The sequence below is a fragment of the Ictalurus furcatus genome, chromosome 20 (genome assembly GCF_023375685.1).
Source record: "Ictalurus furcatus strain D&B chromosome 20, Billie_1.0, whole genome shotgun sequence".
Taxonomy (NCBI): Eukaryota; Metazoa; Chordata; class Actinopteri; order Siluriformes; family Ictaluridae; genus Ictalurus; species Ictalurus furcatus.
The window spans coordinates 6847171-6991349 of NC_071274.1; the positions used below are offsets into that span (position 1 = coordinate 6847171).

The 144179-nt window shown below is 38.1% G+C and overlaps 9 protein-coding genes and 1 pseudogene across 18 annotated transcripts; 6 read left to right on the forward strand and 4 right to left on the reverse strand.

The window, feature by feature from the left end:
• The window catches only part of LOC128624177 (succinate receptor 1-like), a 6696-nt pseudogene extending 1889 nt beyond the window's left edge, over positions 1–4807 (reverse strand).
• A 2714-nt stretch (positions 4808–7521) lies between these two features.
• Positions 7522–19946, forward strand: nipsnap2 (nipsnap homolog 2). Its single transcript, XM_053651194.1, has 11 exons — positions 7522–7542; positions 10227–10336; positions 11103–11242; positions 13079–13124; positions 13564–13658; positions 14688–14758; positions 15105–15245; positions 16878–16909; positions 18485–18579; positions 18664–18747; positions 18852–19946. Exons 2-11 carry the CDS (start codon positions 10248–10250, stop codon positions 18914–18916), a joined length of 858 nt encoding a protein of 285 aa, XP_053507169.1. The 5' UTR covers positions 7522–7542; positions 10227–10247; the 3' UTR covers positions 18917–19946.
• A 492-nt stretch (positions 19947–20438) lies between these two features.
• Positions 20439–28336, reverse strand: psph (phosphoserine phosphatase). The gene is made up of 6 exons (XM_053651199.1): positions 28100–28336; positions 27504–27666; positions 24608–24742; positions 24309–24454; positions 22494–22642; positions 20439–22039 (listed from the first exon to the last, which is right to left on the reverse strand). The coding sequence occupies exons 2-6, from the start codon at positions 27641–27643 to the stop codon at positions 21929–21931; spliced, it is 681 nt and encodes a 226-aa protein (XP_053507174.1). The 5' UTR covers positions 27644–27666; positions 28100–28336; the 3' UTR covers positions 20439–21928.
• An 89-nt stretch (positions 28337–28425) lies between these two features.
• Positions 28426–42898, reverse strand: phkg1a (phosphorylase kinase, gamma 1a (muscle)). Of its 2 annotated transcripts, none has more exons than XM_053651192.1 (10): positions 42169–42898; positions 41101–41225; positions 39960–40138; positions 37505–37559; positions 37304–37369; positions 33284–33447; positions 31676–31766; positions 31277–31430; positions 30358–30483; positions 28426–29604 (listed from the first exon to the last, which is right to left on the reverse strand). In XM_053651192.1, the coding sequence occupies exons 2-10, from the start codon at positions 41181–41183 to the stop codon at positions 29338–29340; spliced, it is 1185 nt and encodes a 394-aa protein (XP_053507167.1). In that variant the 5' UTR covers positions 41184–41225; positions 42169–42898; the 3' UTR covers positions 28426–29337. The 2 variants fall into 2 exon arrangements, with proteins under 2 accessions (XP_053507167.1, XP_053507168.1); XM_053651193.1 differs by lacking the exon at positions 28426–29604 and adding an exon at positions 29618–29787.
• A 112-nt stretch (positions 42899–43010) lies between these two features.
• On the reverse strand, positions 43011–49891 carry chchd2 (coiled-coil-helix-coiled-coil-helix domain containing 2). The gene is made up of 4 exons (XM_053651200.1): positions 49706–49891; positions 47119–47377; positions 46790–46967; positions 43011–43288 (listed from the first exon to the last, which is right to left on the reverse strand). The coding sequence occupies exons 1-4, from the start codon at positions 49750–49752 to the stop codon at positions 43278–43280; spliced, it is 495 nt and encodes a 164-aa protein (XP_053507175.1). The 5' UTR covers positions 49753–49891; the 3' UTR covers positions 43011–43277.
• Positions 49892–50671: 780 nt separating this feature from the next.
• On the forward strand, positions 50672–58427 carry LOC128623966 (serine/arginine-rich splicing factor 7). Of its 4 annotated transcripts, XR_008388693.1 has the most exons (9): positions 50672–50864; positions 52528–52768; positions 53127–53303; positions 53454–53528; positions 54371–54409; positions 54551–54595; positions 54688–54774; positions 55558–55956; positions 58037–58427. XR_008388693.1 is itself a non-coding variant. In XM_053651196.1 (8 exons), exons 2-8 carry the CDS (start codon positions 52539–52541, stop codon positions 55622–55624), a joined length of 720 nt encoding a protein of 239 aa, XP_053507171.1. In that variant the 5' UTR covers positions 50672–50864; positions 52528–52538; the 3' UTR covers positions 55625–58427. The 4 variants fall into 4 exon arrangements, 3 of the variants coding, with proteins under 3 accessions (XP_053507171.1, XP_053507172.1, XP_053507170.1); XM_053651196.1 differs by having other exon boundaries at positions 55558–58427; XM_053651197.1 differs by having other exon boundaries at positions 50673–50864; positions 55431–58427.
• Positions 58428–64577: 6150 nt separating this feature from the next.
• hnrnpl2 (heterogeneous nuclear ribonucleoprotein L2) lies at positions 64578–82240 on the forward strand. Of its 2 annotated transcripts, XM_053651167.1 has the most exons (14): positions 64578–64727; positions 67762–67880; positions 71451–71688; positions 71833–71918; positions 72423–72519; positions 74314–74386; positions 76775–76807; positions 77241–77309; positions 77485–77738; positions 77829–77950; positions 78393–78594; positions 78734–78791; positions 80680–80787; positions 80911–82240. In XM_053651167.1, the coding sequence occupies exons 1-14, from the start codon at positions 64641–64643 to the stop codon at positions 80967–80969; spliced, it is 1605 nt and encodes a 534-aa protein (XP_053507142.1). In that variant the 5' UTR covers positions 64578–64640; the 3' UTR covers positions 80970–82240. The 2 variants fall into 2 exon arrangements, with proteins under 2 accessions (XP_053507142.1, XP_053507143.1); XM_053651168.1 differs by lacking the exons at positions 76775–76807; positions 77241–77309.
• A 2052-nt stretch (positions 82241–84292) lies between these two features.
• On the forward strand, positions 84293–96790 carry ech1 (enoyl CoA hydratase 1, peroxisomal). 5 transcript variants are annotated; one of them, XM_053651170.1, is made up of 14 exons: positions 85518–86179; positions 86269–86424; positions 86633–86745; positions 87015–87088; positions 87281–87383; positions 89244–89412; positions 89913–90001; positions 91601–91725; positions 92877–92925; positions 93128–93192; positions 94380–94450; positions 94532–94603; positions 95949–96099; positions 96223–96790. In XM_053651170.1, the coding sequence occupies exons 3-14, from the start codon at positions 86724–86726 to the stop codon at positions 96325–96327; spliced, it is 1095 nt and encodes a 364-aa protein (XP_053507145.1). In that variant the 5' UTR covers positions 85518–86179; positions 86269–86424; positions 86633–86723; the 3' UTR covers positions 96328–96790. The 5 variants fall into 5 exon arrangements, with proteins under 5 accessions (XP_053507148.1, XP_053507145.1, XP_053507146.1 ...); XM_053651171.1 differs by lacking the exon at positions 87015–87088 and having other exon boundaries at positions 85519–86179; positions 87281–87372; XM_053651172.1 differs by lacking the exons at positions 85518–86179; positions 86269–86424 and having other exon boundaries at positions 86682–86745; positions 87281–87372.
• Positions 96791–98955: 2165 nt separating this feature from the next.
• Positions 98956–112905, forward strand: LOC128624568 (thymus-specific serine protease). The gene is made up of 11 exons (XM_053652315.1): positions 98956–99381; positions 102607–102764; positions 102929–103028; positions 103395–103524; positions 103621–103744; positions 105965–106042; positions 106164–106211; positions 106429–106698; positions 108110–108245; positions 110912–111091; positions 112673–112905. Exons 1-11 carry the CDS (start codon positions 99321–99323, stop codon positions 112903–112905), a joined length of 1518 nt encoding a protein of 505 aa, XP_053508290.1. The 5' UTR covers positions 98956–99320.
• A 16856-nt stretch (positions 112906–129761) lies between these two features.
• On the forward strand, positions 129762–140455 carry meis3 (myeloid ecotropic viral integration site 3). Its single transcript, XM_053652030.1, has 13 exons — positions 129762–129839; positions 130269–130362; positions 134098–134237; positions 134349–134523; positions 134606–134656; positions 135361–135411; positions 135504–135653; positions 135781–135889; positions 136652–136797; positions 137473–137549; positions 138132–138190; positions 138305–138391; positions 139273–140455. Exons 2-13 carry the CDS (start codon positions 130351–130353, stop codon positions 139461–139463), a joined length of 1248 nt encoding a protein of 415 aa, XP_053508005.1. The 5' UTR covers positions 129762–129839; positions 130269–130350; the 3' UTR covers positions 139464–140455.
• Positions 140456–144179: the final 3724 nt, after the last annotated feature.

A 144179-nucleotide genomic window follows, 5' to 3' on the forward strand; every position in this document is an offset into this window, starting at 1 on the left:
CAGGCGGAGGATTACCAAGCTGCGCTATGAAAGCAGCAGGTCGCCAGGAATTATCTGGGCTTCAACTTACCTCCTATGTTCATGGAGGACTACACCATGTCACGCCAACAGGAGAAGGAATCCGGGTACAAGGGGGAGTCTGTGGTCGGGGCTAGTACCATCTCCCACCCTCCCTCCCCTATTATGGATCTCGCTCAGCCATCATGCCCCTATTATGGATCTCGCTCAGCCATCATGCCCCTATTATGGATCTCGCTCAGCCATCATGCCCCTATTATGGATCTCGCTCAGCCATCATGCCCCGCCGAGGACGTCGCTCCGCCTCCCTGCTCGGCTGAGGACGCCGCTCGGCCTCCCTGCTCGGCTGAGGACGCCGCTCGGCCTCCCTGCTCGGCTGAGGACGCCGCTCGGCCTCCCTGCTCGGCTGAGGTCGTCGCTCGGCCTCCCTGCTCGGCTGAGGATGTCGCTCTGCCTCCATGTTCCGCTAAAGACGTCGCTCCTTTTCTTTGCTTCTCTCAGTATGTCACTCCCCCTTCCTGCTCCACGGAGGACATCGTTCCCCCCTCATGCTCCGCGGAGAGCATCGTTCCTCCCTTGGGCCTCGCGGAGAACCTCGCTCCTCTTCCTGGCCTCGCGGAGAACCTTGCTCCCCCCTTGAGTCTCATGGAGAACATCGCTCCCCTCTCCTGTCCCGTGGAGGACGTCGCCCCGCGTTCATGCTGTGCCGAGGACGCCGCCCCGTTTTCATGCTCTGCTGAGGACGCCGCCCCGTTTTCATGCTCTGCCTAGGACGCCGCCCCGCTTTCATGTTCAGCTGAGGAAGTATCTCAGCCTCCCTGTGCCGTTGTGGAAGCCGCCTGGCCTCCTGGTTTTGCTGGGGACATGTTTTCCAGGGGGCCAGGACCACCCGATGGAGGACGTATAATTTTGGGCGCTCCGGGAGTAGCGCCCTTGGGGGAGGGTTCTGTCACGTATCAAGAAACTCCGGACTCCACTTCCCATCAGCCACTGCACTGCTCTAGTTGTCACATGACCACCTGCACCTGATTCACGTTTTGGTTAATGAGCACTCGTGTGTGTGTGTGTGTGTGTGTGTGTGTGTATATAGTCCTGGTCTGCACTATGTGTTTGTCTTTCGTTGTCTTAGACCGCTGTGTTCCATGTTTCTTGATCTTGTTAGTTTATGTTTAGTTTTGCCACAGTATTATGCCAAGTTGTCTTAGACTCATGTTGTTTATGTCTCAGTGTTTTGTTTCATGCCACAGTGTTGTTTCAAGTTGTCTTAGTGTCTTTGTTTCTTAGTACGTTTGCTTCAATAAAAGTCATTATCTGCACCTGCTTCTGGCTCGACCACGACTCATGACAGACATGCATTACCCCAAGATCCAACTTAGTGCAGACTCAGGGATAATGCTGGCTCAAATTTAGCCTATTACCCAAAAACACTTAAAATTTAACATAGAAGCCAATACTCACATCTACCTCTGAGCCCAGTTGGAGATAGAAAAAAAGACACCAGCCGTGAGTGAGAAGAAGCAAGGGTCCAGCTTTATTGGTTCCGTTCCACCACACGAGATCCACACCGATGAGAATTCTCAGAAGTGATCTGATACCCTGAGCTTAAGCTCCAGTATTTATACTGTATTTACACAGTAAATCACCCATATGTTTCAAGAAGACTATGATATCAATACCAATAGGGTTAAAAAAGAGCTCATTGACCTTACTATTATGTTCAAAAAAAGGGCTATTCCACTTACCAATAGCTCACAAAACAGGGCTTTTCAACTTACACATAGAATCAAAACCAGGGCTTTTCAACTTACACATAGAATCAAAACCAGGGGTTTTCAAATTACACATAGAATCAAAACCAGGGGTTTTCAAATTACACATAGAATCAAAACCAGGGGTTTTCAAATTACACATAGAATCAAAACCAAGGGATTTCAAATTACACATAGAATCAAAACCAAGGGATTTGAATTACCCAGAGAATCAAAACCAAGGGATTTGTATTACCCGTAGAATCAAAAGTAGAGAGACAAAACAATCTAGACTGACCTTGGTCTTACTATTATCTCACGGGGGGGGGGGGGGCGGCAGCTTGACTCAGCTGCCCTTATAAATGGCTCCTCATGGTTTTCTCTTAAAATTAAGGCCTTCCTTGCGAGACAAGAATCTTCACCATCTGAATTATGAGTAAGTTATATTTTTCTGTATTTCTAGTTTATAATTTATTTTCATATTTGCTCTATATCTCTATTTTATATATAGTTATACTGCTTGAAAAACGGTTTACTGTATTTCCTACTTCATAATATCATTATATTACCCTTCTACTGTTCTGCATATCCTGCTATTCTGTATTTTATAAAGAGTTTTTCTATTATTATAAGATATTGTAATGTCTTGTACTATCTTAATACTTCTTTTCATTATTCTTATAAAGTTATTTATGTGTGTGTGCTTTATGTCTACATGCCCGTCCTTGACTGTGCGAGAGTGAGTGTGAGTGTGTGTGTGTGTGTCAGTACTCCTCAGCTCTTATACTTCTTTTTGACTCTTCGACTAGTAAACCATAGTGTAGTACTCTTAAAGTTTAAAGTGTAAATCCAGTTTGTCAATATCCGCCTAAAACCGCTTCTGTGTGTCTAGGTGCCCATCGTCAGTCCTTCCTCTCCCCTTTACTGGATCTGGATCTGGACACTCATTATCAGCTTGTGCATCTCACTGCTGATATCATGGTGCTACTTAACTATCTTCGCAGCACCTCCTCTAGAAATGGAAATGCAGGGCCCCCCCCCCGATACAGAATCTGCCCCGTGAACGTGTGTGTTGACGCCTCTACACAGCCAGAACCCCCCTCCAGCTTTCAGTCTGAGGGAGATGTCCTCTTCTCTGATCCGGGCCCCGACCATTCGTCCCTCTTCTCACCTACCAGTCCGCCCCACTCTCAGTGGTCCTCTCACTTCACCTTTGCTGACTTTCCCATGTCCCCAGGACGCACCCCATTTTCTTCCCCCCTCCCGCTCTCCTCCAGACTACGCACCCACCAGTCCTGTGAATTACCAATAAAATTACATTTTACTCATACTAAGTCTCCCTCATGTTTATTTCATGTCATTTTTATCCACAACAATAAGATGGTATTTTTCAGTGTTCATCATTTATATAAATGCCTTTCAACATAAATTAAAGGCTATTTAATCCAAATACGAAGTAAATATAACACACTTAATTATTATAACTGAAAAAAAAAAAGAAGAAGAAGAAGAAGAAGAAGAAGAAGAACAAATAGCTTAGTTGTGGCTACTAAATTGCGATTCATATAGAAGGTTTTTATGATGATGGATACTAGTTTTTATTTTAACCAACATTTAAAATCCACATCAGCTGAGATGTGCAAACCCATCCATCCTACGGTGTTTTCACGCACACAAACAGTAAGTGCAGCATAAACTTTACCGTCAGTCATGCCACATCTCATGACCTCAGGCATGATGATGCTTTATGTTTTAATTTAGTCTGAACTATATATATATATATATATATATATATATATATATATATATATATATATATATATATATATATATAGGTGGGGCTCACCGCTAAAATAGTAGTGTCATAGCCAGGGCTATATTTTTATTTAAGTTATTGTATACACTTGACATGTATTTGGAATACTATTGATGCTATTATTAAATAGAATTGGAGGGGTGATGAAGAAATGGCACAATGTTCCTGGTATGCGCCTCTTTGCTGACCGTTGACCTCAACGCATACCATTTATTTCTTCCCCATTTTAAATTAGAGGGTCTAAATATCCTGAATACTTAAATGTGATATTTTAGTTTTATTATTTAGAATTAATGTGCCAAAGATCTTTGTGTTGTTTATTTAAGTTTCCTTTTTTTCAGATTCATGTGTTGTTAAAAAAACAAACAAACAAACAAAAAAACACTATAATCCATCTTATGCCTAATTACTTGAAAGACTGAATAAACAGATTTTGTGTGGTAGATAAGACCCCTTAATTTTCCAGTGACAGCTTAAAGAACCCCTGAAGGACCCTGAAAAGCGTAAGTATGAACAGTTCATTTATAACCATTAGGTGGATAAATGTAATATTATTATTAAATATTATTATTAATAATAATAATAATAATAACAATAAAGCATTAGGTGTATAAATGTAACATTGGTTTATAATACATTTCTTGCTTAAGTTTTTAAGAATAAACTAAACTTTAATGTATTTCGGTAAGTAGTAAGGTGCTTGTGCTTAACATAGTCAGCACGTTTCTTCCTAAATATTAGATTATATATAATATATAATACCCATGATATTCAATGGTACTCATTAATACATATTTGTACACATTATCTAGTACATATAATCTTTCTCAAATTATGTATATTTGAAGCATTCTTACCATTGTGCTGTTTGGTCTAATGGCTCTCGGAGTGAGTCAGATTTTTATGGTTCCTTACTCCAGAATTCACTGAACCACCCATTTGTAGCACATCATCATTAATTGTACCCTGTGCTTATTTGGTATTTTACTAACCACAGATCTGATGTAATATCACACTCATGCAAACTAATTCAGTGATCACATACTTGCCTCTTCTTTCTTCCTCTGTCTCTATCCGCCTTTGTTTCCTGTTTATTTACTTACCGTATTGTCATTTCTGTGACCTTTGTAGAGGTGCAGATGGAGGGGTGATAAGTTTTGTTGACTCAACATTGTTGACTCAGTTTTATGGAGCTTTTGTGAGTGTCTTGTACATCAAGGTTTGATTCCAGATATACCATTGTAGCTAACATTGTTTGTTTTGTGGTTTTTTTCCTTCATTTTACTAAAAGTTGAACAATACTAAAACCAGCATTTTAAAAATATAAAATTATGTTTTGAGTGCTTCCTCGGTTGATTAAAGGAAAAATCGAATCACAGAGGCAGCATTTCCAGATAGATAATTTATATGATAATTTATATGTCATTTTTCATCTCTAGAGGGTGCCTACCATCCTCATATGCAACCTTTTTGGCATAAAATATGTTTAAGAGTACTAGTAATGTAGTAGTACCTGTAATGTACCTGTAATGTGTGGGGCAGATGTGATGACTTTTTGTTGACTACTTGAAAGCCTTTGAATATTGTGATTTATTTGTTGCACATTGCTGTCACATTATTGTAAATTGAGTCAATCGCCCACAAGATCAATGGTGTATACTGTACAGTCTCAAAGATAATTGTGTTTGAGCATTAAAACTCTCCTTCTTATAATCTGAAGAACAGATAATGCCTCCACTTTCTCCTCAGCTGAAGAGCATAGAACTGTGGAAAAGGGGTGTCTTGGGGTGTGTTGCATATTGTTAACTGTTTTGACAAGTAAACTGTAAGAAATATCTGTATATTAACAGTTGTAAGATTGTATATTTTATCAGAATTTGTCCATAGCACATGATTCACAAGTGTTTTTCTGGTTATTTACATTTTCGCATTGAATTATGAGACATTGAGCTCTGCTCCGACAACTTTTGGTGGCAGCACAAAATTTAATCCTACTGTTTCAGCAGTAAGTAATTTTATGGAAAATTTAACACTGCAATTTAACAACTGAAATTGTTATAACTGAAATTTAATTTAACTGTTTTATTGCCATTATTAGCAGTTTGATATGACATATTGTCTGGGCTGGTCATGTAAAATACGATTGTGACTTTTCGTTGGATATCGCTGCTGTAGTGAGCTGGTGTTCACAATGCAATTATCCTTAAGTTATTAACCAGCACTTGGTTTGGGAGATTAAAGGACTTAGGGTGTTTTCATAAGTTTACAAACTGAGCAGCTTTCTATGAGAGAATTTTTGTAACATTTTGTAATGTTACTTGGGTGAGTATCTGTAATTTATTGCAACCACAGCACTGGTTCACACCAGTAGATCAGCACAATAATTCACACCAGTAGACCTGCATTTTTATAAATGATACAACTTTGTTTATTACAATTATTTCAGTTGTGTGTTATAAATTACTGTTACAAATTCTGTCAAGGTTGAAATAGTATGCTACAGTAGTAGCAAGTAACCATGGCTCCTAGATTACCGGAGTAAATGTAAGTAGTTTCCGGGGAAAGACATCCATATGACAGTGATATACTGCAAAATACTTTTTTGTACATCACATTCACCTATGTTGAGTGGTCTCAGCATGCATGCACACGCACACAGGAAGGTATCTCAGTGACTTTCACCACCTCTGGCAGTTATCAGTTATTTTAAAGAACCACAGTTGAGCACATAAATAACTAATGCTCTCATGTCAGAGCCAGTGTGTGACACTCAGCATGTCAGAGTAACCACCTGACTGTGGCCAGGGCAGCATGGGAACTGATGGGAGAATGGCTACTTCCTGTTTTTCACAGCATCAGTTAACCGACATTGCGCCATGCACAGAGCCATGCAAGAATGTGTAATACTCAACACTCAACAAGCACACTGTCATATTTTTACATTTGGCTATATATGGCATATAATAGTCTTTTTACACAAAACAGTGTGATAGCAAAAGAAACTTCTAGAACATTTATTTCTTAACCTGATATAAGAATAGTATGCATAAGTTAAAAAAATAAACATACACTCGAAATATAATTAGCAAGATTTATCCTTCAGCAGTTTTTTTACTCATTAACAAACAAAGTGAATGCGGAACAATAACCTTAGCTACATATAATATATAAAATGTATCTGGGCGCACGGTGGCTTAGTGGTTAGCACGTTCGCCTCACACCTTGGGGGTTCAATTCTTGCCCTGGCCCTGTGTGTGCAGAGCTTGCATGTTCTCTCCGTGCTGTGGGGGTTTCCTCCGAGTACGTCGGTTGGACTCCCAGTCCAAAGGCTTGCATGGTGGGCATGTCTAAAGTGTCCGTAGCATATGAATGGGTGTGTGAATGTGTATGTGATTGGCACCCTGTCCAGGGTGTACCCCACCTTGTGCCCCATGCTCCTGGGATAGGCTCCAGGTTTTCCGCGACCCTGTAGGATAAGCGGTATAGAAAATGGCCGGATATAAATGTAACTATATTTATTGTGGATTAGATTGGTACAATGCTGGCATATTCAGTATTCACCATGTGTTGTTCTGATAGAAAACTGCAGAAGATCCTTTCCTGTACCAATACAACTAAAGCTATAAAGGTAGAAACAAATCTGCTATAACTGTTATTGTAGAAGCCATGCTGAACTGAATGGAGATCAAATTAAGAATACATTAAGACTCTGATAGAACGATGAAATTTGATAGTTCCTTTTCAATCATTTATCTTCTGGCTCAAAGATTTACAGATGCCACATGATAATAAAAATGCAGCTGAGTTCAGGCCTGCAGAGCACTAACCTGATCCTTTTGCTTTCTCTTACAGTCTGGACGTCTTTCTGTAATCACATTCTCTCCACATATTCCTCCTAAAGAGAAAAGACCTCAGAAATCACACCTCGAGACACTTACGGAATTGCTACTGGTTCTACAGGTTTTCAGTTAATCAATCTATACATTTGTTTTGCGAGAGTGTGTGTGTGTCCGTGTGTGTGTGTGGGTGGGTGGGTGCATGCGTGATGTACCTTTATGTCTCCAACAAATAAATGCCACTACATTGGGTATCACCAGCAGTAAAACCGCCAGGATGCCGAAACCTGTGTAATAAAACACACCAAAATGTTAATAAATGTAATAATACAGATGTTTGGGGGGTGGGGGGTGGGGGGTGGAGAGTTTGTTGTTTTACTCTGAGGCTGTTCTGATGGAGGTTTTGCGTCTGGTTTCCTCGAGTGTGTTGAAGATTCTTTACTTTCTACTGAAAAGAATGACAAAATATATTATAACTGTTTTTTTCACTGTTAGTAATATGGCACATGACACTGGACTAAAGCATGCTCACAGTCATTAATGAAAACATGTACCTTTAACAGAGACATTTTCTCTTCTTTAAAAATAAAGGTAATACATTATTAAGACACATGTTGATAAGGCTAAATGACACCTACATAAAACCTTTATGACAAGTGACATGAACTAGTTATAATAAATAGTTATAAAGACTTATTCCAATATGCGTCAGCTGATGTAAAGACTGCATTTCTCAATGTAAATGTCAAGTTGAGAGAAGACCTTGTCTAGTGATATAGATTTCAGTTGAGGTAAGGTTGTGTAATGACTTACTTAAGATCATTAGAACTTACTTAAGATCATTGTAGCTCAGTCTCCTTCTGACCTGTCTGTGTCACATAATGGTAATGAGGTCGCTAATTGTTTGACAAGTGAGGGTAAACTTGTGAAGAAATGGACAGAGGTAAGATTTCTGTAATGTGTCTCAAATGTGGCAGTTTGAAAACCCCAGTGGATTCACGCCAGTAGACAGAAACGGTGTCTGACCAGAACCAGCTCACTCGAGAAAGGAGAAAATTCACAATCAAGCAGCTCTCAAGGGGCTCATCTCACCTTAACACATACACATATAAATTTTTTATATTAGCCTTGAGAAAACAAGCAACGACTCATGCCCTGTCTGGATGGAGCATGTGAGTGTTGGGAGCTGTCCTAGGCTCATGGATACCTGGGCGTTCCTCGCAGCTTATGGAAAGAGAGTGTGCAGGTCCCATTGAGACCTAAGAGGGCATTGATAAGTTTACTGTGAACACTCCCCACTCTCTCTGTTCACTTGGTAACACTTTCTTTGTTCCTGTGTACTGGCACAGAAACGTTGTGGACAACAACGGCAGTACAAGACTGACTTTTGATGACAGCTTGAACTTTACAGACCACATTTCAACAACTGTAAGGTCCTGTAGGTTAATTCTGTACAACATCAAGAAAATCAGACCCTATGTCACCGAACAGGCTACACAACTACTAGTCCAGGCTCTTGTCATGTCAAAACTGGACTACTGCAACACACTACTCTCGGGCCTCCCAGCCAGCTCCATCAAACTCCTTCAAATGATTCAGAATGCAGCAGCATGCCTCGTCTTCAACCAGTCATACCCATCTTCATCTCCCTCCACTGGCTTCCTGTAGTCGCCCGTATCAAATTCAAGGCCTTGATGCTCACATACAAAACCTTGTCTGGAACATCACCCCCCTACCTCAACACTCTCCTGAAGGCTTATGTTCCCTCAAGCAATCTGAGATCGATTAACTACCAGAACCTTCACACTACCTGTCCCTCAGTGGTGGAAGAAACTATATATATATTGCAATTTAAAGTGGTACCCAGTCTTCATCTAAGGCCAGGTTGGCAAAGACATAGTCCTCTATTGACTCCACTTGTTCAAGATGCAAGCAATCCCCTTTTACACTTGCCCGATATGTTTTGGTTTTGTCCCAGACTCTTTGTTTTCTGATCACTGATTTTTGAGTCCTATTCTAAGATATTTAATAAAAATGTAAATCCAAACCCTCTAACAGCCATCTTTGGTATTGTCGGTGATAAGACCATTCTATCAAAACATGATGTCAACTGCATCACTTTTACTTCTCTGCTGGCGAGGCGATTGATCCTGCTCAATTGGAAACAGGCTTCCCCCTTCTTTTAAAAAGTGGGCTTCAGATATGCTTCAATTCTTAAGTCTGAAAAAAATAAGACTGAATTTGCAGGGTTCTGGTTCTGAGTTTGCTGTTATGTGGGGGATTTATCTAAGTTATCTTCAAAATCAGTTATAGCTTAATGGTTGGATTCAGTGCTGATTTTGAGCTGATACCTGATTTTATTCAAGACTGTTATTTTTATATGTACACAATGTTTTATGTTTGTTGCTTCTGTTGTTTTTTGTTTTTTTTGTCCTTTGTGTGTACATGTGTAGTATCTTGTCTTTTGTATTAGTATATGATTATGTTGTTGATGGTTGCATAAAATAGTTTTAATGGTTAACCACTGATGGTTTGTAATAGTATTTGTAGTGGAAACTATTACAATTTCTGTGATGGTTTCCATTGTTGTTGTTTTTTCAGCAGGGCTCACTGATGTTATAAACAAATCAGTGTATTAATAAATTTCTATATAAAATGATTCTCTTTTCATTCAAACAATCTGAATGTTTATATTTTGCATTTTTTCTAAAATCGGGTACTTAACCACTACTAGAAGTAGGACTTTCGCTGCCCTCTGGTGGCCTAAATGCGCATTACACTAACAACCCTTTTCTTTCCTACATACAGAACGGGGTCCTGTCATTGAAGATGGCGACCGGACTCCTTCAGCGCTCTTATAGCGGCCTTCGTTTGGCGAAATACAAGGCCAGGACCAAGGGACAGGTCACTCTTTTCAGGTCTGAACATTTTATCTCCATTACTGTTTTGTAGGCGTCATCACGACGCTGTCTTATCGGAGAAAGATGCATGAGTGAATCAGATAACGGGCCGTCTCTCAGTGCACATGCTGTTCCATACAAGTTCAGCTAAATTAAAGCATATTTACACATCGTCTAATTCAATAATCAAACACGTTTGAATGCATTTTATTTATTTATTTTTTATAATAAATTATGCTCAGTGTAAACTGCTGGGCTAAGCATATATCAGTGCAATTGTACATTGTTAAAGGATAAATCAGACTCTTGATTGCTGAAGGACACACAGACTTCAATATACTGTTACATTACAGTCACTATGTAGTGATATTGACATACTAGGATCAGGTGTTTTTTTAATGTTTTGGCAGTTTGGGCATGATTGAGGACTGTTGATTGCTGTTATTTTGAGCCACACTACTACAGCTGTTGACATATGACTTGTTTGCTATTAAATTAAACAGTGTTAAATTGGTTTTTCGATGTTGTTGTTGTTGTTACTTTAATAGAGCTCCCATTGTGAATTGTATCAAGGGACCTGCACTGCACAGAAAACTTTTTTTTCCAGGCTAAAACAGTAGCAGCAGTTTACTGTTTCCTATGATTTTGTCATCATTAATGAGTTCATTTATCCATTCATTTGATTGGTTGGTTGGTTGAATGTCTGGCTACCATTTACACGGGCCATGCTGGTCAAACTGGTGGACCGTCTTTGCCAGCTGGTAATTGTAACGTCTTATCCTAGAGGATTGTCGGCATCCAGTCACCGAAATAGAGAGGAGAGCTGGTTCAAATCTCTATTTGTGCGTAAAGTGGACCCAAGAAAAGACGCCCACTCTCACCTGCTGGCTAAGAAAGAAGAAAGTAACCTTTATAAAATTCAATGTAAGTAATAGTGTGTGTCAGTAATGTTTGACTTTGTTAGACATACATGCTTGTCATTGTTATATTGACTTTTATACGCTGGTATCTTAACCAGATGCAACCGAATGCAATCTAAGCATATACATTCTTAGAAATAAAGGTACCAGACCATATGTTTTCATATTGCTGGGGTGGTACTATTGAGGATCTTTTGTACCTGTAGTATGTTTGTTTGTTTGGTTTTTTTTGCTTGTTTGTTTGTTTTTTTGCTTCAGAAAGTGCATGTGGTATGCCTTTAATTAGTTTTTAGAGTAAATCTTTAAAGGTATCAGTAGTCCTTAAGATCCAATTATGTACCTTAAGTTATTTTTGAAGGTACTTACTTTTCTGGGTAAAGGACAGATACTAAAATATTTACTTTGTTACCATGCTAGTGACAAGGGAAACCTTTATTTCTGAGTATAGCTAACAGTGTCTACGTTTACATGGACAGCAGTAATCTAATTATTGACCTTATTTTTAATAAGACAATATTCTGATTAAGGTGTTTACGTGAGTTGCTTTTAGGATACTCCTCTCATGTTCCCGTTTTACATGTTATGGAACATAGAGTGATTAACAGCACACGTCATTACGTCCCCACATCACGCCGTCCGACATTCTATCCAGAATTTCACGTATCAACATACAGTTTGTCTTCGTTATGGTACCGTATACAGTTTTGGGTGTTTTTATTTTAAATTTTTATGAATGCTTCAAGTTCAGTTAATTATTTGTCATGCTGTACGTGCAAGTAGACGACTGCTTGAAGCCGTGGACTGAGTCCCAAACCGTGTACTTAACTGCTGTATAGTAGCTGAGATACATGTATTTCGCCTGCTATATAGTAGGTAAGTACATGGTTTCGGACGCAGCCATGCTCTTGTTTGCCGTAAAACGGTTGAGCACTGCCGTGTGCGAACGTGTCCTGTTACGGTGAGAACTCCCTGTCATGAAATCAGTAAGGGAACTCTGAACTATAGTTCCTAACAGCCACTGCTTCATTGTCACATGACCACCTGCACCTGATTCACGTTACTGGTAATTAGCACTCTTGTATATAGTCACAGTTTGCAATGCACGCTTTGTCTCATGTTATCGTCTCACTATACCTTTGTCTATGCTGCCGTATTTTGTCTTTGTCACAGTTTTTGTTTCCTTGTTGTAGAGTGTTTCGTATGTTTGTTTGTTATTAAATGTTTAAGAATCTGCGCTTGCTTCCGTCTCCAACTTTGAATCGTGACACTCCCACACGACGTTAATAATGGGATTAAGCTGTTTACATGTCTGTAATACACATTGATAATGCGACTAAAACAGGAGTACTCCACCTGTTTTAATTCGATTTGTGTTTACTTCGAGTATGACTTTAATCCAATTAAGGTAATCTGTTTACATGGTAGTTTCTTAATCAGAGTATTGTTTTAATTGGGTTAATATTGGATTATTGTTGTCCATGTAAACGTACTGAATGATGCAAATGATGCAACACTTTTTTTGTGACCAGAAACAAGTACAATATAGCAAAGCAACCAATAGCAACATGAAAAATATTTGCTTTTTGGTAAACATAACCACAACATAATGGCTAGCAAAATACAGCACAAACTTTATTAAAGTAAAACATAATTACATGTAGAATAATATAAATATACATGCCAGAAGTAATTGTTAATTTACTGTAAGAGTTATTACAGTAAGCTTACTTTAATGGACTAACTATAGTAAAGTACTGTAAATTACAGTAAATTACTGTGAAAAAGAAAACAGTGAAACATTTAACAATGCAGTTAATAACTAATGGTTTCTACATTGTAGTTCACAATGTGAAGCCTGAATGTCTGGATGCTTATAACAAACTCTGGTAAGCACTGACCTTTTCCCATTTCTAAAGTGTTCCTGGTGATTAGTTAGAAACCAGTCATCTATTTTCGGTTTCTTAATCAAGAATTGCCTGTTGGAAACTGTTGAGACTGAATTGATATGCCGCCTGTAGTGTAACTCCATCCAAAACGTATTCAGTTCTATTCCTGTGAGATGATTGGCAGGAGCACTCCATTCTTAAATTGCATTTCAGGGACAATGACTTTGAGAAAACTAATTTTAAAATGGTATTGTTTCTTAAAATGAATGAAATAAAACAGGCCTTGGAAGTGGATTTTGAATTTTGAATGCTCTTATTTATCACTATTATGTGTTGCTGTCACCCTTATGATCCCTGTTGTGTCCTGTCCAATACTCTATATTCAGGCTTTAATACAACAAATAAGTGATGATCTCCATGCTTACATTGTGGCCCACAGTGAGGATGTGTTGCCTTCGATCCATGTGGATAAATACTACCCCTGTGAGCTGGTGGGAACATGGAACACCTGGTATGGAGAGCAAGACCAGGCTGGTAGGATCTTGCAGATAAGCACCTTGTTCATTCAAGCCACAGAAATGGGAGGAACATGTTATTTTATTAGAGTTTTCTGTTCATCTAGGCTGGGTTTTTATCCACCCTGGTCATTTTAAATGCATAGTCCTGATAAATAGCCTGTTCAGTGAAAATCTCTGAAGGTTTTTAAACATTTTAGTCATTGTCAATGTGTCATACTATGAAGTCTAGGAATTCGGTACCTTGAAGATGATTTGCTGCATATTTTAGATTTACTAATCCAAATTGATGGGGTGGACATATTGGTGACTGAGAATTTGTTTGTAAAGGTTTATTTTATCATCATTGATTTGCCTAGTCTTCACTCTAAAGATGCTGCCATTGTTTGACACTTGTAGCAGTCATGTTCACTAGTTGGCTGCCACTACAGTTTGGTTTTCTGGCAACCATATTATTATTCACATTACAGACAAACTCTTCACCATTAGCTTGCCATTAGTATTATTGTTGTTATCATTATTTACATTGCCACTAGTGGTAATAGTTAACCATTTGTGGTCAGATTAATGGTAGCAGAAGCTTCTTTTCTTTTCTGGTAAGTGTATCACTTACAGCAGTTTATCAATGGTTTTCCTTTTAAGAATAGTAATTGTAGTAAACAAAGCATCTGGAAAAAATCTAAGTGCTTTCCATAAAGCTAGCCAGAAAAAAGCCAGTTGGCCACAAAACTAATTTGCCTATGAAAATATAACTTACTAGCAGCAAGGTAAACTTTAAGTTTTTGACAGAGGGACAATATTTTGTGAGGGATTTTATTAGAAAAGTAAATTCCCTATATAGATTTTGTGGGACAGTCTGATCATGCCCACTAGAGTAGGTGTTTTTAAGAGCACTCACAGCAGTTATACTGTATTTCAAGCACAGTGACTTTTGTGTTAATATTACTGAAATGTGATCTTGTAAACATATTGTAGAACATTTCTGTGCACATTATTAAGAGTTACTCTGGAGGGTGCAAACTGATCTGTATATTTTTTTTGTGCACAGTCCATCTGTGGAGGTACAGAGGAGGCTACCCCGCCCTGACCGAAGTCATGAATAAACTGAAAAATAATAAGGTAGATGACACTTGAAGTAAAGTCTTGGTGTGTTTCAGATGCATAAAAGACACTCCATCTTTTGAGAGGAAAGCATTCTAACGCATCACAGTTTCCTTCATTTTGAGTTATTACTGGTAAAGCTAATGCTAAATGCTTGTGTGGATTCAAGAGTGATCACATTATTTAATATAAATCAATTGTTGAAATTCTAACCATTATAACCATTATGATATTAAAAGGAATTGGTGGTTATTACCTTTACTTGTTAATTTCCAGTGTTAACCTTACTTAATGTCTGACTCAAGTACATTCAATGCATTTGATTTGATTGAGCCCTGAATTTCCTTGTCCTTTGGACTTACAGGAATTTTTGGAGTACAGAAAGGAACGGGGGAAGATGCTCCTCTCTCGCCGCAATCAACTATTGCTGGAATTTAGTTTCTGGAACGAGCCAGTTCCACGGGAGGGACCAAATATCTACGAACTTCGATCATACCAATTAAGAGTGAGTTACAAAACTCTGTTTTGAGGACTTCATCAGATCATTTCAAATTAGTTTGTTTGCACCAGTAGTTCAGTACAATCAGTTGAGGGTGAAGGCTGATTTTATAATCAGGTATGATATAAGAAACCTATCTCTAGATTCGGCCTATCTTTAGATTGATGACTCCCAGGTGAGGACGTCTGATATTGCATTGCATGTAGCACACATTGGTAATACATTAGCTATTTTGCTGCAAAAATTGGAGCCTTCCCTTCATATATAGATGAACATCTGTAGATGTTGACCCCTCTATAAGGGGGCTGACTGACACCTTACTCCTGGCAGTGTCTGGTTTATACACATTGCCAGATGCCTGATGTATGCAAATCAGCCCTCTGGAATCTGCCTTGTGTGCCAGTGTCATACTTTTGGCCTGCCATTACGACACCACACCCTAGTTCTGTATTCAAACATTTACACAGCCTGTCTTACTTGCACTACTTTTGGTAGGGGACAGGCCACACCCATGTTAGGTATCTGAGTGCCCCATATTTACTCTAAAGTGTATGCCTTAGACAACACCACAAAGAGTCTACAGGGGGCCATAGACTTAGTCTGTTTGGTGCTCAAGGCCTCGTTTATATCACACCAGAACAAAGTTATCGCTTTATCCCAAGACATTTGTTCCATCTTGGACAGGTGTGCAATTTAAAAGATATACCCTGCAGTTCAAACAAGAGGTTCTATTCAACTAATTTTCATGTTTGAAAAAAGGATGGTGGTTTTTGTTCCATTCCACATCTAATAAGATTGAACTGAGCATCAGTATGAGGCTCGATTCCCTGAGAATACCAGCCGCTCCATTACTCCAACATGTGGCAGATATTATTACACTTGTCAGTCAGTTTCAGCTAGGCCATCATGTGAGGTATTATATGTGACTGTTTTATACATTTACTCCTCTACTGTTGATTTTTACCACAGGTATAGAATTCAGCAACTAGCTCACAGAGTCTTGCTTGTGGCCCTGACATGGCTGACAAAACCTTCTTTCAGTAACAAAACAGATCTCGCTGTTATTCTCAGCACACCCTAGTGGCTTCCTAGTGGATTCCACCCCCTTAGATCTGCAGTATGAAATGGATGGCATGATATGGCACCCTAATCCACCTCACCCGACTGAACAGTCCAGGAAACACTTACGAACATGAGTGCCTAGCACACTGGTCATGTGTGCTAGGTCATGCTCTTAAATGGAAATACTCCTGTGAACGTTGTTCGCTTCATCAGCCTAACCCTGTTCATTACCTGATTGCTGTTAATTTGCTTTCGGGACTGCTAAACACATGATGGCTGTGGCATGTGTTTTCATTCCTTTGTGTGAATCACCTAGGTCTCTGTGCTGTAGATAATAGCCAACATTCCAGTCATGAAAGGTAACCCTGTTCATTACCTGATTACTGTTAAGTTGCTTTCGCTTTCGGGACTGCTAAACACATGATGGCTGTGGCATGTGTTTTCGTTCCTTGTGTGAATCACCTAGGCCTCTGTGCTGTAGATAATAGCCAACATTCCAGTCATGAAAAGAAGATAGACATGTTTTGCAATTTGCAAACAGTGCATGTAACATAAAATAATCTCTTCTTTTTGCAGCCAGGAACCATGATTGAATGGGGGAATTACTGGTAAGAAGCCCTAATTGTAATTCTCTTCAATTCCTGTTCATAAACTCCCAAGTGTAAAGATAAAAATCAGTATGATGCTAATTTAATCCAACCAACATTATGTTCATTAGAAAGCAATAATGCCAATAGGTTCTTTGGGACATTCATATTATTAATAGACTGCCTGGCCAAAAAAAGGTCACTGTTTGGATTTAAATGAGCAAATACTTGAGCCTATGGTTGGACCATTATTGCAGTTATTAATGTTTCAGCTGGCAACAATTCTTTAACCCTAACTGATGCAGTGTGTAACTTCTCATATCTTAAACAACCATGTTGGAAGACATATACTGTAATCATGGAAAAGATGTAACTGTTTCAGAAGGGGCACATTATTGGCCTGCATCAAGCAAAGAAAACAACTAAGGAGGTTGCTGAAATGACTGGAATTGGGTTAGGAACAGTCCAATCCACTATTAAAACCTGAAAGGATTGTGGTGAACTGTCAGCTTTGCGGAAGGAATGTGGTCAGAAAAAAATCTTGAATGTTTGTGTTTGGAGATCATTAAAAACGCTTGATAAAAATTCAACAGTAGAACTCATAGCTATGTTTAGTAGTGAAAGTAAGAGCATTTCTACATGCACAATGCGAAAAGAACTTGCAGGATTGGAACTAAACAGCTGTGTGGCCACAAGAAAGCCACTTGGTAGTGAGACTAATCAGGGGAAAAACAACTTCAATTTGCTAGGGAGCATAAAGATTGTATTGTGGAGCATTGGAAAAAGTTTTATGTGGTCTGATGAGTCCAGATTTACCCTATTCCAAAGCGATCAGGATAAGAAGGGAAGCACATGAAGCGATGCACCCATCAAGCATAATGCCTACTGTACAAGCCTATGGAGGAAGTGTTATGAACTGGGGTTGCTTCAAATGTTGCTAGGCTCAGCAACATTGTGCAGCAATAAAATGAAGTCAGCTGAGTACCTCAATGTACTGAATGATCAGGTTATCTATAAATGGATTATTCTTTTCCCTGACGGCACAGGCATATTCCAGGATGACGATGCCCAGATCAGTTGGGCTCAAATTGTGAAAGAGTGGTTCAGTGAGCATGAGGAATCATTTTCACACATAAATCGGCCACCACATAGTCCTGATCTTAACCTAATTGAAAGTCTTTGGGATGTGCTGGAGAAGACTTTACAGAGTGGTTCATCGCTCCTGTCCTCAATACAAGATCTCCACCAAAAATGTATGCAACTCTGGATGGAAATAATTGTTGTGAAATTTCATAAGGTTGTCAAAACAATGCCATGATGAATGCACGTTATAATCAAAGTTAAAGGTGGTGCAACGAAATTTTAGAGTGTGCGACTTTTTTGTGTGCATGACCACATATATTCAATGTAACATTTAGAATAGTTTTAATTAATTATAACAATGTAAATTTTAGATTCTGAGCCTTTTACTAAATATTGTTTGCTGTTGATTACTGCTTTTACATACATTCATTGCAAAAATAAATCTGCAAAAATCAACAATCCATGGATCAGATGGTATTCCACATTATTGACATGTTTGCGTGATTTGTTCAGGGCTCGAGCCATTCGCTATCGGCAGCATAACCGTGAAGCAGTTGGAGGATTTTTCTCCCAAATAGGAAGTCTTTACCTGGTCCATCACCTCTGGGGTAAGCACACTTCATGATAAGTACTAGCACAGAATATTTTATTCCTGTAAGTTCTGTGCTTAGTGCTTATTTTTACCTTGTCAGCGTATAAGGACCTGCAGTCCAGAGAGGACACTCGCAATGCAGTGTGGCAACATGAGGGCTGGAATGAAGTGGTCTACTACACAGGTAAGCCTAATATCATCTGATATTGTACAGCATTTCACATTGTGTCATCTTGTTCTTTTTGTAACTAAACTTAAACACATCTTAAAATCTTATTCTTTTTTAAGTGCCCCTGATTCAACACATGGAGTCCAGGGTTATGATTCCAATGAAAGCATCACCCCTGAAGTAATACTTTCTTTACAAGCTAAAGACATGCATTCACAAGGGAACCAATGCTGTATATGTCTAACATCCATGCATTTTAATCCATCTCGATGTTCTTTCTGGTCATTAAAAAGTATTCATAATCTGTACCAGCAAATGAAATTTGAGAATGCATTGAAAGAAACATGTCCTAACAGGCTAATGAACTTTAACAGGCAAAGATGATTTGTTTTGGATGTCACAATGTGTCTTTGGTTAACAAACCTTAGCCTTCTGATAAGCAATGAATCTTTACGCACAATAAATGTTAGCATTGTGGCCCAACTCAGTGAAATATATAGGAAAAATGTATTAGAGGGTCTTTAAATGTTCTGTTATTAAATTCATAGCCCGTGCTGCATTTGCTCATTTGTATTATTTTCCATCAACTCTGTAAAAAACACAAAAACAAACAACAAAAAAAGTCTCTTCATTTTTTTCCATTACTGCTAAATAGAAGTTGAAAAAAAATTGTCAAATCTACACTTTGCACAGTACTGTAAAAGGCACTTTAAATGTGCTTGATGGTAAAAGCGGGTTCTTGGTTTTTGTTTTGTTTTTTACATGAATTTTACATTATGAAAGTTTAATATACAAACTTTCTTTCCATTCAGAGTTACAATCCGAAGATTTGAATCCATCTCTGTGTCTAAACTGTGTATCTAATGTGTAAACAGATACCATCTCTGTATCTAAACCACTTTCTGTTTTGTGGGGTTATAAAGACAAGTATGAAAAACATTCTTGTACTGTATGGCATGTTGAAAGTAAACCTGCATGTCCAGTTTCAACACCTTTTTTTTTATAAGGATACAATTATTATTTATTTATCTTGTAGGCAACTGTTAAATGGATATTGAGCACTGACCTCAATTTCAATTATGTACACTGTATTTGTTTCTTTGCTTTTTTTTTCCAGTTGCAATTTATTAAATTATAACACATGACCTGTACTATCAGTCCATAGGTATAAAAGTGATCCTGTAAAATAAAATATACATTGTTCCCCAATTTATATGAATGTATCATTTTATAATGATAAATCTCAAAGACACAATTAGTGTACCTTAGAATATATTTTAATATCTCTATAGTAAGTACCAAAATGAAAAAGTCTCATTTAGAGGTACAAACATTGCATATATTAATGTAAAAAAAAAAAATAATACATTACAATAATTAAGAACTACTAAATCACCAACATAAAAATGCTATAAGAAATTAAAACATCACAGTTTTGATCAGTTTTTTACTAGATTAGCATTTTAACACAACTGCTACACCCCCCTGGCAAAAATTATGGAATCACCACACTAGAGGATGTTCACCTGGGTTTTTTACTTCATAGCAAATAAACAAATGCACACATGACACATTTTGTTTAATAGCTAAACATTCTGGCTTCGAGAAATATACCTCAAACATGTTACGTTAAATTAGTTTAATTAATGGCATTTTTTTTCTAGATCAAGTAGAGGAAAAAATTATGGAATCACTTTGTAATTTGCATTTCTAAAACAAATACCAGCACAAATCTAAAAAAAAAAAAAATGCTAATTAGTCTGCAGTTAAAAGAGAGTGCTTACAGACCTTAACCTTGGACTTTTTGAAAGGAAACATGGCCAACAAGAGAGTTGTCAATTGAAATAATGGAAAGGGTTATAAAACTAATTCAAGAAGGGAATCCAACACAGTGTAGCAAAAGAGGTTGTTCCCAGTCAGCTGTGTATAAAATTTGGTGCAAGTATAAACAAAATGGGAAGGTTATAAAAGGAAAACATATAGAAAATGAGAACAAAAAAGGAGAACAAATATAAAATGCTAAACAAATGGGCAGAAACAGGAGTCGGTGTTTGTGAATGAACTGTAAGAAATCGACTGAATGAAATAGGATTTACGTATAGAAAAGCCAACGAAAACCAGCACCAACACATAAACAGAAGATAACAAGGTTGCAGTGGGCTAAAGAGAAGCAACCATGGAGTGTAGATGATTGGAAGAAAGTGATATTCAGTGATGAATCACAAATTTGCCTTGGCTAAGGAGATGCTGCTGGAACTTTTGTCTGGTGTCGTTCTGATGAAACATATAAAGATGACTGCCTGAATAAAACAATCACATTTCCCCCCACTCATTTATGATATGGGATTGCATGTCAGGTAAAGGACCAGAGGAGACCTCAACAGTCAATGCACAAGTGTACAGTGAAATGTTGGACACTTTTCTCATTCCATTGATAGAAAATAGGATTGGTGGTAATGAAGTTATTTTTCAGGATGATAATGCATCGTACCACAGAGCGAAGAGTGTTAAAGCTTTTCTTCAGGAAAGGCAAATCAACTCAATGACATGGCCAGCAAACAGTCCAGATCTCAATCCCATTGAAAATTTATGGTGGAAATTAAAAAATTGGTCCATGACAAGGCTCCATCGTGCAAAGCGGATCTCTCAACTGTTATTTGAGAAAGCTGGAACCAGCTTGTTGGAGAATATTGTTTGTCCATTAGTGAAGTCCATGCCTCAAATAATTCAAGCCGTCATAAAAGCCTGAGTAGGAGTAAAATACTGATTCTGATATTTTTTTGTTGTTGTTGTTATCGATTCCATATTTTTTTTCCTCTAATTGATCTGGAAAATGTTGTTTATTTATTATTATTTATTTACAATTTAATTTAATTTGTTTGAGGTATGTTTCAGGAAGCCAGAATACTCAGCTATTAAACAAACAAACAAAAAAAAATAGTTGTGTCATATGTGATTGGATACAAAGTAAGAATGCCAGGTGAGCATCTTCTAAGAGTGGTGATTCCATAAATTTTGCCAGGGGTTGTACAACTTGTAAACACTTTAGTGTATTAAAATGTTTCATATGATGGAATGTTAAAATCCAGACATTAAAATTAGAAATCTGTGCAAGTAAGTAAATCTGTGCAATATGTAAAGTCAGCACAAAGGCTCCAAACAAGGCAATGGTGAGACAAAAGGTTGCAAAAAAACACTAAATCTTCTCAAGCTCTTTTAGCAGCTCTCCGAAACTTGTCACGTACCAAGAAGACTTCTCTTTTACTTGCTGCCGCACCACATTGCCACCGAATCCAATGAAAGCACTCTGAAATATTACAGCAGTACAGTCATTCACCCATATGATGAACATAATCTCTGCAAATATGTTAAAAATATTTTTTTTGTGGAATACAAGTCATATTTCTTCTCCCTTTTGTTTAAACACACACACCCAGTCCTGCCACTAGGAGAGTCTTCAAGTATGAGAGGGAATTTTGTGTTTAATTCCACATGCCACACATTGCTAACAGCTAAAATAACAAATGTACCTCGCATTTTGAAATGTATATATATTATATTATATTACATATATACATACATATATATATATATGTATGTATGTATGTATGTATGTATATATGTGTATATATACATACATATATATATGTATGTATGTATGTATGTATGTATGTATGTATGTATGTATGTATGTATGTATATATGTGTATATATATATATATAAATATATAAATATATATATATATAAAATGTGCACTTACAGCAGGAGGGCAGGCTTCTAGGTCAGTGGCACCATCTCCAATCATTACTATTTTTTTGAAGCCATACTTCTCCTTCAGCAGACTTATCACTTTGCCTTTGCCTCCTGATTCTGCTGTGGGCTGAGTCTCATCAAACCCTGCATATTCTCCTAAAAAAAAAACAACAACTTAAACAGTGAGTTGGAGATCACTCAAAACCAGGTGCAGTGCAAAAGACTGCATCCTCCTCAGTTTAAAAGTAAACTATTTTAACATATAAAAGGCAACAGACAACCATTAAAAACCAAGAAAAAAGCTAGTTTGTAAAAAGTTACAATACATCAGCTTTACGGCCAAGTTAGGACAAATAAAGGTTGAGGATTGAGTCAGGGAATGAATTAACAACCAAGAGGATCCAAAAGCTATTCAGAGCATATGAAAGATCTTGAAGCATTTATAAACAGGAAACGGTGGTCATGCTAGTTATTAAATTATTTATTTATATACTATTACTATCCTAACAAAAAAAAAAGCCAAATATAATGTTACTATTACGCCCAGGTCACACTGGACAGACAGACCCTGGCCAACCCCAACAGACACGGTTGTCGTGTTTTGTTGGATCACTGCGATAACCCTGTATTTGTCTGTTACTGTTTGTCGGCGTTAGTTTTCAACAACGAAACATGTTCAATCTGCATCTGTCAGGTGGTTTAAAGTCTGAGCAGTGTGGTATGATTTTCCAACAAACTCCGAAGTAATCTGACCTAGGCACAAACCATTGCCTTGACGATGAGGCAAGCATCCCTGCAAACGCCATAGAAAAGAAAGCCTGTGCGCTAGATGTAGAAGACACATACTTCTACACAGACTGTTTTTATGCATTTTTTTCTTGCATGTGAGGGCTATTTGCTTTAAAAAATTATCAAATATATTTATCATACAACTTGCTTCGGGTGTTATCACTGTTTGCAGGACTATCTCACTATATCTAATCTATTTAGATAGCCAAAATAGATATATATATCTATTTTGGCTATCTAACACGAGACTTGGCTAGTTTGGTGTCGCAGATTTCCCCCTTAATAGTGAAGGGGGAAAATACTAGCTGGCCAAGCAACCAGCTTCATCAGCTCAATCTGTTTTTTATCAGCTGGTCAGACCAAGCTGGACTGAGTGCAGTTAATCATAAAAAAAATTTAAAATAAATAAATATTTTATTTATTTATTTTTAAAGTTCCCAATTAATGTTTCCTGACAACTGCCCAAATGAATAAGTGTTTATCAAATTTGTGCTCACAGATCTTTTATTGTGCTCTTGTCTTTCTCAAGTCAGGAGCATCACTGCTTGGCAAAAAGCTCACCATAGAACAGTGTTTAATATATCAATATATATTAATGTTTAATATAATAAATTAATTTTCTCCTACAATTAAAATTAATGGATGCTAAGATTGTCTTGTAGATTGTGCAATACGAACACCTCTTTTAAAATCTCAGCAAATGTAGTTGAGTATTTCATGACGCTTTAAACATTGCAGTGCTTGTTTTACTAGACACACCCATCTTGTTGGTCCACTTTGGAGGTAAAAAGTTTATACAGAGATTATCTCTCATCTTTTTCCTTGTACAGTATGCTAATCATCCTCTACACTTTCATAAAGGTGTCGGTATCTGACCACAAAACTGCTGTTGGCTGGATAAGTCTGACATGAAGATGTCAGATGGACTGCAGTCAGTAATTTTACACCTACAAACTGGCAATTTACTGTATGTTAATGACTGTGTGTGTATGTGTGTGAGAGAGAGAGAGAGAGAGAGCTGTGCTTTTCTTACCATTGAAGTAAAATTTCAAGCGGTTGGCATAGACATGGTCAAGAGAAATGCCAAGCTGAGTGGCTACATGCTCCACAATGCAGCGAAAGCCTCCAGAAATGAGGAAGACCTTCACACTGCGCTGATGTAGCCTCTCCACAAGTTCCCTGTACATATAACATTTAGACCTCAGTATGCTCCAATTAAATCGGTCAGTTATTCAAGTTGAAAAATGTTTAGTTTGGAATCCTTGAAGCAGACAGCGCCATATTTGTCCACCAAGGTGGCCATGTTAGGAAACTGAATCAACACCAACTTACTTAATACCTGGAGTCAGCTGAGGAGGGTGGTCCGTTATCAGTTTGTTAACTTGCTCCCGTGAACACTTGATAATGGACAGGCGCTCTGTCAGAGCTGTTTTGAATGTTACTGATCCTCCCATGGCCTTGCGAGTCCTGGGAACAAATATTATCTGATCATAAGCCTTTTCCTTTTGCTTACTGTTCCTTTTCTGTGCTACACTTAATGTTGTTACCCAAATCTACTATATTACAACACATACACAAAACACAATAAAATTACTTAGAGTACAAAAGCATACACATTCACACTTCTAAATAATAAAACCAACAAAATATTGTAACCTAACTCCGTATTTATCACAAGCAACAAAAAAAGTTTATAGATATTGAAATAAAATTTCTGAATGGTATATAAAAAGTGGACATCAACTTGTCTCTAAGTACTTGTTTTAGATGGGGGTTTTTCCTTCCATTTCTCAGTCATGATTTTTACTGTTGGTAGTGGTAAACACGCTGATATAATTTTATACCCTCCAGTTCTTGGGTAGGTCAATATCTTTTGTTTTCCTTACTGCCCCTTACTCTTAACTGTTCATAGCAAACTACTCAAGAATTTGAGGCTGTTTAAACTGCCTAGTTTGCCTATGCGTAAATCCAGGTGTGATGATTTGTGTCAAGATGCACATTCATGGAACAAACTATTAAGTTATGATTATCATGACTAATAATTAACACACCAGTAGTTCCACAGTTTAATGCTATTAAATCATGTACATGAAGGCTACAACGGAAGCATAAACATTATTAGCATAAGTGCATTTACTTCAAATAAACCTTTTTTGAGGTTTATATATTATCCTGTAGAGGGTGCAAGTCACCCAGACCTTGAAAACTGGTTTCTATTATGGAAGAAGCTGGTTAGAAAGTTCAGTACTACTCTAAAAGTGGCCTGGTTTTTGTTTTGTTTTTTTCCTGTATTTCTTTCGGGAGGGTGTCTACTGGTTTTGAATCCAGAGATTTCTGTTTGATCCTTGATGTGGAGCCTGTCCATTAAGCACTCCAGACAAAACATTTTAGATGCTGTCTGAATTTCATATCATCAAACTAAAAACAGATACACAAAATTTACATTTCCATGATAGTTAGTTTTTGTATACAGAAGCTAAATTGCAATCACTTTCCAATAACTTAATTTTATACTTTCATACAATTCCATTATTAATTCCTTATTAACTACCTGTCATCAGGTGTGGTGAACAAAATCAATATTTCATACCTAACCTATGACAATCTTAGGAAGCTACTCAAACCTTAGAGCCAAAGTGCTACACATTCATGTCTGATTACTGTTAAAGTGCAACTCAAACTGCACTTTTAAACCTGTTGTCACAGCCCAAGGTTCAGACACCACAGGTGTCACTGGACGCTGTATGCCATTACGTAAACAGTGGTGAGCCGGGACATGACAATGACCTCATGTTATTTATCTACCAGCAGAAATCATACAGTACTGTGCAGTTTGGTCATTTTCAAAATTCAAGTACTTAAAAGACAAAATGGGAGAGTCTGTTAATTCTCAGGAGCTGATCATGACTTTATAAAGCCTGTTGTGTTCATGCACTCGACAAAACTCAAATGCCAGAAAGTCTTTGAGAGTTCTATAACAAAAACTGTGCGTTATCTCACATCTATACACGGTATGTTTTCACATGTGAGGAAGACATAGTGCTGAAAATAAGTAACAATAAAGTAAAAGTAAAAGCCCATTGAAGCACTGTGACTGGCTCTACTTTCATTTTAAATTTAAACCTGACAAGCACAAAACAACTTTGCGCATACCAAACTTTGATGGGCTAATAATAGTATACAATGTAGTATACTAGTATACAGTAGTAATGCATGTTTAAATTAATCTGACAGTCCAATACAGACATTTTGCACAATGTATTTACTTATGTCCCAGCTAACCTCAATTCGATGAATGAGTTACAGGCAGTGTGTGAACTGAAAAAGCTTGACTTGACAGTAATTACAATCGTAAGGCTCTGTTTCTTCATTTGGTGCTAAAAACTTTGGCTAATGTTAAACATCCCTGAAGGATTTTTACACGATGCTCAACGCCAAAACAAACTGATTTCAGGTTCAGAGAAAATTATGGAAAGCAAAGCAAAAAAAAAACAAATACACAAATCAGCCTTCGTGTGTTTTGAACCCAGGACCTGATGCACAACAGCATTACAAGAAGTTATGTATTAAGACAACAAGTAAATAACTTGTGTTTCGCTTCAATTATCTGATAAGGAAATTATATATATATATATATATATACACACACACACACACATATACACACACATATGTTTACACATATACACACACGCACAAGCTCCTTTTTCCTCTGGTCACTCATTTATAGCATATGGATAAAAACGACTTAGCAATACCTAGCCTCTAAAACTATACATTTACGGGTTCTCTCACTAGGATTAGGTAGATGTGTATGAAATGAAGTAAACTCTGCTTCCTGATGAGCTGATGTCACAGTCCTTGACTCATATCTAGGGTCAACACTTAACTGTGTTAGTAAGGGAACATAACGTGTATAAAATTCAAAAGACATAATACAGCTTAAGATAAGGTTTCATTAAATTAAGGCTTCATGAGTTGCGCTTTAAGAGATGTTATAACAAATTAGTGAATCCAGATGTTCTACCAGCTGCCATTAGAGTGTATGCTACCTATAGTTTTATACTGTAAGAACTCCAGAAAAATCTATCAGTGCATGCTACATATAGTTTAATATTTGTTGTATAAAGTATCCTCTTCAATCACTTTTGCGCAAGTGAATGATTTACATGCATCCTCGCATCACTTCTGAGATGTCTGCCTTTTCTCCTGTGCAGAAGACACTCACATTTCAGTGACAGCATCTCCAACCCCGCAGAACTTGGCGAGCTCATCGATGCCCTCCTCCCGGATCACGGTGCTGTCCACATCAAAGCACACCGCCTCGGCCAGGCGGAACGTCTCCTTCGTCTGCGCTAGCGTTATCATCCTGCACCAAGTCCTGCAAAACGCTTACAATGCACAGAAAAACGCGATTTTTAAAACTGAATTGAATTGAAATAACATGGCCTGAACTCACTGACTCGGCGTCCGCTCGAATGACTGGCTTTGAATACTAACTCGTGAACATGAAGAGAGCTGGACAAACTTATTCTGCACGTGAGATAGATACACAACCACAATGCAAAACCGGTGCAGCTGCTATATGACTCTAACGCGATCGAAGAGCTTACAAGTATATCGTAGACTTCCCGGATGAATAATATTAAGTTGGCCGCAAACTGAAGCAGTTCGCTGCTGACCAGATTATTGCATCACCCTAAAAACGGGGGGTGGGCTGTACCGGCAAGTTGGCATACAGTTAAAATAAAATCTGCAACACGCTCTGAATCACTCTAAAAGGTTTATAGTCTGTGTGGAAAGTTTTAGGTGCGTATTCCTTACCTTTGCACTCCGTCGAAAATATTAACTACGCGATATCGTACCCTACGTTGGAAAAACACCGGCGTTTACCCCTTAACGTAACAACCGAAGAGGCAACTGAACTGCTGTTGTCGATAGGACAGGACTTTTTCCACAAAAAGGCTCCGCCCTTTCTGCGACGACCGCCAGGTGCGCTAGCCAATCAAATCACAGTCAGGTCACAATGATTGGCCAGTCTCTCGGCCTTCATGACGTTTTATGGCCGATGGTCAAACCACGTTTTTCTTGACGTGTAAAGTTTCCCATAATTCCCGGCGGAACCCGGTTGTATAGTATTACCGGTCATATGTTTGTTTGCATTATCAGTAGAATTGTGATTTTTTTTTTAAACAGCATAGTATATATAACTATAGTTTATATAGTTATAAGCCAGCTATAGCTGATTTTATCATGTTAGACCCACGTCTCTGATTGGCTTTACGATTGGAGTCTGTCCCTTTCCAATATGGCGGACGCGTTGACGTATCGCCCTAAATAATAGTGGTTTTCTTTTGCTGTCATGACAAGGAGCAGAAATATCCAGATGTTCCCCTGGTCATTTGTCTTCCGATTTGTTTTAGGTATCAGCTGTGTGCCCGGTTTATAAGCCTTTACCTTTAGACAATGCCGAAGTTGGCCTCATCATAGGCTCTTAGTCCTTTTTCTTTCACTACCGCACTACCCATATATACATCCATATTTACCTGTATGCGCACAGAAGGTGATTCTCAGCCTCCAAGGCAGTTGAGAGGGTCAAAATACAACTCATTTGAGGCAATATCTCTTTCATTAATGCTGCTTTTAATTAATTTTGCTTTACATCTAACAAGTTAAATAGTTTTATGAGTATATAGTTAAAACACCCATTTCTGGCCACACTGTACATATGTGAGGTATGTTTAAGCTTATTAATGAGATTTAAACACACATCTATTGCTGAATCCCTGGAGATATACAAATATTTCAGCTTCCATAATGTCAAACAAAATGAATTAATTTAGAGCATATTTCTTTTACAGTACAACTCAGAGTTGCTCTCCTTACTTTTAAATAAATTATAACTAAAAAATATTTGCATATTTACCATTGCAAAATAAGATTACATGTCAGTTTCCTGAATTTAGCATAGCAACACATTCAAGAAAAAGGATTTGTAACATTCTTGATCAAGCCACTTTCTTATTTTCCTGTTTCCTTCATTTCAGATGTCTCCTTTTCGTCTACCATGTTCGCAATGATGAATTTTCAGCCTCGGCTGCTAAAGAGAGTAAAATGGCCTTTGGGCTGTTCTCGAACAGGGCTGCTCTGTTCTGCGCCTGGCCCTTCTTCACCCAGTGTCCATAGATCTTGAATGCACAGGCATCGATGAGTTTGCGAATTGGTTTCACTGCATAGGGGTCACTCTTGATCACGTCCTTGGTGATGGGTTTGACACGACGATAGTTGCAGTAAATGCGCACTGAAGCAAGGACGGTCATACAGATGACCTGGAAACAGAAGTGGGAAACAATTGCACTTCATTATAGGGTCAGTCCATCTCAAGTGGTCCAATAATTATAAAGTTAGTTGCTTGCCTGTTTTTCTCTTCTTTTTTATTGTAATTACCTCTATGTCATCCATGTACATGTATGTACAAAACCACCAGTTTTTTTTCTAAGGCTAGTAGAAATCTGGGGAAAAGCCTACTTTATTCAAGCATTTTGAGGAATAAACAGAGGTAATATAAGCATAACAAATAATACAAATGAAAAGCATTTGATATTAATTATGTTTATGGTTGACATAAACATAACTGACTACAGCTTAGAAGGCACTTACTGCTCTTATCATAGAAGAATCAACACCAGAGCTCTGTTTATGAAACTGTTCATTTGTAAAACACCCAACTGAACACTGTAATTCCATAGTGGGATCAAATCTATTCACGCATAACAGTTGTACCAACATGATAGATCAGTGTTCTTTAAATCTGGCCCTTGAGGTCCACTGTCCTGTAGAGTTTAGCTCCAAACCTAATCAAACACACCTGAACAAGCTAACCAAGGTCTTCACAATTGCTAGAAAATTACAGGCAGGTACGTTTGGAGGTTGGCGCTAAACTCTGCAGATTTGAAGAACACTGACAGATCATGCTTCACTGTTGCCAATGTTGTTAAATGTAGTAACATTTTAGACCTCATTGACAAGCATAAGCTATTGTATGTCAATCATAAACATAATAATTATTAAAAGTTACTCACTTTAAACTTCCTGTATGGACTGAAATGTCGCACCTCCTCGACCACATACTGCTGAAAGAATGGGTGATTTAAGGTATCGAAGGCTGTGTAGCGTTGTTCTGGATTCACCACCAACATTTTGGAGATCTGAAAACAATAATGCTATATATTTTTTGTTGTTTGTTCATTTTCAGTGTAATCAATAACAGCATGGTTCTAACAGTAGCGCCAACTGCATACAAATTATAAGTTTATATTCATGTGCTCATTCTAATGTTATTGGTTTTTATAGTAACAGCTAATTAATGTGGACTTGTATGACAAATGATCTACATAATCTAGGCCAAATGAACAAATTTTTTAAAATGTGTTGTTATTTAACTAAGAAAATGTTACAGTGAACCTTTCTGTTAAGAGACAGTTATTTAATGTTTATAGAAGGTGTCTCCAGTGTTAGTGCGTTGTCATGTTCAGTACGTTTTCACCACAAGAGAGACTTCATGCCAGAGGGCTTTGCGTTTTGCAGTTTCTCTGTAACACAACAAGCTGCACTGTTTGTCTTAGTAACTTCACAAGAAGGCTGGTGAGGGAATAACTTTTTATGCTATAAAGTAAGCGATAACAGGGACTAATTTATCTCACAGATTATTCACTACAATAAATGTAACTATAAACAGATCAAAAGTATGACATGTTTTTCATTAATAAGTAAAGAATTGTAACTGTTGGCAAATTGTTGAAGGTTCAAATGTCCGTTATAGAAAAATAATCCACTTTGTGTCAGGCTGTATCACACTACCTGTCGTGATTTACTCCTGCATATTTATCCAACTGCATATTTAATATATTTGAGTGTAAAAAATTTACAGCACAAAACCTAAACATAACATATGTGTGTGTGCATGTGTGTGTGTGTCATATTGTGCTCCTCATTATATACCAGATCTTTGACTGTGTCTGAGCGATCATCCCACTCTGGAGATGTGAACTGGTAGTTTCCTGCCAGTATCATACGCAGCATCAGCATCTGTTTCCTGTGCCAGAATGGAGGAGATCCAGCCAGCAGTGTGTACATGATCACACCAGCACTCCAGCTGTGGAAACAACAGCTCAGTTTAGATTAGTGAGCTTCTTATATCCCAGAGGAACAAGAGATCAAAATAAGTTATGGAACATTAAAAAAAAGGGTTCATATATCAACTGTAGAACCCAATATCATAATTTCTATTTGCAAAGGCACAGTTTGAAAAGATGACTTTTAAATGAACATATAAGCCTAAATATAAGCTAAAATATTATTTGGGATTGTGTAAGTGCTAGTACTATTTTCCTAACTTACATATCCACTGCAGTGCCATAGCCTGGATGATGAGGATCCATGGAGCACTCAATGATTTCTGGAGCCAAATAACCAGGTGTTCCACATACCTCTGAGGTTTAAGTGAATAATGATAAATTTATTATAAGTAACTGAGTAGCTGACATACACTGACATACATTTTATTAAAAATGATTCAAATAAAAATGTTCATCTTATTACAAAGTAATCATTAATATTAAATAATAATTAAATGATCATTTATATTGTGAAAAAAAGCTATAATAATAATCATCATCATCATAATTATTGTTGTGTTAAATTTCTATGCTTATATTTAATCCGTTAATATAAGGCATCTAATTGTGTATTTTATACCCAACGTTTTATTTTATAAAACATTTTAAATGTTTTTTTTTATAAAACCTTTGTTAAAATATATATATATATATATATCAAATATTCTTATGTACAGTTGTATGCAAAAGTCTGACCATCGAATCAATTTACATATTTTGTTGATTTTTTAAGTGAAAAGAAGTACTGCTGCAGCAAACAAAAAGTTAAAAAAAATTGTGCAAATGTTAATGCTGATATTTTATATTTAATTAACTTAAAAATAGAATAACAAAGGATAGGCCATAAATCACTATTATGACTCATTAGACAGGTCAAAAATGGTCAGTAGGAATAATAATAAATTTACTGACTTTTAAACCCTTATGCTAACACTCAACAATCATGGGCTCCTCTAAGCAGCTGAATGAGGATTTAAAAACTAAGCTAATTGATGCCTACAAAGCAGGGGAAGGCTGAAAAAAAATAAAGCAATTTCCACTGTCCTAATATTTAAAAAGAAATCACAAAAATACACTGCTCTCATGGATATCAAACAATTGTAAACAAAACACACGTTTATCAAAAAATATATCTTTGTTAAATATAGGTGTGTAACAATTATTGGCACCCCTATGAATTATATTTGAAGATATTTTAAAAAATCTTAGTACACCTTGGAACAGGAAATTGTTCAACCATGACTTCCTGTTTCACAGGGGTATAAATATGAGCTAACACGTAGGCCAAATTCCCTTAGTCATTCATAACAATGAGTAAGACCAAGGAATATAGCTGTGGTGTGCGACAAAAGGTTGTTGAGCTTCACAAAATGGGAAGTGGCTATAAGAAAATAGCACAAGCATTACAAATGCCCATTTCCACTCTTAGGGCAACAATTAAAAAGTTCCATTTGTAAGAAAAAATGATGACGATGTAGAAGATCTCAAAGAAAAATAACTTTATTGCTTTATTTACTGTTGAGACAAGGTACAACTGAGCAGTTGAGAGTTAAGGATGTTGCACAAGGACTCAACAGTGGAAACTTGGCAGTTTTGGGATTTGAACTGATAACCTTCCAATCAACTATGTTAATTGCATGAATTGCACTGAAATGTAGTCTGAACTGCAAAAATATAAGAAACTACAGACAAGCTTCTGATTGCATAGAGTAGCATTCAAATTATTTTCATGTTTCTAAAATTCCCTAGGAAATCATTGCATGAAAGGCATGTGACTATGGTTAATAAAATAACAAAATCAGATTCAGAGGGATAAACATAAAGGACTTACCATTGAGCTTCTGCTGCGGTGCAATCTGGACAGCGAAGCCAAAATCAGTCAGTTTGATGTTCATGTTGTCATCCAGGAGGATGTTCTCAGGCTTCAGGTCTCTGTGAACTATGTTCTGGGAGTGAAGGAAGCTGATCACTTCTAGCAAAGCACGCATAATCTTTCTGAAAATAACACAGTGTTACATGTTATGTACAGTATGCCACAGAAACCAACACACTAACTGGAATGACACTTCGCTACAATGTGAAAGTTCCACCGAGACCTCTTTGCAATGTTCCTCTCGAGATCAATTCTCCACAAACAACATGCAGGAAAAGGAAAAGGAAATAGAGAGGTACTAGATGGGGAATTTGGAATAGACTTAAACGACCCGTTTTCCGCTGCCCAATATAACCCTAACTAATGCCCGTTCACTTAAGAACAAAATGCTTGAACTCGCAGCTTTAATGAAATATAACAGAGACTTTAAGAGAACGAATCTGCTTTGCATTACTGAAACGTGGCTAACGGAGAAGACTGATGATATAAACCTTGAGGGATATTCGCTAATTTGACTGGACCGCGATAGTCAGAAATCATCCAAAACCATTGGAGGAGGACTATGTATGTTTGTCAACGACAGCTGGACAGTAAACATTATGGTGTGTGGAACCTATTGTTCAACCCATTATGAACGATTATCTGTCTCATTTAGACCACACTACTTGCCCCGAGAGTTCGGACAAATCAATGTTATTGTAGTCTATGTACCTGGGCCAAATTTTGCACTTACAGCCGAGGGCATTGCTGCCAGCTACAACAAGGCATTGCGCAACTCAGCGGATGACCCAGTGTTTCTTCTTGGAGACTTTAACAATTGTGAAGTATACGCATTTTTGCTGAAATTGGAACAGTATATTACTTGTCTGAAGAGACTGGGCAAAACCTTAGACAAGGTTACACCCACCATTATGACGTTCAGACCATAATGTCATTCATCTCCTTCCAAAATATAGACAGATGTTAAAAAGGAATGAACCTGTCGTCCAGCAGGTTCAGTCATGGACTAAAGACTCAATTGAAAACCTCAGAGACTGTTTTGACAGCACTAATCTCACACATCTCGACAAGCGTACCTTGGTGCACTGAGGCAAGGACCCTTGTGCAGCACCAGGAACTTACAGAGCTGCTGGACCAGTTTGCCGACATCTTCACCTCCTCCCCCAGCCTGATGTATCTGGTCAAGCATGACATAAAAACCCCACCGAGAGTAGTGGTGAGACAGCGGCCCTATCGCGTTCCGGAGGCTCGTCGTCAGGCTATTGAGGAGGAGGTCAGCCTGATGCTCCGAGATGGCATCTTCCAGGAGTCCACTAGCCCCTGGTCCAGCCCCATCGTCGTAGTGCCGAAGCCCGATGAAAATATATGACTCTGTAATGACGTCTGGAAGCTGAACTCTAACTAGATAACTCTCTGATGGTGATAATTATCCCCTTCCCCAGGTGGACAACCTGGTGGAGAGGCTGGGGAGAGCCCAGTTCATCTCCACCCTGGACTAACCAAAGGCTACTGGCAGGTGGCCCTGAGCCCCGACAATAAACCCAAGACTGCGTTCAGCACCGCCAGCAGCCACTGGCAGTACTGGGTTCTCCCCTTTGGCTTCCACGGAGCTCCAGTGATGTTCCAACAATGGACGTCATCCTACAACCACACAGGCCATTCACAGCCACCTACCTGGACGACATCTTCATCCACTCCTCCACCTGGTCAGACCACCTACACCATCTGAGATACGTATTGGGGAGCCTGCGGAAAGCCAGGCTAATAGCTAACCCGAAGAAATGCCACCTCGGGCTCACCGAGGCACAGTACCTGGGGTATCACATTGGCAGGGGCTTGCTAAAACCCCAAGAAAAGGAAACAGAGGTCGTAAAGAAATACGCACAGCCTAAGTCAAAGAAACAGGTACATGCCTTTCTGGGGTTGGTGGGATACTACATTAGATTTGTGCCTAACTTTTCCTCTCTTGCCTCCCCCCTCCCACACCTCACAAAAAAGGGACAATCGGACCAGGTGCAGTGAACTGAAGAGACAGAGCATGCATTTCAAGCCCTCAAACAGGCTCTCACCAGCTCCCCGTCCTTCGAAACCCAGACTTTGATAGGCTCTTCATGGTCCACACAGATGCCTCCAAGACAGGGCTAGGAGCTGTCCTGTCCCACACCTTGGACGGGGAGGAGCACTCGGTCCTTTATGAGGTCTGCTGTGACAAAATATACTGCCATGGATAGAGAAGCTGGCAATAAAATAAGCCATAGAAGAGCTGCTGTGCTAACTGGCAGGTCGACACTTCACACTCGTGACCTACCAAGCGCCTTTGCAATGGATGGCCTGGGCAAAGGACACCAACGCCATGGTAACCAGGTGGTTTTTGTCGTTACAGGACCATGGAAACGCGAATGGCATCTCCTGCTGATTTGCCTTATGGGCCCTGCATCCACCGGCAGTAGGCTCAGAGTTGAGGGGGGAGTACTGTGATAGCGAGCATGCAGCACGCACACACAAACACAGATGTGCTCCTCACATGACTGCCGCTCAGGTGCTGAACGGACAGCTCAGTTTCAGCACCGCAAATGTTTTGGACAGCTTGACAGTGCGTGGCTGCAAGGTATGGTGGCAGAAGCACACACGGCTGGTGGTTAATGAATGGAGCGGCAGCAATTCATCCTCCAGCAGATGCTGGGACGATATAAGAAGCTCGCAGCAGCACAGAGAGGTGAGATATGTCTCTGTGTTTGATGTTACTGATTACAGGCGCAGATAGAGAAGACCCCAGCACCGACACGGGAAGATGGCCCTGCATGACACCTTCCACTAAAACCTTCACACCCTCTCCATTTCCCTCTCCTCACAAATAAATAAATAAAATAAACCAACACTGTTATCTGCATGTAAACAGCCCTCCGCAGCCTGAGTGATCACAATAGAGTGACGGGAAGACAACAAAAACGAGCACAACTGTTTGGTGGTGACCCCCATAGCTTTGTAAATAATTTAAATGTTTTTTATTCACAATTTTACAACACTAGGTGTTGTGAAATATGATACTCTGACAAAATGTGAACCTATGAGAATAGAGGTGGGATAGGTTATCAAAGTGCTCAGTAGAATTAAACCAAATAAGGCTACTGGTCCAGATGGCCTTAAGGGCATTGTTCTAAAAGAATGTGCAGAACAACTTTGGCATGTATGTACTAGGCTGTTTCTGGTCTTTTTAGATGATGATTTTGTACCAGTAGCATGGAAAAACACTACTGTTATTCCAGTACCAAAAACACCTCATGCCATTTCAAGCAACATTTAGATAAAACGAATGCTCATGTCAGAATTCTTTTTATGGATTTCACATCAGCATTTAATACTGTACAACCGCAAATTTTAAAACAAAGATTGCAAGATTTAGGTGTAAGTAGTTGGTTAATTTTATGGATTGAGAAATTTTTAAGAAATAGGCCCCAACAAGTCTGTGTAACAGAATCTCATCTGATTGTAAAGTCTTAAATTAAGGGTTACCTCAGGGATGTGTATTATCACCTCTGCTTTTCACTGTTTATATTAATGAACCTCAGTGTAACAGGGATGATCTCACTTTAATCAAATACACTGATGACTTGGTTTTAATTTCTTGCCAAATGGACACAAATAGTTCAACTTATTTTGAGTATATTAAAAGTATTGTACAGTGGTTAGATAACAGTCATCTACAATTGAACATTGAGAAGACAAAGGAATTATGTTGTGGGAATCAAAATAGGGCAGGTACGGCTGCATTTCATATGAACAAGTTATTATAAAAGGTGTAAAGGTAGAGCAAGTTTCAAATTTTAAATATTTAGGTACAATCATTGATAACAAATTCTCATGCCAGGCCCATACTCATGATGCCCTCCCTTCGGGGCGCAGGCTACATATACTGCTCACTAAAAAGGGCATATATAAACGATCATTTGAATTTTTGAATTAATAAACATGGCCAACCTTGTCTCTTTCTCACTCAGTGTAACTTTCTCAGTGAGATAATCAAACAGCTCTCCTTTTTTCATCCTGTTAGTAAGAAAGTAAGAATAAATATCACAGTTTTATGTTCTTCTACAGTGCACAGGGAGATTTTATATACAGTGAAGTTGCTTTTTTATAGATAATGTCTATTGAGTAGTGTGCCAGTAGTAATGTACTCACAAGTCAAAGACCAAGAAGAAGAAGGCTTTTGTCTCATAGCAGTCCTTCAGTTGAACTATAGAGAGAAAGTATAGTGTATATATACAGATTTATGATAATAAACAGTATATTAAAGTAGAAATTTGTATAGTATCATAAATATTAGTCATACAGTTTTTGTATTTTGTATTTAAGTTATACAAAAAAGAACTTTATACATGCCTAGTGGTATAATACTAAAAACCTATTCTGAGTCATTTTTATGCCTCTGCCTCTTCAATTAGCGCAATATTTCCAAAACAATTGGTTGAATGTTTGTAGGATATATTAGAATTACAGTGTTAATTGTTAATATATCCTACAAACATTCAAAGAAATTGTTTTGGAAATATTGTGTGTCCATGTGTCTGTCTGTCTGTCTGTCCAAGATTCTCATTAGCATGACATCTCAAGAACGAGTGGTTGAATGTTTGTAGGATTTGTATTGAATTATCATTGTAGCCAAGAGATGAACTAATTAGATTATGGATTTGATCCAGGGTCAAGATCACAGCAAGTTCATATGTCTGAAATATTTTTCCTTCAATAGCTTCCTTCATGTTTTTGGGAACTGGGAGGGCACGGATGTTTCACCTTCTTTTATGTTATGGCCTGACTCCAGACCAGGCTCTAACAAGTTCTATTTTTATGTTTCTATGCTGTAGACTTGAAGATACTTTTGAGAGTGATGTTACAATAATACAACCCCAATTCCAAAAAAGTTGGGATGCTGTGTAAAATGTAAATAAAAACAGAATTCAATGATTTGCAAATCTCATAAACCCATATGTTATTCAAATAGAACATAGAAAACATATCAAATATTTAAACTAAGTAAATGTACCATTTCAAGAAAAAAATAAGGTAATTTTTAATTTGATAGCCGCAACACATCTCAAAAAAATTGGGACGGGGCAACAAAAGGCTGGAAAAGTAAGTGTTAATAAAACGAAACAGCTGGAGGAACATTTTGCAACTAATTTGGTTAATTGGCAACAGGTCAGTATCATGATTGTGTACAGAAAAAATATCTTAGAGAGGCAGAGTCTCTCAGAATTAAAGATGGGATGGAATCTGGATGGAAACATATGTTGCGCTAAAACCTGTATATAGCTTTCAGCATCGATAGTGCCTTTCCAGATGTGCAAGCTGCCCATTCCATAGGCACTAATGCACCCCTATACCATCAGAGATGCAGGCTTTTGAACTGAGCACTGATAAAAAGCGGGTGGTTCCTCTCCACTTTAGTCCTCTTTAGCTTAAAGGATGCGGCACCCACGGTTTCCAAAAAGAATTTCAAATTTCGATTCATCTGACCACAGAACAATTTTCCACTTTGCCTCAGTCCATTTTAAATGAGCTTTGGCACAGAGAAAATGGTGGCGTTTCTGGATCACGTTCACATATGGCTTGTTCTTTGCATGATAGAGCTTTAACCAGCATTTGTTGATGGCACGGTGAACTGTGTTCACAGACAATGAGTTCTGGAGGTGTTTCTGAGCCCATGCTGTGATTTCCATTACAGAATCATGCATGTTTTTAATGCAATGCCGCCTGAAGGCCCGAAGATCACAGGCATGCAATACTGATTTTCACCCTTGTCCCTTGCACACAGAGATTTCTCCAGATTCTCCGAATTCTTTGATGATATTATGTACTGCAGATGATTAGATATTCATAGTCTTCGCAATTTTACGTTGAGGAACATTATTTTGAAAATGTTCCACAAATTGTAGATGCAGATTTTCGCAGATTGGTGAACCTCTGCCCATCTTTACTTCTGAAAGACTCTGCCTCTCTAAGATACTCTTTTTATACCCAATCATGTTACTGACCTGTTGCTAATTAACCTCCAGCTGTTTCATTTAAGTAACACTTACTTTTCCAACCTTTTCTTGCCCCTGTCCCAACTTTTTTGACACATATTGCGGCCATCAAATTCAAAATTACCTTATTTTCTTCATAAAATGGTACGTTTACTCAATTTAAACATTTGATGCAAATCATTGCATTCTGTTTTTATTTACATTTATTTACATTTTAAACAGCATCCCAACTTTTTTGGAATTGGGGTTGTATAATATGTTGCGGTTTATGAATGTTCTAAAGAACAAGACATCTATTCAGAAACAGACAATAACATAATTGAGAACCAAGGTTTGCATGAGAAAAGGGAAAATGTATGTACAAAATATCCAAAGGAGATATGCAAGGAGCTAGCAGGTCAAATGTGGTTTCACATGTATCACATATAAAACAGGAGCTGAAAACTTTTTGAATTTTTTGTTATTTGTGATTATGAAGGAACAATATGTGTCTTGATTTTGTCCTAAAGGTATGCAAAGTTTTGCTTTCAACTGTAAATGAAAGAATGCATGTCTTGATTGTTCTTGGATTTGGTTGTCTGCTATCTAGTATGAAAAGAATGAATTCTTACTTATGTTCTCTTGCCCACACACTTTCCTCAGGATCTCGATCTCTTTCACTGTGGCTTCCCTGATCTCCGTAATCTCTTGAGGTGTCATTTTATCTGATGGTGTTATGTCAATGATTTTTACCGCATATTCCTGAGTTGTACGTTTATTTACACAGCGTCGGACCACGCTGCTGACTCCCCTGTACAAGAAATTCGAAATTCAGAAAACTTTGAACATCTTGCCTACAATGTAATCCCTGAGCATATATATATATATATATATATATATATATATATATATATATATATATATATATATATATGCTCAGGGATTACATTGTAGATTACATATATATATATATATATATATATATATATATATATATATATATAAAAACAGGCTAACATCTCAAATACATACATATTCACTGGTTTAAATAATTTCTAAAGATGGTCTGGGTGATATAAATCTTCTTTTTTTAAAAAAAAAAAAACATGCACTTTTTACCTTTTTATTACTTGCTACCTTTTTATTCATTGCTAAATTAAAAATACACCATTTCATGAATTTGCTTTGTCCTCTCCGGGCCAAAAAGTGTGCCAAGCAAATGCCTGAAATTTAGCATCTTTAATTTAGCAGTGAATAAAAAGATAATAAGTAGACTGAAGACTGAAACAGAATGCAACATTAATGAATAATAGGTTTCCTTTCATTTTTTTAAAAAATAATGAAGTCTTTCAGGTAAACACAGAGCATTTTATATGGATGTGGATAAGGATTTTTCCACACCCTAGATTGCCACCCCAATAAAGTCACTGGGTCTAACCTGTCCACACCATTGTAAGAGGTCTGGCTACGCCCCTGCTGTAGGTATGAGAGTACTCATATATGGTTTGGCACTGACCAGTCATATGGCAATGATGAGCAAATGCCCTGTCTTGTTATACATTCACAAGTGAAATTACACTTGAATTAACTAATAAGTCCTCATGGCAATAAGATGTGAGACAGGAAAAATGAACACATCAGATTTTACTGAGATAAAGATAAATTATCTAGTGTTCCAGGCACTCACAGCTTGTATTAACAGACAATATACAAATATACTGCAATAAAAATCTACAATTGTGACCTTGTGTAGCTTAAACACATCACTGCTACCTTCCGAGGATCTCCTTGGGATCATATTTTTGGTAGAACTCCTGAGCTCCCACCCAGTCTGGGATCTCGTCATCTTTGGTCATGATGATGGTTTCACAGATTATCCAAGGAAACTCAGGTGCAACCTTAATGAGAGCAGACAACACTTCAGTGTCACTGTAGAAATTATGGAAATGTTATTAATTCCTTAGACGGTCTACCAGTTTGTCCAGCTTGTGATGATCAACGACGGAGTGTCTTATTGGAGCAACTGAATCGGTTCCCTTTCACTATCTTGGTCAGGAAGTGTACACTACTAACTGCTGCTGCTGTAATTATAAAGGCTGGCCTGTGCTCAACCCAGGATTCATTCACAGTATACACATAGGCCTACTGAACATCCTTTCAACACACTCAGTCAGTACTTTTGACTAAAAGGTATAGAGCTGTAATGATTTATAATTGCACTATTCAGTGCTACCCAGAAGAAGATGGGTTCCCTTTTGTGTCTGGTTCCTCTCAAGGCTTCTTCCTCATGAGCTTTTCCTTGCCACTGTCATTGGGGATCTAAATCTATAGCTTTGCGGCAATGTCTATTGTCAGTACTGTCTACTGTTAACAGCGCTTTACAAATAAAACTGGATTGACCATATAGCCATTGTAAGCCAATCTAGCTAAAGAGCAACTGAACGGCATAGTAAGAAGTGGCATATCAAACTACACACAGTGCCATTTATGGGTTATGATGACATTCTCAGCTGTTACAGTTCTGACATAGTATTTATTCCGGTAATACCCGGTCTCGAAAGGAGCGATTGTAACCTAGTGCAGCTAATGAAACCCTAAAAGGACGAAAATTCTCCTGCATAGATGACTATTCATTTGGCAGATAATATCGGCTGTATTACAGTTACGTTTACTATTGATACCCAAAATGGTGTGCAGGCTTCAGTCGCAATGTAAATACAATTTGGCTTCCGCGGACGCTATTCTCCATCTCGCGCTACGCCGCTAAACCGGCGACTTACGTAAACGGTTGACATAACGGGTACGATGTCACGACAAATCAGCGAAAAACAAATCGCATACCTTGATGCATCAGTATTCTCTGCTGTTTGTTTGTTTGTTTAAGTGTAGTTCCGATTTTTTGCTTCTCTAGACGTCCAAATCAGTCCATGATGCAGCAACAGTATGTTACTGTGCACGCGGGCGCGAGCACAAACTGCAACACGCGAAAGGGCAGTGAGAATGTCACGCTCCAAAAATAAAATAGTCCGAGCGGCTTATAGAGCCTGACACACACACACACACACACACACAGTGCACGACGTGCCTAAAGCTCACATTGATTGATTGATTGTACCTACGAGTCAGGCCTTTGATAACAAATCTGCTATTTCATTCATTTTAGTGAACAATAAATGCGTTTCGTTTGCACTTTCTAATCACATATCAGTGATTCTCAGTGCATGCTCAAATCGCTGATGTTATGAAGCCAGTGTGTGCAATTGTGGTTATTTAATTGTCAATGAAAACTTGAATGCAATTAATTAAAAATGCATTTTTAATTAAAGAAGAGCCTGAAGTCTGTATGTCAGTATATCCACTTACTAGGAATGACCTAGCAGAAATGACCTAGCTGGGTATATACACTTATAAGTTATTTACTCCACGAGCCACCTGTCCTCTTCAATCAGTACAGTACGGGTTGAACATAATGGCTATCACGTCTGCATTCTGCATCGAAAAAGATGCCGGTGATGATGTCGCTCATTTTGAACCGTGTAAAAGATGTGCTGTGGATGTCATCAGTGGATGTTCATCAGAAGTCGAAAAAAAAAAAAATAATAATAATAAAAAAAATAATAATAATAATAATAATAATTTGCCTACTGAGTAGGCTCTGCAATAATTCTCCATTTCAAAAAAGAAACAGTGGTTTTAAGGTTTATTGTATTTTTGTTCAGTCACATGTACGGTTATCTTCCGAAACTACATACAATATGCAATTCTGAAATTCATAGCAAGTTAACCAATATATATATATATATATATATATATATATATAAAAATCAAAAAAAAGTTTTGATCAATTACACAGTGCCTCATCCTAAGAAATGCATATAACTTCTAAAGTTCACTCTGTTATATATGCATGCAAATTAAGAATAGTCCTAATCGATGTCTCCATTCCAGTCTCAGGGCAAACCTGCAAAAGAAAGAGACAGATCATATTAGTGTGCAGTTGTGCAATTGGTTTGCATGCACTCATCGCTATACTAGTGAGCTCTTTCTTTTTAGTAAGAAGGAAACCTTGATCAAACAATATGGTGAAACTAATGTATGTAGGCACACTTTAAACCTCAGTGGAGACAGAAGAACCCATGTTGTTCAGTGTTCAGCTAGGAAATGTGCAATAATCTTGCAACATTAAAATTGTACAGAAACTGTTGGTGCCTCTGATGAGTCTATCAGTACATTAACATGGACAACAATAATCAGATATTAACCCGACTAAGATACTACTCTGATTAAGAAACTACCGTGTAAACAGTGATTTCTGATTACCTTAATCTGGCTAAAGTCATACTCAAAGTAAACACAAATCAAATTAAGACATGTGGAGTATTCCTGTTTTAGTCACATTATCAAAGTGCATTATATATATGTTAATCACCGTAACCACACTATTAATGTCATGTGGGAGTTAATAATAAGTTAATAACAAATTATTAAGTTACTAATTAGATTACTGCTGTCCATGTAAACATAGCCTATATGGCTATTACAGTTAGCTTGCTTAGTCCGAACTATCATGCTTTACAAGCTCTATATAGCTATTACTGTTTCTCATTTGAACTAAAACACTGGACAGTGCATGGCCCCAAGTGACAACAGGAATAGTCGTTACATGCCCACAAAAGAAAAACTGTGACCCACGTGATGCTTTCTAGTGCGAATGCAAGGTCAGGTCTGCTTGCTAAGTCCCTCAAACTCAAAGAAACCATTCAAGCATGGATGCATTGATTTGGCAAAGCTTATGTGGCCACTATGAGAAATAATTAGTCAGACTTTATACTGCAGACTGTGGTCCTCATTGACTTCATTAGAAAGCTGAAGGCACCTATGATAAAACGATCAGAGCCACATTGTGCTTGAATTCCAGAATTTGAATTTAAAAGTTCTGAACCTTCTTATGTCATAATAGTTGAGAACAGAGAAAATCTTGATATGTTCACTAGACCCAGTCATAGCCTTTATGAAGACACCAAAAGTTATCAGCCATTATTGTTTACATTGTGTTAATTGAAGCATGAAAAAATGCTTGCGCGGACTCTGATCTTTCTTTCGTGGGTATTCACAGTAATACAGTGATGAACTTATACTAATTTATTCAACTGAGCATCATCAACATCACTTAAATGTTGAAAACTCACAGAATATACATCAATCTCAACTTGGATATTCTCCACAATTCTGTCATTTACACGGAATTCATCAAAAAAAGCTTGACTGAGTGGTCCACAAAATCTTTTTAGACGCTGAATGTCACTGTAATTCACACGTGACACTGGAAGACGGTCCGTGTACAGTGCAGGCTTAGTTTAAGCCAGTTTACACTGACCCTTGGCCCTTGTAAGGATAGTGTTTTTCCACAAACCATTATAACTATCTCGATGTATGGCTTGTTCAGGGTAGACCATTACTCAAAGCCTATTGGCTGAGTTCGGTCATGTGACTGGACTGTGATCATTTTCTCACAGTAGGCTATGGACTTTGATAAATTTTCCATAGCATGGCATTATTTTTAAATGGAAAATTCTGTGACCATGATCTTTCGATCATCCAAGTACATTTGAGAGATCATTCTTCAATGTTCAATCAACAGCCGTGGATGCACAACTCCAAAAATACAGTTTTGTGACTCTGATAGTTTTTTCATTGTGGTCTTCAATTACAAATGCCTGAGTCCTCCACCTAATGGTGAAGTTTATATCCAATTTATGTCTGTCAGGTCTTTAAACAGGTTCAAAACATCCATTTTCTCTTCGAAATCTCCAGAGGAACTGACATATGACTAAATGTCCTTCTGAAATATGGTTTTGTTGCTTGAAAGCACCTAAGAAATTTCAAAACTAAAGAAAAAAAATAAAAAATTCTTAGTTCCTTAGATGGTCAACTTAAAACCGAAAGAACCTCACATCCTAAATCTCCAAAATGCAATTTAAAAAAAAAAAAAAAAAAAAAAGTATGTGCTCAGTTGAGGTAGATAATTTTTTTATTCAATTAGAAGACAAGCGCATAAACAATGATGGAAACACATTTATTGAATAACTTCCTCAGTGTGCATAAAAAAAAAAAAGTCATGTGGCTTTGCCTCAACAAATCATGTGGTTGGATAATTGGCTCAGAAATGTGTTTTTCTGTGGGTGTGGTGGGTCACATAACTGGACTAACCAGTCGACCAATCTCTTTTAGTGATGTGTCGTTCATGAACGATTCGTTCATTTTGAACAAATCTTTAATATGACTTGGGAACAATGAGTTGTCTCGGAGAGTGATTCATTCATTTTTCACCACACATGCACTGCAACATCCCCAGGTTCTGAGGTTCTGTATAGGAAACAGAAACGTTTAGTTCACCTCTCGAGTCTTCGGTTCGAGTCATTCATTCTTCCAGTGAACGCCGCATAAGCGATGCACCATGCAGTACAGCAAACGGGATAAACGAATGACTCAAACACGAAGATTCGAGAGGTGAACTAATCATTTGTTTCCGGGGAACAGACATGACAAAAGAACGCCCCGGATCAGGAGGTGAAGTGAACTAACTGAAAGGCTATGCAGACAGGCTATCAGTCTGCATAGCCTGAAGACCCAGCTAAGCAATGAATTAATATTTTGTGTTTCTCATAATTTGGCCTTGGTTGCATTAGCCTGTAGTTTATTTTATAGTTTATTAAGTACTAGATGTGTTGGGGAATTTAACATGCAACATTTTAATTATATTCTGCTGAAATGAACAAAATTAACGGAATTACTAGAAAAAAAGATTCGTTCATTTTGCTGAACGAGATTCAAAGATCCGAGTCAGTAAAATGATCTGACCTTCACATCACTAATCTCTTTGCACAGCATTTCATATTATTGTTTTTGTCATTCTGAAATGCCTGAAACAAAGTCTGTCACCAAAATTATTTGCTATAATTACCTCCAAGAACTGTCTCACATAATTCCATTCCCAAATATCAGGCATCCGATCGCAAGATAACATGGGGTTTGTGATGGCATTTCATCGGCACACTCTGAAGCGCAAGTCATTTATTGTATTGCAAAAAAGAGGCACAGTGGCTTCCCCGGATGCAACAACTTCCATTTGTATTGGTACTTTGCAGCAGTTACCCCAGAGTTTGTTCTCTTGAACACATGGGATGGAAACGGTGCTTTCTTCGCAAATGCTTTACACGATATTCCAATGATGACCCTGTTTGCCATTAAACTCACTGCTCATGGCCTACAATAGCAAAGACTTCAATAGCAAAGACTTTAAATAATGATTCTAACCAGAATTCTGATATACATATCAGATCATGAAACTGATCATGAAAATTTTTTTACCATACAATTCCCACACAACAAAACGGTGTCTAAATCGTGCCAAAAATCATACAGTGCAAACCTAGCTTGAACACCCGTCACAGATACATACCGTTAGAGAATTTGCATTGTTTGAGCACCTCACTGAACCCTTCACACAGTTTGAGGTCACTCTGTGTCTGCGCACATTCGAGGAACTGTTTCAGCTCATAGGTGCAGGGATTCTGCTGCACTGGCTCCTGCTGATACATGGGCTGCTGCTGGTACATGGTCTGAGGCTGATAAGGCTCCTGGAGGATTCATTCATTCAGTGTTATTTATTGCCCAGACACAAGCATGCACATTGTGGCTAAAAAAACTGAATATTCTTTTGGTGGAAAAAAAAATTATACATAGCATATAAACCTGTGGATGTGAAGTTATTTCATGTTATGCATTTACCTGATAGGTGACATCAGGCCTGGCAGCCTCTGAGCTTCCGCCACCGCTGAAGCCGCCTGTCATGGCATGGCCGATCGTGTGACCCACGGCGGAGCCGACCGCAACACCCGCTGCAGTACTGGCCATCTGGGCAAACATACCTGGCTGTCTGGGGGCAGCTGCAGAAGGTGCAGTCACAGCAGTTGCAGGGGCACGTGCAGGAGCGGGTGGAGGTGCTACTCTGGCCACCGGTGGAGGTGGTGCCGGGCGGGATGAATAGCTGTGATGTGTGTGTAAAGATCAACAAGGTGTAAGAACCGATGCAATCTGTGTAATAGCTGATTGTTGACAATCTCAGTAATTTGCAGTGTAACCTGTTGGTTTAGACAACCACATATATCAAAGGACTGAAGATTTCAGTTATTCAAGATCTTCTGAATGTTAACAATCAGTACGTTTACATGGACAACAATAATCCAATATTAACCCGATTAAGACAATACTCTGATTAATAAACTACCATGTAAACAGCGATTTCTGATGACCTTAATCCGGCTAAAGTCATACTTGAAGTAAACACAAATCGAATTAAGACATATGGAGTATTCCTATTTTAGTCGACGTGCATTACAGACATGTACACACTAGAGATGTCACAAGAACCAATACTTCGGTACCAACATTCTTAAAACGTGATGGTACTCGTTTTTCTGGAGTAGCGTTAGAACCGTTTCTAATGCAGGTACCGAGGTTGCAATTCTTCCGGACCTGATGGGGGCAGCAAATACACGCAAGTGTTTTAGTCGGTCCACAAGTGGTGAAGAACAGCAGCAACAACTACAAGCACACGGGAAACATTACAGAAGTTTAGCTCCACTGCGACTCGTTGAGAGGAAAGGTGGTAGGTGGTATGGAATATGGAAATACTTCGCATTCGAGGCGGGTGACAACAAACATATAATTGATGCTGTGAAGCCGGTGTGCAACCGATGCTATCGTTCATTTCAAACAAAGCGAGGAAACACCTGGAATTTGGCGAAGCACCTGAAAGACGGTCCATATAATCTGTTTGTTTGAGGCAGCTGGCATTGTAGCCGTGAAACCAGTTAACTCCATGTAATGCTTGCGATAGCCAGTTATTTGTTAACGACGCTAGTGCATTGCAATGTTATAAAATACCTCCTAATGGGCCACCATGCATCGCCATTCAGCCCGTGTCCTGTCAGCAACATGTGGCCTAATGTCACAAATAATTATTCTAATGTTCATGCTTTTAATAAATCTTTCTGGCCTGCCACCATATCAGTGAATTTAAACTAATGCTTGCATTCAGAGTATAAGGTGTGTGTGTGCACGTGTGCGTTTAGGAGTGCACCTCCACTGTAGCCTCCACTCATTGTCAGACAGTGTTTGATAACTAAAATCTCTCTCTCTCTCTCTCTCTCTTTGCCAGTATCAGCCAGAGGAGCATGTCCTCCAGGAGAGTTTTTAATTAAATTTTTAAAATTTTATTGTTATACCACACCGTGGTATAGACTTTGGTATCGAGTACTTTTGGTGGTATCGGTACCGACTATTAGATTTTTGGTATTGTGACATCACTACTACACACCTTAATCACACTATTAACGTCATGTGGGAGTTTTCACCGCATTTTGCGCCAGGACACACACACACACACAAACACACATATACACACACGGCAGTGCTCAACCGTTTTATGGCAAACAAGAGAGCATGGCTGTGTCCTAAATCGCGTACTTCCTTACTATATAACAGGTGAGATACATGTATCTCGGCCACTATATAGTGGGCAAGTATGTAGTTTCTGACGCAGCCCACGGCTTCAAGCAGTCATCTATCTGCACGTATAGCATGACAAATAATTAACTGCACTTGAAGCTTTCATAAAAATAAAAATGAAACACCCAAAACTGTATACAGTACCATAAAGAAGACGAACTGTATGTTGATAAGTGAATCGATCTATGTTCTATAACATGTAAAACGGGAACATGAAAGGAATATTCTAAAAGCAACTCAAGTAAAAACCTTAATCAGAATATTGTCTTATTCAGAATAAGGTCAATAATTAAATTACTGTTGTCCATGTAAACGTAGTCTGTTAGTTGTAAGACTGTGATTGGACTGCTGCTGTTACAGTAAGGCTGTTTCTTATCAATCAGAGCTTAATATACTCAAATGAGGGCTGACATTCTTTTAAGAAAGGCCTTCTAATGGCAAATTTCTAAACGCCATAAATGTAAACGTACTTAATGTTTGAATAGCTGATTTATGTTCGAAAAATTAAAAAAGTACAAGTTTGTGGAACCCATGATGTCAACCCACGTTCACAAATGGCGCTGTTATTAGACATAACTTCACATTACATGTGGTAGGCATTTGGTCTTTAAATATTACTCACTTCATTATTTTGTTTGCTAATCACGTACTAGTTTACATCCAGAGTCTAAATAAAATCTCAGTAAGAGTATGATAGCAAGCAAGATAGCTAATGTGGTACGACAATTCAGGCAGATATTACCATGACTTTAGCTAAGTCTTGCTATGCTAGCTGGTTGGTTGAGAGTTATCATAGCTATCTTACCTTGGAGGAGCCATCCTCGAAGTTCGGCTGCGGCTTCCTCTAGGCATTTTAAATATTATAAATATTTACAACCAATATTTAAAGCTTTAAAGCAACGTTACGCCGGTGTCTTCTGTGTTCTGGTTCTCCGACCTTCAACCTTCCGAGATAGTAGTAATGCGCCGTTCGTGAATGAGTCGATTCTTTGAACCGGCTCTTTTAGTTGAACATGTGTAGCCCACTCCCATATATGAGTCGGTTCTTTTTTCTTTAACTACATGTAGGCAATTGTGTTACTCTAGGAGTATAATTTAATCAAATTGCTTCCACGGAAACCTCTTTTTAGCATATGTTCATGAATGGTGAGGATCCGCAGCACTGCTGTTTGTTAAAGATATACCTGCCCGTATTGCATGTGGTCAAGTGATTATCAGTATTAGTGGAAAATTAAGTTTTTTTTTTAATGAAGCACAGACACCGCAGATACATAATAACATTAATGCAAGGATGTTATTCACATTGTAGCACATCCAGATTTTTTTCACTTAGTCCGGGTTAAATGAAAAAAGGCGACGAATCGTTTGGGAGGCGAAAGAGTCGGCTCTTACTGGTCAGCTGATAGAAAGTTCATCCGGGGAACTTTCCAAACTGTTACATCATTCAAGACCCCTTGTCGCAGCCTTTTGTGTATTATTATCTCATTTTTAAAATAAAGCAAGAAACTGAATTGGCATGAAAATACTAGAATATCTGAAAGAAAGAGATCATGCTGATCCAGTTGAATGGAAATATGTCAGCACATAGAACATAATAATTTATGGTGCAGATATATAACCTCAGCCCAAACAACAAAAGATTCACATTTTATTATCTACATAGAAATACAATTCTGTATTATCACACCGTGCAAGCATCGTTTAAACCTCATCTCATCGGGTAATTCTCAAATAAATGCGATTAGTTTATGTGCAGTAATGGCCCTCCATGACTTCTCCTTGGTGTGAAGCCAAAAGCAGTTGGGTAGTTGTTCTTCCCACTGCAGCGGGAAAGCTACAACCAGCTTCTCGCTGCTGTATGTCTAGCTAATATTACTCATTAGCTTTGAAAACGAACGTCATTCTCGGTGTACATTTTTTAATGTTCATCTTGGAAGTCAGGACATACTAATTAACATAAAGAGGTAAGAGTGATTTATAACGACATTGTCGTAGTAGCTAGCCTGCTAATTTAGCGTATCCTTGGCTGTAGCCTACATTTCGTATTAGCTAGCTAGTGTTGCTTATAAGCTAATGGAAGAACTAGTTAGCTGTATCCTTTCAGTCGAGTAAACTAAAAATCATGGTTAATTTTTATGTGCACACATTTAGCTAGTAACCTTGTAATAGCAACACGCCAGTTGGGCCGTGTAGCTAATTAGCTAGCTAACTACCCTTTTAACTACAATATTAGATGACCTTTAGCTTCTTGTAAATCCTTTGCTAGGTAATTTAATCCTCTCGCTAATAACCACTGTTGATTTAGAGAAATAGACGATTTGAAAACGGTCTTAGAAGCTGGATATTTTAATCGTTATAAATTCTGTGCGATTTGAGTTAGACATGATACACAGACGTTGCGCAGTTCCAGCTCTGCGGTGCTTTCTCGTTTTCATATATTGTAAACGAGTTTGCGGACTTGCTTGGTTTACTGAAAATATGTTGCACAGGGCTTAATAAATATACATAAACCCAATTCGGTATATTTTAGTAACGTGAAACACATTTAAATGTAATTTTATTCAAGGTAGTGTAGCAGTTGTTGTTTATTTTATTAGTGCTTCTTTAGTACAGTTGATAGAAAACGAATACGCCCACTTTAAAAAATATATATTTTTGTTTCTGTAAACATCATGGGTTTAAATGGTTTTCCTGACACAAACAACACAGCATAACAAATGAATATAGTATATCCATTTTAATAATAATAGTCAAAAAACATTCGATTGACAACTGAATTTCCTCTTTTCTTAAGTAAACACCCCCACATTCAGTACTTGGCACCTTTGGCAGCAACTACAGCTCCCAGTCTTTTTGGGCAGTGCTCCACAAGGTTAGCACACCTGGATATGGAGATTTGGAGCTGTTAAAACTGGGAGAACTGGTTTTTGCTAATGGATAGCAGCCTTCATGCCACTCCATAAATTTTCAGTTGGATTTAGGTCAGGGCTTTTGTCCCTAGTAAGCCACTCCATGGTAGCTTTGGCCATATGCGACAATATGCTTCCACCACTATGCTTCACATTTGGGATGGTGGTGTTCGATACTGATGTTACGTTTTTGACATTTGTGCCAACTTTTTTTTTTTTACTTTGTTTTTTTTTTTTACTTTGATTGTTGCTGAATCCTTCAGGTGCCTTTGTGGTGTCAAACTTCAAAATGGACTCCACATGGACCTTTTTTGAGAAATGGGTTTCTTCTTGCCACCCTCTCGTACAGGCCAGATGTGTGCATTGTCTTTTGATATTGTTGTGCGATGCACGTTTTCTACAAAATTATGCAAATGTAAATTCCTCTGAGTACATTGGAAGAATTGATGATTAGCCTGTGATGCTGAGTTGATTTCTGGGTCACAGGTTAAGTGATGTAGGGTCAAGGAATTAAGGAGGCGTTTGGGATATATTCCTAGGGAGTCCAGAACATTTTGGTGATAGTCCTTCAGAGCCTAGAAACTCGATAACTTTGAGCAGTTAAATCACCAAACTTACCCGGTCTCTACCCCTTCAGTACTGGAATTGGGGAATCCCATGCTATGACTTCATTATTAAACTCTGACACTGCAGATCTGAGTATTTTCTTTCTCTGCAGTAAGGAGAGAGATGTCGTACTACTCATCATCGTCATCTCGCAGTTCCTCCAGAAACTTGGAGTGTAAGGTGTATGTGGGAGATCTAGGAGGAGGAGCTGCTAAAGGAGAAATTGAAAGGGCTTTTGGCTACTATGGCCCTTTGCGCAGCGTTTGGGTGGCCAGGAACCCTCCTGGTTTTGCTTTTGTGGAATATGAAGATGCCAGGGATGCAGAGGATGCAGTGAAAGGAATGGATGGAAAGTAAGCATATTTAAACTTTTGCATTTTAGAAATTTATGAAACACTATACTCTCTCTCTCTCTCTCTCTCTCTCTCTCTCTCTCTCTCTCTCTATATATATATATATATATATATATATATATATATATATATATATATATATGAATGAAACCCTGTAACGATAAGACAAACCTATCTACGTAGTCTGTTAGCTTGTGGAGAACACTACCTGGAGAACAATTTAGGACATAAATTTCCATTGCAGTTAATTAGAGATGCTGTCGAGCTGTCCTTTTTGTCATCAGAGGATAGGGATTATGGCTCATGCACCGTTTTTTTTTTTTGTTTGTTTTTTTTTTCTCTCCTCCTCATATTTCAGGCTACTGGGTGGCTCTCGGATTCGCGTGGAGCTGTCCACTGGCATGTCTAGGAAGAGCCGATATGGCCGATCCAGCCGCCGTCCATTTGATCCAAATGATAGATGCTATCAGTGCGGAGACAGGGGACACTATGCTTACGACTGCTACCGCTTCAGCAAGCGAGGACGTCGAAGCAGGTGCAAAGTGGTTCATCACCACCCAAACCCCCCCCCAGTGTTTCAGAGCCTAATGTGCCTCTAACCGTTACACTCTGCCAATAAATGCTTTTCAGATTTACTGTGATGTTGTTCCATGTGAGCCAAGAAGTGCCTTGTTTTCCTTTACAGATCCCGGTCTCGATCTCGCTCCAGATCAAGGAGCCGCCGCAACCGTTCACGATCTCGAAGCCGCAGCTATAACCGGTTGGAATTTTTATTATGTTATTATTTAAAGCATTCAGAATGACTGTAGTGTACTCAATAGATACAGTAATACAACATGACATACAGAATCTCTTAAATACGTAGTTTATACTCATTCTCACACAACCTGAAACATACAGCATGATCAAGACCTGGAACTACACCAAGATCCAGTCCCTCAAAATAACTGTAGTATGATTGCTATAATCATCATACTACACATTTTACAGAACCTAAAGTAGGCAAGGGTTATAATTATTATCATGGCTAGAAAGCCAGACTTGTAAAAATCTTTATATACAGTTAAGAAAACTAGTACAACTGTGTACACATGCACTGGCTCGGAGTCTCAGAGGTGCCTTCGCTCACCCAGATTGGAAACTTTAGACTTAATTCCATGAGTAAATTCATTCATCAATGTTCAGTAAGTGCTTTATTCTAGTCAGGATTCTGGTGGATCCAGAGCCTATCCCAGGAATGCTGGGCATGAGGTGGGATAGGTGGGAATACACTCTGGATCAGGCACTAGTCCATTGCAGGGCACAATGCGCGCGCACACACACACACACACTCACATTTACATCACACCAAGAGTGCACCATTTACCAAGAGGCTACCAGTTATTGAGAGTTGGGAGAAAACCAGTGGGGAGACACTGACTGATTTAGAGGGAAAAGATTAGGTTAAAATATAAATAAATAAAACCAACAGAGGTGGCATGACACTGCCCAAACTTTCCAGGTTCTCTTGTTCCAGGCTGCATTAAGAGGGCACATTTGTGGGAGAAGTAAGCATTGTCACTTTTCCCTAATAAATAGACGTTTTCTTCCTCTGTCTCTTAGGAGGCACCGTTCTCCATCTTATTCAAAACGCAGGAGCAGGTAAGGACTTGGAAATTTATTCGATCACAGTGTCTGTAACTCCCATTAAAGGTTTCTTAATTTTTTCACTGGACCTAATATAATTTAACTAAATAAAGTAAGTAATATGCATTATTTTTGTTTTGTTTTAAAACCATCAAGGTCTGGCACTCCAGCTCGCTCAAAATCGAGGACTCCTGCTCGGAGGTATGATACCGGTCTAGGATTGTTATTTCTCCTCCTGCTTTTGGTGAGCCTAGCCCTGACGCAAGAATGCTGTATGATTTTTACCTTTTCAGTCGCTCTCGGTCACGCTCTCGATCTGGATCTGCCTCGCGCTCTCGCTCCAGATCCAGGTCCCACTCTCGCAGCCTTAAGAGGCGCAGGTAGGTTCCTGGTCTCCAACCACATCATACCTGCTTTTCTATAACTGCCCTAACTGTGTCATTCTTCTGATTAAATATCTAAAAGCATGTTTTTGCTTAAGAAGTTAAATTGTGCGAAATAGAATATCTTCAAGGCCCCACCTATCATATTTATGAATTAACAGTCAGCTTAGATAAGCCTGTTGATCATAGTCAGAAATAATATCATTTCTGGGTTAGTTAAAAAATAGTCTACTATATTTTTCATAGTTTGTCCTGGAAGCACAGCTTCCACCAGAGGTAACACCTTTAGTCTGACGATGGAGCTCCAGCCATGGATGGACGAATTGATGATGGAGATGGGTGGACAAAGCAGGGGCAGTTAAATTAGATGCAGTAGAGAGGGATTCTAACTAAGAGACTCCAAAAATGAGTGAGGGAGCATCAGCCCAGCCCCCCATTCCCACTCTGTATTTCAATTCCTAACATTGTCTGAAATGTCTTTTTACTTTCAAGGTCACCTAGTCTAGATGATCTTGGTCAAGTCGTACCTAATGTACTAGACACAACTCGCACACACAATTTATGAAAGACTCCAAGAGTCAGGAGGGAGGGTTCAAGGGAGGGAGGGTCAGGGTTAAGGTTTGGGGAATCTTCTCATCTCTCTTCTCCCTCAGATCCAGTTGATTAGCTACAGAGAGTGAACGAGATCACCCGCCAAAACAAAAAGAAAGCAAGCACAAATCTGTCTTGATCAGACTCCGGTGACCAAATGCTGCAGGCTGTTCTTGTTTTTTCTTAAAGAGTGCGGGAGTGGAAGGCACTGACCAGGGCTCGTCCTTGCCATGTTAAACGTCCTCCAGGAGGGTGACAAAAGAGCTTACCCGAGATCAGCCTCCTGCCGCGCTGCTTTAAAGAGATCGTCCAAGGGCATCCTGCGCGTACTCAGTTTTCCACCCGCCCCACTCCCATCCCATGCACTACTACTGCAGACCAGAAATGCTGGGCTGAGAGTTTTGGGCTCCCCCCCTCCCCCCTTTCCCTTTTTTCCTTCAAAGCTCTGGCTACATGATTAGCTTCTGAGAAGGGTGTGTGAGAGAAAAAGAGAGACGAGAGATCAGTCTACAAGACCTCTGCGAGTGTGTCTTCGAGTTCTAGCATCCGTCGCTTCTCTGTATGTTGTTTCCGCCACTGTCTGCAAAGGTAACCAACCCAAGAGTTACTGTCCTTCTTGATATGAGCCCTGGTTCTAATAAGGCCAGATTCTCTTTAAACCTTTACTTAATGCTAAACATGTGCAGAGCATATTATGATTAACACCCTGTGAGAGTGAGTGTGTGTAGCTGTGAGAGTGAGTGCAACTGTAAGGGAAACCCACATGGTTTCGTGTGTGTGTTTTTAGAAGTCTAACTCTGGTTTAGAGAAATGAATTGGATTTTCTGGATAATGTGGTACTGTTAAATAGAGAAGGGATTTAGAAATTTTGTAGATGGCTCATGTGAGATGGTGGCACTCTTGGGTTCTAAAATGGTCTATCAGTAGGTGAAGCAGTCTCGACCCCGTTGCAGCCAGCAGCAATTTGCTTCAAGCAACTCATCACTTTAAAGAAATATTACAGCATTTTCTGATACACCTCATCTGTAGCATATGTGTCTGTAACACATTTCCCTGTGACTAGGAAAAGAACAGCAACCTGCGTATGCAAAAATTGCTTATAATAGAAGGCTAAAGGCAGTTGGCGAATTCCATCAATAAATATTTATGACAATCTTTGTAGAAGATTCACTTTGTCATGAATTTTTTGTTGTGCAGTTCTGATCTCACACCATAAAACCTTTATACCACAAAAATCCTAGTAAGTAGGCAGATTGACTTTTTATTGTTTTAGCATTTGAATAATATTGTAAAACCATCTTGGGTAAGATTTTCTGGCATGTTTGTCTCACCTTAATTTTGGTGAACATTTGGGTGGACAAATGATAAATTTATTAGCGAGCCCATCTGGTAAGTGAAAGCCCAACTGTGCCACCCACATCTGTTTATTTATTTTTTTTATTTTTTATTTTTTTTTGCTTGCTTGGAAACCTAATTGACTATGCTAAAAATGGTAACTAACAATGTATATACCGTATAACATATAACCAGCTAGTTAGTTAAGTGCATGAATACAAACTAAACAAAGCAAATTAAGTTTATGATTATTATAAGACGAACTTTATTGATCCCCAAGGAAATTTGGAAAGGAAGTTGCTCAAGACAATACAAAACGGTGAAGATAACGATTAATAAATTTTGAAAAAAAAGATGGATACTTTAAGACATAATAGTAAGAAAACAGAAATAGTTTTTTAAACACTGCAAAAATATAATGTAGTAATACATTTTAAAATTAATAGTAGAGTTTGTCTTTTTCTGGTAGTTGGACCTACTTTTCTGCAGGCCACTATGAATAAAAAACAAATTTATTAAGACAGAATCTGCTTGATTCAAGCACATGTTTGCCTCACACCTCCGGATTTGGGGGTTCGAGTCCCGTATCCATCCTCTGTGCATGGAGTTTGCATGTTCTCCCCAAGCTTGAGGGGTTTCCTCTGTGTACTACGGTTTCTTCCCACAGTCCAAATACATGCATTGTAGGTTGATTGGCGTTTCCAAATTGTCTGTAGTGTGTGAATGGGTGTGTGAAAGTGTGTGTGATTGAACCCTGTGAAGGGTTGGCACCCAGTCCAGAGTGTTCCCCGCCTTGGGATAGGCTCCAGGCTCCCTGCAGCCCTGTGTAGGATAAGCGGTATGGAAAATGGATGGATGGATGTTTATTGAGAGCATTTAACATCTGCCATTTGACCTTCATTATGATTAAACAGTTTTTCATTCTTTTATCAGTACAGAGAAATGTATCAGTGCTAATTACACATGCCCTACAGATGCAGAGGAGTCTGATTAGAAATATGCTGGAGTATTTCTTTAATTTTGTTTTTCAGTGCTCAGCTGCTTTCCAAGTGTTTAACATTTACAACTATATGACAGATTTAAACAGGACAGTTTCAGTATTTCTTAAGCTTTCAGTACCAGTGTTTTGTAGCTCATGATGTTTTACGGTTCTTTTATATCTAGATATGTTGTGTAGTTCTCAAGCAGCACTGAAAGAGGTCAAGATCAAACATTGGAATAAGAGCCATCCAGGAGGAATATGGTTGAAGCCGTGCTAAGTTCATTTATTATTTTGTAAGTGTTGGATATATACATATTCTCCTCACTGAAGGGCTCTTTCTCTGTGTTCCAGTCATTCCAGGTCCCCCAGCCCGAAAAAAAGCCCCACATCTTCCGGTGAAGATCGAGTGGAGAAGAACTCCTAAACACAAATCACTTATCCACCTTTTTTTTTTGCACCCTGTTTTTCGTCACATGAATCTTATACAATCATGGAATCTGTTCAGTTCTGCTTGTCTGAAAGAATTTATTCACTCTAATATGTTTACCTTAAAATTATTGATTGTTTAGCATAAATGATTTCCCTCCTTGATTTATAAATTGACACTTGTATATTTTTGCTTTACATATTAATTAGAAAGAAATGATAGTACTCAAAATGACTGTACTGAGTTTTCTGTTTTGCCTGTAAGTTTACACTGGAAATGAAAAAAACTAATAAAGTGTTCTAGCATGACACAAGAGCCGAAGGCTTCTTCTTTAAATACATTGTATGTAAAATATGTAACCTCTAAATATTTGCACACACAATCCACATATCCTTATGTGTATACATGTAGCACGAAGTGGAATTTTGCTATTAAGCTCCACTTAAAAGTAAGTTTGAACATAGATCAGAAGATTGCATATTGATGTCTGTATATTTACAAATTTAACATTTAAAAAAAAAAAAGTATAACAACTTCCTGTTTAATAACAGTAATAGCATGCTTCAGCACTTAGCTAAGTGTTTCTAGCATGTTGCTAGCATGTTTAGAATTTGCAGGCATATTTTTATATGTAGCTAGGAATACATCAGTGTAAAACATGCCACTTCCTGTTGCCAGCAGGTGGCGCTATGACTATAACTGAAAATTGGCATGTAGGTGTGCTCAGGTGAGGATTGGTATAAAACATGAATTTTGGTGCAGATTGAACATTGCATGTTTGAGTTATAACAACTTCCTGTTTCGTGGCATTACTAGCATGCTTTACCACTTAGCTAACTGTTGCTAGCATAGTATAACATGTTTCTAGCATGTTGCTAGCATATTTACCACTTGCTGGCATATTTTAATGTTGATAGGAGTGGATTACAGTGTAAAACATGTCCTGTTGCCAGTAGGTGGTCGCTATGACTATAACTAATTATTGGCATGTCTTCAGGCCTTGTGAACTTGTGACGTTTAGAGCAGAATGGACATTGACTTCCATTTCCATAACAGAACATTGAAATTTGTGAGACCCATGCAGTGCAGTGAAAATTCAAAAGCTTCGCAATTATGCATCGTCAAGGCCTTTAGATTGACTGACCGAATATGATGTAGATCCGATGAAATCTGTAGGAGGTGTTCATTAAAGTACGAGGCCTGGAAATGGCAAAATCCGAGCAAAAATTTAAGAGAAAAATAAAAATGGCTTACTTCCTGTTAGGTTTAGGGCATGGGTTGAAGATACTTTTTTGTATGTATTGGCATGTTACATGTGTACCAAATTTCATACATGTAGTTGAAATGTAGCATGAAGCGCACATTGTTGAAAATTTGTAGGTGGCACACTCAATTCTATAACCTGTATCAGATGTAAAAGTTCAATACTTTTGAGGTGTGCAAAGTTGCATGAGTTTTCGAGCATGTTTAGGCCTCAAAAATGTGATTCCTTTCATATCAAAATTTGTCAGGCTGCCATGGACACGCCCTTCAACGAAAACTCAAAAGCTTCGCAATTTAACATAGACAAGGCCTTTAGACGAGACTGACTGAATATGATGTTTATCTGATTAAATCTCTGGGAGGAGTTTGTTAAAATATGAGGCCTGGAAATGGCTGTTGCCAGTAGGTGGCGCTATGAATACAACTGATTGTTGGCATGTAGCTGTCTTTGGAGCAGAATGGACATTGTATGTTTGAGTTATAAAAACTTCCTGTTTCATGGCAAAATATCGAAATTTGTGAGACTGCCACACCCACGCCGTGCAGCAAAAACTCAAAAGCTTTGCAGTTTAGCATCGTCAAGGCCTTTAGATGAGACTGACTGAATATGATGTTGATTTGATTAAATCTCTAGGAGGAGTTTGTTAAAGTACGAGGCCTGGAAATGGCAAAAACAGAGCAAAAATTGAAGAGAAAAATCAAAATGGCTGACATCCTGTTGAGTTTAAGGCATGAGTTCGAAGAGACTTGGCATGTTACTCAATTCTGGAACCCCCATCAGACTTTTCACCAGTTCTGACGAGTGTTGTGAATGTTTAGGCCCTCAAAAATGTGATTCATTTGGGAAAAGAATAATAACGAGAGATCCCCCTGTCACAGGGGGACGAAGGGCCCTCGCACTGGCATGCAAGTTGAACCGGGTTAAACTGTACAATGGGGCAGAGGTGTTGACATGATATAAATGGTGTGGGGGCAAACTGTAATGGTGAAGATTGACATCAGGCCCTTGTGAAGAAGTAACTGGTGCCTTAGTTTCACGGTGAGCATTTGACTTAAATGGCTATTGTAGAATTAACACTGACGTTTTTGCTTATAGAGTTGTTACTGTAAAGTAAAGCTAGGGGAATTAAATATTTTGGCAGGCAAGACTGTGTTACAGAAATGTATTAATGGCATCAGATCTTTACCAGTAACTTGTTCTGATGTGACTTATTTTGATCTGATACATCCTAACAAACACACGGTCACACAATAGCTGATCTTAGGGCCAACTAAATGGAATGCTTGAGATACATTTTGTAGGTGAACTTATGATCCACATAAGGCTGAAGAAACAAGGTTTGGTGAATTAATATCGCATTAAATGAAATGTCAATCATTTTTTAACTATACTCCAGTAAAGTGAATATGTGTGACCAGGAGTGACATTTGTAACTACAAGTTACCACAAAGTGCAGTGCACCTACTTTTTTATATAGGTGGCGCTCTAACTAAAAGCACAAAATCATACTGACAGAAAACACAAAGATCCAAGCAAAGGTTTGTGTTTGCCATTACTTTAGGAATCCACCATAACACCATCTCTTTAATTACATATTCACTATTCTCTCTACTTTTTGTCAAATAAATGTCCAACAAATCTGCTAAAGACCAATGTTTGCATGCATTACACTTCTTTTACCACCATCATTATATTCCATGCTATCCAAATGAGCATGATCAACAATGACTATGAGTAAACAAATTAATGTAAATCTCAAAACAAAGTTTTACACAGTTCCAGTTTGCCATTACATCCTGTAACACAATAGAAAATGTGCCTACTACCCTCAACCACACTTTTACAAATATAGGCTCTCTCACCACAAGTGGTTTTACAAACTATATCTTTATGCCCTTTCTCTTTAAGCATCTACATGTTACCTCCCTTTTCAACTCTATTTGGCTTCATGTGTATGCCATGCCATTTCTGTTTGAAGCCAACTGAACCTTGCAAAATGAACACCATATTGAGCATTCATGCAGGAAAATTTGATACACATCACACACATTGTGTCTACATATTTATATAGGTGAATTTCAGGTAAATCAAACAAATCTCATACTAGTATATCAAAGTGCAGTGCACCTACGTTACTATATAGGTGGTGCTAAAACTAAAAGCACAAAAGTCAAATGGATGTAATCAGCACTTGCTATTGAGTAACTACTTGAAGTTTAAAGCTCATTATTCAAACCAGCACAGAATCATTCACACTTCCTATTTAGCATAGCATCATTTATTGCAATGATAACACCTTAATCACACATCCCTGAGCCCTATTCAAATTAATCTTCCACCTTAATTTTCTAGGTTTACGTGACTATTTTTCAAGCAAATCGGCCAAACCCTCTAGTAAATCAACATGAATCCATATGGTAAACCCACATAAACTCCTTTTAAAGTGCAATATAACAGTTTCAGTCTAGGTGGCGCTATAACAATGACTCATAATTGTCACATTACTGTCATCAGGAGGGACCCATTAGTAGTAGTTGAATCTGATTCAGTGTTGTGTGTCAAGCAAACCTATTGCCCACCATTACATCCTCGTTTAAGATATCCACTATTCCCTCGCAATTTACAATCACATATGTCTGGAGTTTATAATAATTACATTTCAAGTGAATCTGATTATTTTTGTAGAAGGAGTACAAAAGAGTTTGTTCCAATTATATGAAGAAACACGAATCTTTCAAAATGGCCAACTTCCTGTTGGGTGGAGCTAATACAAGCCAATGGGAAATATGTCTGACATGATGTGGATAATGGCTGCGTCCGAAATCGCATACTGTGACAGTATGTACTAATCAGTACCTGCGTGCATTATGACTACAATCCTGGATATAATACATCTGCCATGTTAGCATTGTCGTGTGACCTTCGACGTCATCATAAACACAAAAATCATAAACAAGTTAACAATTTATTTGGGTATTGTTAAACAAGTCCTGTTTAACCAAGATTTAATACTTAAAAAGAGCCGACACTGTCGTCCGCATTTTTTTCTGAGCTCGTTCGCACCAGTCCCGTTGCATTATGGGATTGTTTGACTCGCATAGTGTGCTTTGGTTGCATACTGCAAAATCTCGCCAGAAGCAGTATATCATCCGGGTATTGCTTGTGTACTGTTTCTCGCCTACTTAGAATTCGGACAAACTACCCCTCTGGCGTACTGCATTTTGCCTACTATATAGTAGGTAAGTATGCGGTCTCGGACGCAGCCAATGTCTCCACCAAAATTCTTAATATCAGACTAACTTTGTGGCAACCACAACAATAAACTCATTCAGAAATGTTAGGGGGCGCTATGGAGTCAACTAGCCAAAACCTAAAAGAAATGGCCAAAGAATTATAAATTTTGGGCAAAGTGTGATGTGTACACCAAGTTTCCCTGACTTTTCCTGCAATACAAGGGTGTCAAATTTGCATTCAAAACCAAGGTGGCGCTATGAGGCACACCTATGCTAAACTGCAATATCCAGTGAAGAGTGGTCCTAACAGAAATAAAAAAAGTAAAGTTTCGTGCGTTTTCAGCCATTGTAAGCCTCTCAAAACACCGTGGGAATGTTTGAAAACCCGACATTCCAACCAGCATAACCGACTTCCTGTTGGGCGGAGTCAGATACAACCAAGTGAACGTTGCTGTACACGAGTGCAACAACCTCTGAGAAAATTCATCAAATTCCATTCTGCCGTTCGAGGGCGCTATGGAGCTGCTAAACCACGACCAAGCCTATTTACTACACCGTTTTAATTTTCGCCAGGTATGATGCGTATGCTATGGACGCCCTAAGCGGCCATGCATTATTAATTTTTTTTTTTTACTGTTGTTTTCTCGTGATCTCGACAGAACAAAAGTTGTTTTCTCACAACGTAATTTTATCCCGAGAAAATCTCGCGCTTTGTGAATGGGACTGGTGTTATAATTCACGCTGGCATCTTCACCTTCATAAATGTGATTGCCTGCTGTAGAGATGGAGTCCGACACTTCCATTGGCTTTTGGATTACTGCAGAAAATAAACTCTGTGACCAACAAAAGTCGATGATTCCGACATGTTTCGTTTATTAAGACAATCTTCACAAATTAACATAACTTTTTTTTTTTTAAACGTAACAGAATTTTGAAGCCTAAATACAATCACCAGAATTAATGGGCTAATGTTAAGCTGTAAACGTACTACGTGACGGTCGCATGCCTTCAACGTCACCACCGCTACGCTTTCAATCTCTTTCAATCCTTATTCAAAAATCAATAGTTGTAAAATACTATAAATTGATAAATCTACAAGTTGGAAAGTTTGAGTTGCAAGAGTGCGAGCATAAACACAGCGAGGTTGTAGTAGATGAGTTTGCCTGTTCGGCGTGATGACGTTTAATGTCCCAACCTCTGTGGTACAATTTAGCCACTCGTTAGCAACCTCTTTTTCAAGACACGTAAAAGCTAATGCATATGTATCACTGATGTATTTTATGTCATAGTATAAAACGTGAACATATACTGAACTTGTGTTAACCACAGACCTTATTTCAGGCATTTAACAAAAAAAAACGCTTCATTCAAAAACCCCATTGACCTCAGGAAGATGGATGTCAAGTACACAGAAAAATTAAGCCGAGATCACGAGAAAACAACAAAGAAAAAAAAATTAATAATGCATGGCCACTTAGAGCTTCAGTAGTATGCCGAATTTAATTCGTTTTGAAGCATCAAAAATGAGTGAAATCTCTAAACAAAATAATAATAATAATAATAATAATACACACACCAAAAACAATAGGGCCTCACACCATCGGTGCTTCTTTTTCTTTTTGTTTTTAATGGCGGTTGGCAAACCACTAAAGGTGCATTACCGCCACCTACTGGACTGGAGTGTGGGCAGTCGATTGGCAGGGGAAAAAATAAAAACTGTTTAAAATAAATAAATTAATTAATTGATAGTATAAATAAATAAATAAATAAAAATAATAATAATAGTGATAATAATAATACTAAAATTAAATAGAAAACACCATCGGTGCTCTGGCCCTAATAATAATTTTAACTGAAAGAACACAGCTGTCCAATCACGGAACAGTTAGGTGCGAATGTACGTTCCTCATTGGTTGAGCGCTGTGATTTTCTGACCAATTGGAGCTCGCAGAAGGCAGGCATACGTTCTCGTCCATTTTCGTTTGGTGCGTGGGGGGAGGAAAAAGAAAAAAAAAAACCTAACGGGACAACATGGCTACGCAAACGGCCCGGTATTATAGCGAGGGAGGCAGGGCAACAAAGCGCCAAAAAACCGATAACGAAGGAGGAATGGCGACTGTAAGTATCATACATGTCCGGCCAACATCTTATTTTTTTCCCCCTCCTTCTGAACGGCGAGAATGCTTTGCGACCTCGCGCGTTAGTGGCGCGAGCTAGCTGCACAACCCTGTTAGCTTGATTTGCTTAGCTGAACGTCTTTGTTTCTTTTTTTTTCTTCCGAAAACTCACCGTACTATATTTTATTGCACTCAGAACACTGTGACGTAAATACATTTTAGAAGCATTGCCTAAAATTATAAACGCGCTTACACATGTTCACAAGGCTGCACTAATATGTCACTACTACCTTGTTAGTCGGTTAGCTTTGTGGAGCTTTGAAGGCTAGCTAGCATGAATGAATGTAGTTAGCTAGCAAGTTAGCAGAAGTCGCGTGGAATAACTCCCTAAGAGGCCACACCGCTTAAACAGGGCCTGCTCAGTAGAATGTTGATTGATTGATAAAGCTAACAAAGCGCCTCTGGGTTTTTTTTTAATGAAGCTTAGCTTAACTGAGGCATTCCCTGCATTTATCACATGGTGGACTATAATATTTAGGACATTAAATACAATAAAATCTACACACGCCTACATTGGTGAGGGTAGCAAACAAAGCAGAATCCCAAATAGCTCCCTCAAGCACAGGTTCCCAACCCTGCCTCTGGAGAACCCCCTGCCTTGCACATTCTAGTGGCTCCCTGGCCTAACACACCCACTTAGACCCAGGAAGAGTTGTTAAATAGTTGATTAGTTAAATCACTTTTTAAAAAAGTGCAGGACAGGCCTAGTCCAGGACCAGGGTTGGGGAAACTACCCTAAAGGATGGAGAAGTCCTTTATTTACACTATACAAGTTCATACACAGTCCACATAGGGATTAGGAAGCTCTTTGGGTTACACTTGTTACATTGCATGATGACCAGTAGTCACTGCGATGAAACCTGTTAAACAACAGCTAAACAGAAAGTGAACTAGAGAAGTCATAATTATTCAGGATTACACATTAGGTCTCGTTATACCACGGTGCTCGTAAATTCTTGATTCTGCTTGGTCGGAAGGTGTTGATTCATTTTCTATAATGGCAACGTTGGTGATTTGTTGCTGTCTGGCTGCATTTGTTCTAATGTTATGACTTCTGTAGTAACTTACACAGGGCCTTGTATGATGGACGTGTCCCATGACCTAAGCAGAATTTTTTAAACTGTTATTTTACAAAGGCATATAATCCATTAATATGGTGAAAATTTCTTTACTGAGACATTTATGTAACATTTATGGAAGGAGTCTCCAGTGTCGGTAAGCTTTCCACCACTAGATAGTCTGCAGGACAGGATGGTTTCTCTGTAACATGTCTTCAACATAACATCGAGAGAAAGAGGAAAAATTGAGAGGCTAGTGAGGGAACAACTGTGTATAGCTGCTGTAATGTAAGTGATAATAGGAACCAAGTTGACTCACAGACATTCTACACCATTAAAGGTAACTACAAATGGTTAAAAAAAAAAAAGCATAAAAGGAATAAAACATTTAAAGGCATGCTTTATTAGATAATGTGCCTCATCCCGTTTTATTCCTTACATAATGGGCAGGTACATTTGATTTGAGCTTAACCACAGATAAATATTGGACAAGGCAGGAAAAACAGAGTTCTGCAAAACAAAATTTCACAATTTTCCATTGTTGATCAGTCAAATGTGTGTTGACCAAAGTTTACATCTGTAATTTTGTGCTTGAGCTATGATAATGTAGTTATCACCCAAAATCATTTCAGTACAAGCTTGACTTCAGACATATTGCGTAATCTTAATTTTAAATAGCTAATTTTGTTATATAGTCCAGCGAGTTTGAACTTAACCCTCTTACCCCGTATGGCCGAAAAACCAGCTTGCCCGTCTTTGATCTATTCCCGTAAGGATGATATACCCGCATGGTCGTCTATGCCAAATACCCGTAAGGCTGATATAGTGGCTTTACAGTTTAAACGTTATCCCCGTAAGGCCGGTGTACCGACATTACTCTGCTATGATTCCTTATTTATTTAATTATTATTTTTTAACCCGTAAGGTTGATGACGCCACGACGTGATTACGTTATTACGCCGGCATTAGGATGAAGATCCAAGCGTGAATATTGGTGTAATAGTAGAAGTGAACTAAAAATGCCAAAACGAAAAGCTAATCGTGTTCCAGCTAAAGTCACACCTACTGTGAACACAGGTACATCTAAAACAGTGAAGAAAAAAAAAAGAAAACATACACAGTTACACAGGTGAGAGCAAGGATTCTAGATAGTGACAGCAGTGAAAGTTCAGGCGATGTTGAAACTGAAACCAAAGCTGATAGAGACGCAAACTCTCCTGATTCGTCTTCATCTTCAGCATCAACCAGTGCGACTGACACTGCAGGGGTCTGGAGTCATAACGGGACCATTTCTGTGCATTCGTGAAAACACTACCTGTTGGTCTGATTATCACCAGAAACTTGACTTTTGGCGCTAAAATGCATTTATTTATTTAGTTATTATTTACTTGAATTTATTCAAAGGCATTGACCACGCTGATGCTCGTATGGTACTTCTAAATGAGTGTAAGGATTTTAGCGAGCATTTTTCATCATTTCTCTAGTTAAGAATTGTGCTCTAAGTGGAGTAAAAACACTGAACTGCTTCATTTTCAAAGTAATATTGCACAAATACATTATTGTAAGTTGTTTCAAGGCCTAAAAATGTTCAAATTAAAATGTTGATTTTGGGGCCAATTTTGGCCTGGGAACTCAGGGTTGGCGTGCTGTTTCTATGGGGAATATAGGGTTGTGGGACATAATACTGTGGGAACTAAGGGGTAAGAGGGTTAAACCTAAGCAATCCTATATTGTTATCCGAGAGCACTTTCTGTTATAATCACAAAAACTGTAGTTGATATTGAAAAAAGACCAAATGTACACAGCTGTTCATATTTGTATTGCAGCTTCGTAGTGAATCTTTTATTTTATTTATTTATTTTTAAATAAATGTCTCTTTTTGTAAACTGTAATGAGTATGACCATTGTGTATTACAGGAGGGCTACGAAGACCCTCACAAACCTCTCCCCTCCCTTGTGGTCCATGTAAGAGGACTGGTGGATGGAGTTTTGGAAGCAGACATTGTTGAAGCCCTGCAGGAATTTGGAACCATCAGGTAATGCACATCTTATAACCTGCTGTATTACTCAGTCCGTACAGGATTTTGTGGAATTTTTTTTTTTTTTTTTTGTGATCGCTGTGGCCAAAAAAAAATTCTTGATTTTGTTGCACCATTTTTTTAAACCCTTGTGTGTCAATTAAAAAAAGTTACACACGGGTCCATAAAGGACAAAAATGTCCATGTCCAAAAACTGCCATGAAAATATTATATATTATTTTTTTCCACTTTCACTGATGTTGATATATATTAATGTGTGTGTGTGTGTGTGTGTGTGTGTGTAATATATATATATATATATATATATATATATATATATATATATATATATATATATATATATATATATATAAATATATTTTTAACCAGCATCAGTTCTGATAATAATTCATTAACAATTATTCATTTTCAGCATTGTAACTCTTTAAAAGCTGGCTTGTTTATATAATGCAACAGATGTTTGGTTTTGTTTTTTTTTTTTTTTTCCCATATACTAAATGATTATTACAGTCTTTGATATGATTAACAACATTAATTTTGATGCATTCATATTTTTTATGCAGTGACGCATAAAAAAAAATGAAATAAATGAAAAACCTACCACTCTGGTCCATAAAGGACAAAAATGTCCATGTCAAAAAACTGTCATAGAAATATTATATTGTTTTTTTCCACCTTCACTGACTTCGATTTTTTTTTACCAGCATCGTTTCTGATCATAATTACCAAACATTCATTCATTTTCAGAATTTTAATCCTTTAAAGGCTGGTTTTGTTATTCAATGCAAAAATCGTCAAAGCTCAGTAACCTTCTTTGACTCATACATGAGGTGGGATTTGTAATTTCCAGTACAATAGTATTTCTTTCTTTCAAATCGTTCACACACACTTTTCAGTACATGCATACAAATCACAACTCTGATATCCATACATACACAACTACACAATTATAGCTGCATCATTTATTCAGTTATTCAAAGGAAACACATGTATAGGTACATCTAAAAAAAATTTAATATTATGGAAAAGTCTTCAGGCTTTAATCCTTTTGCATTAATTATTGCATCAATGCGGTAAGGCATGGAGGCAATCAGCCTGTGGCACTGCTGAGGTGTTATGGAAGCCCAGGTTGCTTTGATAGCGGCCTTCAGTTCATCTGTATTGTTGGGTCTGGTGTCTCTCATAGAGTCTCTATGGGGTTCAGGCCAGGTGAGTTGGCCGGCCAATCAAGCACAGTAATACCATGCTCAGCAAACCAGTTACTAGTAGTTTTGGCACTGTGGGCAGGTGCCAAGTCCTGCTGGAAAAGGAAATCCGCATCTCCATAAAGCTTGTCAGCAGATGGAAACATGAAGTGCTCTAAAATCTCCTGGTAGACGCTGCATTGACTCTCGACTTGAGAAAACACAGTGGACCAACACCAGTAGATGACATGGCACCCCAAATCATCACTGACTGTGGAAACTTCACACTGGACTTCAAGCAACTTGGATTCTGTCTCTCTCCACTCTTCCTTCAGACTCTGGGACCTTGATTTCCAAATGAAATGCAAAATTTACTTTCATCTTCCCCATGATTGTGGTTGTTTACTGAACCAGACTGAGAGATTAAAATCTCAGGAAACCTTTGCAGGTATTTTGAGTTAATTAGAGCTCTTCTCAGGTCGACATTTCTATGTTATAAATTCTTTATTCTAATATTTTGAGATACTGGATTTTTGATTTTCCATGAGCTGTAAGCCGTAATCAAGATTAAAACAAAAAAAAAAAAGCCTTGAAATATTTCTTTTTGTGTAATGAATCTAGGATATGACAGTTCCACTTTTTGAATTAAATTACAGAAAAGTATTAACTTTTCCACTATATTCTAATTTTGACATGCACCTGTATTTTCCCCATAGGCTCAACCTGACAAAATAGTACACAAGTTTGTGTACCTAGTTTAAAGTAGATTTATGAAAGCCAATGAGGATGAAATATTAATTCCAATAAAAATGCACACCTTTTGCAAAATGTATGCTGTTTACATCAACGCAGACACACTGATAAAAAGACAAAAATGTTCCTAAGGATGCACATTGGTTAAAAAGAAAATTGATGCAATTTGCTGCTTTTTTTTTTCTTTTGTGTGTACTTTTTTGCGGAAACTACTTGAATTGGCAAAATTCCAATTTCACAGTGATGTGGGTTGGTAAATGAGACCTTTGCGTTGAATGCGTGTTGACATGTCACATGATGTGTCTTAGCCCAAACTGAGGAAAATCTGCAATAACGTTGAAAAATGGCAAGCTCCTCCAAATATTGTGGAGTTCTTGATTTTGCATTCATTTTTGCAGTCGCAAACTTCTAGAGGGACCGATTATAGTATCTTTTGAAGGCTAAATCTGCCAAAAGAGTTGAGGTTATGAGTTAAAAAAAAAAATCTGTAAAAATTTTCAGCCTTTTGGGCAGTAACTTAATATGATGGTGTACACATTTTCACCATTTTATTAACGTACACTATAATAGTATAGCAAATAATCGTCTGATTTTACTATTATGTTTCCGTAATGAGAATCGGCAATAATAAGGCATTTAAAATTAATTGGACATATTTAAATGCGTCTTGGATAGTAGCATGTGAAAGCGTCTGGATTTAAGCTGGCCGTCAAATGTTGAATGCATTTTGAGTGAGAGGTGGTTTCCGTTTGTACGTTGCTGTGTGCGCACAAGCTTCCAAACAGAACTCCTATCCACTGCATATATTGTTCTGAGACATCAGCCTGACTGCGCCTGGTCCAAATATTATGCGGGTTGATATCCGGGTTTGTTGTTTGCGATTGCTTGCAGTTGTGAAAGCAGCAGAACAATCAAGCTCATGTGCAAATAGGCAAAATGCAATTATGCCGTGACTGTCTCCATGTCTAATCAGTGTTTGGCTTGGCAAGAGCAACCAATGGAACAACTGCCATCTCACTGCTGCGTTTGTGCCTTGTTCACCACCGGCACTGCTGCTTTTTATTTGGTCAGCTTGTCAATGTTGCCATGTCCACTTCCAGAAACAAGCTCTATACTATATTCATCATCTGTTCCTTCCTTTTTAAAGTCTAGCAACAGGGCTATTGGAGTAAAATGCATTGTCATTGTTTGTGCAATACATATTATGAGACAGCATTAAAACATAGTTTTTCATGGCAGTGGTTCAGACGTATGTAGCAAAACTGCATTATATTATTATTATTATTATTATTATTATTATTATTAAGTTTGTTTGACTCTCAGCGTCTCCACTCCATTTTGCCGAGTTAACAGCCTCAATCACCAGCTAGGATGTATATGCCCTAGAAAGTTGGGTGTTTATTTTTTAATTGTTGGGTGTTTGGTTTGTGTCTAATAGATAGATGTACTTAATTGCCAAATTCCCCCAAAACCATCCATCCACCCACCTTCTGCAGAGACTCCTTAGTCGCTAATTTTGTGCTACTGTTTTCAGGGAAAATAACCAACCTGCCTTTCCTCAACTGCATTACATGTGATATTTGGAAAATGAACGGTTGTGGTTCAGCCAAATTCTTTCCTGTTTCTACAGTTATGTGGTCCTGATGCCCAAAAAGCGCCAAGCCCTAGTTGAATACGAGGACATGAGCGGCTCTTGCAACGCTGTAACGTACGCTAACGACAACCAGATTTACATCGCTGGAAATCCTGCTTATGTGAATTACTCCACCAGTCAGAAGATCTCCCGGCCCGGCGATTCCGACGACTCTCGCAGTGTTAATAATGTTTTGTTATTGACAATCATGAACCCCATTTATCCCATCACCACGGTAATACTCTCAAGCACTCTGTAACTCCCTTATGTTAGTATTTGTACATTTAAACAATACCGGATGAACAGTCATGATTGTGATTACACGTACAGTACATACACATGTACCTTTTATATAACACTTTCTCCTCTTATCCTGCAGGACGTGCTGTATACCATCTGCAACAATTGTGGGCCCGTTCAAAGAATTGTCATTTTCAGGAAAAATGGTGTCCAGGCCATGGTAGAATATCCTTTACTGCTTTAGGCTTGGTGTCCAATCTGCCTACAAAAAGCAAAGATACTTTAGAGAAGAGCCTGGCACTGAAGTCTTTGTACATCCTGGTTAAATTACACAAAACCTGTGAATTACAGATATGGCTCAAGTATTTGCTGCCTCACAGCTTCAGGGTCCCTGTTTCGATTCTGAACTTGGGTTTCTGTCTGAGTTTCTCCACAAAGGTTTTTTTTTCTGGTTTTGCCCCATCTGCCAAATGCACTGAATGGCCTGTATTGGCTAAAGTGAATTGCCCTCAGTGTGAATAAGCATGCAGATGTGCTCTGAGATTAACTGGTGTCCCATATAGTGTGTGTTTGTTTCGTGCCCAGTATTCCCCCGGATAGGCTCCGGGTCCTTCACAACGTCGCTGACCAGGATGAAGCAGTCACTGCAAATGAATGAATGACTGACTGATCTTGCCTTGTAAGGGCTCGTTGAATAGTGGAATGTACGTTTTCCTTAATTATTGGCACATTTGATTCAGTCCAGAGTGCACAGCGGGCCAAAGCCTCTCTCAATGGTGCCGATATATATTCAGGCTGCTGCACACTCAAGATTGAGTATGCCAAGGTAAGTGGAGCTCTGTTTTATTTAGATATATTTAGAATGTGCACATGCACACACAGTGTCCATTTGGTAAAGGCAGAGTGAGGGTAGTGTGTCCATTCATCTGCTTTCACAGGCTTTTATGCTATATCAGGAGTGGACAAATGATTAATTTATTAGCTAGTCAACCGGGCAAGTGGAAGTGCCAGTGTGCTGCCAAGTCCCGTTTTCTGGTTGCCTGGAAACCTTTTTGACCAGGCTCAAAGGTTGGTTATTAATGTAATGCAATAACGTATGGGGAGCTAAGTAGTTAAGTGCATTAACACTGATGGATTGTGAAGTCCTTTTCTTCTTCTTAAAGACGCAAGCAGGCACAAACATGGAGAAGAGGAATAGTCTTTTATTTAAGCAATATTGCAAGAGTGCGGTTCTACTGCATACCGCAGGCTATGTGCTTTTTTTAATATACAACAGTTTGATAAGCAAGAAATTAATATTGAGTTTTGGACACAATATGGTCAAATGTCCTGTTTTTGCGCCCCTGTTGGAAATAGATCCCAAAGAAGCTGCACCCACTTTATAGCTTGTCGGCTAGTTCACGTAGATTTGTACATTCCCACTAAAGGTGCTTCTGGTAAAATTGCCATCCCTTCTGACAAAGTTTCATACTTTTAAGCCAAAAGTTGTATTCCTGAAAAGTATTGTTCACCATGTCCTCTGATGAGTTCATTAACACTACTGTGGTAACAGTTTCGAACTAAGAAGTGGAATTTTACTTGGCAAACAAAGACAAGCGGAGTGAAACATCCCACTGTGGTTATAGGAAATATAGGTGCTCTTGGCACATAGCCCAACCAATCAAATTAGCGGACCAGAATTAACTGTTGAATAATGAAACTTTATTCATGTTAATACACCGATGTTGTCCCTTCAAGGTTCAGTCCTCAACTGCCCATATACCAAAGAGCCCTTTTTTTTTTAACCTATGCTTCTAGGTCAGCACAAAGAGAAGTCTCTTCAGCTCAGCCAAACACATTCCAGTAGACTTGTTAATACGTGAATCTAGAGAAATGTTTAACATGCTCCAGTAGGTCTGAAAATTTATTTTTTAGGGAAATGAACAAATATATGAATTTGTGGGGAGGATGACTGTATAACTGTAGTCCTGATAATGTTTCTAATGTAGCACATTGTGTTCATGGCAGGCAGTTCACTTATGCATTGTTATGTTTTACCTCCTTCTATCGCAAGTAAAATGTGATTTTAATTACTGCGCTAGCAGAAGAGTTATGACAGCTTTTCCTGCACTTTTCAGTTTCATTGCTGTTTCCACATCTGTGTTTTCCTGAATTCTGAAAAGACCACGTATCATTCATTCATGCTAATTATTCAGCTTAGTTAAATTGTTCTGTTTTTAATCAGATCACATGTCTGCTGATGTGTGTAGTGCAGCAGGTGGGAGGATTTGGAAGCTTGACTATAGTTACTGCATTGCGATGTGTCACGCTACCATGCGGTGCGTTTTAGTTTAAGCACACATCCCAAATTAAAACTCTTGCAAAAGTGAATAGGATTTAAGATTTATTTTCTTCCTCTGTAACTATGAATAACAAATAAACAAAATCTGCTTGTCGCAGTATACTGATTTGATTACCCCCAAGTATTGTACAGTTTAGTTTTTTTTTTCCTCTCTGGTATATTTGGATAACATTGGTGGATCGAAACATGAAACATTTCAATGATGTTGTAGAAATGGTCTCGAAGTTTGTGAACTACTTGTATGGAAATAAACCTAACGGTTAGTTTTCCTTCTCGCAGCCGACACGCCTCAACGTATTCAAGAATGACCAGGACACGTGGGACTACACCAATCCAAACCTGAGCAGCCAAGGTAATGTGAGCAACTGGGCATTTTTCTACTGACACAACTCAGCACCCTTACTGCCACTGTGGAGAATAGCTAAGCGGGTGGGAGTGGGTCATGTTAGATTTCAGGAGCTCCAGTGCTTAATTGTGCAGCTTAGCACACTTCCTTTCAGACACTGAGGCATAGCAGGTAGTAGACTGGTTGTTTTCTGACCTTGTTTCTGAAATGTACACAGCTTCTCAGAATATTATGAGCTCCTTTTATCAACAAGGCAAGGATGAAAGGAGCAACTGGACCACTGAGTATGCATCACTGACAAATCAAGTTTTTCAATGTTAAAGTATTACTGCATTGGGCATTTCACAAAAAAAGCATGTTTCTAATCCATGAACATTTTGAGGAAGTCTAGACCATTTCAGAACTTTCCACAAGGGGAACTGGGGCCAGTTTTTAGTTCATGGAGAAATTAAGGTGTCCTGTGTAGCCATTGTTCCAATAACCTTCTTATAATTCTTGATCACTTCACGTGACAATGACCTATCTTAATTCGAAAGTATCTAAACTGTGAGGTACTCAACCTCTGCTTGCATCATGTAACTGTATGAGTGTCAGTCCCTTTATCTGTGTCACTTCTGTTATGTTACATAATATTTACCACCCCTGCAGTGCAGTGGAGATGTATATCAGGAATTTGTCCAGGAGCTGTATAGATCTCATTGTGGATGATTTCAGGGTTTTTTAAAATTTATTTATTTTATTTTATGTTTTTCTAAGTACCTTAAAGGGTTCTGGAACCTTGAGGTAAATGCACTGAAATGCTGTGTGCATTTTGTCTGTTGTATCTTACCCAATTTAGTTCCTTAAAAGGTATTGGCAAAAGGTCCATTTGCACTGTCCTCTTAAAAGGTATCAGGTTTTAATTTGCACACTTGATGCCTGCTTATGGGCCAGTTGCTCCTCCACATCCATGTTGTACAAAAAAAAAAAACTAAACTGCTTCAAAACATCAGCTGCAACAACACACGTGGACAATGAAGAATGCACTTTTCATACACATCGAAGACATTTCAGTTTCCTCAGCTACACCTGCAAGAGTATTTTCTCCTTCACCAAGCAGAAGGAAAGCATAAGCATGCATTCTGACACTCCATACAAGAGAACACATTTTACACTCATCTTCTCCTGAACCGCCACTGAACCACTACAGCCACGAAGATGTGCCACCCTTTGGCATGACACACATTCTGATTAATTGTGTTAGAAGAATACACGCCACTGAGAGAGTACCATCACCACCCCACTGTGACACAGCACCAACACCACCAACTGCTGATAAAGGAATCTTCAGGGGGGGAAACACATGTTCCAAACAGACAAAAAAAAAAAATCCAGTCCATGCACACAACAGAGGACAAGTCACTCAAGAAACAAAACACCTTCACTGAACCCTACTCATCTATGGTTGTGTATTTTGTTCTCTGTTCCTCACACTCGACTCCTTGAACAAAATGTGCTCACATTCCACATAAAATGCAGCATCTGTGCCGACCTACTGATTATAGCTCTGATTTCTGCAAGAAATGACACACCACCACCACCAGGAAGATGTCACCCACACAGACTGACACCTTTGATTACAGAATACTAATTGTCCAGCCTACCTCCCACCTCTAGATCTCCCAAACTATTTTACCTCTCAATGCGTGTGTGTATGTGTGTGTGTTTTTTCCCTTTCTATTTTTAGTCTTATGACCTACTTTGTAACACCTTCCAATATGATGCAGGTTTGGCATTGTCTCTAGTGGGAATCTGAAATGTGCAAAAATCCACCACGTTGCAAGCTGTGCGTGATGACATGGACAATATATTTAAATAAAAATACAGACTCCTGGAAGAATATGGACGAGCTGCGGCGGCACTTTGCTCTCGGACAAAGAAAGATGACAACCACTAGAGTCTTTGAGACTAAACTGAGTTGGGAGGAAAATGGAAACGTGTTTTTTAACTTTCAAGTGGCAGAGATGAAGAGGATCTCATCTGTGGCTAATTGACAGCCTGTGCCACCTGCATCACCCTCTACCCCTCCCTTTGAGTTTGAGCTGTAAGTATCCCCAAGCTTGTGTTGTCTTGGAGTGATGCTTTGATGGTTTTATTCTGACAAAATGATATGTACCTAACTTGCTATCGCTTTCCCTCTCCAATCTCCATTTGCCTATTTATCCAGTGGACTCCAGTTTCGTGTTGCTGTGCTGCATCAGTAGTACTGCTATATTCTTCTTGTATTATGTTCAGGGCATGTGACACTTGAGCCCCTTACTTAAGCCCCTTGCTAAAGAACTGTCTTTCGTTGAAGCAAATGCCACAAGCAAAACTAGTTTGAGATTCATATTTGCAATATTTGTACCTGAACAGGTGCAGACGCTGATGGCGATGGGGGCGAACAAGGTGTGTGTGCATCCCCAGCCTTTTTTTTTTTTTTTTTTTTTTTTTTTTTTTTAAATAAATCCTTCCTGTTTTCCCTTCTCAATACACTATATAATCATTGAAATAATTGTTTATTTGGCGATTTGATAATTTGAGCTAGTTGCTCATAATTGTCTCCATTGCATTCCTTTTTCACACACATTGGTGCTGGTCCACATTGTCTAGGGCTCATCTACCAATTTCATATTCAGTTTTGGTGTAGCTCTTTTTCTGTCGTCTGTTTCTGGCCCCCTTTCTTTCCTATCCAATCGGTTTTTAAGCTAATTATCGTTTTATATATTAAGCAGATTTATTAATTTATTTTTTTTGGCAAATTCATCTTCCACCCTTTCTCCCTGTCACTGTGTATTCTTCTTTTCCCTTTCACGGCCTCCTTCCCTCTCTTGCCTCTCAGATATGAATGGCCACTCCAACAAGCGCCAGAGACAGCCGGCTCTGCTGGGACACCACCCTACAGAGTACGGTAAGGCTCCTGGCGGACACCAACATGTTCACTCACAAAAACGGGGAGTGATTGATTGTTTAGGGTGAATAGATCCACAGTGGCAGTAAGACGGTGCTGTGTTGAGTCATTCAGAATTGCAGTGATCTGTGACTGTTAAATTTCAACTATCATCGTTTATGTATCTGCTTGCCAGGTGGTTATGGGTACCAGGATGAGAGTTATGGCGGGTATGACGGACGCCGTGTGGGTCCATCTATGGGAGGCCCACGGAGGGGTGGGGCTACTCAGCGCTACAGCAGCCAGTACGGAGCCCCACCTCCACCACCACCAGGGGAATACAGCGCTCATGCGGAGTCACCAGTCATGATGGTCTATGGTCTGGAGCCGTCCAAAATAAATGCGGACAGGGTGTTCAACATCTTCTGCCTCTATGGCAACGTTGAGAGGGTAAGCAGAGAAGGCTTAAACAGCCCATACTTTTAAACTTCTCTCTGAGGTTTAGAAAGAAAAGTTGATTTTATTTTTGGTGATATCCAGGTGAAATTCATGAAGAGCAAACCGGGTGCTGCCATGGTGGAAATGGGAGACTGCTATGCCGTAGACCGGGCCATCTGTCATCTAAACAACTATTTCCTATTCAACCAGAAGCTTAATGTCTGGTAGGTGTTTTGACTGTGCATGTCTGTTGACAAACACCAATGTTTCCATTATGGACTATTCACTTTTATTAACTACAGTGTGTCTGAAAAGTCAGGAACCACAACAAAGGAAACAGAAAACATTTTGTGGATTTTGGTCAATGTTGACATCATATTGTATTGGCTCAACATATTTGCAAAACATATTACCATTGGTTCCTGACTTTTTAGACAACCTGTCTAATATGGTAACGAAAGCAGTCGTTTTTGATGTAGTTTGGTTGTATGGACTGTTATAGATGCTCTCCTAGGATTTGCATTAGTTGACTGTCCTTATCTAGGGTTGTTTCTAACTGTTTGCCAGAGTTAGCATTTGTAGCTTCTGATGTGTTCAACAAAATCCAACAAAATTTCTACAAACTTGGTGGGTTGGATCAGCATCAGACTCTATTCATCCTTGCAGCGTATCCAAGCAGCAGGCCATCATGCCAGGTCAGTCATATGAGCTAGAGGATGGCACCAGCAGCTTTAAAGACTTCCACGGCAGCCGGAACAATCGCTTTGCCTCCCCAGAACAGGCGGCCAAGAACCGCATCCAGCATCCGAGCAATGTTCTGCACTTCTTCAATGCTGCCCCAGAAGCCTCAGTTGAGGTCTTCTCTGAGGTCAGTTCAGCAGCCCGTGGGTGCAGATTATTATTATTATTATTATTATTATTATTATTATTTATTTATTTATTTATTTTTTTTTAAATTTTGTTTAATTAAACTGTGATTCATCAGTATCTATTTATTCTGTTTTCAGATCTGTGATGAACTCGGTTTGAAGAGTCCATCTAATATAAAACTGTTCGCAGCAAAAGGTGAGTGACCCCTTGAACTTATCTCCTGAGGGCTATGTGTGTGTTTGTGGTGGTGGTGGTGGTTGAGTTTGTGTATGTGGTGGTTTTCATATTGACAATTAGGTGTAACGATACATTGACACAATGCCACAATGTGACTGTGTATCGTGGTAGTTAGCGAAGTGAACTGGCAATCGCTTAATTTTAAAAAGTGTAAGAACTCTTCAACCATCCAGACTTGAAGTCTAATTTACAATTGATTTAGCAACAAATATAACCAGTTTCTCACACTGTTGCATTATATACTGTTTGGATTGTGTGGGTAATACTTTGTGTCCTCATTAGCTGCGTTTACATGGACAACAATAATCCACTCTTAAACCGATTACGACCATACTTTGATTAAGAAACTACCATGTAAACAGCAATTTTTACTTACCTTAATCTAATTAAGGTCATACTCAAATTAAGCTCTAATCGAATTAAGACAGGTGGAGTATTCCTGTTTTAGTCGCATTATGGACGTGTATTATAGACATGTAAACACCTTAATCACATTATTAATGTTGTGTGAGAGATTTCACTGCATTTTGCGACAGGACACGATCACACACGGCAGTTCTCAACATTTTACGGTGAACAAGAAAGCACGGCTGTGTCCCAAACAGCATATTTGTCTACTATAGGCCTGTAGTGGGGAAAAATACATGTATCTCTGCTACTATATAGACGTTACGTACGCAGTTTGAGATGCAGCCCATGGCTTCAAGCAGTTGTCTTTTAGCACGTACAGCATGACAAATAATTAACTGCACTTAAAGCGTTCGTAAACAAATTAAATAAAAGCACCCAAAACTGTATACGGTATCATAACGAAGACGAACTGTATGTTGATACGTGAAATTCTGGAGGGACGTCAGACGACGTGGCGCAGTGAAGTAATGACGCGGGCTGTTAATCTAATTATGATCTATAACATGTAAAACGGGAACATGACAGGAGTATTCTAAAAGCGACTCATGTAAACACCTTAATCACATTATTATCTTACTCCGAGTAAGGTCAATAATTAGATTACTGCTGTCCATGTAAACATAGTCACTGATATGAATAAATAACCGTACGAAGACTTACAACTATAGCCACCACACCACCCACGGTTATTGCAGACTTTCTGAACAACTTTACATGCTGTTGTTTTTACTGACTCCATATAAATCGTCAGTTTCTGATGATGGAGAGGTAGTTAGAATCACTTGGAGACTGAATTGTATAGGTTTTCTAAAGGGCATTTGCTTTGGGAACCAGGGGTCTCCTTTATCACCTGGGCATATGTATAGTTTTGTGCATACACCTGTGATTTGTTCAAGTTATTTTTCCACATGTGTAAGCGTGTATAGTTAGAACTGTTCCTGGCCATGCCAATGCACAAACCCCTAGTGGTATAAAAGTGTAATTGCTGATCAAGTGTAGCCTGATTCTGAAAAGCTCCCATCCCACTTATTGTCAATCAAAGCTGTGTACACACGTGTGATAAATGCTAGTTTTCTAGTGCATTCTGCCAAATCTTACACACAGAATTAGAACTTGTTTTGATCAATTAGACACCAGGACTACGGGAAAAAGTGCGCAATTACTTTCCATCATTGAGAAGTCTAGATATTCTGGGTAGTATCTGCCAAGATAACACCCTGCAGGGAGTTAGCACTACAGCTGAAATGTGTATAAACCTAATGTGATGTCAAATATTTAACCATAACTGTGCATGATACTGCAGTGTGTGTGTGTGTGTGTGTGTGTGTGTGTTTTAATAGCCAGTTTGGCTTGTTCAGGACTTAATATTTGTCTGAATTGTGAGGTTGAGGACGGTATAACAAAAGTTGATAAGAAACTGATTCCTTTATTTCAGGCGGTGCTTCCTCTGAGAGAAGCTCATCAGGGCTTCTAGAGTGGGAATCTGTTAATGATGCTATGGAAGCCCTTGCCATGATGAACCATTACCAGATGAAGAACCCTAGTGAGTGCTGGACATTTGCTTTTTCATAATACTGGTAAAATGTTTGAACAGATGCATCTGATCTCTAATTACCATTCTAATCTACTATAATTTGTCCCCCCCCCCCCCCCCCCAAAATTCTAGATGGCCCATACCCCTACACACTAAAGCTGTGCTTCTCCACTGCGCAGCACGCAAATTGAAAAACCAAGTTCAGCATCGCCACAACTTCACTGTCCCATGTTCATCGTCCTTCATGTGTGCAGTCAATATCGAATGTCTTTCTATTGAGTGAGCCACAGCGCACGCTGAGAATCAGCTTGGCAGAACTATTAAATCTTGTTTTTATAGAAGAGGAGAAAGGTGAAATGCTTTTGTACCAGTATTTCTTTTCTTTTTTTTTTTCTTTTTTTTTTTTATTGCTTTCCATTATTGACTGTTAGCTGTGTGCTCAGCACCTCACTTTTCCAAACGGCAGCCTGTAAAGGAAAGCCTGCATTTTTCTCTAATTGTAAAATAAAATTAGTGACGATTAGTCCTTTGTCATGGCTATTTAATATACTAGTTATTTAGTGTGAGACGCTGTTTTCAGTGACTTTGCTGAATTTTAATAAATTGAGAAATATCCATAGATGTATTCCCTTCATGAGGCTCTGGATGGTACTTTAATCTGATTTTAGTGCTGATTACTTAACTGATTTAAAAGATATTTTAACACTGAAATGACACAAAAACAGGGGTCACAATGGCCAGTGACACAGTGCTGTATGAAGCTGTGAATAAATGCATTTATAGGAAAATTATCAATGAGGAAATTTGTTACCACCCTGTTGATTATTTTCTAATAACAGCATATCCTTCTGCATTTTATTCCTCTTATACCACAGTATTCTTAATTTATTAATGAATTATGTCTAATTTTAATGTGGGATTTCAGTGATTGAACATTGTTCCTGTTATCATTTGTGCTGTAATGTCAACAGTTCTTCCCTTTAAAAAAAAAAAAAAAAAAAAACACAGCTTGTTACCAAGAAATGCACAAGCTCCTCTATCCTGAAAACTCTCAAGGACCATGAAGATTCCTCCATAAATGTATAAGAAACATCTCATTACAGAAAATATGTCAATTTGATGTGTTAATGTGGTTTTGTTTTTTTTTTTTTATAAATATTATGATGATGATTGGCCTTGGATTGTGTAGTGACTTGCCTTTCAGCCAGCACTGTCCACTGTTACAGAAATTGTCAATACCTTCTGACCAATCGGAATCAAGAATTCAGCACTGTGGTATAAGAGCAATGTGATGCTTTTTAATTAAAAGGAAACAGCATGAACTCATTAATTACTGCTACAAGTTCAGCCTCTGGTGATGCCCCTTACTCTGCACAATTTGTTTTTGTTCTTTTCATCTTAAACACATGGACTTTGCTGCAGATTTCATTCAACTGATCGTTAAATAAACAGCAGGACTTTACATTGTGGATCAATTGTTCATCTTTGCATTATAGTCATTTCCAGAAATCGTCATTTGTTCACAAATTAACCATGGCTATACAATAGACTTGGTACCCAAGAGCTGCTGCAGTAATCGTAAAGCCTGTCTTGCACTCATCCCTGGACCCTTATTCACAGTATGCTCACAGTACTGTTTGACTTTATAGTATAAACTTGTGGAGGAGTAATGACTTACAATCTCACTATCTGGTGTCTGCATTTCCGTTTTGAGTCTGGCTCCTATCAAGTTTTCATCCGTATGTCATCTTGTGGCTTAATTCCTTGCCACTGTTGCTTTTGGGCTGGTCGGAGATCTAGATCTGAATTTCTGTAATGATGCTTTGTGATAATGCCTAGTCTTAAAATTTATTGATTCACAGAGTATTTGTGTCTCAATACAATTTCTAGCCTAAAAACATCATATAAACAACACAAAAAGTCCTGAGATTAGCCTGAAAATATTGTCAGTATATGACAGAGCAGTGCCAGTGTACTGTAGTTTAAGTTTGCTCATTCATTGGTTATAAACACTAATTATTAAAAAGTAATTGTTCTACTCACCTGATTGAATGAACGTCTGTCGTTACCCTAGTGCCATAACTATCTTTATTTGGGGGGTACATAGTTGGTACATAAAACTATGTACTGTCTGATTCTTATTTCACACTAGAGCGCTGGTGTATAGTTACCACAATATCAGAAATGTTTCTGTACAATGTGTATACATGGTCTTCACCAGGGAATACAAACACATAATTCAGACTGAACAGATCATGCGTTCTAAACAGATATACACCAATCAGCCATAACGTTAAAATCACTGACAGGTGACGTGAATAACATTAGTTATCTTGTTACAATGGCACCTGTGAAGCGGTGGGATATATTAGGCAGCAAGTGAACAGTCAGCTCTAGGAGTTAATGTGTTGGAAGCAGGAAAAATGGGCAAATGTAAGCACTAAGCGACTTTAACAAGGGCCAAACTGTGACGGCTACATGTCAGAGTGTCTCTAAAATGGCAGGTCTTGTGGGGTGTTCCCAGTATCTACCAAAAGTGGTCCAAGGAGAGACAACCGGTGAACCAGTGTCAGGGTCATGGGTACCCAAGGCTCACTGATCTGCGCGGGGAGCGAAGGCTAGTACGTCTGGTCTGCAACTGTAGTAAAATTTCTGAAAAAGTTAATGCTGGCTATGACATAAAGGTGTCAGAACACACCGTGCATTACAGCTTGCTGCATATGGGGCTGTATAACTGCAGACCCGTCAGAGTGCCCATGCTGACTCCTGTCCACCGCCAAAAGCGCCTACAATGGGCACATGAGCATCAGAACTGGATTGGGTCCTGTCATTCATGTGAATGTGACTGACATGTACTGCCTACCTAAACACTATTGCAAACCAAGTACACCCCTTCATGACAACAGTATGGCCTCTTTCAGCAAGATAATGCCCCCTGCCACATTGCAAAAATAAATAAATAAATAATAATAATAAAAATAAATTAAAAAGAGAGAGAGAGAGAGAGAGAGAGCACTGATGATACATGCTCTCTCACGCTCTTTTTTTCTTGCTCTCTTTTTCTCTAAGTGCCTCGTAGCCACATTACCACCTCGGGTGTGTATTATTTTTCTAATAATTCAACGGCCCGTCGTCAATTATTCTTCACATACTTCTGGAAAATCGTAGTTTTCTGTTATTTTCTTTGTTGTTAAATCTGTGTGCTGTGGTGGACAGTATCCTAACTTTTCCGTTATTTCAGTTGACATGGCGAAGTGATATGGATCTGTAATGCGGACAAGACCTGACTGGAACTACTTTAGCCGTGGATTTACAGAAAAATAACTGCACACCTCAAAACGTCTGCCAGCCAATCAGAATCGAAAATTCAATTGCGCTGTGGTATAAAAGTTATTTATAAATTGCTTCTATTTTAGTTTAAAAAGGTAAACATTTTCACCAGAGCAGAAGATAATGGTTAAATTATAGATGTTCTAGAATAGGCTATAATACTCGGAGTTTTCTGTCCCTTCTCAGGCACCGTATGAGGAAAAAAACGGTCCAAAATGGCGTCCATTATAAATATTTACAACGCAAATCCAAGCTGAATCTCTATTGGGCATGTAGAAAACTATGTGAAGTGTACACGACACCTTGTCATACCCTTACATGGTGCGTTTAGACAGACAGGAAGGCGTTTGGACTTTGCATCTTTACTTTTACCTGAAACTCTGGTTCAAGAGCAATGAACTGCATTATGAGAGCTGCTGCTTTGGGAAGTAAGTAAGAGTACTGCAGACGTGTGTACTAGCATGTGACTAGCATTGCTTTTTGGTTTTAGTGAAACAGCGAAAGCAATCTGGCGTGCACTTGGCTTCGATTGTCTCATAACTATAACTAGCCATAATTTAGCATAATAGCTATGTTGTAGATACCCCGTCCTGGGTGTCCTCCGCCTCCCCATGTCCCCTGGGATAGACTCCCGGTTCCCCGCGACCCAGTAAGGATAAGCGGTACAGACGACGGATGGCTGTAGTTGTAGATTGTGTAATTGTAACGGTTCATTATAAGATGATTTGCCTTTTGTTTTTGCAGTGGATCGCATTAAACAAGTAGATTGCGCAATGAACAGGAGTGATTGAAAGTAGGTGAGAAGTCACAGCCTTCCATGTGTTGTGTCTCCAATCTAAGGGTTAGTGACGTGTCAGAACAGATCACCCCTGCACTTACAACACACGATATGTTTGTCACGATATTAGATCTAAAGTTTGCCCTCTGTTTCACTCTTTAAATATAATGGAAATTGTTTTGGTGTGTGGTTTTTTTTGTTTGTTTGGTTTTTTTTACGTTTAGAAAAACGAAGTATTTAACAAGGTTAAAAAAGGCGATAATAAATGAATAAAACACGACAGAGTTGTTATAGGAAAATATATTTGATGAGCTGGAATAAAGTTGGTTTGACGTTCGATATTCGCGGAAATTAAGGGACCGTCTCTAAAGTTACATACGACATTTTTATACACGATTCTAACTTAAATAACATTTGAAGGGAATGATGTACAGTCACAAAACCAACTGGAAAGTGTTCATCTAGGTGTCTGGTATGAGAAACACCTTTTAGATTTTTGATATTTATCAAAATAAACTATTAAATCATATATAAATATTGTCATGTATTTTATTACTGCATGGGCCCATACACAAAATATACCATTTTTTTTTAAAGCTCAATAGCATTTGAAGGGAATGACTTGCAGTCATATAACCAACTGGAAAGTGTTCATCTAGGTGTCAGGTATGAGAAACAACTTTTAGATTTTTGATATTTATCAAAATAAATCACATTTAAATTAGACATGGATTTCACTACAGAATGGGCCCGTACACAAAATATACCATTTTTTAAAGCTCAATAGCATTTGAAGTGAATGATGTACAGTCACAAATCCAACTGGAAAGTGTTCATCTAGGTGTCCGGTATGAGAAACACCTTTTAGATTTTTGATATTTACAGACTTTTCCCCCTTTGGAGTGGCATATTGCTTGGGGACCTGAGCAGATTCTCCAAAGGGAATACAAAAGAAATAAAAACAAGGGAAACAAATTGCCATGTGGCGCTGTGGTTCTCAATAGTGAAGAATCACATATTATGCAGAAAAAGGTTCCTGCGGCCTGCACATTTCACTACAAAGATGTTTAACTCTGTGTAAGGAAGGTACACACAGCATCAGATGATGCATAATCTTGATAGTCTGTCTCAAGGAACATCTCCAAAGCAACAGACCATTGACCAACAAGAAGAGCAATGGACCAAGAGATCACAAACTCAAAGACCAGCAAAGCATCGTCCCCTAGAAGCAGTGCCCCAACCAAAAAGACAAAGCAAACATCTGAGGATCATTCAGAGGACACATCAGCCCAGGTATTATTCAGTTCTCAATCATGTTATAAAGCTTTTGTTCACATTAATTCATACCACCTTTTATATTATATTCAAATATCCCATTGCAGATCCAAGCTCTGTGGTCTAAGAAAGCATGTGAGATAGTCATTGCTATCTCATACACATTGTCACATAGTCACAGTCAAAGGACAAAAAAAAGGCCTTATATCCTGCATCATTCAGAGCTGAAAACACTCCAGCCACATAAATGGCTGGTGGGGGAGGTAAGAAAAAGTTATTCATACCTTTGGGAAATGCATATGACAATTGAAAAATAATCTGTGAACATAGAGGAATATATTAACTTAAGTTAAAATGACAATGTTAAGCCATTGTTGAGTATATTGAATAAATCTTAATGAAACACTGGATGAGGTAACTATAATTTATTTATTATCTTTTGTTATTTGACAATCCAATGCTATTTTCAAGTGGTGGTGAATAACAGAGACCAGGGACACAAGATTTTTATACTAGATCACTACACAGCAAGTGTTATACTTCATGGAGAATGAGATGAAGTATGGAGAAACAGTCTCTCAAAGGTAAAGATTATCTTTATCTTTAATAATTGAATTCAATTCAATTTTATTTGTATAGCGCTTTTAACAATGGATATTGTCTCAAAGCAGCTTTACAGAAACATATAAACACAGCATATGGATTTTAAATGTGTGAATTTATCCATAATAGTTTGACAGTTACATAACAATGAAATGGAATGTGTTTTATTTTGTTACGTTTTTTTAATTTAATGCTAGTTACAGTATGTACCATTTGCCAACAGAGCTAACATATAACTGCATGTTTTCAGTATTCAAGAGGGGACATTACTGCTCATTATGTGCTGCCTCAAAATTCCCAGGTGGTGGTGCAAAAACATTTTGGGTGGGTAATGTAGCAATGGTTATAACATTTTTATGGGCACACCATTTTGTTTACAAATGTGTGTTGTGTGTGTAAGAGAGTGAGTGAATTAATGTGAGAGAGAGGGTGAGAGAGAGTGAGAGAGAGACTGACTGAGAGAGAAACTAATTGATTACTGAGCAATTTGATAAGATTACTATGATCATTTTTCAGATTGAATGTCACTGCTGCAAGAGGTGGTTTCATGTGGCATACCTTTCTATGTCAGAGAAGCAGTTCAAAAAGGCTCAAAAGGTTGACTGGAGGTGCTGCCTATGTAAATACTTTTGAATTCCTTTGGCTCCCATCCACAAACTAAACATGTACATAAATAAATTAAAAGAAAACAAATAAAAATGTTTGAAATATTAAAACATTCGTGGATCATCACTTCTTTTAATTATTTCATTAATAGGACATCTATCTTTTGAAGAAAACCATTCAATCCAGTACGGGTCCATTTAACCCCCTTTATGCATTCGTGAAGGTTTTTTTGGTTCATGCATTGTAGGGTTAAATATCAAAAATCTAAAAGGTGTTTCTCATACCTGACACCTAGATGAACGCTGTCCAGTTGGTTTTGTGACTGTACATCATTCCCTTCAAATGCTATTGAAGTTAGAATCGTGTATAAAAATGTCATATGTAACTTTAGGGACGGTCCCTTAATTTCCACATTTCCACAAATATCGAACGTCAAACCAACTTTACTCCAGTATTTAATGATGGGGTGGCGTGTTCTTCAGCCCAACGTGGAGTTAACAGCACATCCCAAAGTGTTTTATTCCTCTTGCAACACACCAGCTTGGCAGCACTAACAATTTGTTAAAAAATAAATAAAAATCAGCCATAACATTAAAACCACCTGACTAATGTTGTGCAGGTCCGCCTTGTGCCGCTAAAACAGCTCTGAATCGTCAAGGCATGGACGCCACAAGACCTCTGAAGGTGTGCTGTGGTTTCTGGCACCAAGACCATAGCAGCAGATCCTTTAAGTCCTGTAAGATTCAAGGCGGGCCTCCATGGATCCAGACTTGTTTGTCCAGCACATCCCACAGATGCTCAATTGTATTGAGATCTGGGGAATTTGGAGGCAGTGTGAACACCTTGAACGCTGTCATATTCCTCAAAACATTCCTGAACCATTTTTTGTAGTGTGTCAGGGAACATTATTCCACTGAAAGAGACCACTGCCATTAGGGAATATTGTTGCCATGAAGAGGTGTACTTGGTCTGCAACAGTGTTGGGTAGGTGGTACGTGTCAGTGCGTAAGTACATTAACATCCACACAAAAGCCAGGACCCAAGGTTTCCCAGCAGAATATTGCCCAGAACATCACACTGCCTCTGCTAGCTTGTGCTCCCCACTCGCATCAGTGAGCCTTGGGCGCCCTTGACCCTGTCACCAGTTCACTAGTTGTCCTTCCATGGGCCACTTTTGGTAGGTACAAGACCTGCCGTTTTGGCAGTGCTCAGACCCAGTTATCTAGACATCACAGTTTGGCCTTTATCAAAGTTGCTTAGATCCTTACACTTGCCCATTTTTCCCCAACCGTTCGCTTGCTGCCTAATATATCCCACCCCTTCACTGGTGCTGTTGTAATGAGATAATCGATGTTATTCACTTCACCTGTCAGTGGTTTTACTGTTGTAGCTGATTGGTGTATAGTTGCATTAAATGTTGTAGAATGGAAAACACTTTCCTGTTCTCACTTGTGTTAGCATGTTGTAACAGCAGTTCTTCCCTCACCTATTGTTTTTTTATTATTATTATTATTTTTTTTTTTTAAACTTTTTTTTTATATAAAGCAAAGCAAAAATGCTACTTGTCATGTTACCGATAGGGCCACAAAAATGTCCTCTGTGCTGAAGACTTACCTGTATCTGAAAACTTATAGCTTTACCCCTGACTTTTACTGTGTTGACACTGGAGATTCCTTTCAAAAATGCTCCATTAATGTCTCCTAACATAAACCAAATAGGACTAAGATGAATTATGCATTGTAGCACCAAAAAAGATTTCAGTCACTTTTCTGTCTGTAAATTGTCACTCACTGTGTATGGGGCCATAGTCTTGTGTCCTTTATTCATCTACGTAAATAGTCATCATATTAACCTGTTGACTGGTGTTTATCAGACAGGAGCCTGTGGTTTCCTACTCTGAATGCTGTTCGAGCCATGTCGACTTCAGGAGGCCCCACTCCACCCTTCACCACCCTGTCAGTCACCCACCCAGCCAATCACATCACCCATGTAGAGCTGCACCGACCGGAGAAACGCAACGCCATGAACAAGGCCTACTGGAGGTATGTTTTTCCATCAAAAAAAGGACATACCTACACGGTTTTCCAAAAGTCTCCATACATAAGGGACTATGTTTGCCAGTACCAGGTCGGTTGTGGCTTCGTCAATGGACTTGCACTTCTCGGTTGGTCTGCAACACTTCCAGTCTTTTTGAATTTGTTAATAAGTTTGGAAACTGTGTTGTATGTTTGCTGTGCTCACCATGTTTCCTGTTAGTCCATCCTTGCCACAGCTTCCTGATCCAGGCATGAGAACGATTTCAGTACATTCTTCTTTTGTCAAAAGCGTTCTTAAAAGCTATCCGGGGGGAAAAAAAATAAATGAAAGTATGAAAAAAATTTTGGAAGACATTTAGCTAAAAAAGTGTTAATTTCCCTCATGTATAATTCTGGTTTGTTGCATTGGACCTCTCTTTGTTTTGTTATATAAGGTGTTGGCTTTATACTCCGTTATAGGCAACTTTGCATAATAACATCGTTAGTGCTTTTTTTTTCCCCTACAGTGAAATGATTGAATGCTTTAATCAGATTGCTGAAGACTCAAAGTGCCGTGTGGTGGTGTTCTCGGGTGCCGGGAAAATCTTCACTGCAGGTACAGCAGTATGTCATTTTTATTTATTTATTTATTTTTTTCCAGAATTGGAAATATGCTTTCATTTTTATGTAGGTTTGCAGTGTTTTTTCTCTCATAGCTGTTCATTATTATTATAAGCAATGGCTCCATGTGCTACAACCACAACACTAAGTGAAGTTAATTTAATTTAACAAGCATCCTTATTCTTTCCTACTGCAAAATGTATTAAATTTAGAGTTTAGTAGTTAATAGTCTTTCTAATTAGGGATGTGCCCAGGTATTCGTATACACATTTAACCGTTTGAGGTGCCATTAGTCAAGTCACGTGGGTTTTTATTGTCATTCCTCTATATAGCTTGTATACATTGGAACAAAGTGACATTTCTTCAGGACCATGATGCAACACAGACCAGTATGCAAGACTACATAAAGTGCACATGCACAACTGTGTGAGACAAGTGCAAAACAATAAAAACAGCAAATATGCAGGACAGTAAATACACAGGACAATAGATACACAGAACATGGACTGTAAACTGTAAGCTACTGTGTAATGTAGCAGCACGTGTATTGCAGCAATACTGGCAGCAAAAATAGTTCCATAGTATAAAGTGACTGATGCAGGTATGTAAAGTCTTACTGGGTTAGTGTGCTGTGCAGTGCTATGAGTCTTACTGGGTGAGGTGTTTGACTAGCCCAGGTGAGCACTGGGAGGCAGCAGTGTGTTGAGTAATCTGACTGTCTCAGGGAAGAAACTGTTGCAGAGTCTGCTGGCGGTGGCACGGACACTCCTGTACCTTCTGCCAGATGGCAGGAGGGTGAATAGTCTGTGAAAGGGGTTTTCCACAATACTGGTGGCTTTGCAGATGCACTGGTAGTTGAAGGAGGTGTCTGATGGGTAGAGAGACCCTGATGATCTTTTCAGCTGTCCTCACAATTCGCTGTAGGGTCTTGCGGTTGGAGGCGGGGCAGTTCCCGTACTGCACCGTGAGACAGCTGGTCAGGAAGCTCTCAATTGTCCCACTGTCGAAGGAGCATATTATTAGAATATTCAGGTGTCTGGGTATTGATTGTACCCTTTATTGGCATGAAGTCAACGAGAAAATCTGGTCAGCTCTAGCAGAACAGTTACACCAGACATTATGTGTAAGTTATAGGTGTTCATCTGCACTAAAGAAGTCTTGGGAGCAAGCAGTTAACATTTTCAACTATGAAGTCTGCAGGACAGACAAGTGCTACAGTGCATTTACAATAGCTCTCAGTATAGCTCCATTAAAATATTCAGCAACAATGGACACAAATCAGCCACCTTGGGTTTGCACATTGAGCTAATTTTAAACCAGACACTAGAGAGAGACATTAGCTGAGAGACATGATGTCATTTCCAGTAAGGGAACATAGTGAGTATTGATGCTCCCTGGTTTTTGCGGTGGATTGTGGGATTTTTTTAGGGAGCGAACGTTCCAGTGCACTGGAAGGATTTTGCAATTGAGACAGCACTTAAAATGGTTGACTCCCTGATTAGTGTCCTGACTACTGAACTATGGAGCTGCTTGAGACATACCCATTGTTTATGTTTCTGTCTTTGTTGAAAGAATCCACTTTCATTTTGTATAGGTATTGACCTTATGGACATTGCTGGTGATTTGCTGCAGCCCCAGGGAGACGATACAGCCAGGATAGCATGGTATCTTCGCCACATCATTTCCAAATACCAGAACACGTTCTCTGTCATTGAAAAGGTAGCCTTCATTTTTTATTGTATTATTATTATTATTATTATTATTATTATTATTATTATTATTATTATTAATAACTAACCTCTTATTAGCTTTTATTCCACAGCCCTGTTAAATACTTGATTCTCACTGGTTAGAAGATATTAATTTAATTGATTATCTATAACAGCTCTGACAATAGTTCCGTCCGCAAGGCAAATCATACATTTATATTAATGTTGTTCTAATACGTTATTGTTTCTTTAGTAATAGCAAATTCACAGGGCCTTGTGTGGTGGATGCACCACATAAATAGATTAAAGGTCGACCAATTGATTGGTTTTGCCGATTAATCAGCATTGATAATAGATAGTTCCAGAAATCAGTTATCAGCAAAAAAAAAAAACCACGCCCATAGTCCTTCCCAGTTCCGTCCGTTGTGGGAGAGGCACAGAAGGGTCCACTGTCATTATACAGTACGAAATATAAATAAAAGAGGGAGTTTTAATTTTTTATTACTGACAGATTTTGTTGTGTTATTTGTTGTGGTTTTTTTTTTATTCATTTTGGATGTCTCTATTATTATTTGTTATTTGGAGTGTTACTTTTTGGTTCAGTTTGGATGTACATCTTTTATTTACTTTAATATTTATTCATAGTTAATATATATATATTAGTATTTATATATTTATTTCATTAAAAAAAGTACAGTACATTTTCATGGTACGGTCAGTACTGTTTATTTTTGTAATAAAGTAAACTTAATTTTTCCATTGAGTGTTATATTTTCATTCAGTATTAATCGGTTATTAGTAGGTGCTACCCGACTTGGTTATCGGCATCTGTAAGATCCACATCGGTCAGCCTTTAAAATAGATTAATGTGTATGACATGTTCTTCTTTAATTAATAAACAAATGCACTTGTTAACAACTTGCTGTGGCATAAGGGGAATAAAACACTTCAGTATGTGCAGTTATACCTTGGGGTGGTAACGGTCACTCCACTTCATTGGATCGTTGACTACTTTCCTATAACCGCATTTATATTCCTTACATAAATTAAACGCAAAGCATGTAGGGGTTCTACATGCATATAGTATTTGCACAATCAATAACCTATTAGAGTAATACATTGTCGTATATAAACTGAACTTTGTGTTTGATGTGTCTGCAGTGTCCAAAGCCCGTGGTGGTGGCAGTGCATGGCGCGTGTGTGGGAGCAGGTCTGTTGGGAGTGTTAAGTACCATCATCTCATACACACAGCAAACAATATGGATGGAAATTTCCAGAGTTGTGGTGTCACTTTTCCTGCAAAGCTTTAACCATCAGAGAGTTATCTTTTACTGGGGCTTTCACTCTATATTTAGCTGCAGGAGACTGAATTACTAACAGTTTTTTTGTGTATCTGATTTCTTCTTTCGCAGGAGTGGATCTAATCACAGCCTGTGATATTCGTCTGTGCACGCAGGATGCCTGGTTTCAGGTGAAGGTATGAGGAACATTAACTTGCCATACATTGCTTTCTTACATGTTTACACCAAGATCTGTAAACAAGTTATTTTTGTCCATATGGTCATATATAGAGATAGTAAGTGATGAGATGAAAATGGGCTGATTGTTTCGACTCGTACAAGCCCCTGTGAAAGAATTGACCACAAGGGGGCACACTGTGAACAATTATTTACATTTGCAGTTTGTTGAAGATTAAATAAACCACAGTGAGCATCAAATGTCTGGTTTTAATACAAAGTGGACTATTTTGTGATATTAACATCTTGTCATTTATCAAAGAAGAACTCCAAAACCTGAAATTTGTACATTTTAAGACAGAAAAATTCTGCAGTGTAGCTGTTTTAGGGGGCTTTCACACTGGAAATTTAGTCCAAAACAGAGCAGTTTGCATGAAAAGTTGGTAATGTGAAAGTTGTAATGTGGACCGGGAAGTGCACTGCTGTACCGAACCCGAGACTACCTGTAGAAGGTGGTCCGAGTTCGGTTACACTGGAACTGCGAATGTGAATTGTCCCGTGAATGTGAACGCAACTTGTATTCGGGTTCGCACTTGTTCAGGAAGTAGAGTAACCTGCGTGTGTGTTTTAGCCGATGACTACGTTATTAGTTTCTACAACACACATGTACCATGAGTGACAGAGGATTTTGTTGGACACAGAAGTCGTCCGCTGCTGCGCATAATAGCACCAAAATAATAAAAAAAAAAATATGGTGAGTCACGTTGTGTTCTCGATGCACGTTTGTGGTGACGTAAGATGAATGCAAATGCAATGTGGTTTGATAGAATCAAGTCTGATCTAAAATCAGACTAACATCAGACACTAAAATCAGACCTGGTGGTCGCCGGGAACAATCGTACTTGGATTCGGACCACAGCAAACGTGCCCAGTGTGAAAACCACCATAGTAAAGCTTTGTATAAAATTGGAAAATCTGAATATCCCGTTCAGACATGTTTTATGTTGTTTTTTTATTGTTGTGTAGCCATATACGTCTGTTGATTAACAACAAAGTAATCTTGTATGACACATCAAAATTCTATCAAGTTTTCCATAACTGCTAACATAAAAACAGCTCTCTGTACTGAATTCAGACTTTCAGACCCTGCTGCATTTATTTATAGAAATAGTTTTTGAATATTGAATTGCTGCTACGTGTTATTCAGGAGGTCGACATTGGCCTGGCAGCAGATGTGGGAACGCTGCAGCGTCTCCCTAAAGTGATTGGCAGTCGTAGGTAAGAATGCCGGACTCCGAAGTAAAGTAAAAATCTAAGTGAATAGTTTTCTGCAATGTGTTCTTTTTTTCTTTCTTTCAGCTTGGTGAATGAGTTAGCGCTTACTGCAAGGAAAATGTACTCTGATGAAGCCAAGAGCTGTGGACTAGTCAGGTATTGTGACTCCAGAATTATAAAACCTATGTAAGAAATATGTATAAGTGAACAGAGGAGAAATTGAAGGGAGAAAAAATTCTGAGAAAGGTGTTTATTTTTTTTATTTTTTTATTGGGGTAGCGCACAATATTTATTTGTTTTACAACCGATAATAAGACTAATCTAATATCAACTGTAAGACAAACAGACGTTTGCAGTACCTTCACCAAACAAGTGCACTTTCTTTTAACACACTACTTATTTAGAGTCAGAGCGGACAATGAATGTCCTTAAATACAAGTTATAAATTGTAATACAATTCTAAAATAAATAATACAATTCCAAAATAAAGCATTTGCATGTAATAAACAAATTCCTCACTTGATAAAATCTTAAGCTAAAAGTCCTAATGTATAAATTGCAAGACGACTTCTGCAATGTCTGACTGTCTTTCATAATCTGAGCTTTCTTTAGATCCATTAATGAATTTCCTGTAATAAAAGGTAATCTTTAGAGCTTGTATCTTAATCTTAGAGCTTATAAAACTGCAAGTTTTTGTAATTATTTTGCAAGATGCAATCTTTTCACTATATCAGGATGTCAATAATTAGTCTTGTGTATGGACTGTAGAAGTATATGGTGTGATATAGCACACTGGAATAAGGTGTACTGTGATTTATTTATTTATTTTAAATTACGTTACAAAATTATTTATAACCCTTTTGAAATCAGAACAAAAATGGCAACATTTTTGTCATTTTTTGCTAAACTACTGAAGGCAAAGAAGAAATATGGCAGCTTCCCCCCCAAAAAGATTTCATGCTTGACCAACTCTTGCAGTGTTGTTATTTGATGATGTTCCCTTTTAAATAGCAATTATCAGTCCATTCAGGATTTTGCGGAGTTTATTTATTTATTTATTTTGCTGAGTTTTTTGTGCTTTTCTTTGCAGAAAACTATTTGGATTGGTGAAATTGTAATTGCACGAAATTGTTTTGTACGGTCTTTCGCAGTCATGTTTGTTTGTAAACGAGTCCTTTTAGCTGCACTCATGTTCGATGCATGTGAATCGCAGCAGGCTTTTGCTGAAGGCTTGTTGTGGTGATGACGTGTCATGACACGTTTTGACACAAATCTGCAGTAACTTTGAAAAAGTGGAAGCTCCTCTGAATATTGTGGAGTTTTCTTGATTTTGCGTTAATTTCTGTGATCACAAAATCGTGAAATTCTGGACTGACATATGGAAGATATGGAATAATAACAGAAGAATGTGACTTTGGGTTGTACCGTGTATTTTTTTCATGTAGCTTCATTATTTTGTATAAATGAAGGTAAGTGCGTGTTCTGTTCTTCATCTCTGCAGTCGTGTGTTCCCTGATAAAGAGTCAATGATTGCTGGAGCTCTGGAAATAGCAGGTGAGATTGCAGGCCGGAGTCCCGTCGCTGTCCAGGGAACCAAAATCAACCTCCTCTATTCCAGAGACCACAGTGTGACTGAGGGCCTAGACTACATGGTAAGAATCTGCTTAAGACATGAATAGCATTTTTAGCCTTAAGGTAGACCCATGCACACATAGTATGGCCGCAAACACAAAGTAGAGCGGTCGAAATCTGAGATTTCTCCTCTGCGTCTCCAGGCTACTTGGAACATGAGCATGTTGCAGACACAGGATCTTATGAAGTCAGCACAGGCAGCCATGGAAAAGAAGAGCCCGAAAGACGTGCCCTTCTCCAAGCTTTAAAGTAGAAGGAGAAGATCCAGGGCTGTTGAAGCTGCCTGCTGAATCAGCAGTGGAACTGAGACTTCATCATCCACATATCTTTAGTTCTTCCTGCTAAGACTGAATTTCTTTTTAGTCTTTTTAATTTCAGACTGGTCAATAGACTGATTAGTGGAAGTGAAATGATAGATGAACTTTTAATTATTTGGTTTATTATTTGCAGGTCCCTTGTTCAGTAAGACAGGGTAACTAATACTCAAAAGCTTGTTTTGTGTGTTAACATGTACAGTAGATGTATATATTTTCTTCTGGTCCTGTGTGACTGCAGAATGTAGTGCAGTTAACACATTAAATTTCCTTGGATGCTCACTTTTAAATCTTTATTAGGAATACATGTCACGTTTTGTCTTCCATTTGTGATTTACAGATGAACACCTAAATGTCTCGTTGCCTTATGTTTGTGAATAAAAAAACAAACAAACGATGTAATATAGTCAACCCCAGTATGATTGACACTGTTTAAGACTATGGGCTTGTTTGCAGATCCTGATGTAAACATGACAGCAAATGTATAAAATGAAGACCGAACATATTGATTGAAATATTCCAGTCAATAATTTGTAACCCTAAAAATAGTTCCCTATGCCACAAAAAAGTATACCTTAGTAAGTAGAAATATCTTACCATAGGCAATATGGACAAATTCAACTAATATTTCTCTTAATTAGATCATTGTTTTTATACAATTACTATCATTAAGCCTATTTCTAGATTTATTTATTTTTTACTGTTAAGCTTGAAATTGTCTTGTTCTGTTGACAGATATTTTTAGCTTATTTCAAGCATTTATTTCTAGAAAAGAAACAAAATTATCTGCTAATAGAATAAGACATGTTTAAGTAAATAGGTCTCGAAATAGACTTATTGATCTTCTATTTGTTTATACACAGATCAGCCATAAAATTAAAACTACTGACAAGTGACGTGAATAACAAATTATTTCATTACAATGGCACCTGTCAAGGAGTGGGATTTATTAGGCAGCAAGTGAACAGTTAGTTCTTGAAGTTGATGTGTTGGAAGCAGGAAAAATGGGCAAGTGCAAGGATGTGAGCAACTTTGACAAGGGCCCAATTGTGATTGGTAGATGACTCGGTCAGGGCATCTTCAAAACAGCAGGTCTTGTGGGGTTCCCACTATGCAGTGGTTAGTACCTACCAAAAGACGTCCAAAGAAGGACAACCAGTGAACCAGCGACAGGGTCATTTGCGCCAACGGCTCATTGATTGCTGAAAAAGCACCAATTGCTGAAAATGTTAATGCTGGCTATGATAGAAAGCGGTCCGAACACGGTGCATTGCAGCTTGCACAGTGCATGAGGCTGGGTAACTGTAGAGTGTCAGGGTGCCCATGCTGATCTTTTGTCCACCGCTGAAAGCACCTACTATGGCCATGTGAGCATCAGAACTGGACCATGGACCAATGGAAGAAGGTGGCCCTTTTTAATGTTATGGCCGATAGGTGTATAATAATCTCATGAAGGTATCTTCATGTGCTAAGTTAGAATTGTTGCAGTGTATAACTGCATCATCATCCGGGGGAAAAACAGTGATTTAATAACTCCAAAGAGACATGATTGTTGACCTACACAAAACAGGCAATGTATGTAAAGTAAAAAACAAAACAAAACCCCAAAACATTTATTGACAAACCTTCTGTAAGTCATTCTGGATAAGGGCCTCTACTAAATGTCATAATTTATTATACAGTTAAAAACACCATTAAGCCCAATCAGGGCTTTAAAAATTCAAGTTTTAAAAGTCAATTAGGCACCACTGCACAAGCTATTTGCCCAAAAAAGTACTTCACTATGCATTATTGGAACAACAATTGGATTGGATTGGATGTGGTCATATGGGACAAATGTGAAACGCTTTGACCATGACCTCCATCAGAATGTTTGACTAGAAAGGGGACAAAACCTCCATATCCACTGTAAAATATGGTTTTTGGGACTGTTTGTCATTGTCATGAATTCTACTAACCCTAATATTTTAGCCTGAAAGCTGGCTGCCTTTGCCAGGAGGTTACGCTTGTAGCTGGAACTTTGAACAAGACATCTTTGATTTGTTCAAATCTACACTGAAGGTGTGAGCTGGAATGCAAATAAATTTCAGCAGCTGGATATCTCAGTATCACAGTATTCACAGTATCTCAGTATTCAGATTTGAAGCCTGTGTAATGAGCTTGAAATGTTTTGCATGGACTGGTGTCTCCAACATGACCTTAGAATTATAAGGGTCTATCTCCCATTCATTCTTAACCCGGATAAAACTTTATAACACTAAGGTCTCCAACCCTATTAGACAGGCGGAAGCCTCAGTTTTATTCTCCCCAGGGGAGACTTATGGTGCTGTGGAAAAAGTGTGGATACATTTTATGCTTCAATAAATAACTCATTTAAAAACTATTTTGTATTCATTCAGGTTGCCTTTGTTTTATCTTAGATTTTGTTTTTATTACTGTAACAATTTAGTAGGAGATGTACACATAAACAGAAGACATCAGGATGCGGACAAACACTTTTTCACAGCACTGTACCTGAGTAACAATTGTTGGTGTGATGATCATTTTGAAAGCAGAGTTTTGTAGAACATGTTTAACCTCAAAATATCACTCATTGCATGTACTATTCATTTTATATATTAATGTTGGTTCATTTATCTGAACGGTGCCAATAATTCTATGTAATATGATAGGAGACCATAGCATGGGTATCATATGGTTATTTGAGCGTCCTGGTTTTAAGTTAGCATTACTGGCTGCTCCTTTTAAGGATGTTAATGTAGATGTGTAGACAACATAAAGCTCAGTGCTGATGCTAAACTTGTTCTTCAGTCATTTCTGAACACAGATTATTTGATCAAACTGAATAGAGTAGTATCTAGTGTGTGTTAGAGAACAGGAGAAAAAGAAGATCCAAACCTACCTTTAATAGTGAAAGCTCTTCCATTATGGCTCCATCCATGATCCAGTGTGGGGTGATGATGCTTGTCTTTGATTTTGCTTCCGCAGGTAAAACTAATTCTTTATGCTTCTTAATTAAGTTACAACTGAGAGTGATTTGCTATAATAAATGTCCTTGGCTTTGGACTTGCTTTAATCATTAGTGTGAAAATGTACATTTAGAAAGTTTACACCCCCCTGGCTCTTAATGTATCGTGTTGCCTTCTTGAGCATCAGTGAATGTTTGCACCTTTTGTAATAGTCGTGTACGAGTTCCTCAGTTGTCGTCAGTGTGAAAAGACGGATCTCAACATCATATAGCCACTGTTGGAAAGTGCTCAAATGTGCAGAAGATGCTGGAAAAGCAAAGAATGTGCAGGACCAGAACAATGGGCAGTTTAACTGATCAGGACAGACAAGGGACTCATGAACAACTATCACAAAACATAAAAACAGTCATTGATCATCCAGGTAACAACACACAGTATTAAGAATCAAGCGTGTGTAAACTTTTGAACTGGTTCATTTGTGTAAGTTCAGTTATTATTGTGTCTGTGAACTATATGTAAACATCTGTTATGTGAAATTGCTTATTGAGGGCAGAACTAAATATAAAAAAAACTAGATGGAATTTTTATGATCCTTCTGATTAAAAAAAAAATAATTATTAGCATTTTTAGATACTGCAGGGTGTATGTAAACTTATGACCTCAACTGTATTTTTTTGTTTTGTTTTGTTTAATTATAAAGAAAAGTTAAACTAGAAGTCTAGGATGTAAAGGAAAACTCCATATATTATCCTCAGAGTTTTAGTACAAATTTAATCCTGGACAGCACTGAAGATCTCTTGTTAAATTTGTAAGAAACATAAAGATTAGGCAAGTCATTCAAGGTGGATATTTACTTGGTGTTCCTAATGGCATTAAGACTCAAACACTCAATATAGGTACAGTACTTGAGTTTTTATTTTTTTAAAGAAACTTGAGCCCAGTGAGATCATGGTGTACTGAATGTCACCAAAAGTAAAAGGTTTCTTACGAACAACTTAGACACATATCACATAACGTTTAGCCATCAACAATGCTTAGCCACTTTTTTAGCAAGTCAAACACTTTTTGAAGCACTCATCGTTGGCAAAGTGTTCATTTGATACTTTGGCTGATTTGTGATACTTCTCAGAAAATCACTGTCGTCCTTTCTTAAAAATATCAAATTAAAATATGAATAAAAATATGCATTGATACATGTGGTTGTAATTTCAGATTTTGTTAGCCAGCTAGCCAACCGGACATGATTTCATAATATTGAGAATCTTTACTGCTCACGCTAGCTATAAAGATCACATAAGATAAGATGACAAATTTTCTGTGATTTTTTAGCTATGGTGCTTGGAAAAAGTATTTGCCCTCTTCTGATTTCTTTTGTTTTTGTATATATCTCATACTAAATTGTATCAGAAATTAAAATAAAAACTAAGATAAAACAAAAGCATCCTGAGTAAACACAAAATACAATTTTTAAATAATAATGTTGTTTATTGAATAAAAAACGTTATCCAATAATAACTGGGCCTGTGTGAAAATGTATTTGCCCCCATAATTTCTAAGTCCCCAAATCTATGAAACTGCATTCATAATCGGGTTCAGCTGGACTAGACGCAACCAGGCCTGATTACTGCCAACCCTGTTCAATCAAATCAACACTTAAACAGAACTTTTTCAACAGCATGAAGTTGGTTAAAAGGTCTTACCCAGTAACACTCTATGCCAAATTTGAAAGAAATTCCAGAAATGATGAGGAAGAAAGTGATTGAAATACATCAGTCTGGGAAGGGTTACAAAGCTATTTCAAAGGCCCTGGGACTCGAAAGAACCACAGTGAGAGCCATTATCTCCAAATGGAAAAAATCGATACAATAGTGAACCTTCCCAGAAGTGGCCAACCTTCCAAAATTCCTCCAAGAGCACAGCAACTACTCATCCAGCAAGTCACAAAAGACCCAAGGACAACATCAAAGGAACTACAGGCCTCTCTTGCATCAATAGAGGTCACTGTTCATGACTATAAATGGCAAAAAATGGCATCCATTTAAGAGTGGTGAAGTAAACCACTGCTAACCCAGAATAACATTAAGACTCGTCTGAATTTTGCCAGAACACACCTTGATGATCCTCAAACCTTTGGGGAGAATGTTCTGTGGATTGATGAGTTGAATTTGGAACTGTTTGGAAGACAGGTGTCCAGTTACATCTGACATAAACCAAACACAGTATTCCACAAAAAGAACATTATACCTACAGTCAAGCATGGTGGTGGAAGTGTGATGTTGTGGGGATGCTCTGCTGCTTCAGGGCCTGGACAACTTGCAGTAATTGAAGGAAACATGAATTCTGCTCTCTACCAGAAAATCCTAAAGGAGAATGTCCGGTCTTCAGTCCGTAAGTTGAAACTCAATTGCAACTGGATTATGCAGCAAGACAGTGATCCAAAGCACAGGAGTAAATCCAAGTCCTAGAAGTAAGTGAAAGACTGATCTCCAGTTATTAGAAGCGTTTGGTTGCATTTATTGCTGCTAAAGGTGGCACAACCAGATTTTAAGTTTAAGGGGGCAATTAGTTTTCACATTTGGTGATAGGTGTTGGGTAAATTTTTTGCTTCAATAAAAAAATTAAAACTGCATTGTGTTGTTATGTATTGTTTACTCAGGTTACCTTTGTTTTATGTTGTATTTCATTTGAAGATCTATTTAGTATGAGATATAATGAGTCTTTATTGGTCACATATAGATTACAACACAGTGAAATTCTTTTTTCTTCGCATATCCCAGCACGTTAGGAGGTTGGGGTCAGAGTGCAGGATCAGCCATGAAACGGCACCCTGGAGCACAGAAGGTTAAGGGCCTTGCTCAAGGGCCCAACAGTGGCAGCTTGGCAATGTTGGGGCTTGAACCCCTGACCTTCCGATCAGTAACCCTTAACCGTCATGCCAGCACTGCCCCTGATATACACAAAAACAGAAGAAATACTTTTTCACAGCCCTGTATATTCACTGCTAATACTAGCCAGCTAGCTAACATTAGCTCACACCAATGTTCTAGAGGATTTTTAATCATATTAGCTAGCTAAGTTGAGCTAAACTGACAGGATTTCACAATGTTTAAGATATTTACTGCTAATGCTAAATAGATTGATAACATAAGCTACAATGACAGAATTTCTGTGATTTTTCAGATTTTCTAGAGGATTTTCATTTGCAAGTCATATACTGTAAAATGTTTGTAATCCTTCCTTATAGGGCGTGTGCTCTGGAAGTTGAAGGAACGTGTGCATTCAATCCATGAGCAAAGAGCTGAACGGCGCTTGCTAATAACGCACAAATCTCATCTCATTGAGGGTCAAATTCACCAGAAACTTGACCATTTTAATGGCAAAAATATGGACACCCTCCCTCAGGTACAAAAATACATTATTTAACAGGAAATAACTAGATGAATCAAACATTCATAATCAAGGATTTAAATAAAAATTATGCAACATGTAGGACTAATTATTATATACCCAAAGCATGTTGGTATATATTAGGACTCTTATTACATGCTCTTTTCTTTATGACACAGAAATTCATTGTGAATGAAGCTTACTGGAAAAAGCCTGATGGTCCTGTGTTTCTCTACATCAGTGGTGAAGGCCCTCTGTCCAAATTCAGCGTGTTGGCTGGTACTTATCTTTTTATTGTTTAATACAGAGATTTATTATAGACCAAGATGAAATGTAAGTATGGCCTGTTAGTTGAGATTCCTATTATTGAAGCTTTGAGTTTGTAAGAATTTGATCAAGCCAAATGAAATGATTATACAGTTAGGGTAATTGTGTTGGGTGGGATTTTCCAACTAAACTGCTCTTATTGTAATTCCTAGGATTTTTTAACTTCTTGGTAACATGGTATCATATTGGCACATGAAAAGCACAAGACATCCTACCGTAATTTGTAACAAGTTTTTTTTGTTAAAACCACATTCCCACATGTCTGTTATTTTCTCACCTGATTGCCTTAACTCAATCTGATATTCATTTGTCCCTCAGGTCACTATGTGGCGATGGCAGAGAAGCATGGAGCACTGGTGGTGGCACTCGAACACCGTTTCTACGGTTCGAGCATCAATCCAGGTGGGCTGGAGCTTTGGAATCTGCAGCACCTTTCCAGTCAGCAGGCGTGAGTGGCCATCCTTGGAAGAAGGTTACACATTACCCATTTTGGTCATTAAAATCTCCACCGATTTCTCATGTGTATCTTTTTTCTTTTGCTCAGCCTTGCAGATCTGGCTGCTTTCCACAGCTTTATCAGTCAGAAATATGGCCTCACTGACAAGAACATCTGGATCAGTTTCGGGGGCTCATATGCTGGCGCTCTCTCCGCCTGGTTCAGGGGAAAGGTGATAAATGATTCATAAAGTGATTGATTCTTTTAGGTGAAGGGTGATTTACAGGTTTTTCTTAATTTACAGATTAAACCAAGTGCAGTGTTGATGGATAAGCTAAAACATACTTTCTGCAGTGTATCCTTGTATCTATGAACAAATGACATTCAACATGATCAGCAACAATGCAGTGCAATGGCATTAATGGCATTAAAACTAGACTCCACTGGTCTCAATGTGCCAAATGTATGTCAAGATAACATTCACCACTCCATTACACTATCACCTCTGACCTGAACTTTTGACGCAAAGCAGTTCTAAATGAAATGAAAATACACCAATATCTGACCTACCATCTGCATGTCACAGCAGAAATCATAATTTGTTAGACCAGGAAATGTTTTTCTAATATTTAACTCTCTTATATTGGTGGCTTCAATTACCTGTTCTTAGCTGACAGAAGCAGAGGTATTTTCTGCTTCTGTGGCCCATTTACTTCAAAGTTAGATGTGTTGTGCGCACCTCTTTTATAATATGTTCTTATGAAGTTGTTGTTTTTTTCCTCTGATCTCTTTTATTAACGAGGTGTATTTGCCCAAAAACAAAACACCTGGACATTTTTGTACAACATTCTGTAAAAGACTATAGTGCATGAAAATTCCAAGAGCATTGCAATGTATGAGACTTGTTTAGGGTCCAAAATTTATTCCATAGATCACATTTGCTGATCTCAGTTCCTGCCACATGATTGGCCGATTAGAAATATCCATTAAAGTTCCCATGTACACTTCTAATAAACTGGCCACTGAGTGCCATGCTTTGTGAACAGAGAGTTTAAGGCTGTGACTAGACACACAAAGACTAAATACAAAATGCCAATGCAGTTTGAGTTGTAAAGAACTGTAAAATGTTTAACTGTTTAATTCCTCTTATATTACTGCAAGTGGCAATTTTTAAAAAATCATTTTATAGTTATATTAAATGCTGTTGGGCATCCATGAAACAAGTTCGTGTTATCACTTATTTTATAGCAGCTATAAATGTAATATAAACGCAGCTGTACGGCATTGCTCGTTTCAGAAAACACTTAAAGTTATAGCTTTAAATCTGATTGTTCCAAAGCACTGACATGGGTACTCCTTCCAAAATGGTAAATAAAAATCTCCTCACAGAAAACTTCACTTTATCAACAATGAGACACATTTTAATCCATATTGTATGTGCGTCATACGCCATAGCTGTGTAAGTCCCTGTGTAAGTTGTTACCATAGAGACAATAATGTATTAGAACAAGAAGAGCATTGATAGAAGTGTGTGATTTTGTGATTTAGTGTGTGGTCAATTTTATTTTTATGTTATAAAATTCAGTTGTTTTTTTCCACAAATAAAATAATGTTATTATACAGAAAATGTATCAAACTTTGAGTACACGCCTGGGCCAAGAAATGGGCTAAGCCCAAAATGGCAAAATATTAGGGTTTTAATGGTCTTAACAACAAATCATTGGTCAGAAAATTAGCAAGAATTAAACAAATGCACTCCTGAGACTTCCTGTGCCACCATTTGCTTGTTTACTTTTGCTGCAGTGAACTGTATGAGGAAAAGAAACAGGGAAATTCACTGTAAAAACACAATGTAGTCTTCTTGTATGCAAACGTACACCTTTGACGTTCAGAAAAGGTGTACAAAATTAAAATAAAGCAAAAAATAAAATTAAATAAAATAGAAGATTTTAAACAAAAAAGCTGTCCACATCTTTACCCACAAGGCTTAAACATTTAAAGAAATAAAAGGGAAAAGCTTTCCTATACTAAGTTACTTTATCTATTTGTTCAATTCTTTCTAAATTTCTGATCAATGATTTGTTGTTAAGACCATTACAATTTTAATATTTTGCCATTTGAGGCTTGGCTCATTTGTTTGCCCAGGAGCGTAATGATTATTGAAAAGGTAGGTGGTTGACATTGTAGCCTGGTTAATATTCCTGGAAAACCCTCAGAGTTGTGATTCAAAAGAATTCCTAACAGATCATTTGAATCGAATTGAATCATAAGCACTGGGATTCGTTTGCAGTGAATAAACTCTTGTATGGGTCAGTTATCATGGGCCGGTATTGGGTTAACTGCTACCTTTCATTGACTGTTTGCAAAATTAGCATATGTGGAAGCATGTTTGGGAGATATTAGTCCTGATTAGTGAAGCTATAATCATTGATGGTGTTTTTGGGTGTTGTAGTTTCCCCACCTCGTCTATGGGGCTGTGGCATCCTCGGCTCCTGTTCAGGCCAAACTGGATTTTTCTGCATATAACAAGGTAAAATCCTACATAACATGCCACTATTATTATGTTTCACAGCATCGGTATATTCTCTTGCTAGAATGCTGTGAATGTGTAATATTATTGCATTTGTTGTGGTCTGTGTATGTTAATCCAGGTGGTGGGACATAGTCTTACAGAGGAAAGTGTAGGAGGCTCTTATAAGGTGAGAACTGAATCTTGGTATGTGTCTTAAAGCGTATTACTGTAAGTATTTCCTTATTCATCTTTAAGTGTATACTGTGTGTACTTGCTCATCTTATACCATGTGTACTTGAGCTTGTTTATGTGTGTGCACATTTTACCATGTTCATTGGCTTGTGTGTGTGTGTGTGTGTGTGTGTGTGTGTGTGTTTAAATGTGTATTAACTGTCACCGGTCAGTGTTTAAGCAGTGTTCGGAAGGCCTTTGTGGCTCTGGAGGCAGCTCTGCTTGGAGGGAAAGAGATGAAGGTGGTGAAGGATTTCGGATGCTGTGATGTGCCAAAGAGCCGAGAGGACCGCACTGAGTTCGTGCAGAGCGTGGCTGACATCTTCATGGGAAGTGTGCAGTACAATGAGGAAGGAGTGATGCTGACCATCTCTCAAATCTGTGACATCATGACCAACCAAAGCCAAGAGGAGGCCTATGACAGGCTGGTCGAACTTGCAGCGGTGTGAAATTCAGTGTTTTTTGTTTCCTGTTTTTACCCTTAGGTTCTTTATTATCTAGAAAACTGAGACTAGTTAACAAATAACAAAGCATAATTATTTATTTCCCTAGATAATTTATTTTAATAAAATATTTTTTTTTTTGTTCTGGTACTACTACTACTACTACTACTACTACTACTACTACTACTAATAATAATAATAATAATAATAATGATAATAATAATTGCTACTACTACGACAACAACAATACATTTAATATGACACATTGATCTATCTTTTGTAAAGATACGTTAATATCTTATCGGGCGGCTGTGGCTCAGGTGGTAGAGCGAGTTGTCCACTAATCGTAGGGTTGGTGGTTCGATTCCCGGCCCATGTGACTCCACATGCCGAAGTGTCCTTGGGCAAGACACTGAACCGCAAGTTAGCACCTTGCATGGCAGTTCTGCTACCGTGTGTGTGTGTGTGAATGGGTGAATGAGACACAGTGTAAAGTGCTTTGGATAAAAGTGCTATATAAGTGTGCCATTTACCATTAATAAGTAAAAAAAAGAACAAAAATGAAGTCTTTTGAAAATGTCTAATATTGTTAATTTCCAATTATAATCCTATTATCAGTGGTGCTCATGAATCATGTTATGTCCTGGTTACTGGCTTTTTTGCTCAGATATATTACTTAAAAAAATTTCTCCTGTTTGATTCTTATTATTAAAAAAGATTTAATTATCTATGAACTGCTTTAAAAATGCTATTTAGTGATGGGCAGAGGGGAAAAGTGCATTCTTTAAATAATAAATTATGTAAATAATAGTCATCTAAAGAAATGTATGTCTACAGGAACTCGACTGAGCACATATATAAGGGGTTCTACTATACAGTTACGGTATAATATATGATGCATATTATTCTGTTCTTTTTGGAGGTTGAAATCTGCTAGGCTCATCAATAATGTTGATAGAAGAAAATTATGCTCTTGACTTTTTAGTTATGCAGCACAGTTTTCCACTGAGGCTTATTCATGTAATTAATTGGGACAAGCAGCAATGAATTAAATCTGTAATTAAGAGTTTGTTAGGTCTGGCACATTTCTGTATTGCTCATTTTCATTCACTAATGGGATTTATTCATTAGTGTAAGCAATGTAATAAATGAGGTCTCTAAATAGGCAGTGAAGACTTCTGGGAGACTCCGGAAGTGGACAGAAGTGAGGATGTGAACAGAAGGTGGTGCTGCTGAACTCTAAATGCTTGCGTATTGCTTGCAGCTTAGTTGCTGTACATTAGTACACTTTTTTTTTAATTTTTTTTAATATATTAAGGTTTCCATTTGAAAATGCCCCAGTTACAGTATGTTATGAAATGTCTTTATGGTGTTATATTTTCTCAATGCTTTTTTTTATTCATTTTGTTAGGTGTATCGTGCTATGGCAAAGGAGCCATGTCTGGATATCTCTCACCAACACACTATCCTGAACCTGAATAAAAGCACCAGTGGCAGCTTTGGGTACAGACAGTGGTACTTCCAGACCTGCAGCGAGTTCGGCTTCTGTATGAGTGCCTTTAAATTTCAATAACACACACACACATACAAACACACACATACACACACACACACACACACACACACTCACACAAACACACGCACACACACACACAAACACACACCCACACACACACACACACACACACACACACACTAATTAAACTCAGTGCGGAACCAGGGAGTGCATATGATACACTGTTTGTGCATTTTGGTTAGCACGATGCACTGAGAAACAAGTAAGGAATAAAACATGATGACTGTGTGGTGTAATGCCATTTGACACAAGGTAGATTATTTTCCAAAAACAGTGCATATAAAATTGCAATCGAAATGATTAAACCCCACTGCAAATACGGTTTATTGTCAAAACTTACAGACTTTCAGCTGTTTGCAATGAACAAATCAAACAAAAGCAATTGAAATAGTTCAACACAACTAATGCTTCAAGTGGTTTCCCCAAATTCAACTGAAAATGCAGCTTTAATGACTTCTCCAGTCTCAAAAACCCACTGAATAGAATCCCTCACAACAAAATAAATATGCACAACAGGTGTTGTCTCAAGCACACCTGATACAACTAATCATGGGCTCCATTAGTTGCACCAGGTGTGCTTGAGCTGGAACACATGAAATACCCGAACTGGCTAGGGGTAGAAAATAAATGAAATACCTGGACAGGGAAGAAAAAATGGAAGCTATCAATGGCTGCAACTAGATTTCTGAGAAGGCAGGTTGTGAAGAACCCTCGAGTGACTGCAAAAGACCTACAGCAAGACTTGGTGGCAACAAGCACTGAGGTTTCAGTGAGCACAGGAAGGCGCATACTAAACGTAGAAGGTTTCCATGCCAGAACTCCAAGACGTATACCACTACTGGCCCAAGCACAAGAAAAGTCAGCTCAAAATCATGTAAGTAAGCCACACAAGTTTTGGGATTCTGTTCTGTGGAGCGATGAAACCCCTTTTCAGCACGATGGATCAGCGTTATGTCTGGAGGAAGAAAGAACATTCTGTCCACAGTCAAGCATGGTGGAGGCTCTGTGATGCTCTGGGGCTGCTTTGCATCTTCTGGCACTGGAAACCAGCAGCATGTGGAAGGCAAGATGGATTCATTGAAGTATCAGGAAATCCTAGGAGAACACGTTATGCCGTCTGTGAGGAAGCTAAAGCTTGGGCGTCATTGGACCTTCCAACAGGACAATGATCCCAAGCATACCTCAAATTCCACCAAGGCTTGGTTGCAAAAGAAGTCCTGGAAGATTCTACAGGGCCAACACAGTCACCTGACTTGAACCCCATAGGAAATCTCTGGTGGGATTTGAAGAAGGTGGTTGCAGCATGCAAACCCAAGAATATTACTGAACTGGAGGCCATTGCTCATGAGGAATGGGCTAAGATTCCTCAGAAATGCTGCCAGAAGCTGGTGTCTGGCTATGCATCTCATTTGCAGCAGCTCATAACAGTAAAAGGGTGCTCTACTAAGCATTAAAGATGCTTGCCATGAAGGGGTTGAATAATTTTGAAACTGGAGAAATCATTATAAGTTGCATTTTAAGTTGAATTTGGGGAAACCACTTGAAGAATTCGTTGAATTGAACTATTTCAATTGCTTTTGTTTGATTTGTTCATTGCAAACAGCTGACAGTCTGTAAATTTTGACAATAAACCTGATTTGCAATGGGGGTTCAGCCATTTTGATTGCAACTGTAACAGCATGTCCCAAAGTGTTTTAATTCCTCTTATACCATTTGCCAACAGTTCCGATTTTATCTATTAAAGAATAAATGTTCATTTGTTCTGTTTAGAGTTACGGTTAATATTGCGGACCATAAGCGAAACAAGCTAGTTCTTGTTATCATTTATGTTATGGCAGCTTTAAACAACAACAAAAAGTGTATTTGTATCTCTTTTGATGTTAATAAGACAGAAAAAATGCACAGAGGAACTGAAAAGCTGTCCATACTGAAAACTTAAAGTTACAGCTTTACCTGTGACTGATACAAAGCGCTGCCACTGGAGACTCCTTCCAAAAAATGCTAAATAAGATTTCTTCTCACAGAAATCTTATCATATCAAACTTATCAAAATGTCACAATAGGAATGATAGCATAGTCTTTCTAAAGGAGTTGAGCAGACATTAGAGAGCTATAATAAAAAAAAGGTTCAGTTTCTCACCAAAAGATCAGAGATTTCCTGATCACATCATGAACAGAACTGCAGAAAGAAATGTACAAGAAAAGCAGAAAGAAAGAAAGAAAGGAAGAAACTCATGCTTGTGGAGACAATGGAAATAAACAATAATCTGATATGGAAACAAAGCATGTGTATTCATAGATTTTCAATCCCTGCCATGTGGCACCATACACAACATAGCTTTATAGCTTTTGTTTTTCATGCTATAGTACATCTGACTGAAATGTTGGCAGATTCCTGATGGGGTGGTATTGAAACCTAATGCACTTAATACATCTTCATATATGCCTTAACATATATGACCTGGTATTTAATAATGCCTCCAGTAATTATTAAATACCAGGTTTCAATATAAATGCATGCACATTTGTGCAACTACTACAAATGGCATACTTTAAGAACATACTGTATTTTGGGCTCTTTCTTTCTTTCTTTCTTTCTTTCATACTTTTACTTTGTGTGTATGTTCATGTGTGCAGATCAGACCTGTGACGATGCTAGCTGCCCATTTGTGCATGCGCTGACGCTGCAGGACCATACTCAGCTCTGCCCCCAGCTGTTTGAGATTCCTGAACACACACTCCCCCTGAACATCGCTTTCACCAACCAATACTATGGAGGAGCTCAGGCCCAAACCCAGCGTGTGCTCTACATCAATGGTAAGAGTGAAATGTCATTTATTTAAACAGTACAGTAACAGCGAATAAGTGTTTCTTACTATTATGCAATAAATAAATAACGGCATTAGAACAATTAAACCTTCTTTTGAAAGATGCCATAAGAACAACAAAAATTTTTGGTTGCTTCAAGAACCTTTGGATGAACAAGAGAATCATTTCCCATCACAAAGAACCTTCAACATAAGGGACATTTATAATGGGAAAAGGTTCCCCAGGGCACTGGTTCTCAAAGTGGGGTCTGAGGACCCACAGGGGTGCATAAAGCATAGGCAGGGGGTCAGTGATTTATTTACTTTTTTTTTTATTTTTTTTTTTAAATTTGGTGGAAATCACAAACCCAGCATTATTTATGCTATTATATTTGTATAATATTCCTTTTAGCTATTAGCCTGTTTTACTGCTCAGTTGAACTGAATGAGTTTAATTCAAACCTCAGTAACTCAAAAACAAGTAACCTCTAAATAATGTCATGTTGGACCTAACGTGTTCAATCGATGGAAAATTCAGAAATAAATCGCTCTATGGCTCTAGTAAATATCCGAAATATTATTTTTCACATTTGAGTAATGAACCTAATAGTTGAGATATTTGGATTATATTCATAAAATAAATCTTTCCTGAGGTTCCATGGGATTTATTTTTCAGTTAAAGGGGTCCCTGACTAAAAAAAAAAAAATCTTTGCCATTTGGGAACCCCCAAATTTTTTTCTGTGGGATGGCTGTAAGTAAGATTACCTTGCACCTTCGATTTAATAGTATTTATAATAATAATAATAATAATAATAATAATATCATCATCATCATCATCATCATCATCATCATCATCATCATCATGATTTAATCCTGATGTTCTGTGTAGAACAACACTTAAATATTTTTCCAGCATGCCCACAAATATTATAGGTCATTTGATAAAAGGAAATAAAATGAGAAAAATTGCTGACATTTGTAAGGATGAAAAAGGGAGGTTTTATTTTTCTATCACCTTAGCTTTATGACTAATTTACACACACAGATGTCATTAGGAGGATCCCCAAGCATTTCCAAAAACATGTTATTAATAGTTCATAGCCAATAGTTTAAATGAAGGTAAGAGGTTTAGTTTTATTATAACTCAGTTCTGTTGAGTTCTCAAATCTTATTGGTCAAATGGTATGGATTAATTGTATGGTGGACCAAAGCCTGATGTGAGAAGAAATGTAACTAGAAATTGATTTAAAAAAAAAAAAAAGTATCTCGTCATTCACTAATAAATTAAAAATCGTACTGATATCGGAAAATAATTGCACCACCCCAGTGCCCAGTCGAGTTTCATTCCTTACTCAAGAACATTTACATTCATATTGCTGTAAAATCAGGAAGTGATCTGGGTAAACAGGATATCCTTTCTTAAAAGGTAAACTGAACATGAGAGTTAAGTGCAACATACAGTAAGCCATCTAGCTAATCCAGCACTTTCTGAATGACTAATTAAAAACACAGCGTTTGGAGCTAAGTGAAGGATATTGTCAGTGATGTGGGCTGTAATGGCTGACCAAGCTGAGTTTCTGACCACCTTAGGTGACATTGACCCTTGGATGGAGCTAAGTATTGTACGAAATGAGACCGGAGTGGATGAGGACAGAGCCATCGTGATTCACGGTGCTGCTCACTGCGCGGATATGAACCCTACACACTCCGGGGACAAGCCCTCACTACGCCAGGCCAGGAAGGTGAGAGCGAGAGAGAGAAAGAGAGAGAGAGAGAATGATGGAAGCACAAAAACTGAAATAGATTCTGTGGGGAAACAGTAGTGGCATGTGTGAGAACAAAGATTGATTACGGTAATACTTTGGTTGAAAACCCGCCCTGACACAAACCCCCCCCACCACCACACACCACACACACACCCACACACACACCCACACCCACACATACACACTCTGTCTTTCCTTCTCCATCTTTCCACGCACCCACACAAAAACCACAAACACACACGTCTCATATTTTTCCTCTCTGTGCAGGAAATTGAAAGGCATGTTGTCATGTGGCTGAGGAGTGCAGCATGGGAGTACAGGACCTGACCAATCAGCATGCTTGAAAGCTGATCACCTGACTGAACCACTTTGCTCCACCGTGACCCTTCTCTTGTGCCTTCTGTCAAATTATCTTATCAGGCTGCATGTGTGATGTGAGTGTGTGTATGACTGTGTGACTAGGTGTTGGGACAGAAAGTTTCTAAATGTGTGTGTAGTTTGTATGTCTATCAGTATCAGGCCATTACTGAGAAAGAACTTCCAAGCTGTGTGTGTGTGTGTGTGTGTGTGTGTGTTTATAACAAAAATACATTTTATTCTACTAGTATTAGTTCCTGAGTGACATCCTCATTAACATAACATTTATATGACGTCACGGCAAACAGTCTAATGTACATAAAAAATGTAACATTAAGACAAAAAAACAAAACAAATAAACAAGAAAATAATTAATTGTGTTGTGATGATTAGATTTGTATGGTTTTTTTCAGGTTCTTTAACAATTTAACCGTTACAAAACAAACAGAAAACTGGAATCAGACTGCTAGCGGTAAACAATCCAGATGACGGATACAGCATCATTTTATTGCGATGTATGATGTATAGTCACTATGCGCTAATAAAACAAGTAATACTTTTTTAGCTCTACATTTTGTTTATTTAGACTTTCTTCAACGTAGTGGTAATTCCAAAACAGCAAAAAGTGACATTCTTTATTAAAAAATCCTGTAAATATTATGACTTAATTTAGTATTCTAAATCTAACGAGGGTCATAATTCTGAATAGCAATCCTGCACTTTAGATTTTAATTCCTCACTTAATATGTATATTTTCCCTGTACAGACTATAATGAGAGACGTAATAGCAGAATTATATCGTAAAATATTTACAGATTTTATTCCTCTGTAAAAATAACAGCCATTAGATGTAAAAAGAAGAGCGACATGTCTCAGATTTGAGACTTGTAAAGAAGAAAAGAGAAAATGCAATTATTACATGTTTTGGACTACATTTTACTCATACCTCTGTGTCAGCTCTTATACATTCCACTCAGTCACTCAGCTAAAATGGTTTTAATTTGTATGAGACATTTATGTGTTTATATGCCAAAGCTCTTTAAGGTCATATCTGTGCCACAAACTTTCTGTCATCTTGTGTGTATAGGTCAATTCTGCATAATGTTACTATGCACAAGGGATTTCACTGTGATATCTCTATACCATGGCATTCAGCGAGCAGGATTTAGCTAATGGATTCATGCAAAGTGGCTACAAATTGGGCCGTATGAAATACTACACGAACACAATCAGAAACAGAAAATCAATGTGAGCAGAATCTGAAAATCTATTTGCAACTGTGCGAAGTGTAAGGTGAGGAACAGCCAGTTGCCCTGTGGCCATCTGTTTGGCTGTGGGTGGGAGGGGGTTGGTCCGAGGCTGTGTGTGTGTGTGTGTGTGTGTGTGTGTGCTGGGGGTGGTTTGGGGGACAGGGGGTGTGTACTGCTCCTGCTGCTCAGTACTGCCTCTCGCTGATTGATGATCTCCACTCCCCCAGGGTCGACCAGGTCATGACCTCCCATCACTGACCCCCCCACAGAGAGAGAGCACCCGGGGTCCACACACACACACGCACACACACACACACATATACACACACACACTTACTTGAAAGCATACATGCTCTCTCTCTGTCTTTCAACACAAATACACTCACTCATATAGACTGTTAGTCTCTCTCTCTCTCTCTCTCTCTCTCTCTCGGGCACATGCATTCATCGCTAAGACATTAGGACTTCATAAAACATTTACAATTTGCTTACAGGTCATATTTAGCCTTTTTCATAGCCTATAATCTTTATATAGATAGTTGCAGACTCGCCAAAGCCAAGGTTTATCGAATATATTCATAACTATCTATGAAATAATCATAAACAGATTATATATGTATCATGAGCTGCTACCAATCACTTTATGAACTCCTGGCCTGCTCATTTCTCCTTACCCAATCTATTCTTTATTTCCTACTTGTTGTCATATCAGGGGTTATGAGGTCACTGGGATAACCACGATCCATTTATCTACTAGCCAAAGCCCTATCTACCAAGCTTATCAGATTATGCCACCTACCAGTACCAATCATCAAAGCTCTGAACTCATGAGGACATCTTGTAACAGTGATTCACCACTGACATCTCATGCTTGATGTATACCATGCGGTGGCCAAATCAACTCACATGATAACTGTAACACTTAATGAGAGACTCTGACTTTTATTTATTTGTCACAGGTCAGGTTACAGGTTACAGTTACATACTGTGTTACATATGACAGGCTTTCATAAAGGTGTCATTGAACCTTCATTGTACAAAATCACATATAAGTGAGAAGACCAAGAGAACAAGATGGACAAGAGACTCAGATAGTAATAAAAATAAATAAATAAATAGTAGACTTGAAAATTAATAGGTAATAAATACTGTAAATAATCTGAAATGTCTGAAAAACATAAATATATATATATATATATATATATATATATATATATATATATATATATATATATATATAATTGTAATAATTAGATTTTTTGCTAAATATGGTCTCTTTTTGGAAACATTTTTACTTATTAAAATAATTTATATATATATATATATATATATATATATATATATATATATATATATATATATATATTTACATTATTGAAATAAATGTATACACTATATATTACATAAAATTAATAATAATAATAGTCTTTTTTGGGTGTCATATTTAAAAAATAATCCCAAAACCAGTCAGATTTTTGGTGAAGGTCATATTTCAGTTTCTCAAAAGGGGAGAAGAGTGGAAATTTGCGTATACCTTAAATTTAATGAATGGACCTGAGAAGAACCATAAATCTATAAAACATCAAATATTTTTTTGAAATGAAGACCAACATTTCGAATGAAAAATGTGACCTTAAACTGTACTATTTCCATACTGTATGTCTGAGTTTCAACAACAAAGGACATTTTTACATATTAGCATTTTTATATTTAATATCAAAATACTCTTTTATTTTCCATCTATATTGTAGTGACCAGACGTGGGCCCATTCATATCGAAAGTAGAGTGCTTTCATAATAAAGAGACCTTGCACTTATGCTAGTCTTTATAAAGACTGCTGAGTTGGCAGATGGTAAAAAAATATTTAAACAACAAAACATGAAGTACTGAAAAAACAACTTCCATAATGCTCAAAAATAAATCAGTTTAGAGTTCCTCAGACCCATATGCACATTATGTGCAAAAGCCATGCCTCTACAGCATTGCTACAATATTTAATTTTTAAACACTAGGCCACTACTTTGTTAAATTGTGTAGCATTGACTGTGAAATAGTAAAAATAAATAAATTAATTAATTTAACTAAATGAAGCGATGCATCCTGGGTTGTTTAGCTGCAACAATCTCATCCAAGGCAAGTGTTTCATTTCAAGATATGCAGACTCTTTCTACACCAATAGTGAGTTCCATCAGTAGGTTAGTTGTTGAAACTAATGAACTAAAAAAAAAAAAGTGAAATTTCGAATCATTTAGCTATGTTTCCTAGCCAGTGTATTTGACTCTCTGGTAATATTTATGAGTCATTCATCTACAAATGGTTCACACTAACAAAGAATTTGAGAATTAGCTAACTCAGCAGTGGTGAGTTCCTGTGCTGTTGTATCTTGTATTACTGTTAGCTAGCTAACTGACTAAAAAAAAGTATTAGTCTGTTCAGATACTTTGCTCCCACCACAAAATCCCTAGTGTTGAATTAACACCCAGAGTGTTCATTTGAGTCCAATGGACTTATATAAGCACTGTAGGGTGTAAATTCAACATTGTTGTTAAATCAACACTGGTGATTTTGCTGTGATAAAAACAAACAACACATTTTAAGCAAATTATCACAATCCAATGCAAAGTGAAACTTGGGTCTGAGGAACTTTAAACTGATTTATTTTTGAGCATTATGGAGGTTGTTCTTTTTTTTCAGTACTTTCAACAACATATTTTGTTGTTTGTTTCGCAATTAGTTGTACGGGCTGTGTGTGTGCTTGTGTGTTAAATAGTCTTATTGGCTTCTGGCGGCTCAGCAGTCTTTATGAAGACTAGCATAAGTGCAAGGTCTCATTATTTAAGAAAGAGCTCTACTTCCAATATGAATGTACCCAGGTCTGGTCCCTACAATGTGGAATGAAATAAAAGAGTTCTTTACAAAAAGAGTACTTTTACAGGCCTACTATTAAATCTTTCTTCTTTATCTTTTTCTTCTTCTTCTTCTTCTTCTTCTTCTTCTTCTTCTTCTTCTTCTTCTTCTTCTTCTTCTTATTATTATTATTTAAAAACAGTATGCTCATATGTTTTTTTTTTTTTAAAAAAAGTCCTTTGTTGAAACTCAGACTCAAACTGAGTTTCAACTTCTGGGGATAAAACAGGTTCAGAGTGTCAGTAATGTTTGTATTGAAAAGGAATATAATTTGAGATAAAAGATGAAATAGTCATTTATTCAGATTAAAAAAAAAAAAAAAAAAAAAAAAAAAAAAAATAATAATAATAATATATATATATATATATATATATATATATATATATATATATATATATATATATATATATTAGTCACCTCTGTTGTCTTTCCTGTTGAAAATGCAACATAAAATGTATTTTTCGTAAAAAAAAAAAAAGTTAATAAAATAAAAAAATATATAATGTTTTAAAAGGAAATGCACAATTTATAGTCTAGTACAATGTAAATGTTACTTTACAGTTTCTGGAGTAATTTCTGGTAAAATAGTGTATTTACAGTAGCACAAACACAGTAGTAACAGTAAATTACTGTTTTTTTCTTTGTAAAAGTGTAAGTTTTATTTACTCTCAATTTGAATTGTTTTAATGTAAAATCCGACCTTTAGAGTGCTACGGTCCGGTTTTCAATTTGCCACCCAACGCAGTGACCGTATTAAGAGAAACCACTGTATAAATGTGGTTAATAGGTTAGTCTATTTTTAACTGATATAATTTGCAAGGTAGGGGCAGATCTGCAATGGCAGGGGGAAATCTACTACCACGTCAGTGGTGGTTGCCATCCCACTTCCATATGCTCTAAAATGCAGTGCAGTGCACAAATAACATCTCATTCCTAATGCTGCATTTGCATTGTGTTGAAATGTTTCATGATAATAACACTTAATACCCCAGTTCCACATTGCCAATGTGTGTACAATTTGTAGATCCAGCACTGTTGCGCAGGTGTATGAACAACAACATTAACCAAATTGTTAACTTACACTGTAAAGGAGCATGACTCTATACCGCTAAAGGCAGTTATACTATTAATCTTACACATGATGACATTCTCTCCAGTATTTTTTTGAAACAGGTAAGCATTCATGTGAATGAAACACACCGGGAGCCAAGCTTTACCCCACCCTGCCTACACACACACATATACACACATATACACACACATACATACATTTACAAATGAGAACAACACCATGGTCCACTACTGAGCCTATCTATGCAGGCTTTTGCACATGTATATCTTCCATGTTTACATTGCACATCCACTTTTTCTTGCATATGTAATTTTTTTTTGCACTATTTGTAATAATATGTTTTTTGTGCTTTTCCAATGTCTTGTTTAAATTATGTCAGAGTTTGCTGGGAGGATTCGCAGAGTAAGAATTTCATTGTACATTGTTTCCTGTACATATGACAATAAACTCTTGAATCTCGAATCCTGAACCAGATAAAAATCAAAGAAAAATGATTACAAGGCTTGATTAAAAATCTTAAATAAGCCTGGGTACCTGGGTTCAATCAGTTGTCTTCCTTTTGGATTTTAACTTTATTTATTAACTATATCTCAAACACACAACTAAGTGCGTACCAATTTATATAGACACCACAACCACTCAAGTCTGTGCAAGGACTGATCTAGCTTTCTCTTCATACGCTCAAGGTACTTTAATGGAAAAAAAGGACGTGATGTAATGAAATATTATGCCATTTGTTGGCAATGCAGCATGTGAAATTTACACTTGTGGTTTTTAGACACTTTACAGGTTATTTCATGCTTTTTTCACATGTAATGGATTTCCACATGTATGGCAGGTGTTTTTATTTTCACATGTAATTTACTGTGTTTGCCTCATGCTCAGTGTACCTGGAACAGGCTCAGAATCAGAATCAGAATAAAGATCTTCCTGAATTTGAATGAATGATTGAATGAAATGTTAATTTTCCATATTTAGGATTTGCGGTTTTATTTATTTATTTTTTTTGATTTTCTCACATAATTCGAATTAAAAACCATGAAGATGACTTTGAACTGCAATTGATATGAACAGTTATACTAGGCTGGCTAAGGACTACAATTGCTACAATAGCTTTAGGTCTCCGGGTTATGAATTTCCTGATTACACAATTGTACTTTCTGACCATGTAGTACAGAGATATAGAAGGGAATTAATTTTAATTGTACTATCCGGTGTCACCCAGATCAGGATAGGTTCCCTTTTGAGTCTGGTTCCTCTCAAGGTTCTTCCTCATATTGTCTCAGGGAATTTTTCCTCGTCATTGTTGCCTCTGGCTTGCTCAATTAGAGATAAACGAATAAATTTAAAATGTATATATTTCTGTAAAGCTGCTTTGTGACAATGCCCACTGTTGAAATCACGAGACAAAAAAAAATAATTTAATTGATTCATTTATTATAATATTTGATCACATCTTGTTCACCTATTTACTCAAATACATTTGTGCCATTTGAGAGCATAACATATGTTCACATATTTTTCTAAGGTGTTTCCAAATTACTCACATAATCATATTTGAAAAGCTTATGCATTGTATATGATTTTTCAGTAATGGCTAAACTTGTGTGTGAGATAAACATGGATTAGATAAACTGTCTAATCTAAATTCAGTTAAAACAATTTATGCTGAACTTGGACACTTTTTAATTAATGAATGAATTAAATGTAAAGTTTGAAACAATTCACATCCTTTCATAATACGTGCATAATATTTCTGTACATTTTCCAACCTGACCTGATGTGTACAAAAAAACAAATAAACAAAAAAAAAACCCAGAATGTTGGGACATGGATTTTTCCGTCAAACTCAAACCACCACTATATGCAGCATGCATATAATGCACCTTCTTGAGCCACATAATATTATGCTCCATTATTAGCCAGCTTGGAGATGCTTTAAAGAATCCAATTGGAAAGCCTTAAAAAAAAAAAAAAACCCAAAACAAAACAGGATTTTATCTCATCATCACAATCTGATCATCAGCTGAGTCTGGAAGCTTGAAAATAGCATGCTTCTCTCTTATTTCACTCTCCCTCCCACGAATCATCTCTCTCTCTCTCTCTCTCTCTCTCTCTCTCTTTCTGCCTCTTGCATGTTCCCTTGATCAATGAGAAAGAGCTAGAGCCACAACTATTAATCAGAGCCTATCGGCAATCTGTCTCTAACAACAACCAATCACAGCAGCCCGACAGCTACCCCATGACAAATGGATAGAGGAGGGATGGAATGGGGCAGTGTGTGGGTAGGTGTGTGTGGTGGTGGTTGGGGGTGCATTTTATCTGATCCTCACCAGGCTGCAGACAACGGCACTTACAGATGACTCCAGATGCTGATTAAAAACACACACACGCACGCACGCACACACACACACACACACACACACACACACACATATATATATATATATATATATATATATATATATATATATATATATATATATATATATAGATGAACAAAATGATGCATATGAAGCTCCATATATTTAAAAGACAGATACAAATGTATCCATACTAACTGTAAATAAAGTACTAGGCCATAGAATTAATTGGCTTACGAGATTCCAATGGCGCAGCTCATTAAACTGTGATATTACAAAAACATGATCTGTTAATTAAATCAGCAGACGTGTTTTTACGATGGCATTTGTATGCAAAGTAATGTCGTAATGATGGACTGTGCCTGTTTTAGTGGGTTTTTTTTATTTTTTTATTTTTTTATTTCTGCTCACAAGGCTATTCGAGGATCTCCTGGAATATACAGGTCAGGTCAGTTCAGGTAATTTGAACACTTTTGCACACAACCATTCACAGCTCTTGTCATTGAAAAAGAAGAAAAAATGTAATCCTGCTCTGTTACTGCAGTTTGCAATAATCCACTTGCTGATCATAACACCTCGCCAAAACTCGGCGTACATGTGATGCAAACCAGACCTTGGGTCAGATTTATGAACCACTTGACTTAGCGTTTCTCCTTTGCCCTGCTCCTTACTCCTCCCCTCCTTCTGTCCTTCCCCACATCTGTCCATCTATCATCCCCATGGCCAGCGGAAGAGCATTAATCCCCCCTCATCCCATCCCTCACTCTTTTGGACAGCGAGAGAAAAGGAGGGGTTGGAGAGCAGGAGAACAAGGGAGAACCTGGGCTTACTTTCTCATAACGTTGCTCTAAAACTGTATCACAGTGCATGCACATATGATACCAGCCCATGCTTTCTTTCATTTATTACCCCACTATATTTAGGTGAGTGTTTCAGGATTCCCTTGGAAATTGTGTGTGTGTGTGTGTGTGTGTGTGTGTGTGTGTGTGGTGACATCTTGTCATCTCCAAGCTTGTTTTGATCCCACATCTTAATGTAAACCTGGACCACCCATGCTTAAAACGTGTGAAAGCTTCCAATTGGCAACTGCAGAAAACATGAAACATCACCTCAACTTCACAGAGACCCACAATAATACTACAAATACTGCTGAGACAACAACGTCATGTCGGCAACCTGTCCAGTGATGAGGTGACTGGGTCAAACAGAGTTCGTGTCCTGCTCTTGCTGGGCTGGTTTGACTCAAATGTGTCTGACATGTGAGGAGCGTTCAGTCATCCTGGGAGGTAAATGCCATGGAGGACGTTAAAGAGAAAGTCAAAAATTTAGCCAAATTGTGCTCGAAGTGTGAAGCTACTGCCCCAAGCATATTGTAATTACAACAATTACTATACTCTTCAGTTAGCACTTACTGTATATACTTGTATAACACTTATATACTTAATACTTACTGTATATATTATTTGTTTAGTTAGTGTTTTTTAAAACTTTCTATGATGCCCACATTCACCAAACATTATAAGTATGGTTTTAATTGCAAGTAGTTTGTCAAGCATTTATAAACTCTACATATACTCTAATTTATAAACTTCATAAAGTGCTGTAATTATCTCCTTGACGTTGAACTTCTTGGTCTAGTCTCACTTTTGATAATATTTTGATAATATAATATAAAATATATTATATTTCCCATAATCTCTACCGAAAGAGAGCAATGCAGCAGCACTTTAGTCCTTTAGCCTGTCCAACTCTCTCACCTCCTCACCTTTACACTCTGGTCAAAGCATCCAAAGCTTCAACTTTCATGATAATATTGTCCAAAATGTACGGTCTCTACTACTTCTACATTGGATTTCTCATTAATACAGTATAAGGCCAGCCCTGTGAGGGATTGGCAACCCTCCAGGGTGTACCCTGCCACGTGCCCGATGCTCCCTGGGATAGGCTCCAGGTTCCCCACGACCCTGAAGGATAAGTGGTATAGAAAATGGATGGATGGATACACTATAAGGTGAACGGTTTTAGGACACCTGATCATCACACTCATATGTGGTTCTTCCTCAAACTGTGGGAAGCACACAAATGTATAGAATGTATTTGTGTGCTGTAACTTTACAATTTCACAATTTTCCTTCACCGGAACTAAAAGGCCCACACTTGTTCTATCATGAAGATGCCATGTGCACAAAGCGAGCTCCATGAAGACATGGTTTGCCAAGTTTGGTATGGAAGAACTTGAGTGGCCTGCACAGAGCTCTGACCTCAACCCCACTAAACACCTTCGAAAAAAAACCACAACGCTGACTGCGTCCCAGGTCTCTTCACCTTATGTCAATGCCTGACCTCACTAACGCTCTTGTAAAGTACCTGAATGAGCACAGATCCTCACAACTACGCTCCAAAATGTAGTGGAAAGTCTTCCCAGAAGACTGGAGGTTATTATAACAGCAATAGAGGCGACTAAATCTGGAATGGGATGTTCAGAAAGCACATATTGGGGTGGGTGTCAGGTGTCCATAAACTTTTGGTCTAATTGTAACTTGTGCTCTTTTGTTTTCAGGAGCTAATGAAAATTGGCCAATGACCCTCATTTTTCCTACTGTTGGCATTTTTGCTCCTTAAACACCATTATAACTGCAGTAGCAATGCCAGCACCAATCAACAAATTATGAAATTTGAATGAAATGAAATGAAATGAAATGAAATGAAATGAAAACATATTTAATGTGTTTCAGGGTAAACTTAACGTTTAATGTTCACAATTTATTATAATGTCATGTGACATACTACAGTGATGACATGTTTATAAATCACCTTTAAGTAGACTTATTAAGAATTCTAGAAATAATGAAATTGAGTACTTGATGTATGTTATCCTATATTATAAATTGAATAGTATATGCTATATAAACAATTACAATCATGTATTATTTAAAAGGCTACTTAGTAAACATCATAATTTAGTAATTATAATTACTAGGAAAATTACTTTAACACCACATTACAATTCTCTCTGTTTCTCCACTCTCCTTTCTCTGCTCTCTCCACTCAGCCTTCTTCTTTTTCCTTGCCATGCGCCCAGAGTGACAGGTAGATTAAGGGGTGTGATAGATGCACCTCTCGCTGTCTCCCCTTCTCCATCTCCTCCCTCCCTCCTTCCCTCCCTCCCTCCCTCCCTCCCCCTCTCTCTCTCTCTCCCTCTCCCTCTCCCTCTATCTATCACAAGGCCTGGTGTAATTGTGGCTGCGTCGGCCTGGCACTGCGAGCTGCCATCCATCTCCTTAATAACAAACAGTCAGGAAAACGGATGGGGCTCAGGCTCCAAGTTAATCTCCATCTGTAAGGGGACCAGGCGAGGGAGGCAGTGAGGGAGGGATGGAGGAAGAGAGAAGGATGGAGGCAGATACGGAGAGACAGAGAACAACTCGAATATGACACTGTAGGAAACCTTGCCTGTCCTAATCTTTCCAAATGAAAAAAGGAAAGCTACACACACCGCGAGCAAGACAAGAAAAAAAAAGTTACTTAAAAAGTGTTTAAAGGATCAGATGATGCAAGACTAAGGTAAAGTGTGCAATAGTCTCACTTTCAGAACTGATAGGTGATTTGTGAATAATTTGTTCTTTTTTGAATGAGCCTTTTAAGCCAAGTGGGCAACTCACAGGCACAATATGATTTGTTTTTTCATCGAAATCAGGAACAGCAAGCTAAACATCTGACACCAACAATTCCTACCACTGACATACTGGTGATAAACATGCTGTTCCCTATCTGCCTTTGGTTTTCTCAATACAGCCCCACTCTGGTGCTGCGCATGCATCATCAGATGTCAAACATTTTGTTCCCTAATTTTTGTTCTTGAAATGGAGCCACAACATCTGGGGTAATTTGAAAACAGTTTTTTGTTCGACGGGGACTGGCATGTTTATCATTAAATACTGCAAATTTTTAATACTCAGCTCACTAACGTGAGTCATAATATCCACACAGCATAATTGGTTCTCATTAAAGTCATATAAAGCATGAAGATAAAACAAAATAGAGTGATATTAAAAATTGAATATTGTGTATATGAAACATCTAGCAACGTCTGAATGACAATAACAAGTTAAGAATGAGATAAAATGCTGCTTAAACACCAGCTGAGCTCCTTTATCAGACTGATCTGAGAACTGTCTGCATGTGGCTTAATATAGCTAAAAAGGCAAGCTTGATTGGCTTCCCTCTGTCACTCCAGCCTGCTAAGCCACTAAAGTAGAACTAATTAGTACGTCACAAGCACAGACAATCGGGTTTGTTCAACTCAGTATGTAACAACACAGTTATAGAGTTAACAGTAGTGTAGCTTTCAGTCACTAGGTTAACTTACGGTCGCTTGGTTAGCTTTGGGTCAATAATTAACTCTCACTCACTAGTTTTCTCAGACTCCAGGGACTGTCCAAGCATGAATGTTTTGATAAAAGCTGTGTGGGTGAGACAGGCGAATCAGGCAGATGATTGGTGAGGGTCAAACTCATGCAAGCTTTAGCTAAGATTAACCACTTTACAGTGAAAGGGGAGATATTTTGCTGAAGTAAATGGAAATATTGAAAAAGTCACTAATTCTTCTTCTTTTTTAAAGAGTAGATCGTGGCCACAAAACCAACATTATCTCTACATTCCCTTGTCAATTGTTTATTTGAAAACTCTGATTCATGGCTCTGATTGCATTACCAAAACTGAAACCACTGTAGTGTTACATATCATTCACTTGTATTGTATCTATTTTATTAGATTGTTCAGTTTGTCTTGTGGAGCACTGACTATAAAAGATTATGTATTGTTAGAAGTTATACCACAACACTGTTGAATTCTCGCTTCTGATTGTTCAGAAAGTGTTGATTCATTTACTACAATAGCAGCTCTGACAATAGTGCTGTCTGCAAGTCAAATAACAGGTTTGTATTAATACGCTCCTTCTAAAATGCTATCGTTGTATACCAACTGATGATGCAAAGGCACTTGTATGGTGAACGCTCCAAATAAAGGCAATTAAAAAATGTGTTTTTATTTAACAGAGAAAACATATAACCATTGATATGATTAAGCTTTCTGTAAAGGAGACTTTTATTTAACATTTATGGAAGGCGTCTACAGTGTCAGTACTTGGTGACAGTCAGTAGGTTTTGTGCTACGGAAAATGCCAGAGACCTTGGCACCTTTTTGGTAATATGACAAGTTGCGTAAAAAAGGTGAAGAAAAAAAGGCTGGTTGAGAAAATGTCTTTTCATAGCTGTTATAAGGTAAGTGATAACAGAAACTATCTTACTAACTAACAATATTAAATGTAACTAGGAACTATGTTCAACAGCATGACATCTCATTCTTTAAAGAATACAGAATGTCATTTCTAGCATACTGCTGTTGTATAAGAAGAATAAAACCCTTTGCGATGTGCTGTTGTAGGAAAATAATCAACTTGGTGCACACCGTTTAATTTATCATTCATCCATCCAGAAATACTGAGCAGGTTATATAAATAAGGCATGATGGGTTGCACTGTTATAGGAAAATAATCAACAACAGGATGGTGTAAGGCATGGAATACTCTTAGCACCCCGTTGTTGATTATTTTCCTATAACAGTGCATCCGATCATGTTTTATTCCTTATTAAACTGGATTATGAATTGTGTGAAATGTGGGCTATGAACATGGATATTGTAGGGTAAGTGGTCGTCATTGTAACCTGCTCAGTGTTGAGGTGCCACTTGAAATGATGGTTCAAATAACTCACAACACTGAACTTAATTCATGTAGACAGGTAGTGAGTCAGTACAAAACATTTCTTCCTACCCAGAGAGGTGTGCTGCACTACACTCATAAAAAAGCACTCTACTTCTCTGAGTCAGTATTAACCCTGGCTCTTTGTTGAACACAGCAGCAGTTCATGGGCAGCCTGCTCGTCTTTGATGTCCTACAGTGTGCTGGGGCATGCGGGGGTCACGGCAGCCATTAGAGTTTACAGTCCAGTCAACAGTGTCAAGTAGCCTGGGTGGCCAAGGTTAGCCAAGCTGGGACATGAAGAACTTACAGAACAGCACATGATCTGGGTGATATTATGAATAAGATTTTCATAGTAGTATATTTCATAATATTTAAAAATATTTTTTTCATATTTATCCTCTTAAAGTCATAGAAGTCCTCAGCTGATTCAGATTTACTTTCCTCACTCTTGTAAATATATATATTTCCTATACATTGAACTATATAATAAGCATTAAGATAACATATTAGCAGTAAACTAACTCCTTAATATTTCCAACCCTGATCATGGTGATCTACTGGTCAGAATCCAACAGAGTTAATCTGGCTAATCTATGAATTGGGGTTTGAGCTGAAATCTGAAGAAAGCTGAAAAAAGGCAGATCTCCAGGAACAGGCTGGGTGATCATTGGTGTAGGCCGTTCATCAGTTCCTCACTTTAGATCAGAGGTCACCAACCTCGTTCCTGGAGATCTACCTTTCTGAAGACTTTAGCTCCAGCCATAATTGTACCCACCTGACCATCTAATCATTGCCATAAGAAGTTCTTGATCACCTAAAACAGGTGTGTTAGATTTTGGTTGGAGATAAAACCTGCAGGAAGGTAGCTCTCAAGGAAGAGGCTTGGTGACCACTGCTTTAAATGCACTCAAACACTTACTCTGGTACTAATGCTGTGTTTTTGGTTTTTATTATCAAAACTAACAAAACACTCAGATTAACCGAATAGATAAAGAAGACAAAGATTGTGAATGCGAAAATTTAAGATGGAAGTTTTCGTTTTATTTTGCACCAGTGTGCGAATGAGAACATATACATTGATTCCTGTCATTTGCCTGCACCTGTCTCCTTCGTTATTGTACCTCTATAGTCGAACGTTAGCAAAAAGACACACAGTACTGACTGGCCAGTGAACAGAGAGAAAAAAGGGGTGCTCAGGCGAATACTGAACACCATCCAAAACAAACATTCACACTCTGACAGTGGCTGACAAACTGGCACATAAAAATAAAAGCATTCTCCATTTCTCAGACCCCTTTCACACCCACGTCCTAAATGGGTTTATTCAGTCACATTAGTGGCCTCCACCTTCAGCTGTGGACACACACACACACACACAGACACACACACACACTAAAACTGGGTCAGTTCAACAGCATAAATATTATCCTAGCAAACAACTGCCCAACTGCCTCTGTTTAAACTATGCATAATGTATAGATGTTTGTGTTCGTTCTGGTTCCACTACCATATTTCATAATCTTCGACGTTTGCAAATAAAACCCCCAGAGTGAATAGGTACACTTGGAAACAATGCCGTTAATCCGGACATTCAAAGGGCGTTGCTCCATTCACGTCCTTGTTAAATCGCCGTTGTTTGGCTATTAAAGGACCTTTTCTAGCTATGATCATCTCCATCGGGAAGCCGCCTCCCGGGGAGTTAAAGGGAAGCAGGTCGCTTGATCTCACTCCGCCCCCATTGCGCATGCGTGGGCATGACGCGCATGCGCGCTGCACACCGGGCCGTGCGGTTAGTGACAGTCGCTCATGTTCCCCTGGTGTGTAAAATGCGTGTGATTGTGCGCGCCTGCCGCTTTCTGCTCATTGAAGTTCCGACTGCCTGCTGGTGTTTACCGGCGGGAGGCCAATAAAGGAAACGTTTTGAATAATTGTTGCGTTAGTTAGGGGTAATTTACAACACAAGGCCGAGCTTCGGGTTTGCTACGACGCTGTCAAAGTGTTTCTTTCTCTTTTTTCCCCTCATGTCAGACATAAACTAGGGGGGGGGGGGGGGGGGGGGGGGGGGGGGCGGAATAAACGGGAGTTGACCTTAACTCAGATTCATCAGGCTGATATGAGATAACAACGTAACGAGGTAACAATTTAGTCACTAGTTAGTTACTTAAACCTAAAGCAAACTTTGCTATGTAGAAATAGTTGCACTAATTTACAGGTAACCCAATCAAATAGTCAGAAACAAAACAAAAACAACAACGAAGCAAAACAAAAACCTATGGCGTCGGTATGAGCAGGTCTAGCTAATGTAGCCTCAAACAAATAATAAAAACAAACCCCAAACGTCATTTATGGCTATTAAGAGACAATTGCGAATGATAGTAGAGAAGGAGGAGGGTTTTTTTTTCTTCCAGCAAATGTGTAATGAATGAGAGGCCATATGTTACTGTCACTGACCCTGACACATAACCGAGCCTAATGGAGTGGTGGAGTTAGAACAAATGGAGTGGTCTGTTTACATGTTTACAAACAAAAGTTGCGAGCTATTTAGAGTCTATATAGCCTAAAGGCTTAAGGGAATTAAAACAGAATAACAGTCTTGATGTGTATATGAAGTGTATATGTGAGGGTGTTTATTTGTGCAGCTCTTCAAATCCTCAGCAGGAATATTTCAGAAATTTCAGGAACTATACGACATAAGGGTGCTTGCTGTGTGTGTGTGTGTGTCTGTGTGTGTGTGTGTGTGTCTGGGGGGGGGGGGGGGGGTGCGCGAGAGCGTGCCGTTCAAGATAAAACGCAGGGGTCTTGCGTTTGTAATGCGTGAGCGTGTGTGTGTGATAAGAAGGGGGGCGCGAGAGACCCCGTCGCGTTTTGACCCCAGAAACGACTCCCGATCTCCAGCATCGCTCCCGCCTCCATTCGGCTTTTTAAACCGGGCCCATTGCTCGCTTCGCATACACATACACACTCGCGCGCGCGCACACACACTGTCTCTCTCTCTCTCTCTCTCTCTCTCACACACACACACACACACTAAGACACGCGCATATCCTTTTACAGCTTCTTGTCTTGGTCCATGGATGTAGTGATACACCGAGCAGATCGCTACACTGCCGCCGGGATCGGCGTCTCTCCAGCCCGCCAAGCAGCGCCGATTCACCGCGGAACAGCCTGAGATAGAGAGACGAGGAGAGAGAGTGAGAAAGCGAGCGAGCGAGCGAGCGAGAGCGAGAGAGAGAGAGAGCGAGCGATTGAGCGAGCGAGAGGATCCCCGCGTCTCAAGGTTTGGTGCGATCTATAGGTTACACCACAGAGTCGAGTTAACGCGTACAGTAGCGTACAGTGAGTCCAGATGGGAATTTAAAAGCACTGAAGGTTCTGCTCTCTTCCATGTCTTGTTGCAAGCCTACATTATAATCAGAGTTATGCGCATCCAAAACGAGCAGATCACTTCAAAACTTCATTACAGTCAGTGCTTTAAAACACGGATTTTGCACTCACACACTCACACACACACACACACGTGTTGGCAGTTGTGTTTTTGTAGATTACAGGCCAACACGCGAGATCTGATTTACTGAATCATCTCGCGCTTCGTTGCGCTTCCAGCTCTCATCTACTGACGATCATAGGCTACATTTCGCTCTCCATGCTTGTACCTATTTTGATGTGCATTCTTTTTTTCTTTCCTTTAAAAAAAATGATCTCTTAGTGATTGGGACTGGTGTTCTGTCCCGGACTGCCGGATCGGTGTGTGTTGTCTTCCGCGAGAAGAGCGCGGCTTTCCGTGGCGCATGGAGAAAAGGGTACGTTTCTGCTCATGCATGCTTGCTTTAAAAAGAATTAAAAACACAAATTAATAATAACAACAACAACAGCAATAATAACATCTTTAAGGCATTAGTGTCTTCACTTGAAGCACGACTGTTGATCTCGGAAGCAGGCGGTGTTTGGGTGGGAGTGAGATCCCGGATCTCTCCCAGTTTTGTTCAGCATCCTTCCTGCTTTTCTCAGCGCGCGCACACGCGGAGCTCAGGGCCACGTCCCAAATCACATATTCCCGTATTCGACACTATGCCAAAATAGTAGGGGCGTGTTATTTTGATATCTAGTCTAGTACTGTACTGTGGTTCTTTCTAAGTGTAAACAGAATGGCAAAAATATTAGTGAAAAATATAGCCTGGCTACTAGAATTTGACATGTTTATAGTTTGGACGCATGTGACAGCAAATAGCTTTCAACAAATAAAATATTTACCAAAAAAAAAAAAAACCCATAAAAACAAACAAACAAAAAAAACAAAACAAAACAAAAAAAACAAGGGCTTTACAAGGCCTGTCTTTATGACAAAAAGTATATAGAAGTAAAAAGTGAATTCAGTTTAATGAACGATCCGTGTATGTATTTTTTTTTTTTTTATGTAAAATGTAATTTTATAATGCATTATTGGCACTAAGAATATTACTGCATGACAAGATGGTAATATGAGCATTTAGGTCGTCCGGAAAAATGGCTTTTTCTTATAAAACCGCATTACTATATAGGCTATATAACCATAAGCAAACTGAAAACGAAGTGCACTCCTTTCTCAAAACCTCCCAAATATCTCTTCACAGTTTATAATTTAAGCTTAACCATCAGGATCAGAAATAATAGGCGCAAACAGCGGAAGAAAATAATAGACAGGGCCGAAGAAAAGCAGAGGAAGTCAGTAAGTAGGTCAACTTTTTTGCTAGACTGAGCTGGCGAGTTGAGCGGCTATAAGGGCGAATTGGCTCAGACCTTAATGCAGCATAATTCTGGCATATTTCCTTATTATCCATCCATAAAACATCTCTATATATCTCTAGCCTATCTATTGCCCTATAAGTATAATTTTATGTTTATGATGTCATATACACTACTAGGCCTACTTCTTCTGATCAGCGGGCAGCTAATTCATTTCCAGGTCAATCAAAATTACAAACGAAAGTTTCTACACCTTTCTGTTCTTTCAGTCCAAGTACAAATACGGATGTTTACTTTCAGAAGTGTAGTTGTCTTAAGCTTGGAAGGCCTGTGAATTTACACGTAAATATTTGATCAGGTAAGCTACAGATCGTATCATTTTAACTTAGGGAATTAGTTTTTTTTGGAAATGTTGGTGCAAAAAAAAAGGACGAGTGTTGTTACTGTTTTTTATAGTCTGAAATAGCTGTTATATAGACTGCATCATGGAAGTAAGAAATTTTTATTTATTTATTCAGCTTTCTGCATAGTAAAACATAAAGTATAATTTATGATAAGTTTTGTGTGTAATAAAAAAACGTGTAGTGCATAATAATAATAATAATAATAATAATAATAATAATAATAATACTCTAGTTATAACTATATATAGTGTCCAAGCTAATAAATAGCCTATATTATTGAGCCCCCCCCCCCTTTTTTGCCCTATTGACTTGTATGCTATTGTGAATTTGTAATATCAGAGTTAGAAGTAGCGCATGGGTTTTTAAAACAAAGTAGCCTACTAGCCTACTATATTACATATTAAGACTAAATAATAAAATACGTGTTTAGATAATTTTTTTGTGGATCTCTGTAGAATAACACACTATTTATACTCGTCTAGCTCAAAACGTAGGAGCTCGTTTAGAAACGAAACCAATCAACTTTTTTTTTTTATTATCCACAAATGAAGTGAACTAATTAAAGCAGCAATACACTTATTAAAGAGTGAATGCCCACGTGCATTTTGCGCACCGACATTTAAGCAGTAGGCTACCTAAAGTGCGAAGGGAGTTAAATCAAACGCAGTTAAAGTGTATTTAATACTACTTATTAGCACTGCTGTTATTTCTGTGTAGTTGTCACTTTAACTCTGATTATTATTTTGTCGTGCATAATACAGGCTGCTGCGTATTAATGTGATTGCTGTCGCCTAATTATTTCAATTTGTCAGCCTTCAGATTGCAGATTGGTAACAAGCAGGCCTAGAAGTCATAATGATGATCAACAATTGTATCTGGATCAGACTCAGCAGTTTATCTGAGCTTTGGTTTGATCACTTTATTTTTTTTTAAAAAAAGGGCGCAGATTGTGAACTAATATTTATCGAATGATCAGATGATGATGCTCAGGGATTAGAGAGTCATTACAGAATATTCTGGAATAGCGATCCTGTTTATAGCTCACCATATCCCTAAACTATTTATATGTAGCCTATATTTAATTGAATATATATCTTTTAAATAACAATCCTATAATCGGTCATTCTTTTATAGAGACTTTCCAGAAAGATACACATAGTCCAGTATGGCCTGTGACAGAATAACCATAGGCTAATATTTACTAAATCAGCTAATGCACGTTTAAACCAAATGTCTTAAAGCGCCTTAATGAGGCTTAAGAGGCGAGACGATACAGCGCATGCGCAGATTTACATGTTTACTACGCCACATTGTCGTCGTCCCTCCTAAATGTTCATGAAAAATCGCACATGAAAGCAATTCCTTTAATCAAGTATTACTGAAACTTAGCTACAAATATGATCTAAACAGCATGCATGGTGCTGAAGCGTTTATATATATATATATATATATATATATATATATATATATATATATATATATATATATATATATATATAAAACTGATGAATTACACAGAACATACCAATGAAGATCTTACACATAATATAAACATTTATGGTAGAAAAAAAATATTCTTTTCTCCTGTATGGTAACTCTAGAATATTTAAAGATTCAAGAGGTTCTTTAGATAACTAAAAATGTTTCTTCTATGGCATCGCTCTGTAGAACCTTTCCCAAAATCTTTCACGAGCATTTCATTATACAGTATATTTGTACGTTGGGTTTTACTTCTTATCATTTGTATTCTAATTTAATCGGATTAGTGTGACTACATCGGCTTGTGTTTATTGTAATGTCTTTTGTACTCAATTACCTGTAATAAGTGTTCTATGTGCATTTTAATATACTGTACACTTATCCAGAGACATAAAATAAGGTACATGTATTCACTGAGGTACAAACAATGTCAATTTACTCAGAAAGGAATCTTAGTGGTCCTTAAGGTTCAATTATGTAACATTTAAAAAAAAAAAGAAATCAAAACTAAACATCTTTTGTTGTTAGTTACTAGTTACTTCATGTCTTACTGTTCATGGTCCTCAAGTGTCAATCATTTTTACAGACAACTATTTTTTCATTGTACTTTTGCATCCTCACCTGTAAACATTATCAACACATCATGATGCACATGCAGGCTGGGGAAAATAATATTAACCAATTATATGGTAAATATATTCGGGTCTGAATGTTTGTTTTGGAATGCTCACTTTTCATTATCTGGTCAAATTTCTATAGATAAAAGCTGTACATTGTTTCTCACCCATATATCTTATTTTATTTTATTTTTAAATGAATGTGTTAAAAGGTCCTGTAATTAAAGGTGCAGTGATGTGGGTCAATATATTTATTGACAATATATGTAATCTGAAAGTTGCAGTTCAATACTTCTATTTCTTTTTTTCTCAGTATGAAGAGCTGGTGCAGTACCCAGGGTCAGAGGTCATGCCCATGGGGGGGTACGGCGAAGCGATGAGGTCGCTACCGCCGCATCACTATGCCCATGGCGTTCCTGACTCTCTCAAACACTACCGTGATCAGATCTACGGGTGAGAGATACATAAACGTGATACACTTATGTCACATGTCACATGAGCGCTTCCTGTTTAAACACTGGGATGTTAGAGTGTACGCTCTAAAACTTTATAATATGTGTGCAGCCACCCTCTGTTTCCACTCTTGGCCTTGGTGTTTGAGAAGTGTGAACTGGCCACGTGCTCACCACGTGACTCCAGCTCGCTGTCAAATGCGTCCCATCATCCCAGCATGACGGGTCACAGCGACGTCTGCTCGTCTGAATCGTTCAACGAAGACATCGCGGCCTTCGCCAAACAGGTGAGTGGAAGCACTGACAGCCAATCGGATTCCTTGCACTTCGATAAGTAACAGAGATCAATATATTTGTTTGTGTTTTTAGATCCGTTCAGAGAAACCCATCTTTTCATCAAATCCAGAACTGGACAATCTGGTGAGATGTACTGCCTTAACAAACACACCTAGACAAAGCAGGGTTCATATATGTTTACATTTTTTTAAATAGTAGCTTTGATTGGTATTTGCTCATATTTGAATTCCAGTGTAGTATTAAATGTGGTTGTGATAATCTGTTAGTTTGTTAGAGATATTTCTAGTCTAGTTTTTGTATACTCCATGTTGGCTCTTTTATTTTATTTCATTTCATTTCAGAGGCAGTGTTTCTTGTTTTAGTTTAATGGTAAATTTTTTTTGGTTCCTGAATGGTGCAATAGGAAAGCAGGTGCACTATTAGCTCATGCCGCATTTTGCTAGTTCAAATCCAGATGATGCCAAAGCCGTCCGTGACTGGGAGTCAAGAACGCGTAATTGGTGGAAGATACAGCATTACTCTTTTTCTACTGTCAATCAGTGCGACACTAGCCAATTGAGCATCTGTGAGCTCATTTATGTGGAAGAGGATGGATAGCGTTTTCCTCCGAGTGTGTTACGCTGCCCTGTGACAGCATATGCAGCAGTTTGAGATCTGGTGTCTCTGAGGAAGCATGTACCTGTGAGCATGTGAGCTTTGACCCATAGCTGGTAGCTGGCGTGGGCAGGAATTGGGAAAGATACAGTCCCATGACTTGTGATTAATCAGATTATCAGAAATCAGAATGTTTTTCGAATTAGTACTTATATGTTTTTAATTTTCTGCAGATGATCCAGGCCATCCAAGTACTACGCTTTCACCTACTAGAGCTAGAAAAGGTACAGTGATATTGCAGCTTTCTTTGTTTGTTATTAACTAGTGACTATTTTATTACTTTTCTCAAGAATCTGTTTGCTTTCTGATCTTGCAGGTTCATGATCTGTGTGATAATTTCTGTCATCGCTACATCACCTGTCTTAAGGGCAAAATGCCCACTGATTTGGTGCTAGAGGATCGCGAGTCCGGGTCCAAATCAGACATGGAGGATTTCACAGGTTCTTGCACAAGTCTTTCAGAGCAGGTGAGTGAATAGGATGGGCGGATGGGATTCTAAGTTGCCAGTTCAGTTTTGCTCTCCTCTATAGGTGATTAGTGAAGATGGCTCTCAGAGTGTATTTGTTTAACTGTGTGTCTTTTGCATAATCTAGAATCAGTCTTGGTTGCGAGACACAGATGACTGTTTGTCAACGCCGTCAGGCACCCCGAGCGCCTCCTGTGGACTTGCCACACACAGTGTGGACGCTTGCAGCGACGCTGGTATTTACAACACACAGAAATACACACACATTTTGAAAGGTTTTCAGTTCTCCAGAAATTTTGAATGTCTAATACTGATAATTCAAGGTGACCTGAATGTTTCACCACATTATATAGTGTTTCTTTCTGAGGTTGATCTAATGTCATCAGTATGTACCTTCAAATCCTGACATGCCTCATAATTTAATTACTGTACATTTAAACATTATTTACACACTTTCAAAAGTTTAATATGGTTATTTTCTTCTTTCTCTCACTGCTATTATTTATTCTTTATTTTATATATATTACTTCACACTGCATTTAAAATGAAAATTGTAAAATTATTATTATTATTATTATTATTATTATTATTATTATAGCTAAAAAGTAGTGAGATAAAAAGTCATGAGAATCCAAAATTAAATCAATGTTAGCAATTAAATATTTTCAAGAATTAGGAACTGAAATGTGGAGCTGGAAATAGGCTGGTAGATGAGGAAATTTAAAGATCTGGAGTGAGAGAATTCAGAGGGGCGCACTGATGACATGAGTAAAAGCAGTGTAGCTCCAGGAACAGAAAGATGTTGCAGGAACGTGTTCGACTTGAAGAAAACATGTTCATCTACATGAGATTTGACATAATGGCACTAAACACACACACACACACACACACACACACACACACACACACACACACACACACACACACACACTTACTTCAACAAAAACAAGGAACTACAGCATTATAAAGACTAATTTTACCCTTGTTGCATCTTACAGGAGATGGACTGGACGGAGCTGTAGCATCTCCTAGCACAGGAGAAGAGGATGAGACAGACCGAGACCGACGAAACAACAAGAAACGAGGGATCTTTCCCAAAGTGGCAACCAACATCATGAGAGCTTGGCTCTTCCAGCACCTATCAGTAAGTCAGACAAGGAGGCACTGAAAAAAGAAACCCCAACAGAACTGACTTAGTGTTTATTATAGTAGAAAGACAAATAAGAGAAGTATATTAGGGGAAGATAGTTTCAAAAAGAGATGCTGGAGATCTAATAGAAGATTCCAGAGAGCAAGTCATGGCGTCTCAAACCAGTCGGTGTGAAATCTGAATTTTATGAACTCGCAGCCGGGGAATTATTGCACAGCTGAATGGAGTTGAAATGAGAGGTGCCGGCGCAGTACAGTAACGAGCATATGGTAATTAGCCGCTAATGAAGCTGCTGTAATTACGCACATAATTGAGCTCCAGCACATTGACTATAAATAAAGACAGGAGAGGCACTGTGCAGACACCATTGGCTCTGTCTAGATCGAAGATTCCTTGGTGCCTGTTCAGTTATTACAGAGTCGGATTGTACTTTGTTATACGGTGACTTCATGTGCACTTTTAAAATGGTGTGGTCTATATATACGGCATGAATGAGATTTGAATGAGATTTCACATGCTCTTATGGCCAATACAAAACACATTTCTTTAATGTTTCATTACAAAAATAAAGACCTACCCACAATTGACCACTAAACCTGTCCTTTCCTCTGCCGTCATGACATGAAGTTATAATTACTTGTTGCGTAAAATTTTTTTGTCCCATAACAGCATCCGTACCCTTCCGAAGAACAGAAAAAACAACTCTCTCAAGACACAGGACTCACCATCCTTCAGGTCAACAACTGGTAAGTACACCTCTAACCTCAATCAGCAACTTCCTCTTCACACTGCACTTCCTTCTGCGATCGTTGATGGATGGCAGCTGATGAACCAGCTACTGCACCGCGATCAATACTCACTTTTAATTAGGATTTATGTTAGCTGTGGAAACATTAATAATGCCCATGCTTATCTGCGTATCTATTTATTCAGGCTTTATGAACATTTTCATTTACTCAACATCAGTTATGGATTTATTAATCCCATTCTTTCCAGGCTGGGCCTATGTATTGCATTACAAGTACAATATACTGTATAATAGCAGCGAGCCATTTTGTTTCTTATACAGAAACATCTTATACATGTCTATTATTTAAATCTGAGTAATGTCTATGAATCATTGAATTTCTTGTCATTCATTGTATTAACATAATGATCATTAGTGTTTCTTAGTCATGTTAAGTGACCTGAACTACCAGACTCTCTATCTTGTGAAATTGAATACTTTAAAAAAAAATAAAATAAATCACCATTAGCTCTCATTTGCAACATATCTGCACTATATTTCTGTGTGTAATGTGTGATGTCTGTACTCTCATCTTGCTCAGGTTTATAAACGCCCGACGCAGAATAGTCCAGCCCATGATTGACCAGTCAAATCGCTCAGGTAAACAACAACAACTAAACTAAATAACTTGTATAACATGCCATTTTATTTCAACTGGATTTGTGTCTAAGTGCTCTGAATCAATTTTGTATATATGTGTGTGTGAACACACAGGTCAAGGTGCCCCGTACAGCCCAGAGGGAGGCGCGTTAGGAGGTTATGGATTAGAAAGTCAGCCTCACTTAGGCCTTCGGACAGCAGGTAAATGTATATAGTGGCTAGAAGAAAACCATTCCCAGTGTATTATAATCCATGTAATATATACGCCAAGGATCATACTGTGTTCTGATTGGTCTTATTTGATTATATTGGGATGCGGCTAAATTGAAGCACACATCTAATTCTAAGCTCTTGGACATAACAATGACAACGAGTGTGGTTTAATGATTTAGGCTGGACCTATATTTATGTCAGTGTAGTGTAGTAAATAAGGAGTTTTTAAACATTTCATAGCCAGAGACCGCCTCAGTAAAGATTTATTTTATGAACATAATTCAGCGAATTAGATATTAGGCTCATTAATCAAATGTGTGCTGAAATATTTTGGTGATTGATTGAATTTTGGCATTATTTATAATGATTTGAGGTATTGAGCTTTGGATTAAACGCATTCAATTCAAGGGAGCAGTCAAATAATCTAATATAAAAATCTAATAAGTTTAATAATGTTGGTTGCTATTTTCACCACTGCAACAAAATAAAACAAACAAACTAAAAAAATCACAGACTCCCTGACTTTGTGAACCACACGACTAAAAAGTGTAAAACACACACACACACACACACACACACACAAACCAAGTGACATGAATTTTATGTTTCAGTTAGTTTAAAGAGAAAACTTGGGAGGCAGCAGAGTCAGCTTTAGACATGTTCCACTTACCTTCAACTTTTTAGTAGACATATAGTTTTATTAATCATAAAATTAGCACTGATTATTAATTCTATAAGTAATGACAAAATGAATACAAATCAATTCAACAGTACAGCAAGGACAGCTATTAATACGAGTTCAGACTTGAATCAACTGTAAATAATTATGGACTCTCACCATCCTTCATCTTTCTGTTTCCATTCTGCAGGTCTTCAGGGAATGCCGTCTCTGCCTGCAGACTACCCCGGTGCGCTCTTGCCCCAGCCGGGTTACACCCATGCGGCACCGTCGCTGCACCCATACCCCGGCCCCCACCCTGCCATGCTACTGCACCCACCCCCCCATCCGCACTCCGCCGAGCCTCTAATTGGACAAGGCCTGGACATCCATGCCCACTGAGAGCGGGGGAGGGGAAGGGGCCAACAGGAAACTGGGCCCACGCACTCCGAGTGCACTAGTTTCACCTCAGTAACACGACGGCACGATTTCATAAACTTTGTCATGTTATGACACTAACCCTTTATAATCACCGTCTTAAAAACTGACACAAAACCTTCTATGTCTTTTTTTTTGTTACATTACAAACTGATATCAGCGTCAGCACAGTGGTATGGTTCAGGCTTTTTCCTACTGCACAAATGACTGGAAATTTTGCCAACACAAAACTGGATCTGGATTTTGCTCCATCAGCCAAAGTGCTGGGCCAAAATTTTCCAGCTTTATAGTTATAGATAAGCATCAACGAAGAGCTGATGGTACTCGGGGACGAGCTGTTCATGCCATGCAGAGTAGTTAGTAGATTTGCCCCACATTGTGCTGTGCTATTTCTTAACCCGTGCCAATGTTTAAGTTTAATTTTTTTTTTTTTTTAAAGTATAAGCACAACAAATTATTTTTTTTACAAACAAAAGAATTAAACAGAGGTTCTAATGGTGTTGCATATGTCCACTGTACAACTCTGTTTTCATCATATTTTTGTTGGCAATCTGGTGAAAGTTAATTAATTTTATCATAGTGCAAATTTATTGATTAGTTCTTACTGTTGATGAAATGTAATAATCCATCGGCAAGCCTTTTCAGGCTCGTAATTTCATTCATTTAATCATGTATTCCATGTTGATTTTGAGCGTGGTGCTGTTCACGCTCAGAAAAAAGGGTACAAACAAGTGTTGTTGTTGCTAGGCTGGTGCATCTTATGTATGTATCATTTACCTAGAAAGGTGCATATAGTGTATCTTTTATACTCAAAAACTAAATACGGTTCATTTTACATACCTTAAGTCATTTTAAAAGGTGCACTATCTGGGTGAAAGATACAAAAACATGCACCCTTGGTTCAGGGTACCACTCCTCTGACAAAAAAAAAAGGTAGTTTAATACTGAAAGTGTTGCACCATAAAGACAGAGTAGTCATTTTTATGTTATGTCTATGAAATTGGTAGAGAATGTCCCAGAATCCCAAGTTCCATTGGGTCATGGTTTGGCTTGTCCTCATTTCAGATTGTGCAGTGGAAAAATACCCAGACAGCCACACTGCCTGAATGTTGCATTTCTCACACATAAACGTACACAACATACATGTAAAAAAAATATCGTCTGGTTAGACTCATGTCTTCCTATGGCCTTTCTGCTTCCTGAACTGAAATTTGGGGCTTTCGGAGCCTCTCTGCCTTGCCCAGAGACTGCTCATCCGGAACGTGAACAGAGGAGCACACCAGATATCTGCAGTCTGGTGCCTTCACAACTGTACCAAAAAGTCCTGTAACTGTCTCCTTGAACCAACGTATTCAAGCCTTCCCACAAACCCAAAGACTTAATTGCTGGATCTGTTCGACGAAATGAGAGCTTGAACTGTGAAAAATAGCTGGGTTCCTCAAGCAGTCCTATATGCTATGGACCAATCCTAGTCTTCCCATAAAGAGGGCAGTTTAACCCCTTGTCATTAATGGCACTCTTGTCATTTGTACACCATATTTAATTTAATTTTGCTTTAATGTTTAATCTATTTTTGTATTTATGTCTGCCAAAAACTATTGAGTCATTGAGTATCACCAAACTTTGAGTTGATGTTAATCTTCAGGTTTTTTTTTTTTAAAGTTTGTATTAAAAGTAGCATTCACCATGTCCTAACAGTCATATGTTAAGTTTGCTGTAAAGGATCAAACTAGCGCAGTGTCTTTGTTAATCACATGTATTCTGTGTTAACATTTTTTGGTAAAGTGTTCAAACAGAGTAAATTCTGTGACAAGTTCTGCAAGTACCGATGTCGGGTCCATTTGGTTTCTTATACAGAGGGATATGTTCCTGCCTGTTTTTAAGTAACTTGTCTAATATTTGGAAGCTATCTTGTCAAGACCTTGTCCCTCACGTCTGTAATAATAAAACAAATATAAACCCAGTGGTAAAAATGAGGATAATACTTATGATGATAATTGAATGGTTGACGATTACATTACTATAGACCAAAAGTTTCTTTCTCTTGTTTTAGATATAGTGAAATAGCATACTTCCTGTTGAATATAATTATGTATTATATAAAATATAACATAGTCCTGTTGAATATAATTTATATTCTATTTGCATCCAAAGAAAACTAACTAAAGCCGATAGCAGCATAGTAATATTTATTTCTATTTTATTTCATATTAATATTTACATATTTATTATTTGTCAGTAACATACAACCGTCACAGTGATCATCACATGGGCTACAGAGGGTTGCGGGGGAGCCTGGAACCTATTCCAGGGTACTCGGGGCACAAGGTGGGGGACACCCTGGACAGGGTGTCAACCCATCGCAGGGCACAATCACACAGATTCACACACCCATTCACACATTACAAACAATTTTGGAAATGTCAATCAGCCTACAACGCATGTCTTTGGATTGGGGGAGGAAACCAGAGTACCCAGAGGAAACCCCCGAAGCACAGGGAGAACATGCAAACTCTATGCAACCTCCAACCCCGGAGGTGCGAGGCAAACGTGACCAAAGCACTGTAGCACCAAAAACTTACACCATCCCACTTTCTCAACCACACAAAAACATTAATATTGCACAAAACATACATGACTAACATTAAAATAATCTTACATAATGAATATATATTTGTAATTAGATATATTCTTTATATTCGCAGTATAAGTCGGTACAACAAAAATTCCATATTTGTTCATATTTTCGCTGAATCCGTTAAAAAAGCTTAAAGAATCAAATATTAAAGAATGCAAATAGAATTAGTTTTATCTTTGTCTGAGACCACATTCAATTTAAAACTGAAAATAAACAGAAAGTTTCAGAATTTTCAAAAATGAGTCTGATCCCTTCTATGTTCAGATGAAACTCCACTGGACTTGATCTAACATGAGTCATCAGCTTTTACACAAACTTGTGGAGTCTATGCCAGCTCGAGCACATGCTATCATTAAAGTAAAAGAGCACTAGGAACTTTTGAAATGCATGTAAATACTTCTAAGAGTGCTCATTTCACTCACGTTAATGATGATAATATAATTAAGGATTTTGTATTGCATTTGAAAAGAACATAAAATAAAAGCATCATCGCTACTGGTAGACTTTTGGACCTTGCTGTATTCTAATCAGAGTGCAGAATAAACTAACCCTAGACCCTAGTTACTAGATTTGTTATTTGGTTGTCTAATTTGCTTTGTTGTTCTGAGCAGGTTGTTAAACCCAAAACTCAAGTCTAAAAATTAGACTTTTAGTCTAAACACTAAGCAACATTACAGAAACAAAAGCATACCCATGGGCTTTTGCTTTACCCATGAGCCCTTGCAATCCTGGTTAAAAGTGAGACTATTCATGCCTAGCGACCTTCCCACTCTTTCTTTCATCCACTCGCTTCTGCACTTTTCATGCATTGCGACCCCTAACCATGCTAATGTGATGAATGCAGCTTGCAGCAGGGGTTAGAGTTCGTCCAGGGGTTAACAGGAAGTGGCATCTCTCTTTGACCCCTGCAGCTAACCCTGAGCCACTTTAGATCTTGGTTGCTTTCACTGTTTTCTTCTTGTATAATAATGGATGTTTACCCTGGGTGCAAGGCATTTTAACGGACATTGTGGACTTGCTCCATGTTGGACACAAAGCTTCGGAGGAAAAAGAAGAAGAAGAAAAGCATTCAGTGTTTTTGAATTTCCATGAATTAAAATGAAGATGTAGAAAAGATATGCAGACATATAAAAGGAAAACTAAGGGGTAGGGGTAGCTTAGTTCCCATCAAATGTATCCTATAATTGCCAGTGAGTGTTGAATGTTCACTGGTGTATATGGATGTAGTAACTTCCTGCAGCAGGGAGGAACCATGGACACACAATCTACGCAAATTCGCATTTATAATATCTCCAGCGTTATTATACTTGTACAATGTGTATGTGATCATGTGTGCATGTGTGTGTGTGTAGCTTTGTGTGAGAGGAAGGGGGAGTGGGAGGACTGCGAACGGACATTAATCATCCAATTACACACCTGTCAGAATATAGACAAGGGAGCTGAGGAGGGAGAGAGGGAAAGAGGGAAAGCGAAAAAAAGAGAGAGTGGGGTAAAATATGCTAAATTGCAAAGAACTGTGGTTTTGTTTAGAGAACGGTAATGGACAGAAAAAGCAATGAGTAAGAGTTAAGCTAGAGATTAAAGACGGATAGTGAAGGCTCCTCAATATTACAGTGGAAGCGTTTTGGTCGTTCTTTGCTTTGTCTCAAATCACAAACCTACAGCAAAAACGTGAAGATTCTACTAACTGCTTTTAAAATGCAGGAGTCGTAAACTTATATTATATTTATACTGAAGTGATTTAGAAATTATCCATGTTATTGAATGTCTTAAAGAAAAGTCATATGATTCAAATATGAAATTTACACATGGGGCTTTTAGACATGTTCTGTTTCACACAGGTTTCACATTTTTATTTTCAGATATGATATTCTCCCCACTACATGATTCATTTCCATCCATCCATCCATCCATCTATTTCAGTACCGCTTATCCTACAAAGAGTTGCAGGGAAGCCTGGAGCCTATCCCAAGGAACTCTGAGCACAAGGTGGGGGACAACCAATCCATTGCAGGGCACAATCACACACATACACACACACA

What these genes read in the sequence shown, in the direction of transcription:
- nipsnap2 (XM_053651194.1), top strand. Translation starts at nt 10,248, where the DNA reads ATGGCGACCGGACTCCTTCAGCGCTCTTATAGCGGCCTTCGTTTGGCG. An exon ending in TGGAGAGCAAGACCAGGCTG is followed by an intron (nt 13,659 to 14,687) that starts GTAGGATCTTGC and finishes TTTTGTGCACAG; the next exon opens with TCCATCTGTGGAGGTACAGA. An exon ending in TTCGATCATACCAATTAAGA is followed by an intron (nt 15,246 to 16,877) that starts GTGAGTTACAAA and finishes TTCTTTTTGCAG; the next exon opens with CCAGGAACCATGATTGAATG.
- psph (XM_053651199.1), bottom strand. Translation starts at nt 27,643, where the DNA reads ATGATAACGCTAGCGCAGACGAAGGAGACGTTCCGCCTGGCCGAGGCG. An exon ending in CAGCTGACTCCAGGTATTAA is followed by an intron (nt 24,455 to 24,607) that starts GTAAGTTGGTGT and finishes TTATATGTACAG; the next exon opens with GGAACTTGTGGAGAGGCTAC. An exon ending in TAGAAGCCTGCCCTCCTGCT is followed by an intron (nt 22,040 to 22,493) that starts GTAAGTGCACAT and finishes GTAATATTTCAG; the next exon opens with AGTGCTTTCATTGGATTCGG.
- phkg1a (XM_053651192.1), bottom strand. Translation starts at nt 41,183, where the DNA reads ATGACCAAAGATGACGAGATCCCAGACTGGGTGGGAGCTCAGGAGTTC. An exon ending in GTGTGGGCAAGAGAACATAA is followed by an intron (nt 37,560 to 39,959) that starts GTAAGAATTCAT and finishes TTCTCTCTATAG; the next exon opens with TTCAACTGAAGGACTGCTAT. An exon ending in GTCCATACAGGAAGTTTAAA is followed by an intron (nt 29,605 to 30,357) that starts GTGAGTAACTTT and finishes TTCTGTTTCCAG; the next exon opens with GTCATCTGTATGACCGTCCT.
- chchd2 (XM_053651200.1), bottom strand. Translation starts at nt 49,752, where the DNA reads ATGCCTAGAGGAAGCCGCAGCCGAACTTCGAGGATGGCTCCTCCAAG. An exon ending in TCGAGGATGGCTCCTCCAAG is followed by an intron (nt 47,378 to 49,705) that starts GTAAGATAGCTA and finishes CACACATCACAG; the next exon opens with CTATTCATCCCGCCCGGCAC. An exon ending in GGCCTGATGTCACCTATCAG is followed by an intron (nt 46,968 to 47,118) that starts GTAAATGCATAA and finishes TGAATCCTCCAG; the next exon opens with GAGCCTTATCAGCCTCAGAC.
- LOC128623966 (XM_053651195.1), top strand. Translation starts at nt 52,539, where the DNA reads ATGTCGTACTACTCATCATCGTCATCTCGCAGTTCCTCCAGAAACTTG. An exon ending in CGAAGCCGCAGCTATAACCG is followed by an intron (nt 53,529 to 54,370) that starts GTTGGAATTTTT and finishes TCTGTCTCTTAG; the next exon opens with GAGGCACCGTTCTCCATCTT. An exon ending in TATTCAAAACGCAGGAGCAG is followed by an intron (nt 54,410 to 54,550) that starts GTAAGGACTTGG and finishes AAAACCATCAAG; the next exon opens with GTCTGGCACTCCAGCTCGCT.
- hnrnpl2 (XM_053651167.1), top strand. Translation starts at nt 64,641, where the DNA reads ATGGCTACGCAAACGGCCCGGTATTATAGCGAGGGAGGCAGGGCAACA. An exon ending in TCAAGATTGAGTATGCCAAG is followed by an intron (nt 72,520 to 74,313) that starts GTAAGTGGAGCT and finishes TCCTTCTCGCAG; the next exon opens with CCGACACGCCTCAACGTATT. An exon ending in AACCAGAAGCTTAATGTCTG is followed by an intron (nt 77,951 to 78,392) that starts GTAGGTGTTTTG and finishes TCATCCTTGCAG; the next exon opens with CGTATCCAAGCAGCAGGCCA.
- ech1 (XM_053651169.1), top strand. Translation starts at nt 86,969, where the DNA reads ATGTACCATTTGCCAACAGAGCTAACATATAACTGCATGTTTTCAGTA. An exon ending in CGTTCTCTGTCATTGAAAAG is followed by an intron (nt 91,726 to 92,876) that starts GTAGCCTTCATT and finishes ATGTGTCTGCAG; the next exon opens with TGTCCAAAGCCCGTGGTGGT. An exon ending in CTGAGGGCCTAGACTACATG is followed by an intron (nt 96,100 to 96,222) that starts GTAAGAATCTGC and finishes CTGCGTCTCCAG; the next exon opens with GCTACTTGGAACATGAGCAT.
- LOC128624568 (XM_053652315.1), top strand. Translation starts at nt 99,321, where the DNA reads ATGGCTCCATCCATGATCCAGTGTGGGGTGATGATGCTTGTCTTTGAT. An exon ending in GGCTGGTCGAACTTGCAGCG is followed by an intron (nt 106,699 to 108,109) that starts GTGTGAAATTCA and finishes TCATTTTGTTAG; the next exon opens with GTGTATCGTGCTATGGCAAA. An exon ending in GCGTGTGCTCTACATCAATG is followed by an intron (nt 111,092 to 112,672) that starts GTAAGAGTGAAA and finishes TGACCACCTTAG; the next exon opens with GTGACATTGACCCTTGGATG.
- meis3 (XM_053652030.1), top strand. An exon ending in GCACAAGTCTTTCAGAGCAG is followed by an intron (nt 135,654 to 135,780) that starts GTGAGTGAATAG and finishes TGCATAATCTAG; the next exon opens with AATCAGTCTTGGTTGCGAGA. An exon ending in TGACCAGTCAAATCGCTCAG is followed by an intron (nt 138,191 to 138,304) that starts GTAAACAACAAC and finishes GTGAACACACAG; the next exon opens with GTCAAGGTGCCCCGTACAGC.